The following is a 144179-nucleotide window of genomic DNA, read 5'->3' on the forward strand; positions in this document are numbered from 1 at the left end:
GGGAGTGCAAATTGAAATTATGAATTCAATGTTAAATCAGATCCACAAAGCAAAATAAAGAGATGGAAAGAAAGATGAGATGCAATGAAGAGACAAAAGAGAAAGGCAAAAATGGGGTTTAAAAATCTCTCAATTCGAAAAGAAAATCCCCAGCAACAATTAAACCTGAAGGAATGTTGCTTAACCCTTACACTGGATAATTTTCAGTGCCAGTGAGGCAGTTTGGAAGTAATTAACACTTGTAGCCCTGTAAATATTTTACAAGCAGCATCTTTCTGCGGCCAGTTAAATTCATATCTGCCGTGTGAGTACAGGAATTTCATACCATTCAATTCATTTCAATGGGAAGACAGACCTGGTGCTATTTTTGGGAAGCGAGCAGAGAAGCACAAGTTGAGCAGTAAATTCCAGATTTTTGCATCTAATCGTGCACCTGCCCTTGTTTAGAATTTAGTATGCAGTTTGAACACCATTAACTTCACCAGTATTTTGACTGTAAATTTGGGTCCAATGTAAATGAGATAATAGAACAAAGAAAAGTACAGCACAGGAACAGGCCCTTCGGCCCTCCAAGCCTGCGCCGACCATACTGCCCGTCTAAACTAAAATCTTCTACACTTCCGGGATCTGTACACCTCTATTCCCATCCTATTCATGTATTTGTCAAGATGCCCCTTAAACGTCACTATCGTCCCTGCTTCCACCACCTCCTCCGGCAACGTGTTCCAGGCACCCACTACCCTCTGTGTAAAAAACTTGCCTTGCACATCTCCTCTAAACCTTGCCCCTCGCACCTTAAACCTATGCCCCCTAATAATTGACCCCTCTTCCCTGGGAAAAAAATCTCTGACTATCCACTCTGTCAATGCCCCTCATAATTTTGTAGACCTCTACCAGGTCAATAATTGTAGAGCTATGGTGCAGCGATGAATTTCTGCAGGTGAGTCACCAAGTTGCCTCAGGCTATGTTGCTGAAAGAAGGCCAAAAGTACAAATGTCGTTCTCGTTGCTCTGTCAGCAAAATGTTGGCAGCGCAAGAGCAGAAAGAGAAAGTTCTGGGGCAATGGACTGGATTCCCCGCTACCCAGCCGCGTGTTTCTCTGCTCCGCGCCGTTCGCTGGCAGCGGGATTCTGTCTTCCTATTGAAACCACCCCATGCCGCCGGGAAACCGACGCCCTGCTGGTGGGAAAACTGAATCGTAACAGGCGGGGCATTCCATCCCATATCTCAATCCCACTGGTCTTATGTTCAAAGACAAGACTGATGCCTATGGCAACAATGCTGCAAGCAACAAATTGCATTGAAGAATTCATATCAAAGAGACAATGCAGCATTGTGGTCGGGACGTCCCAGCAGTTAGCCATTTAAATCGCCATTCACCTCAGCAGAACTGGAAGTTCCTGACGGTGGGAGGGACTGGAAAATCCCACTCTGTAGCTCTGACTCTCCACCCTGCACCCCCTGAATGTTATGGCATCAAGTTAGGACAGATAGGACTTTGAACTTATTTATTCATTCATGTGATCGCTTGACAGACGAGTGTTTATTGCTCGTCTCTAATTGCTGTTGAGAAGCGGCTGAGCTGCCTTCTTGAACCCCTGAAGCCCATGCAGTAGAGATCCAACCAAAACCACGTTAGAGAGGGAGTATTGGTGTTTTAGTCTGATAGCAGTGAAAGAATGGCAGACTTTTCCAATTCAGGATGGTCTCTGACTTGGATGAGAATGCCCATGTCCTTGTTCTTCTGGATGATTTGGAAGGTGCTGGTGTCGGAGTTTTGGAGAGTTGATATAGTGCATCTAGTAGATGGAGCACACTGTCACCATTGTGTACTTGTAATGGACAGAATAAATGTTTAAAGTGGCAGGTGGGTTAATGGTCGAGTGGGCTCCTTTGTCCTGGATAGTGATGAGCTTGTTACTGCCACTTATCAACCCAAACCTGAATGCTGTGTCGGTCTTAAGCCATGGAAACATAGACTGGTACATTATCTGAGGCTTGTGATTAGAACTGAACTCTGTGCAATCATCAGTGAGCATCGCCATTTCTGACCTTCTGAAGAAGCAAAGATCTTTAATGAAACCCTTGAAAATGGTTGGACCTAGAACACGATACAGAGGAACATCTGCAGCAATGCTTTGGGGTGGATACTTGTCCTTCAAATGAGGAAGTTATGGATTAATTTGTTCAAGAGAAAGAATCGAGAGATTTTGGGACAGCAAGGTCGACAAGTTTATCAAATAATCGTACGTTATATCAAATATTCAACGTGTGCACAAGTGCATAACAATGCATGCAATGACAACACAATTACCACAGGCACAGGTACATATTACAAAATTCTTTGGAAGGAATTTTCCCTGTATCTGACAGAGTGCGATAGCGGGCAGGAAAAGCGGCGTTGAAGTCGCTGGCACAATAGCAGTCTTCTCCGCCATACCATTGGGGAACATTGAAAACAATTGGCAAGGGGTGGGTCCCCTGCACAACTTAAGGCAGGATTTACTCGCCCTGCCACAGGTGTTTCCCCTGGCAGATGTAGCAGGCCATTTAAATTGCCGTTTACTTCAGAGGGACCATGATATCCTGCCGGGCAGGAGGGTCCATAAAATCCTAGCCTTCATTTTGTAAAGATCGTGGTGCTCCTTTAAAGGTTTTCTTTTCTTTATTTGTATAAATTTAGAGTACCCAATTCATTTTTCCAATTAAGGGGCAATTTGGCGTGGCCAATCCACCTACCCTGCACATCTTTGGGTTGTGGGGGTGAGACCCACGCAGACACGGGGAGAATGTGCAAACTCCACACGGACAGTGTCCCAGAGCCGGGATCGAACCACTGTGCCACCATGCTGCTCTTTTAAAGGAATTTTTAAAATGCAGTGCACAAAAGATCAAAAGGAACCCCTCCCCCATTGCAAACCCCATCCCCCGGCATTGATTTGGTGACTTCCCCCGACACTGCTCGGGCACTTACCCCTGGTACTGCCTGGACACTGCCACCTGGCACTTCTTGGGCACTGTCATGGGGCAGTGTCTGGGCAGTACCAGGGAGCAATGCTGGGATAGTGCCCAGGCAGTGCTCGGGGTAAGTGGCAGGGGGCAGTGCCCTGAGCGATGCACTCATCTGAGATCCTCAGGGAGGCTTGCTTGCCAGGTGCACACCAAGGGAGCTTAGTGGTAATTCCTCACTCCGACATGAATGGGTTTTCCTCTGGGAATGGACGATTCAGGCATACAGGCCTATCGTGAAATGTAAATGTATTATAATGATGTTCCCAATATTGACCAGCGAGTATCTCGATATGTCACTGGTGGGCATTGGGGAGGGGCCTGAGGGGGGGGGGGGGGAGATTGTGTCACGTTTTTACATCGACGTGAAACACGACTTGGATGACTCGCGAGATATTCTATTCGCTTCACCGGCCCTGCACGACAAAAATGGGAGCATAAAATGCCCCCCTTGTTCTTTCTTCATAGAGCCAAATGGACTCAGCCAACTGCTGGTGATATCCAAACATAACCACATCACTCAAAACATGTGCCGACATGGAAACATACACCGCAGAGAAGTAGATCTGATGCTAAACAGCAAGATCGTAGTGGCATACCCAGCCCTGATAGTGAAGGATCTGTGGCATCCCTGGTAAACATGGGCCAACAAGTAGGGGCCATGTTAACTGGTTCAACAGAATTATACAGAGAACCGGGCAGCACGGTGGCACAGTGGATAGCACTGGGACTGCGGCACTGAGGACCCAGGTTCGAATCCCGGCCCTGGGTCACTGTCCGCGTGGAGTTTACACATTATCCCCGTGTCTGCGTGAGTTTCACCCCCACAACCCAAAAGATGTGCAGGTTAGGTGGATTAGCCACGCTAAATTGCCCCTTAATTGGAAAAAATAATAATAATTGGGTACTCTAAATTTATTTTAAAAAAGTATACAGAGAATATACCTGAAGAGATCCGATTTGAAATGGAAAATGACACAGCGATACTGAGCGATCATTTGCCATTTTGCACACATTACAAAGCAATGAAGTAAATATTGGGAGATGAAAGAGAATAAGTTACATCTAATTCCTCTTCCACCAGCCTGATAGTCACATGATAGAATGATAATGGGCGTTTAATTTCAATCGATATCTTATCAATTCATCTACAACAAGCCTAGGGCATAAGGTAAGGAAAACCCTCTGTGGTGAAAAGCTTTGGAAACCATGGCCGAGAATGGTTGATGCTAAATAGATGCATGAGCAATGGAATGTGGCAGGCAGAGAGCACACATTCATATGAGCCAGAGGTAGACTGTCCATCATAATGATATCAGCTTCTCCTTCGGTGTCTGGAGCACATTGGTATAGTGGAAAATACAATAATATGCTCAAATTAGGGTACAGTCCTTCCTGATGTTGTACAAGTGACTCGCCTTGTGCTAAACTCACCTATCAGTACCCTTCACCAAAGTTATTTATTTTGTTATTTGTTGGTTTACCAGTTCAGGCGGTTGGTTAACTTGTGGGAGCATTTATCCTGCATTACCTTTGCTCAGGAGCAATGCATGAGGCATCTTCACTTTACCAAGGAGCCAATCCTGGAGCCATGTCACACGCTGAAGCTATAACTTTAACCTCACACCAGGGATATGTGTGGCGTCCCTGTGGCTTATAAGGCAATGGTTGCCCTTAATGTCCATGCCACTGGTTCCTTTCATCCTGCAACAGTCAATGTCAGAGACCTACTGTATTTTGCGGTCCAGCACTGTATCAAGGAGGTCACTGATGTTTTCTGCATCAGGACAACTGGTTACGTTTTACCCTCGAGCAGAGTGGGTGAACAAAGCAGGCACCAACTGCATGACAGGCTTCCTCAGGGTGCAAGATGTCATGGGGCCCACCTGGGACTGTTCCACAGCTCTCCTGTGGCCCTGTGTGAGAACAGAGTGCAGGAGTAACTTGACATTCTCGAAGCCTCCATTAACAATAGCCCCCAGAGCCGAGATGGCAGCTGTGAGAGCTGTCAGGAGAGTATGAAGGTGAGAGCCATCGTCGTATGGACTGATTCACGTTATGCAGGATGGCCTCCATGCTCTACATGTGACCTTGCCACAGGTTGAAGTTGGATTTGTTTATGCTCTGTAATATTGTGCAGAACCTCCCTGGTAAGCTGCCCAGTGCATCTGAGATACATGCATCAGCCTCCGTCTCTCGCATAAATATTCAAAGTCAGCACTTACACTCTCTGCAGCAAATTAATGTATAATAATCTAATAATCTTTATTATTGTCACAAGTGTGCTTACATTAATGCTGCAATGAAGTTACTGTGAAAAGCTCCTAGTTGCCACATTCCAGCGCCTGTTCGGGTACACAGAGAGAGAATTCAGAATGTCCAAATTACCTAACAGCATGTCTTTTGGGAGGAAACCGGAGCACCAGGAGGAAACCCACGCAGACACGGGGAGAACGTGCAGACTCTGCACAGACAGTAACCCAAGCAGGGAATCGAACCCGGGACCCTGGCGCTGTGAAGCTACAGTGCTAACCGCTGTGCTACCGTGCCGCCCATATGATGCAAAGTGGTACTTGTGGTGGCCTAACGTTCTGCCCTAGTTCCTGTACACATGTACTGGTAATGGCTCATCCTCTATCCTGCCCTCTGAATTATGCATGATATAACTATAAGGAGGGTGCCCCTCCTTCAGTCTACTGCTTGTACCAGGGGCCCCAAAGCCACATCAGAACACCTTTATTTTAATAAATTTAGAGTGCAAAATTCTTTTTTTCCAATTAAGGGTCAATTTAGCGTGGCTAATTCACCTACTCTGCATATCTTTTTGGGTTGTAGGGGTGAGACCCACACAGATGTGGGGAGAATGTGCAATCCCCACACAGACAGTGACCCGGGGCTGGATTCGATCCCCGGTCCTCGGCGTCGTGAGGCAGCAGTGCTAACCACTGCACCACCGTGCCGCCCGGAGCATCAGAAAACCTGGGTGTCCTCTGAGTGCTTGCTGCTGCCATTTCTATGTACAGATCTGGTTTCCATTACTTACAACAGAATCCACCTCCCCTTTAAAAGGTGCTGGGTGCCGTTAGCTGGTACTGGACACACCCTCATGAACAGGCATGCAGCTAATGACTCAAGATAATGAGCAGGCAATATGAACATTATTTGTGAGAATCACAGAATCCCGACTGTACAGAAAAGACCATTTGGCACATCGAGTCTGCACCGACCCTTTGAAAACCACCCTACCTATGATCTATCTCCCACCTTGTAACCTCACCCTAAGAGGCAATTTAGCTTGTCCAATCCACCTAACCTGCACAACTTTGGACTGTGGGAGTTTAGCACCGTCAATATGACGCGAGGCAGGTTGAGGTAATGTCAATTGAAGGGTTTATTAAGCAGAACTTTATCCCCAGAAGCGTGGTTACAGAATGCAGCTGCTGAGGGAAATGGAGGGAAAAGCTGGGTTCTTATACCGGCATTTCTGGGTGGAGTCCAGTAGGTGGCAGATCCTATCAGGACCTGGCATCCCTCCACCAATAGCCTGTCGACACGTGGTATACCGTATTACCCCTAATACATACCACCACATTCACCCCTTATTGAAAAAGAACCCGGCGGGATGGTGGTTCGCATGGTGGTAGGGGTTTACAGAGTCGGTACTGTGCAACAAAACACAAAACTTTGAACAAAACACAAAATTATCGCTTCAACTGGGCCAATGGGCCAACCAGGGTCGGCATGATGCCATAACTATAACAAGACACAATAACTGAAAACTGGGCCAACGGGCCAAACAGGGTCGACATGATGCCATAACTATAACAAGACACAATAACTGAAAACGTTGAGAGTTAAAGTGATTCGATGAGCTGAATGGGCACTCTGGTCGTCCTTTCCGATCGTCTCGGGCGTGGTGGTGGTGGCACTGGCTCGAGTCCCGTCGACTCTGGGAGCGTTGCGCTGTCCCCTGTGTCCTTACTCCTGGGTGGATCAGGGAGGAGAACCAAACCCCCCGGGAAGGGGATGGCTGCGGGATGAACCGGCGGGAGTGAGGAGGTGGTGATTGGCGTTGGGGGGGGGTGTGGGTAGCTCCGGCGGGCGCCAGATCTCGCAGGAAGACCGTGTCCCGTCGGCCATCGGGGTACTCCACATAGGCGTATTGCGGGTTGGCGTGAAGGAGACGCACCCGTTCCACCAACGGATCTGACTTGTGCGCCCGCACATGTTTCCGGAGCAGAATGGGTCCCGGAGCTGCTAGCCAGGTCGGAAGTGGCGTTCCAAAGGGGGACTTCCTAGGAAAGAGGAGGAGGCGCTCATGAGGCGTTTGATTCGTGGTGGTGCACAGCAGGGGCCGGATAGAGTGAAGGTCATCCGGGAGGACTTCCTCCCAGCGGGAAATTGGGAGACTCCTAGACCGGAGGGCCAGCAGGACGGCCTTCCAGACCGTTCCATTCTCCCTTTCTACCTGCCCATTCCCCCGGGGGTTGTAACTGGTCGTCCTGCTCGAGGCTATGCCCCTGCTGAGCAGGAATTGATGCAGTTCATCACTCATAAAGGAGGACCCCCTGTCGCTATGGATATAGTCGGGGAAACCGAACAGTGTAAAAATGGTACCGAGGGCTTTAATGACCGTGGACACTGTCATGTCGGGGCAGGGGATGGCGAAAGGGAAATGGGAGTATTCGTCAACGACGTTCAGGAAGTACGCGTTGCGATCGGTGGAGGGGAGGGGGCCTTTGAAATCCAAACTGAGGCGTTCAAAGGGTCGAGAGGCCTTAACCAGGTGCGCTCTATCTGGCCTGAAAAAGTGCGGTTTGCACTCAGCGCAGATCTGGCGGTTTCTGGTGACTGTTCAGACGTCCTCGACGGAGTAAGGAAGGTTGCGGGCCTTAAGGAAGTGGTAGAAACGAGTGACCCCCGGGTGGCAGAGGTCCTCGTGGAGGGCTTGTAGACGGTCCACTTGTACATTGGCACATGTGCCGCGAGATAGGGCATCGGAATGCTCATTCAGCTCTCCGGGATGGTACAAGATCTCATAATTGAAGGTGGAGAGTTCGATCCTCCACCGCAAGATCTTGTCGTTCTTGATCTTGCCCCACTGTGCATTATCGAACATGAAGGCAACCAACCGTTGGTCAGTGAGGAGAGTGAATCTCCTATCGGCCAGGTAATGCCTCCAGTGTCGCACAGCTTGCACTATTGCTTGTGCCTCCTTTTCCACTGAGGAGTGGCGGATTTCTGAAGCCTGGAGGGTTCGGGAGAAGAAGGCCACGGGTCTGCCTGCTTGGTTGAGGGTGGCCGCCAGAGCTACATCCGATGCGTCGCTCTCGACCTGGAAGGGGAGGGACTCGTCGATGGCGTGCATCGTGGCCTTTGCGATATCCACTTTGATGCGGCTAAAGGCCTGGCATGCCTCTGTCGACAGGGGAAAAGTAGTGGACTGGATTAGCGCACGGGCCTTGTCGGCGTATTGTGGAACCCACTGGGCGTAATAAGAAAAGAAGCCCAGGCAAAGTTTCAGGGCTTTGGCACAGTGGGGAGAGGGAACTCCATGAGGGTGTGCATGCGTTCAGGGTCGGGGCCTTACGCACTACGTAGCCCAGGATGGCTAGACGATCGGTGCAGAACACGCATTTTTCTTTGTTGTAAGTGATGTTCAGGCTGTGAGCGGTCTGGAGGAATTTTTGGAGATTGGCGTTGTGGTCCTGCTGGTCGTAGCCACAGATGGTGACGTTGTCGAGATACGGAAACGTGGCCCGTAAACCGTGCTGGTCAACCATTCGGTCCATCTCTCGTTGGAAGACCGAGACTCCGTTCGTGACGCCGAATGGAGCCCTTAAAAAGTGGTATAACCGCCCGTCTGCTTCGAAGGCAGTATAGTTGCAGTCACCGGGACGGATGGGGAGCTGGTGGTAGGCGGACTTGAGGACCACGGTGGAAAAGACCTTGTACTGTGCAATCCGATTGACCATATCGGATATGCGGGGGAGAGGGTACGCATCTAGCTGAGTGTACCTGTTGATGGTCTGACTATAGTCGATGACCATCCTCTGTTTCTCCCGGGTCTTAACGACTACCACCTGGGCTCTCCAGGGACTGTTGCTAGCCTGGATGATGCCTTCCTTCAGCAGCCTCTGGACTTCGGACCGTATAAATGCTCGGTCCTGGGCGCTGTACCGTCTGCTCCTTGTGGCGACGGGTTTGCAATCCGGGGTGAGGTTCGCAAACAAGGAAGGCGGTTCAACCTTGAGGGTCGCGAGGCCGCAGACAGTCAGTGGGGGTATAGGGCCGCCAAATTTAAATGTTAAACTCTGGAGGTTGCATTGGAAGTCCAACCCTAGGAGTGTGGGTGAACAGAGATGGGGGAGAACATACAGCCGGTAATTTCGGAACTCCCTGCCCTGCACCGTTAGGTTAGTGATGCAGAACCCCGTGATCTGAACGGAGTGGGATTCCGCCGCCAGGAAAATGTTCTGTGTGCTTGGCTGAATTACGAGGGAACAGCGCCTTACCGTGTCCGGATGAATGAAGCTCTCCGTGCTCCCAGAGTCGATAAGACCCGGCGTCTCGTAGCCATTCACTAGGACTGTAGTGGTTGCAGTCTGGAGCATCCGGGGTCGCGACTGGTCGAGGGTCGTCGAAGCTAGACGTGATTGTTGAAGTTGAGCATCGCAATCAGGCAGTATGTGGCCGTCTGTGTCGGGGTCCTTCAGCCAAGATGGCGGAGTCCACAGATCGAGCGCGGTCGGGGGTGGACAAAATGGCGGCACACATCTCTCCCTTGTGGCGTCCGGGGTCCAAAATGGCGGCGTCCATTGGTCGCACGTGGATCGCTGGGGGGACTGGGTCTGTGGTCCCATTTCTTCCCCGGAGATAGCGGCGACCCCGCGGGACTTGCATACCGTCGCGTAGTGGCCCTTCTTCCCGCAGCTTTTGCAGGTAGCCGCGCGGGCCGGGCAGCGCTGCCGAGGGTGTTTCGGCTGGCTGCAAAAATAGCAGCGGGGCCCCCCCGGTTGGTCTGGTGTTTTGGCCGCGCAGGTTTGCGGGGGTGGGGGGGGTGCCGGAGTGGCGACCGCAGCGGGGTCCACAGAGCCCAAGGGGCTGTAGTGCGGTCGGGGGCGTAGGCGCGGGCGTTACGCGAGGCCACATCGAGGGATGCCGCCAGGGCCCGAGCTTCTGTAAGTCCCAGAGATTCTTTCTCCAGAAGCCTCTGGTGGATCTGGGAAGAGGCCAAACCTGCCACATACGCATTGCGGACCAGAGCTCTGTGTGTTCACTCGCTGTTACCGCCGGGCAGTTGCAGTTTCGACCCAGGATCTGCAGGACGTTATAAAACTCATCCAGCGATTCCCCCGGAAATTGCCGTCATGTAGCTGGTAGCGAGCAAAAACCTGGTTGGCGGGCCGGATGTAGATATCCTTCAGCGCGGCGATGGCACCGGTGAAACCGTCCTCGTCCTCGATAAGGGAGTAGACATCAGGACTCACCCTGGAATAGAGGACCTGCATCTTTTGTTCGTCTGTCAGTGTGCCGGGGGCCGTTCGGAGGTAGCCCTCAAAGCATGCCAGCCAGTGCTTGAAAATAGATGTCGAGTTAGCTGCTTGGGGTGCGATGCGCAGGCACTCCGGGGTAATTCGGAGCTCCATGTTCCCACGTCGTTTTCTTCAATTTAAATTCTGCTTAATAAATTGTAGCACCGTCAATATGATGCGAGGCAGGTTGAGGTAATGTCAATTGAAGGGTTTATTAAGCAGAACTTTATCCCCAGCAGCGTGGTTACAGAATGCAGCTGCTGAGAGAAATGGAGGGAAAAACTGGGTTCTTATACCGGCATTTCTGGGTGGAGTCCAGTAGGTGGCAGATCCTATCAGGACCTGGCATCCCTCCACCAATAGCCTGTCGACACGTGGTGTACCGTATTACCCCTAATACATACCACCACAGGGAAGAAACCGGAGCACCCGGAGGACGCAGACACGGGGATAAAGTGCAAACGCCACACAGACAGTCGCCTGTGTCCAGAATCGAACCTGGGTCCCTAGCACTGTGAGGCAGGAGTGCTAACCACTGTGCCGCTTGGGACAATTCGTTTTATGACCTTAGGTCTGCCAGGCGTCCTGCCAAACTATTCGAGGTTGACTACAGTGCCCAAAATGTAAAGGAACCTGAAGTTCAATACTCCCAACTGGTTTGCAATTTATTGGCGTGGTGTGATTGGCTAGTCTGATCGTGGGTGAATGCATTCAGACCTAGGGTAAAACTCCAATTGATGTCAATAAATCCCACTTTGGACTTTTGTAACTCTCAGCAAAAAATGATCTCCTTGGAATTTATCTAAATGTTATGACATGGCTAATGTCCGCTGAGCCTTTTATAACATCAGTGGTTGGGCTTGATTGGTGAAGGGATTGAGTTTGACAATGTGGAGGAGCTGATGTAACATCAGCAGAGATGTGATTATTAGCCAAGATTGCTTGGATAAGTATGTCATTTTCACTGCGTATATTAAGTCAGCTGCTGCATGCAATATGTTCATCAATAGTGCCACAGCTCTCCATATAAATAGAGAATTCAGAGAAATAAGAGAAGGGGTGCATATGAATTTGCATTTGAACAGTATTCGTTTACAGAGTTGTGGGTAAACGCTGTGATGTGAAGCTGAATGGGACAGCTCTCTCAAAGAGCTGTCAAAGGCACAACAGTCTGAATCGACTCTGTATGCCTGAAAGTCAAAAACAATACCGATGTTGATCATAGCTGTAATAATTACAACTGATCTAAAAGAATTCGAACTGATGTGTTTTCTTTATTCATTCACAGGATGTGGACATCGTTGGCTAGGCCAGTATTTATTGTCAATCTCTAACGCCCCTCTAGAAGGTGATGGTGAACTGCCTACTCAAATTCATGCAGTCCATATTGTGTAGGTATTGTAGCCATCTGGAACGGCCAATTTCAGCATATAAAATGGACACTAGTAGAGCATACAGGGAAAAATGGACAATGCAAAGTAACAAGCAGGCACAGAGCCTGAATGTGTATTTAGAAGACAGACTGCAGACGGAACCGAAACTCTTGGCTGATTTGCGCATTGATGGCCCATCCCCGATAAACAAAGACTAGTGCTCAGGTAGCCAATACTGTCCCAGACATTCCGGCGCCACTACCCCAGCAAGAAGATACAAACAAAGCAAGGCCAACGGCCACTTAGGACACGCCCAGCCATCATGGCACCCTTTATTGGCTCAGATCGATGGCGGTGATCGAGAAGGATGTTCATAGTTCGGGACTAAGCAATGGCAATGCCATTGAATATCAAAGGGAGATCATTAGATTATTTTCTGTTGCAGATGATCATTCCCCGGCACTGGCGTAGCACAAATGTTAGTTGCCAAGAATGTTGCCAAGGTGGACATGTATCTGACAAGTCACAATTGATTGGGACAGTTTAAGGCCCGCCTAAAAGCGCGCGAAGCCCCCCCCCCCCCCCCCCCCCCCCCCCCCCGAGTATAAGAAGGAACCCCCACCACGTGTTCGCTCTCTTGGAGTCGGCTCTCAACAGGAGAGACCCCTCCACCTGCACCACCAGAAGCAAGTAAGTTCAAGTTCAACACTCGCTACCAGACGGACGACCCTAGCTATACTCCTGCTACCTCTTCAAACCCAACAGCCTCAGATCCGAACAACGGCCACTGTTCCTCTGACCTAAGCGGGTACCCGAAGTTAAGTATAGGTGTTAGTGATAGACATGGTTTAGCCTGTATTGTTATTGCGCATGAGTAAATCATACTGTGTGGAAACAAAGTAGCATTGACTTTGAACTAACTAGCTGGTGTATTGTCTCTTTGATCGGTATTCGGTTGAACCTTGTGGCGGTATCAAGAGATACCTGGCGACTCTGAAAGCATATTCATAATTAAGATTAAGAAAGGCAACCTTATTAACCGCCATATTTATAGCCACAAAAGAGAGCAACATTACACCCACAGTGCTGCTGGGGAGAGAGATTCACAAGTTTCACCCGGCGACAAAGAAGGAGCGGTGATAGAGTTCCAAGTCAGAAATTGGTGTGTGGCTTGAAGGGGAGCTTGCAGCTGGTCGTGTTCCCATGCCCCTACTGCCCTTGCCCATCTAGGTGGTCGAGGCCACTGGTTTGGAAGGTGTTGTTGGAAGAGTCTTGGCGAGTTCCTGCAATGCATCTTGTAGATGGTACACACTGTTCTCACTGTGCGTCGGTGGTGAAGGGTGAGTGAATGTTTAAGGTGGTGGATAGGGTGCCAATCAAAAAGGTTGCTTTGTCCTGGATGGTGAGCTTCTTTAGTGTTGTTGGAGCTGCACTCATCCAGTTAAGGGGAGAGTATTCCATCACACCCCTAACTTGTGCCTTGTAGACAGTCGAGAAGCTTTAAAGAGTCATGAGGTGAGTTAATTGGGGGATGGTTTAGCTCAGTTGCCTTGACAGCTGGTTCATGATACAGAGCAAGGCCAGCAGTATGGGTTCAATTCCCATCCCAGCTGAGGTTATTCACGAAGGCTACGCCTTCTCAACTTTGCCCCTCAGGTTAAATCACCACCAGCCAGGTCTCGCGCTCAAAGGGGAGAGCAGCCTATGGTCATCTGAGACTATGGAAACTTTACCTTTACTTTACAATTCCTGGCCTCTGACCTGCTCCTGTAGCCACAATATTGTTAAAACTGGTCCAATTCAGTTTCTGGCCAATGGTAACCCCAGGATGTTCATAGTTCGGGACTAAGAAATGGCAATGCCATTGAATATCAAAGGGAGATCATTAGATTATTTTCTGTTGCAGATGATCATTCCCCGGCACTGGCGTAGCACAAATGTTAGTTGCCAAGAATGTTGCCAAGGTGGACATGTATCTGACAAGTCACAAATTGTGCTGAGCATTGTGCAATCATCAACAAACATCCTCACTTCTAACCTTATGATTTTTTTGTGGACAGGACATGCTGGGCAATTTTTCACATTATTGAGTAGATGCCAGTTTTGTAGCTGTACTGTATCAGCTTGTCGAGGGGGCCTGGCTAGTTCTGGAGCACAAGTCTTCAGTACTGTTGCCAGAATTTTGCCAGGGCCCATACCCTTTGTGGCATCCAGAGCCTTCAGACATTTCTTGATCTCATTTGGAGTGAATCAAATTGGATGAAGACTGACATCTGTGATGCTGGGGACCTACGGAAGAGGCCGAGATGGATCACCCACTCAGCACTTTGGGCTAAAGATTGTTGCAAATGCTTCAGCATTGTCTTTTTCACTTTGTGCTGGTCTCCTCCATCATTGAGGACGAGGATATTGTTTGAGCCTCCTCCTCCAGGTCATTGCTTAATTATCCATCAGCATTCACGATTGGATGTGGCAGGACTGCAGAGAGATCTGATCCATTATTTTGGGATCCCTTAGCTCCATCTGTCACGTATTGCTTCTGCTGTTTGCTGGTCCTGTGCTGTAGCTTATAAACTAGTCTGTGGGTCAGCTCTCCCAATTTTAGCAACAGCCTCCAGCTATTAGTAAGGAGGATTTTGCAGGGTTAACAGAGCTGGGTTTGCCATCAACACTTCTGGTGCCTAAGTTGATGACAGGCTCCATCCGGTTTCATTTCATTTTGTCGCCTTTGTAGCAATTCAATACCATAGAACCATAAAACCACAGAATCCCGACAGTGCAGAGAGGAGGACAGTCAGCCCATTGAGTCTGGACCAACCCCCTAAAAGAGCACCCTATCTAGGCCCACTCCCCGCCTATCCCATAACCCCACCTAACCTACACATCTTTGGATACTAAGGGGTCATTTTAGCAAGACCAATACACCTAACCTGCAAAACATTGGACTACGTGAGGAAACCGGAGCACCCGGAGAAAATCCACACAGACACGGGGAGAAAGTGCAAACATCACACAGTCACCCAAGGCCGGAATTAAACAGCGTCCCTGGCACTGTGAGGCAGCAGTACTATCCACTGCGCCTCCCCCAAAATACAACTGCTTGGACATTTCAAATGGAATTTTGAGTCAACCACATTTCTGTGGGCCTCAAACCACATGTAGGCCAGACCAAATAAGGACAGCAGGTTTCCTTCACTAAAGGATATTAGCGAACCAGATGGGTTTTATGACAAATGCGATTGGCTTCACAGTCACCATTAGACTAACTTTTAATTCCAGACTTACGAATTTAATTTAAATTCCACCAGCTGCTGTGGTGGGATTTGAACCTGTGACCCCAGAGCATTAGCCTGGGCCTCTGGATTACCAGTCCAGTGACATTACCACTACTGCCACCACCTTCCCTGATAGTGATCAATTCTTTTTTTTTAAATTTAGAGTATCCAGTTCATTTTTTTCCAATGAAGGGGCAATTTAGCGTGGCCAATCCACCTACCCTGCACATCTTTGGGTTGTGGGGGCGAAACCCACGCAAACACGGGGAGAATGTGCAAGCTCCACACGGACAGTGACCCAGAGCCGGAATCGAACCTGGGACCTCAGTGCCGTGAGGCAGCAATGCTAACCACTGTGCCCCCCTGCTGCCCCAGGATCGATTCTTTAAAGTAAAATGGAGAGTTGTCAGATGAGTAAGCTTCAATTGATGCGAGCCTACTTTATTGATGATTACTTAGAAGACCTGGCAAAATAATAAAAATTGATGTAAAATATCTGTAAATTATGGATATCATTTTTCCAGGAATCGCTTAAAATGTAAAAGTACATTTGTACATTATTAATCGTGCCACCTCATGCTTTTTGTGAAATCACAAAGTGAGGGCTGATCAGGAGAGGCAGAGAAGATTTTTCCATTCATGGGAATGTCCAAAACAAAGGGTCGCAAATGCAAGATAGCCATGAAGATATCCAATTAGGGATTCAGGAAAAACCTCTATCCAATCATGGTTATAATTTGGAGCTTGCTACCTCATGGAACAGTTGAGCTAAAAATAATTGATGCATTTAAGTAATACTGAAAAAAAAACATTTTGTCAAAGCTTTTCCTATTATACTCATCAGAACAATTACAAGAACATCAATGTCAGGGGATACAACATGAGGTACATTGTCCATGGCAACACTCGACCAATCAGAGTCTACTTGCCAACCAATCAGAGTCTCATCCAGTTTCCCTGAGATTGGTATTCTTGCAATTGTCCTGATGAGTGTAAGATGAAAAGCTTTGACAAAATGTATTTTTTCAGCAATATTCACTTTCTCCACCGCCAGGTGACTAGATGCATTTATGGAGGAGCGAGATAGGTATTAGAGGGAGAAAGGAAATTCTGGCAGACTTAGATGAACTATGGTAGGGAGGAGGCTTGAGCGGAGCATAAACGCCAATATCTACCGATTGGAATGAATGGCCTGTTTCCATGTTTTAAATTCTATGTCACTCTATGTAAGAGTGACAAATGATGAAGGTCAGTTTCGCCCACACCCACTCATTCATCTAGAAGCACCGAGGCTGGTACCAAGAGTTTGAAAGGTAATATTAGCATGTAAGTGTCATAAAAGGAGGATGAAAACAGTCTTCAACAATCATTTGACAGCTTTGATCATGTCATAAAACGTATGCTCCATTTGCTTGGCCTGTTAGCGCGTTAGCAACTATTAGAAAAGTTACTTTGCCCTTACCTGTGGTTCATAATCAAACAGAGTGTGTAATTGGTTACAAGCAACTCGCGCACAAACCATACTGACAGGAACAACAGCTTTGAGCTTTTGGAGGAGGCTGTTCAATGTTTATAACAGAAGTGGAGATTATTGTTCAAAGGGCTGAAACAGTGTGAAAAAGGCTTTATGTTGTGCGTGGGGAATTCGGACCTTCCATTTGTTAAATAATCAACTGGTGCAACAAAATTGTTTGCAACCCTCATGGCGTATGTAAGTGCTATGGGAAAACAATCAGTGGAAACAAAGTGGTTAAAGATTAATGACAGCGAATTTGAAGAAAACACAGAAAGTGTTTAACACTTGAAGAACAAAGGGAACTGAATTCATTGGCAAAAAATATGCTGACATTTCAAGACGGAGAAGATTTAGTCCCATTGCTTTTTCTATGTATGTATGTGTGTGTAAACATAAAAGTTTCAGATGAATCTTTGCAGGTAATTTTTATGAGCCGTGTTAAAAATAAGGGCACAGTGATTCTTTATATTAATTGTTTTCAGCTATTTAAATATATTTTCTTGCAAGTTCAGATTCATGGGAGTTTTTATGTAATGTATATTAATATCCATATAATCAATCAACATTACAGAATTTGTAAAGTCAATCACCTCATACATTTGAAAGCTGTTCACCCAAGTTGCCTTCAGAACACTGCCTGAACTATGTAAAAAAAAGTTTAAGGATTCATAGATGTCTTGGTTATAGTGATCTGTTGCTCTGACAATGACTCAGCTATCGACTACAATGGAATTCCCCAGTCTATGATGAGTTAAAATTTATACATCCCAAAGTACTAATCTGACACCATGCTAATCAGCAGCCAATTTAACAAATAGGGTTTTGACATTTAAAAAAGCTATGTAAATTTAATACAAAACTAATTTTCTCTCTTTGAAAGTGCAGTCTCGCTCCCCGAAGCCTCATATTCACAAGCCAAACAGAGCATCATTTTTTAATGACTCAGATTATTTTTTGCAGTAGCTTGCCTAGACGTGGTTGTCATAATATTCGCTTCAAACACTGTTTAAAGCCTGTGATGTTCAAGGCTTTTCCCTTCCTCCTTCCCTGCTTGTTTTTAAAAAAAATCTGTCACAGTTGTCAACGAAAATAGAGCACCTCGCTTTTGTTTCAAGATGGTACCTGATCAATATCATCAATCCGTCTCCCTCCCTCTCCCTCTCCCTCTCTCTCTCCAGCTGTATCCATTTCCTCCTGGCAAAAAGGGACTTTATGAATAAATGATACTGAAATGCTGAGGGTTCAGATACTAAATAATGAATTTCACCACCAAAAACACAACAACTTCTCCAATCATAAAATACCGCTCCCTCCATATTGATTGTGCTTTAGCAACCAGATGCATCTACTTGGCTCCATCCTGCAATGTGTTTAAGAAAAAATGTTTTTTTTTTCCTTCTCTCTGTCTGGGTGAAGATATCCCTTTTGAAAATGAGACATTTTAAGGGCTCTTGCTGCAAATATCTGTGACCCGTTGCTTCGTCGCAATGTTAAAGTATCTCAGTGCTTGGAGTAAGGGAAACAGAGGCTTCTGCTTACATGAGGAACTTTGCTCCATGGGACACACAGTAAGTCTGGCCATTTGTATGCTTCTGTGTTTATAATCTTCAAGGCTATTTTCTTCAGGTTTACATGTACGGGATTACTTTCTCATCACACGTGCAACATTATTTTCACTCTCCCTTCTTCTGGGGAAAAAAAAACAGCTGTGGTTTTCATCTGACTCGTTGGGCTGTGGAATCCGATCCTCGGTCAAAGCCCAGACTGACTGTGCTATTGTTGATCACTGTGGTGCTGCTAGGCGTTAGGAAAAACTGTCTCACTGCATCTTACAAGGGGTCAAGGATTTTTTTTTATGTTGAGTGCTTGTTCCATGCACAAATGTGACTTGTTTTTCTATTTCCCTCATGAATGGTCTCCACCACTGTGTTTTCTGATGTGCACATAATACCACTGTGCTGTCTGGTGCAATGTCTAGGGTTGAGGAAGGTGGGGGGGGGGGGGGGTGGGGGGGGGGGGCAGCGGTTGGTTGGGGGGGGGGGGAGAGGCTGGTGGCATGTGATTGGCATAAACCGGCTTCAATGAAATTATTGCCCAACTTTTACTTCGCTGAAATGAATGCCGGGTTAGCTTCCATGTGGCCGCTTGATTTAAATCTTTGTTTTATTTTTGTTGCTGGTGATAAAGAGAGTTCCTATTGTGAGCGTAGATGCTCTATTTGCATCTCACTTTAGAAGCAAAACCAGAAATGGAGCTCCTCATGTTTAATCCGCCTACCAGCTGTTCTGAGCTATTATCAATGGCAACCAAATAACGCCGCTGAGGAAGGACTAAATACCTCCTGTGCATCTCAGGAAATGGCTGAGGCTCTTTTTTTTTTAAATCTTTGAATCAATTTGTAAATTTGCTAGGTAAAAATAAAACATAAAAAGTAGCTTTCCTTGGCTGGAAACAGTGAAGGCGAGTGGGGCAATGTCACAGCTTTGCATAAAATAAATTGAAGTCATTCGTTTAGGGTGGCTAATGCAATAATGTGAAGGAATAGAATTTAGCCATTAGCATCTTCAATCTTCTAGCTACAAATAATTGATGAGACCTATTAAAGTTTGACAAGGGATTGACTGCAAAGCACGGATATGGTTTATTTTATTTGCAAATACGTCACTTTAAGCTGGTATGTCTGTAAAACCTGAAATCTATTGTACCTTAAGTACGTTTTATGTTGAAAAATATCACTTTTAAATTACCTACACCACCTTTAGGTCTACACTGACATTTTCCCTATATGTTCACATGATTAAAAATTCATCTTTGGGTAGCATTACTGAATTAGTAACAACCTATTGATCAGATATTGGATAATTGGTAGTTGCTACTGTTATGAGAGGTTTCTGATGAAAATCTATGTAAATATATATCTACATGCACTCCAAAATGCTTCAACATAATACATTGTGCCCCCATTGGATGTACAAGTGGTTCTCCATAGCTACTCAATACTCAACTAAGAGGACTAGATCACTAATTTACTATTAATTTATTTTGATACAGACTGTTTTGTGTTTAGGACAGGTTTGAATTGATTAAAGAGCTTAGGATAATATATTTACACTGACTCGGCCAGTACATAGATATGGATAATAAGCAGCTCAGTAATTCCAAGCTCTCTTGGAATGCAGACTTCAAAAATTATCTCCTGGAGAAATTAGTTTAATTATAATTGCGTATTATTGAAACAAGCATCTAGATAAATAGCCAGGAACAAGATTAGCTCTCACAAAAACTTGTACTTAGCAGATATATAATTAAATGGAGCTAATTGTGTTATTACATAGGAATTTCAACTTTATTCATCCTAGTCCATTTGAACATGTCTGCTTCCCTCCCTTTTAATTAATTACCAATCATCTTGCGCTTGTGTCAGTAACAGAGTGTGATTGTAGCTGGTTTCCTTCTTCACATGTTTTCCTTCATTTTTCCTTTTGCATGAAATGTCCTGCTGTTTCTCCTTCCTCGAGCATCTTTGTGAGAGCCTTGTCTGGTAGACTAGAATGGCACAGTCAATGGAAGCCTCTGTAGGTCCAGCTTCCATGTTTTCTTTAAATTAATTCACAGGGTATCGTGTCGCTGGCTAGGCCAGCATTTATTGCCCATCCATGTTCGCACTTGAGAAGGTGGTGATGGGCTGCTTTCTTGAACTGCTGCAGTCCCAGAGGTGTAGTTACACCCACAGTGCTGTTAGGGAGGGAGTTCAAGGGTTGTGACCCAGCAACAGTTAAAGAAACAACAATATATTTTCAAGGATGGTCAATGATTTGGAAGGGTGGCGGTGGTGGTGTTCCCAGGTATCATCTGCCCTTGTCCTTCCAGAGGTTAGTGGTCGCGGTTTGGAAGGTGTTGCCTAAGGAGCCTTGATGAGTCCCTGCAGTGTATCCTATAGATGGTACACGCAGCTGCCACTGTTCGCCGGTGTTGGTGGGATGTTTGTGGAAGGGGTTGGTTCACTAAGAAGCATGTTTGTCTAGTCCAGAAGGAGACCCATTTATTCCTGGCCCCTCCTTCAGTTCAATAAACAATCTTGGTTAAAGCCACAACTTATCAAATTAACTGAAAAGCTTAAGTGTGAATGTTAGTCAATGATAGTGTTTAGGACGGCACCATGTCTCGACGTTCAAATCGCAGATTTGTGGACATTCTTAATGTATCCCTTTTCATTCCGGCAAAGGGCTAGGAGGGGTCACGAAAAGTCCTTCGCAAGTAGGATTAAGGTGAATCCCAAAGCTTTTTATTCATGTGTAAAAAACAAGAGGATGGCCAGGGAAAGGATTGGACCACTTAAGGACAGTGCGGGGAATCTATGTGTTGAGCCAGAGGAAATAGGCGAGGTACAGGGCAGCAGTGGGTTAGCACTGTGGCCTCACGGTGCCGAGGTCCCAGATTCAATCCCGGCTCTGGGTCACTGTCCGTGTGGAGTTTGCACATTCTCCCCGTGTTTGCGTGGGTTTCGCCCACATAACCCAAAAATGTGCAAGCTAGGTGGATTGGCCACGCTAAATTGCCCCTTAATTGGAAAAAATGAATTGGGTACTCTAAATTTTTTTTAAAAATAGGCGAGGTACTAAATGAATACTTTGCATCAATGTTCACCAAAGAAAATGACTTTGTGGAAGATGATTCTTAGGTAGGGTGTGTGGATAGTCTGGGTCATGTTGACATCAAAAAGGAGGTATTGCGTGTTTTAAAAGACATTAAGGTAGATAGGTCTCCTGGGCCTGATGGGATTTACCCCTGAATACTGAGGGAAGCAAGGGAGGAAATTGCCGGGGCCTTGACTGACATCTTTGTGTCCTCATTGGCTTCAGGTAAGGTTCCAGCGGACTGGAGAATAACTAATGTGGTACCACTGTTTAAGAAAGGCAGCAGGGATAATCCAGGAAACTATAGTCCGCTGAGCCTCCCATCAGTAGTAGGTAAATTATTGGAGAAAATTCTCAGGGACAGGATTTATCCCATTTGGAAACAAATGGACTCATTAGCGATAAACAGCATGGTTTTGCGAAGGGGAGGTCGTGTCTCACTAATTTGATCAAGTTTGTTGAGGAGGTGACAAAGATGATTTATGAGGGGAGGACAGTGGATATTTTTTACATGGACTTCAGTAAAGCCTTTGACAAGGTGGCAGACTGGTACAAAAGGTGAAGTCACACGGGATCAGAGGTGAGGTGGCAAGATGGACACAGAACTGGCTCGGTCACAGAGGCAGAAGGTAGCAGTAGAAGGGTGTTTTTTCTGAATGGAAGGTTGTGACTAGTGGTGTTCCACAGAGATCGGTGCTGGGCCTGTTGTTTGTAGTATACATAAATGATGAAATGAAAATCACTTATTGTCACAAGTAGGCTTCAAATGAAGTTACTGTGAAAAACCCCTAGTCGCCACATTCCGGTGCCAGTTCGGGGAGGCTGTTACGGGAATTGAACCGTGCTGCTGGCCTGCCTTGGTCTGCTTTCAAAGCCAGCGATTTAGCCCTGTGCTAAACAGCCCCTAGTGTCATGGATGACACTAAGGTTGGTGGGGTGGCAGATAGTGTTGAGGATTGTCAGAGGATACAGCAGGACATAGAGAGTTTGGAGACTTGGGCAGAGAAATGGCAAATGGAGTTTAATCCGGTCAAATGCCAGGGAATGCATTTTGGTAGGTCTAACATAGAGGGGAAATATACAGTAAATGGCAAAACTGTTAGGAATATAGAAAGTCAGAGAGATCTCGGCATACAGGTCCACAGATCTTTGAAAGTGGCAACACCAGTGGACAAGGTAGTCAAGAAAGCATATGGAATGCTTGCCTTCATTGGACGGGGCATCGAATATAAAAACTGGTAAGTCATGCTACAGTTATATAGAACCTTGGTAAGGCCGCACTTGGAATACTACCAGATGGATGTGGAGGCTTTGGAGAGGGTGCGGAGGAGGTTTACCAGGATGGTGCCCAGTCTGGAGGGTGTTAGCTATGCGGAAAGGCTGTATAAACGTGGACTGTTTTCATTAGAATGATGGAGTTTGAGGGGTGACCTGATAGAGGTCTATGAGAGGCATGGACAAAGTGGATGGGCAGGCACTCTTTCCCAGGGTGGAGGGGTCAGTCCCTAAGTCATTAAGGTCCATGGGGCAAAGTTTAAAGGAGATGTGCGAGGCAGATTTTTTACACGGAGGGTGGTGAGTGCTTAGAACGCGCTGCCAGGGGAGGTTGTGAAGCAGATACATTAACGACGTTCAAAAGGCATCTTGGCAAATACATGGTTAGGATAAACATAGAGGGTTACAGCGCTAGGAAGTGCTGAAGGTTTTAGCCAAGGTTGGTATCATGACCGGTACAGGCTTGGAGGGCCGAAGGGCCTGTTCCTGTGCTGTATTGTTCTTTGTTCCTTGTTCAAATATGTTATTCTGTTCAATCTTTCCTTTGCCTGTATTGAAACCATCTTCTGCTATTTTATTTTCCTTAGGACCTTTAAACTCTGGATTTTTATACTGTCTTTAGCCTTCCTTTGCCCAGGTTTACAAAGCCCAAGGCACTTCATCTTGATACATAAATTCTAATATAGAAGATTGCTGGAAATACCTATCAGGCCAATTAGCATATGTAACTAGAAAGACAGGATATTATCTGTCTACCCTTCATCAAACTTATGAAGTTTCCATTCCTTCACATCACAGCCTTTTTTTTATTTACAACTGCACATTTAAATGATTCTATTTCAGATTGCCAAACTTGTCATTTTTTTCTTTTTTATTAATGTCCTCTCTCTAAACCTTTTGGGAGGGTCCCAGAGTGTGATCACTAGCTCTGACCCGAGGTTTCTTAATAGAAAGACTTGCATTTATAAGAACACAAGAAATAGGAGATATGGTAGATCACCTGGCCCTTCGAATCTGCTCTGCCATTCAACAAGACGACCTTCTACAGTAACTCCATCACTTTCCCATATTATCCCCATAGCCCTTAACTCCTTCTGCAACCAAAAAGCTCTGTTTTCTTTATCCTTTCACGGGGTGTGGGTGTTGTTGGAAAGGCCAGCATTTGATGCCCATCCTAAATTGCCCTTGAACTGGACAGCCTGCTCAGTCATTTCAGATGGTATTTAATAATCTACCAGGTAGTGAGGTCTGGAGTCACAAGTAGGCCAGACCAGGTAAGGACTGCAGATTCCCCTCCTAATAGGACGTTAGTGAACACGATGAGCTTTTACACCCGTCAATGAGAGTTGTCATGCTCGCCATGACTGAGACGAGCCTCATATTCCAGGTATATTAACTGAATTCAAATTCTACTAGGTGCTGTGGTGGGATTTGAACCCATGTCCCCCAAACAATAATCTGGGCATCTGGATGACCGGTCCAGGGATAGTACCAATGGACCACCATCTCTCGACAGAGAGAATTCTATCTCAAGTGTACTCAAAAACGGAGCATACTCAGCTCAGTGAACTAGAGAATTCCAAAGATTCAGAATCATTTGAGTGAAGCACTTTGTCCTCACCTCAGTCCTAAATGGCCAAATCCTATTTTGAGGTTGATTTCCCCAGCCAAGGGAAACACTTTCTGCCCCGTCAAAACCTTAAGATTTTTAAACGTTTTCAATTATCTTCGAGGAAATACAAGCAATGCTTCTCCAATCTCCGCTGACAGGGCAGTCCTCTCATCCCAGGATACAGTCTAGTGAACCCTTGCAGTGCTCCCACTGGATAAGCATGTCCTCCCTTAGATACGGAGACAAAGGTTGCACACTTCCGGCAGTGCGGGCGGAAAATCCCACGTGAATCGAGAAATGCAATCCTAACAGGAGCGATCGCGTTTCCTGATTTGCCCTGCCCCTCGCCATCGACTTCACGGTATTCACACCCACGAAGGGCGCAAACCCAAATTTAATAGCTTTGCATTGATTTGAATATTCTTAGCGGTCCCCCCGGCAAATGGTCCTCCCTCACTAAATATTCATACCTCACCAACGGCATGTCACATTGGCGATGTTTATAACAAGTTTAACCAGGCGTAAGGCAGCCGTGGGGATCCCTCCGGGGGCTCAAAGGTAAGTATAGCCCCCAGGGTGGCAGAGGGACATGCTTGGGCAGCTCCCTCGCACTGTTCCCTGGCACAGGTTGGCACTGCCAGGTTTTCCCTGTGCCAACCATGTAGTGCCAATCTATGCCAGGGCAGTGACGGGGTGGGCCCTAGTGGGAGCCACTGGGGGGGGGGGGGGGACGTGCATTGATGGTGGGGGCCCTCTGCGTTGTAGGTGGAGAGGATCCAATGCCAGCAGTGGATGTTGGGGGGGCAGAGGTGGACGGGGCAGGGAGGGAACGGAAAGATGGAGAGCATTGTAAGGGTAGTAGGAGTCCCCAATACCTCCATGATGGATGCTGGGTGCCTTTAGGCAGCAGCGGTGATCAGGGCGCCGTTTTTGGAGCCAATTGCCGGCTCAATGAGACCCTGCCCTACCAGAGTGATGGCGTAAACCATGCCCGCTCATTTTCTTTGTCTGAGGCTCAGGATTTGCCAAGAAAACTGGTCTGTGCAAGTGGAGAGTTCCATACCAGTTTTCTGTCTGAGACTGATACTCTGCGAAATTCTGGTCAGATTCCACCCTGCAGGAGTGCTATCGCCAGTGCCACGCATAATTGTAGGAAAGCTTCTATACTCTTACATTTCAAACCCCTTGCAACAAAAGTGAACATACCATTTGACTTCCTAATTGTTTGCTGTAAGTTTCTTTGATTCCTGTACAACGACATCCCGGCGAATGCAACCATTTCCCAGTCTCTCACCATTCAAATAATTTCCTAATGTTTAAAACATATTTCCCTGTTAAAGTGGATGGCTTCACATTCTGTCACTTTGTATTCTATCTGCTGTGTTCTTACCCAATCATCCAACCTGTCTATGTTGTCTTTATGCAGTCTCTTGTGGTTCTCCTCAGTGCTTACTTTCCTACCTAACTTTGCATCATCAGAAAACTTGCAGTTGTTTATTTAGCACCTTCTATGATCTCAGCGTGCCAGAGATGCTTTTAAACTGTGGTTTCTGCTGTACTACAGGAAAATGTGGCAGTTGAACTGAGCACATCAAGATGCCACAAATATCAATGGGATAATTCTCAGGAAATCTGTTTCGGTATAGTTGATGGAGAGATACAAACTTGGCCAGAACATTAGGGGCAGTAGTGCCCTTCATTGAAATAATGGCACGAGATGTTTTTATATCCATTTGCAGATAGTAAACAGGGTCTATGCTTATCTCTTCTGACAACGCAACACTCCCTCATTTGCTGTATTTATTAGAGGGTCAGCCTGGAGTATGTTCTCAAATCTTGGCGAAATTATTCACAAGATGTTGGCATCGCTGGCTAGGTCAACATTTATTATTATTCCGTAATTGCCCTTGAGAAGTTTGTGGTGAGCTGCCTTCTTGAACCTCTGCAGTCCATGTGGTATAGGTACACCCACAATGCTGTTAAGAAAGAGGTTCCAGGATTTGGATCAAGCGACAGTGAAGCATTGCAATTGAGCTCCAAGTCAGGATAGCAGAGAGCTTGGAGAGGTATGTGCAAGTGGCAGTGTTCCCATGCATCCACTGCCCTTGTCCTTCTAGGTGGGAACGGTCATGGGTTTGAAAGATACTTTTGAAGGAGTCTTGGAATGCAGCTTGTAGATGGTACACATTGCTGCAACTGTGCACCAGTAGTAGAGGGAGTGAATGTTTAAGGTGGTGGATGAGGTTCCAATCAAGCAGATTTCTTTGTCCTGGATGACGTTGAGCTTCTTGAGTGTTGTTGGAGCTGCATTCATCCAGGGAAGTAGAGAGTAGTCCATTACACTCCTGACTTGTGCCCTATAGATAATAGACAGGATTTGGGGAGTCAGGAGATGAATTGCTCACCACAGGATTCCTAGCCTCTGACCTGCTTTTGTAGCCACAGTCTTGCATGGCTATTCCAGTTCACTTTCTGGACAATGGTAAGCCCCCAGGATGTTGATAGTGAGGATCCAGCGGTGGTAATGCCATTGAATGTCAAGAGGTGATGGTTAGATTCTCTCTTAGATCATAGAACATAGAACATAGATCATAGAATTTACAGTGCAGAAGGAGGCCATTCGGCCCATCGATTCTGCACCGGGCCTTGGAAAGAGCACCCCACTTAAGCCCACAGCTCCACCCTATCCCCGTAACCGCATCTAACCTTTTTTGGACACTAAGGGCAATTTATCATGGCATATCCACCTAACCTGCACATCTTTGGACTGTGGGAGGAAACCGGAGCAACCGGAGGAAACCCACACAGACACGGGAGATCGTGCAGACTCCGCACAGACAGTGACCCACGCCGGGAATCGAACCTGGGACCTTGGAGCTGTGAAGCAGCTGTGCTAACCACTGTGCTAGCTTGCTGCTCATGTTGAAGATGGTCATTGCCTGACACTTGTGTGACTCATATATTACTTTCCACTTGTCAGCCCAAGTCTGGATATATTTCAGGCCTGGCTGCATTTGGGTAGTATCTGAGTATCAGTATTCAGTGCATGAGGAGTCATGAATGATGCTGAATATTGTGCAATCATCAGCGAATATCCCCACTTCTGACCTTATGTTGAAGCAGCTGAAGGTGCTTGGGCCTAGGACACTACCCTGAGGAAATCCTGCAGTAATGTCCTGGAACTGAGATGATTGACCTCCAACATCTTTCTTTGTGCCAGGTATGAATTGAAGGATTTTTCCCCGGCTCCACTTTTGTTGCAGCTCCTCGATGCCACACTCAGTCAACTGCTGCTTTGATGTCAAGGACAGTCACTCTCACCTCACCTCTTGAGGTCAGTGCCTTCAGTCATTTCTTGATTTCACATGGAATGGATCAAATTGGCTGAAGACTGGCATGTGTGATGCTGGGGACCTCCAGAGGCGACAAAGATGGATCTCAGCACTTCTGGCTGAGGATTGTAACAAATGCCTCAGCCTCTTCTTTTGAGCTGATGCACATCATTGAGAATGGGGTTATGTGTGGAGCCTCCTCCTCCAGTGAGTTGTTTAATTGTTCACCAACATTCGCCACTGAATGTGTCAGGAACGCTGATCTGTTGGTTGTGAGATCAGCACCGTTTCACACTAGAGTGGTTTCCTGGATTAGCTTTGATAACCTATTGAGAATGCTGGCAGGCCTCCCTTGCTTCCCGACCAATCAGAAGACTGGTAGCTCTAGAGCCTCAACAATGCCATTGGGATAGGTGGGCTCTGCTGAGGCAGCTTGGAGAATGCGAGGGCACTGCACAATGGAGACCTTTCTGCTTGGGTTGTTGGGTCTATGAGGATGCCCTCGGAGGCCTCTGTGTCCAATCGTCCTCTGGACTGCTGTGAGGATGCTGCCTCCATCAAACAGGTGGGCTTTGCATTGGTCAGTGCAAAATGCCAGTGACCATTTGAATTGGCCCCTTTAAATATGTAGATTGGCTGCCCATTGCAAGCCTACATTCCTGCCACCACAGAGAAACATCCCTGATGGGGGGATTGAATTGGGGAGTGTTCCTCATGTGATTCTTGGATATTTTCCAATTTCCCCACCTCCACTCCTGTCATCCTGAGAAACTTCTGCCGATCAGAATGGTACAGATTCTGTCCCGTCCTAATTGGCTGTGCTATTATTTAGTTTGCTGTCTTTCCTAGGAGATTACATGGGATTCAGGTGGGATAGGAAGTGTCTGGGATTATCTCATGGATGCTTGTGGTGGATGAATTTACAATTGCAGAGACTCATTCACCATTTCCTACATCACTGCCAGGGTGTCAAACATTCCTTCTAGGTGGAATAACTATTTAGTTTCATTTTTTCAACCTAATTTAATAAGTTTGCTGCTGACTGTATCATAATTGCTAAATACCTTGTGATATTTTGAGATTAGCTGACTGCTTTGAAGAACATCCGAATTCTGTCCTTATGGTCAACCTGAAATCCCTTTTTTGTTATTTATTCATTGGCAGGATATGAGCATCTATTGCTTATACCGAATTGCCCTTGAGAAGGTGGTCGTGACCCACATACTTGAACCGCTGCAGTGCATGTGATGTACACCCAATATGTTGTCAGGGATGGAGTTCCAGGATTTTGACCCAGTGACATTTAAGGAACAGCGATATATTTCCGAGTTAGGATGGCGTGTGTCTTGGAGGTGAACGTGCAGGTGGTGGTGTTTTCTTGTATCTGCTGCCCTTGTCATTCTAGGCGGTAGTGGTCGTGGTTTGGAAGGTGCTATCGACGGAATTGCCATTTAAATCTCCCATCAAACGATGAGTACTCTTCCTATCAGCACTTTGCTCTTAATATTGATATTGACAACAACCTGAAAACTAGAGATGCCATTTTCGGTTTGGCAGTGTGGGATGAACAAGCGTTTTTTTGGGGCAGGGTGGGTCAGTACTTGAGGAGCAATTCCTCTATCAGGACACGGTGCTGGAGTGAAACCCAGTTTTATGTTGAGATGCTTTTTGTTGGCGAAGGTTCCTGGGCCCTGGAGCATACTTCACTTGTCAGTGTTTTATGCTTCCTTTATTCTCCATTGCCACCGCGTGCTTCACAAGTATCTATAATTCCTCTCATTAAGCCTTCTATGATCTTATGTAATTATTTCTTCATCCATCTAATCATGGCCTGTTTGCAAACTTAAGGATCTGTAGGCATCATTCCATTTGTGTTCCATTCCAATGCTCTTCCCGCATCATTCTATTTGTGTGCTTTTATATTTTATATGTGTTTCCCTTTCTTTCGCTGTTCTTCACCTCTCATATTTTCTCATTCTGGTGAAGGGTATGCACCTGAAACATCAACTAATTTGTTCTCTGTCTGATCTGCTGGGTGTTCATATATAAAGGTGACATATCCACTGTAAGAATTGGATTAAATTAACTTGATTGGGTTTTGTTTGGACAAAGGTAACATTTCATGAATAAAACTTTAGCTCAATAATTTGTAACTCCAATAACATGAAAGCACATTAGGGGCTGTTTAGCACAGGGCTAAATCGCTGGCTTTGAAAGCAAACCAAGGCAGGCCAGCAGCACGGTTCAATTCCCATACCAGCCTCCCCAAACAGGTGTTGGAATGTGGCAACTAGGGGCTTTTCACAATAACCTCATTTGAAGCCTACTTGTAACAATAAGTGATTTTCATTTCATTTCATATATGTCAACAATGCTCAGTTATTCTCATACAACGTAGACCTGAATCGGGAGCCCGTAATTGGGAAAATTCCTACTTCTGCCAACCCAACTCAGGAGAAAGTGCTCTGGATGGTCAGATTATTGTTTTGGTAGGGGGTTGGCAGGGGCAGTTGTTGACAGGAGTCATGCCCACCACCCCCAGAAACGGTTTGGAGGCAGCATTGGTACTGCTGTGTGTGGAGGCAGGTTGGGGAACAGATCGTCTCAGTGATCCAACACTTTTCCCCAGCTGCCAGAAAAGCCCAATAAAGCACAAAACAGCCTCACACCACCTTCCCCACACACAGCCCCAATGCCCCATCCATGCCACCTCATGCCTTCACCCACTCCTCATGGCCCTTAATACTCTTCATGCCAAACTATGCTCCTCTACAAAACCCTATAGCCACTCATAACCTCCATGTTTACCCATGTCCCACCCACCACCATTTGCCCTGCATCCCCCATGCCAACTCACCCAGTATCCACCATGGGCAGACCTCAGGGCCCATGCTATGAGGGAAAAAAAATAAAGTTGGTGAAATTTAAAACAAACTCGAATTGATAAAAAAATTACTGCATTTAAATTTGTTCAACCACAAGCATTTGTAATCACAGCCCGACAGCAAAGAATTTATAAGCACTTGGAGATGTCCACCAAACTGTGAACTGACAGACATCTCATTGTGAGAATGCTAGGTTTTGAAATCAGTCATGCAGCACAAACCCTACAAGGAGAGCCTCACGCTTTTATCAACAGACAGGTTAAAATAGCAAGCACTAATTTTTTTCTAACATCCAGGCTCCTTTTTTTTTGTTTAAAAGACTGGAGAATTAAATTCCCTCTCAGTTCCAATGAGATTTGACAATTCCCATGACAGCTCTCTTTGACAGTTTCGAAGAGCTTGACAGTTCCAATGAGTATATCCACTCTACCTACTCCCAAAATGTGCTAGGACCATATCCAAAAGCGTGCCTTAATGCTCCAAAAGGTACTCTACATTCAGGGGCTGGTTTAGCACACTGGGCTAAATCGCTGGCTTTTAAAGCAGACCAAGGCAGGTCAGCAGCATGGTTCAATTCCTGTACCAGCCTCCCCGAACAGGTGCCGGAATGTGGCGACTAGGGGTTTTTCACAGTAACGTCATTGAAGCCTACTTGTGGCAATAAGCGATTTTCATTTCATTTCACACAGCCAAAGAACTCCAGTAAGTTTGGGCCTTCTCCTACCAGGTCTAAGACACACAAGTCGTATTTCCCAACCCTTCCTAACAAAAATTGGATCAGACTGAAGTCAGCTGCCTTCCCATTCCTTGTCTGTGAAAATAGGAAAGGGAGGGTGGTGGAGTGGGCTGTGTTCAGAAGTGGAACCCTCTGAATTTGGGCCTTTGACTCCATTTTTGCTAGTCTGAGAGCCTCTCCATCTGGCACAGCTTAAGCTTGCTTTCTTTCAAATGCCATAACGAGTCACTTTCTGAGCAATACATGCCTGATTATAACATCAAAGACCATCAGATCATAAAAAGTTAATTCTACCCGTGAATAACTAAGCTTGAGTTTTACTGTTACAAATATACTGTGAATTATTATACAAATGCACACAAATTAATTCTGGGCTATTATATATCATTGAAACATATACGATTCTGAGAGGGCTTGACAGTGTCGGTACCGCGAGGCTGTTTCCCCTGGCTGGAGGTCAGACCAGGATAAGGGGCTGGTCATTGAGTGCTGAAATGAAGAGAAATGTCTTTACTCAGGAGGTTGTGAACCTTTGGAACTCTCTACCCCAGAGGGTTGTGAAAACTCAGTCAGTGAGTATATTTAAGACTGAGGTCAATAGATAATGGACACCAGAAGTGAATCAAAAGATGGGGACTGGGTGGGAAAATGGAGTTGCCAAAAATAAATATATATAAGTGTGTGTGTATATAAATATATATATATGTTCTTCTGTTCACTCCTTCCGTTCCATTGCATGAAGTTAAAACAAATCTGCTCATCAATGAGTGATAAATAAAATGGCGATGTACAAATTGCATTAAAGATTTATGCAGACCATGCTTTTGGAAAAGACCACTTTAATGCCATTTTATATAGCCCAGAAGTATAATACTCAAACGCATGCATGTATTATATTTTCAATTCCGCCAATCTCACAATAACCTAGAACAATGTATTGCAAGGTTAGAAGTAAGTGAAGTCCATGAAACAAGAAAAGAGACACTCGTGTGAGTAACCATCTGGGGGTGGTGAGATTCTGTGGGTCACCGGTTTAACATGATAATGAGATTTGGTGCAACTGATGTACACTACTGCTTATGAAATGTCTTCAAAAATGGCCAGTACTCAATTTTATGTTGATGTGAGTACTTAATAATTAATGGCACTTAGGGTCTATATGTCCATAATTATTGGAGTCGCACACAGAACTCGATGAAAGTTCAAAGGCATCTTTCTGTTACCAAGTAGAAAGGTGCATTGCTGATGTTCAATACCAGGACCTGAGCTTTTCACCCATTGGGCTTGCACACTCAGAGGACGTGGAAGTGGATGCAAGGCAGGTTCCCAGCCGTGGTCGGCCTTGGGAGCGCAATGTCATGCTGGCTAGCTGATTAATTCATTCAGCCTGTGACACGCTCTGTGAGAGGCCGGGCGCTGCCATGGAGGGTGGGAAGAGGGCGGGTGCCAAGAGAAGGGAGGGTGTAGGCCGGCAGTTCGAATGTGCTCCCTTGGGAGGACAGTCACGGCTGTCTCAGGGAGCGGCTGACTCGTGAAAAATAAATGTCGATGTTAAAACTATGCCACGAGTGTCTCGGCGGCACAATCATACACAAATCTCAATCCTCAGACACATGCGTTAATCTTATCTCAGTCCTAATACTTCATCCTGTCCTGGATCGAGGTTACAGCTAAAACATGGGCTGCCTTGGCAGTCGGCCGCCCCCAAGTGTAAAAGTAGATGGGCCACGTAAAGTTGTATTCAGTTGGCTCCTCAATGGTCAAAATTGTCTGTTTGATTGTCGAGGAAGGAAAATTCTCTATTACACCTGTAGGTCCCAGAGTAAAGTACTGTTGTAAGTGATATGGATTCTGGCTAATATATGTCTTTGTAGCTCTGAAGCCACTATACATGCTTGAAGATCTATGTCTGGACTCTCCGGTCCCCCAGCCATGTGTTTCTCGATGGCATGCCATTCGCTGGTGACAGGAGGATTCTCGACTCCCTCCTTTTGTCAATGGGATTTGCATTGGAGCCACCGCACGCCGCTGGGAAATCCACGGGAGAGGGTGCGCTGCCGACGGGAACAGAGAATCCCAACAGGCGAAGAATTCTGGCTCAGGCATGATCCAACGGTATAGCAAGCAGGATTGGTGGGTGGGCGGGGGGTTCTGAATTGCTGACTACTTTCTCTTCCTTTAATTCTTAGAGCTTGCAACATATTATTGTCCAATGTCTTTTAATAATTTAAAGAATATTCATCCTGTATCCGGAGCAACCATTGATCAGTGATCTCAATTCATGGCGTGGGACTTTGGGCCAAGTCAAGATTTTCTCAATTTTCACTGAGACATTATGGGAAATTAACATCCTTTCCCCAGCTCAGTTCTCCAACTCGATGTCACGCATACCAGTTGAGTGACTCATCAGTTTCCTGTGCAAAGTTAAGAGATCGTTCTCACAAACGTATCACAAATGGTTCTTGCCTTTTTGTGTGTTTCACCCAAAGCTGCATTGTACAAAATAAATCGTGTGACAAAATCAACAAGCCAACCATTTTGGTTAGCATGTGTCTTGACTAATTTTCAGCAAAAATTATTAGCTTCTATTAAGGGTGTCATACCTGGATAACAGAATTTTGTTTAGCATACATTTATGTCAAGAAGAAATGACTTATTGCTGAACATAAAAGGTACAAAAACAGGTTATATGCAGAGTGTGTGGTATTTATTTTCATTTTAATGCTTTTATTCTTGATTTTCGTACAGTCATTCATCTTCTTGTTGCTATCTCGAGTAACAGTGAGCAGCAAGCTGCAGATGCTACCAAAGATTTTTTGGATACCAGTGGGAAGAAAAGTGAATTGGACAATTTGCTTACATCCATGCCTGTTATCCGATAGACAAATCTGCATAGGTTTCGTGAATTTCTTCCTTTTTCAATTTATGGGATTTGGGCAAATGGGAAGATATCTAAGCACTTAAATCAAATTTGCTCTTCTGACTAACATTTAGTCCGATCCAGCTTCCCCACTGTTGAATCCACAGAAAGCAGGACGCACAGACGATAGGTAGAAAGTACTGAACAAGGTTTATTACAATAAAAATCAAAACTCCTCCACTTCCCCAATCTGCACCAACGCTGGAGTTTTTAATGTGAGTTGGGGCTCTCCCTGTTAAGGGGAAGCCCCTCCCCTTAAAGGGGCAGTTCATATTCCAGGGAGGTCATGGGAAATTGTATGGTCCTGATCCCGGGACCTCCCTGGGGTTATAACACTAATTTTTTTAAATTTAGAATGCCCAATTAATTTTTTTCCCCATTAAGGGGCAATTTAGCATGGCCAATCCATCTACCCTGCACATCTTTTGGGTTGTGGGGGCGAAACCCACGCAAACACGGGGAGAATGTGCAAACTCCACACGGACAGTGACCCAGAGCCGGGATCGAACCTGGAACCTCGGCACCGTGAGGCAGCAGTGCTAACCCACTGCGCCACCGTGCTGCCCTCCCAATGCACCCATAACTATGGATCAGCACGATTCATGTCCACCGATCCTTTAGCAATCTCTTTCCATCAGGCTAATAATCAGAAGTTACTTATTTAATTTGCCATTAAACCCCTCTCTAGATAGCAAACCAGAACGTTGTGGATGCTGAAATCCGAAATAAAAACAAAAAAATCCTGGAAATGCTGAGCAGGGTTCACAGCAACTGCGAGAGAGGAGGAACATTAGCATTTCAGTTCAATCAGAACTGGTAAAGGTTAGGGATATAATCGATTTTAACTACAGGAGCCGGGCCAGGGAGGAAGGGATGAATCAAGAAAGAAACAAAGAGAGACTTGCATTTGTAAAGCACTCTTCATGAGGACCAGACACTTTAAAGTGCTTTGCAGCCTGTGAAATACTTTTGAATGCCTGGTCACTGTTCATAGATACATGGAAACCAATTTGCACAAAGCGAACTCTCACAAATAACAATGTGATAATGACCAGATAATCTAACTTTTGCAATGTTGATTGAGGGATAAATATTGACCAGGTCACCAGGGATATCGCCCCTGCTCTTCTTCAAAATAGTGCCACAGGATCATTTACAACCACCCCAGCAGGAAGTTAGGATTTAACGCTTCACCGAAAAGACAGCGGGCGGAATTCACCGCCTCTGAGGCTAAGTGCTGACGCCAACGGAGAATCCGTGGACTTTTATGACGCCGCACCTGGATCAATTTCGCTACCGTTGAGGGGCTAGCACTGGTGCCGAGTGGAGCACACTCGTTTCCACTGAAAAATGGTGCGGGATACGCCTGGTCCGTGATCGACACTCGGGAGGCTGACAAGCTGCTTTCTGCACATACACATTACAATCCCTACCCACACTTACCCCCAGACAAAAAGATGGCACTGTTTGTGCTGGAGTCCTCCCATACAGCTGATGGGTCGGCTGGGGCCAGAGGGCACGTGGGGGGGGGGGGGGGGGGGGGGGGACATCTATAGGACCCATAGCACCAGATTCAAAGTGGGCTGTTAGCGTTGTGTGCAGCTGTATGGCTGTCTTGCAAGCTGTGGCAATGGTGTTCTGTGCCCGTCCACCCCGACCCCACAGCCCACCTCCTGCCTAGTCCCCTCTACTCCCCCCAAACTAGCAGAACCCCCCAGCCAGCGGCACAACTGGCAGCAAACTATGGCGATGTTGGACACCTTCCATACCCCCTCTCTCTCCCTCAGCAGCCGCCATGCCGGTTTCACGATTTTTAAAAGCACAAGTGAACCACGCCATCGGGAACTCGGCCCATTGGAGGCGGAGAATCACAAAGGCCCCGGAGAATACCGGGTCGGGCCTGTTAATGATATGAAAACTTTGCCTGCTGGATGTGCAGAGTCAAGCGCATTGACGGCGTTTTCGGCGTGACGGAGAATCGCGATTTGGGGTCAAATAGGCGCCTGCAGCGATTTTGGTGTTGGAAGCTATTCTCCGCCAAATTGCATTTCCCGATTTCGGTGTCGGCTAACAGAGAATCTGGGCCAGCATCTCCAACAGTGCAGCACATCCTCACTACTGCACTTGAGTGTCGGCTTTCATTTTTGTGCTCAGGTCCCGATGTGAGACTTGAACCCAGAACCTTATGCCTCAGCGGTGAAAGTACTACAAACTGCACGATGGTGGTGATATACCATCAATTCACTGCGAGACTATGAGAACGAGTGAACATAAGGCTTTATTACCCAGGAACTTGCCTGCCAGTGTCTGCTGTACAAATGAGTGCCGCCCACAGGTGGCAGGTCTATATATCGCCCCGGGGGGGCGGAGTCAGAGGCAGAACCCACCGGGGTTCTAGTACAATACCTGGAAGTAGATCATATTACCATTTCCTGGCCATAGGTCACAGTACTATACAGGCAGCTCATTCACCACATTCACCCCCTGTTAACAAAATTAAGTCCGGCAGGGGTGACATGGGGTCATCAAATATTCAGTCTGTCTGGAGGCCGGATCATTCTTTTAGACCTCCTCAGCTCTGGTGGTGCGGCGGGCACGGTTGTTGCAGTTGATGACTCCGGGGGCGTGTTGTCTGGAGCTTCAGTCCTGCGTGTCAGAGACGGTTGAGGGGTGGGGGTAGGCAGGGGGTGGTGGGTGCCGGCAATGCAGGCGCGGGACAGTACAGGAGACCCAGGGGGCGTGAGGGGTGCGGGGGTGGCGGTAGGCTGTGGCGTGGGGGTGCATTGGCAGGGGAACCAGCGGGCGCCAGGTCCCGTAGGGAGACCGTATCTTGCCGTCCGTCCTGGTGAGCGACGTAGGCGTACTGGTGATTGGCGTGCAGCAGCTGGACCCTCTCGACCAGGGGGTCGGTCTTATGGCTCCTCGTATGCTTCCGGAGAAGGACAGGTCCCGGAGTTGTCAGCCTGGATGGAAGTGAGGCCCTGGAGATGGACTTCCTAGGGAAGACAAACAAAAGTCGTGAGGGGTCTCGTTCGTGGCTGTGCAGAGGAGTGATCTAATGGAGTGGAGGGCGATGGGGAGGACCACCTGCCAGCGGGGGATCGGGAGACTTCTAGACTGGAGGGCAAGAAGGGCGGCCTTCCATACCGTCGCGTTCTCCCTTTCCACCTGTCCGTTTCCCTGCGGGTTATAGCTCGTAGTCCTGCTCGAGGCGATGCCTTTACTGAGCAGGTACTGACGCAGCTCATCGCCCATAAACAATGTGCCCCGGTCACTGTGGACGGAAGCAGGGAAACTGAACAGTGTGAAGATGCTGTGCAGTGCCTTTATAACAGTGGCCGAGGTTATGTTGGGGCAGCGGGAAGCGAAGGGGAAGCGGGAGTACCGATCAATGACGGTCAGGAAGTATATATTACGGTTGGTGGAGGAGAGGGGCCCTTTCAAATCGATGCTGAGGCGCTCAAAGGGCCGGGAGGCCTTTACCAGGTGAACCTTGTCTGGCCGATAGAAGTGCGGTTTGCATTCCCGCAGACCTGGCAGTCCCTGGTCATTGCCTTGACCGCCTCGGTGGAGTAGGGCAGATTGCGGGCCTTAATAAAGTGGATAAGCTGGGTGACCCCAGGGTCACCTCTGTCACAGAAGTCATCGTGGATAGCCCGAAGTCTGTCATCTTACGCGCTGGTGCACGTGCAGTGGGACAGGGCATCTGAGGGCTCGTTGAGCTCCCCAGGACGATACTTGATATCGTAATTGTAGGTGGAGAGTTCGATCCTCCACCTCAAGATTTTGTCATTTTTAATTTTGCCCCGTTGTGCGTTGTCAAACATAAAGGCACCACTGGTCGCTGACGAGGGTGAACCTGCTACCGGCTAGGTAGTGCCTCCAGGGCGCACGGCTTCCACTATGGCTTGTGCTTCCTTCTCGACCGAGGAGTGTCGGATTTCGGAAGTGTGGAGGGTTCTAGTGAAGAACGCTACTGGCCTGCCCGCCTGGTTGAGTGTGGCGGCCAGTGCGATGTCTGACGCATCGCTCTCTACCTGGAATGGGACGGACTCGTCCACCACGTGCATTGCGGCCTTAGTGATATCAGTCTTGATGCGGCTGAAGGCCGAGCGGGCCTCAGCCGTCAGGGGAAATGTAGTGGGCGGGCTTTGTCCGCATAGTTGGGGACCCACTGGGCACAGCAAGAGAATAGCCCCAGGCATCGTTTGAGGGTCTTAAGGCTGTGGGGAAGGGGAAGTTCCGTGAGGGGGCGCTTACGGTCGGGGTCGGGCCCTAGGACTCCGTTTTCCACGACATAGCCGAGGATGGTTAGCCAGGTTGTGCGGAAAACACACTTCTCCTTGTTATATGTGAGGTTGAGGGATTGGGCGATTTGGAGGAACCTCTGAAGGTTGGCGTCGTGGTCCTGCTGATCATGGCCGCAGATGGTAACATTGTCCAAGTACGGGTATGTAGCCCGCAGCCCGTACTGGTCCACCATTTGGTCCATCGCTGGAAGACCGAGACTCCATTAGTGACACCGAAATGGACCCTGAGGAAGTGGAAGAGTCGTCCGGCTGCTTCAAAAGCAGTGTAGTGGGGATCTTCCGGGCGGATCGGGAGCTGGTGGTAGGCAGACTTCAGATCCACCGTGGAGAAAACCCGGTATTGTGCGATCTGGTTGACCATCTCCGCAATGCAGGGGAGGGGGTATGCATCCAGTTGCGTGAACTGGTTTATGGTTCGGCTGTAGTCCACCACCATCCGGTTCTTTTCCCCGGTCCTGACAACTACCACTTGTGCTCTCCAGGGGCTGTTGCTGGCCTCGATGACCCCCTCCCTCAAGAGTCGCTGGACCTCTGACTTGATAAAAATCATGTCTTGTGCGTTGTACCGCCTGCTCCTGGTGGCGACAGGCTTACAGTCGGGGGTGAGGTTCGCAAAGAGCGAGGGGGGGGGGGCGACCTTCAGGGTCGCGAGGCTACATACCGTGAGGCGGGGTAAGGGTCCGCCGAACTTTAGGGTCAAGCTTCGGTGACTGCATTGGAAGACTAGTCCAAGCAGTAGGGGGGTGCAGATGTGAGGGAGGATGTACAGTTTAAAATGGGCGTACTCAGGGCCCTGTATCGTGAGGTTCGCGATACAGTACCCCAGAATCTGTACCAAATGAGATCGGGAGGCAAGGGAGATTGTTTGGGATGCAGGGTAGATGTGAAGGGAGCAGTGCCTTATCGTGTCGGGGTGAACAAAGCTCTCCATTCTCCCGGAGTCGAAAAGACAGGATATCTCGTGCCCGTTGACCCGGACGACCATCATAGTACTTTTCAGGTGCTTTGGCCGTGACTGGACAAGGGTGACTGCGCCAAGCTCCGGGTAGCCTGCGTGGTCCGAGGTATCGGGGTCACAAAATGGTGGCCCCCACGAGTCGCACATGTCGGGTTGAGTTGAAGATGGCGACCAAGATGGCCACCCCCATCGGTCACACGTGTCGGTCGTTGTTGAAGCTGGCGGCCAAGATGGCCACCCCCGCGAGTCGCACGAGGCTGATGACGCATCTGAAAGGGGCGTTCCCTGCAGGCACGCAGCCACATTGCGGGGTCTGTGGGCCAGTGGGTCCGTGGGTCGGGCCTGGTAAGCTTTTGACTTCTGGGCTTTAGGTCGACCCAGACAGACTCTGGCGAAGTGTCCCTATTTACCACAGTCGCTGCACGTCGTGGTGTGGGCTGGGCAACGCTGCCGGGTGTGTTGACCCTGGCCGCAGAAGTAGCACGGCGGTTCCCCGGTCTGGACGGGCAGCCGCGCGACACAGGCCTGTGACGTAGTCGGGTTTGGTGGAGGCCGCGTCGGTGGTGCCCACGAGGCATTCGCTGGGTCTGCGGGGAACGCGCTGAGGCTCTGGTTGGCCACCTCTGCTGAGGTGGCTAGTTTTACCGTGTCCTGCAGGTCAGTCGCCCCGTTTTCCAGCAGGTGCTGCCTGACATAGTTAGACCGGACCCCAGCCACGAAGGTGTCCCAGATCTGCAGCTTCATGTGCTCCTCGGTCTTCACATCCTGATAGTTGCAGTTCCTGGCGAGTAGGGCCAGGTTCTCTAGGTATTCATCCAGCGATTCCCCGGCGCATTGACGGCGAGTAGTGAGGAGGTGCTGCGCGAACACCTCATTTACTGGCTTCACGAAATGCGCCTTCAGAGTCGCGACCGCCGCCTCGTACGTGGCAGCTTTCTCTATCATTACGGAGATACGATGGCTCACCCATGTGTGGAGGAGGCGCAGCTTGAGGGTTTCAGAGGGAGGTGTTGCGGAGGAGTCGAGGTAGGCCTCAAAACGGCGAAGCCAGTGGGAGAAGATCTCCTTCGCTTCTGTTGCTCGTGCGTCGAGTTCGAGTTTATCTGGCTTTAGAGCGGCTTCCATGGTGATGTCGCTGGATAATAAATTGATAAACCATCAATTCACTGCGAGACTATGAGAACGAGTGAACATAAGGCTTTATTATCCAGGAACTTGCCTGCCAGTGTCTGCTGTACAAATGAGTGCCGCCCACAGATGGCAGGTCTATATATCGCCCCGGGGAGGGGGGGGGGGGGTGGAGCCAGAGGCGGAGCCCACCAGTGTTCTAGTACAATACCTGGAAGTAGATCGTATTACCATTTCCTGGCCATAGGTCACAGTACGATACAGACAGCTCATATTCAGGTGAATACATTCACCACAGGCGGGCACCAAAAAAAAAAGAAATGAGCAAAAGGGAATGAACCAAAAAGTACAGCAAATGGTACATTGGCCTCTGTTGCAAGAGAATTTGAGTACCACAAATAAAGGTGACTTGCTGCAATGTGTAGAACCCTAGTGAGTAAACTTGTGTAGTATTGTGAATAGTTTTAGTCTCCGTATCTAAGGAAATAGATATTTGCCATAGACCACAACCAACAAAAGTTCACAAGATCTGGTTTTGGAATGGCGTATTGTCCTATGACATGTATTGTCCAGAGTTTAGAAGAATGAGAGTTCGGGCAGCACGGTGGCGCAGTGGTTAGCACTGCTGCCTCGCAGCACTGAGGTCCCAGGTTCGATCCTGGCTCTGGGTCACTGTCCGTGTGGAATTTGCTCATTCTCCCCGTGCTTGCGTGGGCTTCGCCCCCACAACCCAAAGATGTGCAGGGTAGGTGGATTGGCCACGCTAAATTGCCCTTTAATTGGAAAAATCGAATTGGGTACTCTAAAAAAAAAGAAGTTTTTAAAAAAAAGAAGAGTGAGAGGTGATCTCATTTAAACATACAGAATTCTTCCACTTATTCTTGCAGGGTAAATGCAGGATGGATATTTCCTCTGGCTGGGGGTTTTGAACTGGGGAACACAGACTCAGAATAAGGGGTAGGCCATTTACTGAAATAAGGAAGAATTTCTTCACGCAAACCTTAACATGAATCAGAATCAACATAAATTAAACATGAATTAACAGGCGAATGAAGATATATTTCAAGTTTAATAGTCGATTCATCAAAGATATGTCTCATGCAATCAAAAGCATTTGCATTATTCCCAAATAAACGTGGCACTACATAGTTACATTGTGCCACAATACACTATTCTTTATTCACGCATGTTAGGTCAGGTGTACTATCCGCCAATGACTTTTACTTACAAGTATCACAGGTACGATTATCATCAACAAGACACGCTTCTGGACAGCACGGTGGCGCAGTGGTTAGCACTTCTCCCTCACCTCGCCGAGGACCCGGGGTCGGGGTCGACCCCGGGTCACTGTCTGTGTGGAGTTTGCACATTCTCCCAGTGTCTGCGTGGGTCTCACCCCCACAATCCAAAGAGGTGTGCAGGTGAATTGGCCACGCTAAATTGCCCCTTAATTGGAAAAAAAAGAATTGGATACTCTGGCCGGGATTCTCCCCTAACCAGTGGGGCGGGCCGTACCAGCGCCGAGGAGTGGCGTGAACCACTCCGGCGTCGGGCCGCCCGGAAGACTCTGCACCTTCAGGGGCTAGGCCGGCGCGGGCGGGGTTGGCCCCGCGCCAACTGGCGCCGAAGGGCCTGCGCTGGCCGGTGCGAGTTGGCGCATGCGTGGGAGCGCCAGCGTGTGCTGGCGTGATCCCAGCGCATGCGCAGGGGGGTTCTTCGCCGCTTGGAGGAGCTGGTTAGAGGGGCTGGTTTAGCCCAGGGCTAAATCGCTGGCTTTGAAAGAAGACCAAGGCAGGCCAGCAGCACGGTTCAATTCCCGTACCAGCCTCCCCGAACAGGCGCCGGAATGTGGCGACTAGGGGCTTTTCACAGTAACTTCATTTGAAGCCTACTTGTGACAATAAGCGATTTTCATTCCATTTTTCATTTCATTTGTAGTTCTCCTTTTGTGGCTGCAGCTCTCCCTTTGTGTCTGGCCGCAATACATCTGTATCTTCACTTCCTTCTGGTTGGTACTAATTCCAGGTCAGTAGTCACTAGATCATGTGGACCAGTATTTATTATACAAGAAAGATGCAATTGATCCCTTTACAATTGAAGCAAACTTGTGAAAGTCTTTTTCAAGCATTCTTAAAAACAATTACAGACATTGTGAAGAAATTACAAATTTTCCTTACTGTACTACTTCCAGGTCAAAGGCTTTCACTCAGCAGTATTATGCCAAATGGCTGGCAGAAGATAGCTTCATATGCCAACACTGAGAATCGTTTCCACTGAACTTGCTTTCAGCCTCAAAGTGGTCCAAAGGCTTCAGAGGACTGCACATTTTGGTCCATGAACTTTTAGAAAGAAAGCCAGGCACAAGGCACTCTTTCGGGCCCCTCACGTTATCAGTCATTCACGTTGATCCTTCACAGGCAAGTCCATTTAGCCGCAAGACATTCCGTGAATATCTGAGTGGCGACCTACAATTCTGCCTGCACTCAGCCTTTTATGGGAAGTTGCGCGCTACATCCTCCCCCCCCCCCCCCCCCCCCCCCGCCCCACTACCCACCCCCGTCCTCTCACCCCGGCCCATTTTCAAAATGTGCATGGTTTTCACAATTTCCCTGACTTATTTCTGTCTTTACCACAGAAACATGAACTACTACTTTTCATTCTAGCCTTGCAATGCAAAAAGGCACAAGAAAAGTGAGCGCTGCACTCATACTGGAGGAAGGATAAACAATAAATGGCCTTCAGTTGGTTGAAGAGACAACAGTTGCTTTAATTGACATGCAGGCTTTCGGAATGATTTTCATTATTCTTGCCCCACCTATGCATTCACCTGTTCACTCACGCCAATGGACACATTCAAACATACAAAGATCCATCAGATTCTACCCAATCTAATATTGGGTGCAATGTTAGATATGTATATGCAACAGAATATATATATATATTAATTAATTTCTGAAATGTGAACAGCGCAGGCCTGGCCAGCATTTATTGCCCATCCCAAATTGCTCTTGAGAAGGTGGTGGTGAGATCCCTTCTTGAAGCCGCTGCAGTCCCTGCTGTAAAGGTACACCCACAGTGCTGTTAGGGAAGGAGTTCCAGGATTTTGACCCAATGACAGTGCAGGAATAGGGATCTATTTCCGAATCAGGATGGTGTATGTCTTGGTGAGGAGCTTCTAGATGGTGGTGGTCCCATATATTCGCTGCCCTTGTCCTTTTGGGTGGTAGTGGTCGTGGGTTTGGAAGGTGCTGCCCAAGGAGCCATGGTGAGTCTCTGCAGTGTATCTTGTAGGTGGCACACACTGCTGCCACCCTTTGCCGGTATTAGAGGGAGTGATTGTTTGTGGCAGGACTGCCAATAATTAGGCTGCTTTGCCCTGGATGTTGTCAATCTTGGTGGTGTTGGAGCTGAACTCATTCAGGTAAGTGAAGAGTATTCCAGCACATTACAGACCTTTGCCCAGTAGATGGGGGACAGGCCAGAGGCTGAGGTCCTTATAATGGAAGGAAGGTCATTGATGAACAGCTGGAGATGGTTGGGCCCAGGACACCGTGGTGGCTCGAGACACACACTGGAGATTTCCAATAGTAAATAAAGGGATTTATTGTTGAAAGTCAAAGGCAGTAAGGTAAAAGGCCCAGAACTCTATACAACAGGTCTTTACACTTCAACTCCCTGGTCCATACTGCCCGGTCCTGCTCCCAGGAACCTGCGCAAACTCCCCATTGGCCGCGGTTCACATGTCACCCCCACGCGATTGGCCCAAAGCTGGTCACATGGTCTGTGGAGCCGTCCCGTGAAAGGGGTCATGCTACCACAACCCTACCCCACTTAAGTCCCTTAATGCACTACCCCAAAATTGTGTACAACAGTTACAATGGCGAACAGGAACAACCAAGGAAAGAAAGTCCATCAAAAAGTAAATCGATCCAGAGACCTCCTGGACCTGGAGGTAACCCAGTCACAGGCTTTGCACTCTTTTGGACAATTGAACGGTCCACAGTCGATGCCACCTCAGGAGGGCCCACTTTGACAACAGCCGATCGAGCCTCAACAGATGCAGCAGATTGAATAGAAACGGGAGTCCCTGGCTGCGATTCTCTCACTACGGGTGAATCACGGGAGATGCCCAACTCAGGCTTCATGCCGGGCATGAAACCTCACGCAAGTCACTCAACTCGCAGCACCCGGTGCGATCTGGATCATGCCTTTTCTGCGCGTGATCCAGAATGATCCGTTTGGCTCACTTAGAAATCCCAACGGCGCATTCATGTGGCATTCAGGAATTAACGGCCACGCCTGCGAGGCCTCAACCGAGCGCGGATTAGCACTGGTTTCCACAAGCGTGGACCAGACCTGGTGGCAGCTCCGGCGATCTTGGACGTTATTTGAACCGCCTGGGCGGTCCGGGAAAGGGTAGGGTAGCACGCTGGCACCCAGGCACCGTAGCACTGCCAGCCTGGCACCGTGGTAGTTATCACCCGATGACCCATGAGCAGCTCAGCTGGTGTTTCACCATGGTCGAACGAGGGGTTGAGTTGTACAACAAAAAAAATTAGCCATCCTCTGGTGAAGTGGTTTATCAGATTGCTTTTTCGTGGCATACTTGAAAGTTTGAATGGCCCTCTCAGCCAGACCTTTCGATGCTGCGGTGACCTGGTCATTTTGAGGAGTGAAGGGTGGTGGAAGGTGGCAAAGATTGTTACATTTGGCAAGAGTAACACTGTTGTATTAGACTTCAACAGCTTTGTCTATACCTCACCACCCAACATAACTGCGCTCCAACATTTTAATCCTTGTCTGTCCTGGGTGGGCGCTTTGTAACTCTTGAAGGCGGATCCCTGGTTTGAGGAAGGGTGACAACCTGTGATCCCCACAGAATCACACGGTCTTCACATATTGACTCATATTAATAAGCTGTTCCAGCTTCTCGTATCGCCAGCCCGTCTGTATCATTTGTTTGACCTTTGAAAGAATAGGGGGCGCGATTCTCCTCTCCCACGCCGGTTGGAAGAATCGCCTGGGCCGCCAAAATTTCCGGGGCCGCCGGTCCGACGCCCTCCCGCGATTCTCCCGAGCGGCGGGAACGGGCCAGTTGAGTTTCGCGGGCCGCAGGCCGGAGAATCGCCAGAGATACCCAAAATGGCGATTCTCCGGCACCCCCGCGATTCTGAGGCCCGGATGGGCCGAGCGGCCAGGCCAAAATTGCGGGTTCCCCCCAGCGCCGTCCACACCTGGTCGCTACAGTCGTGGGCGGTGCGTGAACGCTGGGGGGGGGCGGCCTGTGGGGGGGGGGGCGAGGGGGGATCCTGCACCGGGGGGTACCTTAAATGTGGGGTGGCCCGCGATCGGTGCCCACTGATCGTCGGGCTGTCCTCTCTGAAGGAGGACCTCCTTCCTTCCGCCGCCCCGCAAGATCCGTCCCCCATCTTCTTGCGGGGCGGATGTGGACAGGACGGCAACCACCCATGCGCGGTTGGCGCCGGCCAACCCGCGCATGCGCGGACGACGTCCGTTATGCGGCGCTGGCCGCGTCATCTAATCGGCGCCGCTTTTACGCGGGCGACAAGGCCTGACGCGGGTAGATGACACGGCCCCGTTACTGGCCCATTGTCAGGGCCTGAATCGGTCGCGACCGGCGCCGTTCCGCACCGTCGTGAACCTCGACGGCGTTCACGACGGCGCGGCCACTTCGGCGTGGGGGTGGAGAATCCCGCCCCTTTATTTTTACACCCTTAATTCAGACCAATTCTTTGTGGAAGACGTCTTCATGCCTCCTTAAGGTATCTTGGAAGGTGGCGTCAGATATTTTGAAGATTTTCAGCTAGTTGATCCTAATCTTCTGTAACCAGTCTCTTCTCAACAGACTGGGTCGATGTCCTTCCACAACAGCCAGAAGCAGATTTGCCTCTTCCCCTCTGTAGGTCACTGGGGTCTTGGCTGTTCCGAGGATCTTCAAAATTTCTCCATTGTATGTCGAAAGCTTGGCTGTAGTACTCTTCAAGCTTAACGACTGTGTCCCTGCATGTAGGCACCGGACGTTCTGCTCACCCAATTAGCTCTTCTTCAGAGCTCTTCCCCGCTCTGTTCAGTGATGCTGTGGACTGCTGCTGGTGCTTTTTTTGCATTGGTTCTTTACCTCATGCGGCAACGTGCTCGAATATGCCCAATTCAGTCGGAACTGAAACACGCAAACACCCAAACATGACTGGTCTCCTGGGGATGGTCCCCCCACAACATTGGCATTCCACCTCAGATTCAGCTTGACGTCCTAATTCCTTCCCACTCCTTGTTCACGATTCTCTTAAGGTTAACGTGCAGGATCATTCGGCGGTTAGGAAGGCAAATGCAATGTTAGCATTCATGTCGAGAGGGCTAGAATACAAGACCAGGGATGTACCTCTGAGGCTGTATAAGGCTCTGGTCAGGCCCCATTTGGAATATTGTGAGCAGATTTGGGCCCCGTATCTAAGGAAGGATGTACTGGCCTTGGAAAGGGTCCAGAGGAAGTTCACAAGAATGATCCCTGGAATGAAGAGCTTGTCGTATGAGGAACGGTTGAGGACTCTGGGTATCTACTCGTTGGAATTTAGAAAGATGAGGGGGGATCTTATTGAAACTTACAGGACACTGCGAGGCCTGGATAGAGTGGATGTGGAGAGGATGTTTCCATTTGTAGGAAAAACTTGAACCAGAGGACACAATCTCAGACTAAAGAGGCGATCCTTTAAAACAGAGATGAGGAGGAATTTCTTCAGCCAGAGGGTGGTGAATCTGTGGAACTCATTGCTGCAGAAGGCTGTGGAGGCCAAATCACTGAGTGTCTTTAAGACAGAGATAGATAGGTTTTTGATTAATAAGGGGATCAGGATTTATGGGGAGAAGGCAGGAGAATGGGGATGAGAAACATATCAGCCATGATTGAATGGCGGAGCAGACTCGATGGGCCGAGTGGCCTAATTCTGCTCCTCTGTCTTCTGGTCTTATGGTCTATGGGTTCTGGTTCTGCCTCAGGCACCGTGTCTAGTTCTCAGCTTGGCCTGGCGATCCCGCCACAAACATCGCGGCCAAACCGCCCCAAACCTGGTCAGCCTACCCTTCAGCCACACTTTGAAGCTCAGTGGCACCTTCTTCGACGCACTCCATCACCTCAGCTATCTCAATCGCTTTTTCCAATGTAAATGTGGTCTCCGCCAGAAGCTTCTTCTGGATATTAAGGTTGTGGATCTCACAAACTAGCCGGCTGTGCAAGATGTCATTATGTGCGGTCCCAATCTCACAGTGCTCAGCAAGTTGATGAAGCCTGGCTATGAAGGTTGACTCTTCCCGGTCCCTCACTGCAGAGTTAAATTTATAACATTGTGGAATAATAGAAGGCGTTGGGTTGTAATGTTCTTTACCCATTTTCACTATCTGGTGAACGGTCTTCGAGTCAGGTGCCTCCGGGGACGTGAGGTTCCTAATGAAATTGCACCTTTGGTGCCCGCAAACTGTCAGAATTATCACCTACTGCTTGTCCTCGTCTGTGGCCTCATTTGCGGTAAAAAAAAAAGTGGAGTGTTCTGATGTACTGACTCCATGACTCAACCCCGTGGTCAAGTTGGTCTACCCTCCCAATGATCAGCATTTCCACCCTCAGGTTAAATGATTCTGACTCTTGCTGGAGCTTCTGGGCTTTCTCAACTGTTCTTTCCTTCTGCCCTCAATTCGGGATGTCTGTTGCTGCGATCGAAACTTTTACCTCTTCACCAGCGTGGTGGCTCGAGACACACACTGGAGGTTTCAGTAGTTAACAAAGGGGTTTATTGATAAAAGGCAAAGACAATTAGATAACAGGCACAGAACACTATACAGCCGGTCTTTACACTTCAGCTCCCTTGTCCGCATTGCCCAGGGCCCGATTCCTGGGGCCCCACGCAAACCCCCCATTGGCCGGGGTTCACACGCTCCCGCTCAATTGGCCTGAGCCGGTGACGTGGTCCGTGGAGCCCATCCCCTTAATGGGGCCACGCTACCTCAGACACGACCCTGAGTAACTCCTGCACTGATGTCCTGGAACTGAGATGAATAACCTCCACCGATAACAAACATCTTCTTTTGTGTCAGGCAAGACTCCAACCAATGGAGGGTTTCCCCCCAATTCCCATTTACTTGAGTTTTACTCGGGCTCTTTGATGCCATACTCAGTTACATGCTGCCTTGATGTCAAGGGCAGTCAGTCTCCCCTCACCTCTTTAGTTCAGCTCTTTTGTTCATGTTTGAACAAAGGCTGTAATGAGGTCATGAATAGTGTTCTTACAGGGAACAGATCAGTCCAAGGGGGAGTCGTTGAGGAGTCTTGTAGCTGTGGGGAAGAAGCTGTTCCGATATCTGGATGTGCGAGTCTTCAGACTTCTGTACCTTCTGCCTGATGGAAGGTACTGGAAGAAGGCAATGCCTGGGTGGGAGGGGTCTCTGATAATGCTGTCTGCCTTTCTGAGGTAGCAGAAAATTCTACCTGGAATTGGAAAAGCCAAGTCAGCAGATGCAAAAAAGCTGGCTGAATATTCCAGCAGCAGATGGGTCGAGGAATGTGCAGAGACCGGTGATACGATGGATTGGAAGACAGCGACCTGAGGAATGGATGGATTTTTGGGTTTGAAGCTCAACTCAGGGCAGATAAAATGCCGAGGTTGTGAACAGTTTAGTTCAGTCTGAGCCAGTGGACAGTGTGGGGATGGAACCAAAGGCTACAGTGAATGGAGATCATGGTGAGGACCAAAGACAACTGAGGAGTAGCATTGTAGGAACATGAGAGGGTCAACCTTTCAAAAGCCTTGGGCTGAATAATATGAGGAGAAGATGGCACCCCAGAAACCACGTCGGTGTGGAGCGTGTCTACTGTGAAGCACTGCAGGGCTGATTGACGTGGGCCGGTTGGGAGAGGAAGACCCATCCTCCAGAGCTGACGGCCAATCTAATAGACGGCAGCTCCATCAGTCCCAGCAGTGCTAGGAATGTGTTAGCCGCTGCTGCCAGTACAGCTGGAAAAGAGAGAACACCCTGCTTCAAGTTGTCCTTCGACACACTGCTCACCTTTGTTCTGCCATTAACGCATTCTGATCTCTGAATGTGCCACTATCAGCACACTTCTTAGCCATGATCACCACCATTTATATTCTCTTTGCCTTTTTGTCCAGGAGATCTTTGTCAATCTTCACCTATTGCTGGACCTCCATCCGGCCCCACGGCTCTGCACATCCCCCTCCACGACAGTATAAATCCGACCCAGTTCTCTCCAGCTTCGACAAAGAGTCATCCAGACTCGAAACGTTAGCTCCGTTCTCTCCCCAAATACCTGCTGAGATTGTCCAGCATTCGCTCTTTTTGTTTAATGGCAGGGTCAACTAACTTGATAACAAGGATCATTGGCTATTAGTTGCTCCTTTAAATACGAGGGGTGGGCTGCCGATTTTGTCACCCGCCCATACCCCATATAATTGGGATGAGCTCAGGGGTGGGTGGGAAAGTGGTGAGATGGGTGCTTACCCCATGTACCCCCATAGAATGCAGCCCTTATGTGTAAACGTGATTTCTGCTAAAGTCCTGGTGGTGAAGCAGGAGAAACCCCAAAGAAGTTCCTAGAGTGAGCCACTGCAAGAGGAACAAAACTTAAATACATAAAATGTACACATAAATGGAAAATTGATCTCCTGTGACATTACATCTGGAGAGTTACACTAAGTTGAGTCTTCAGGCACAGTGGGGTTGGGAGAGATGGAGCTGGGGTGTTAACTGGCCCACAATATGTAGAGGCAATTATTTTCAATACAATATAGACATATTATAACTGTTGTAAAAGTCTTTCCCAGTGCACGTTTTGTTGACTTTTCCTATTGCAAATCTGGATTTCTGTCTTCCCAATGCCAATTTTCTAGGCTTAAGCCAAATGTTAATATTCCCAGCAGTCTCCCAGAGAAATTCTTGACTGATTTTGGAATTCCACCTTCGGGAAGGGAGGGAAATCGTTTTGATAGGTCTTGAATATCGGCCTCAGAGCGAGGCTGGCTACCATTGGAGCAAAATATTTAATTTGAGAGTGGAATTATTTGATAATTAATCAATCTAATTCCTTTTCCAGCAGGTATAGTTTAAACCCCACCCCCAATACACCGTGCCTCATAGGGTGTTGCATGTAAGGAATGTCTTTCCGAGTGTGCAACATTGCCACATTGCAAATAATGGGAAATACATCATATATATGTCTTCCATTTCCACACTATTAAAATACGCTGACAGTTTTGACAAAATTGAGAACTAGGTCACTTCAGGAAGAAATCGCGAATGTTTTAGTAGGTGATGAGAGCCAAATGATTTACTGATCTCTCCCCAAGCTGTCTGTAATATAATAATTAATAATAATAATCTTTATTGTCACAAGAAGGCTTACATTAACACTGCAATGAAGTTATTGTGAAAAGCCCCGAGTCGCTACTTTCCGACCTGTTTGGGTACACTGAGTGAGAATTCAGAATGTCCAAATAACCTAACAGCACATCTTTCGGGACTTGTGGGAGGAAACCGGAGCACCCGGAGGAAACCTACGCAGACACGGGGAGAACTTGCAAACTCCGCACAGACAGTGACCCAAGCCGGGAATCGAACCTGGGACCCTGGAGCTGTGAAGCAACAGTGCTAACCACTGTCCATGAGCCCAGAGGAAAAAAATACTGTGATATATCTTCATTAACTTGTTTGGGTAGGAGTGGTAAAGACGTTCATAGGCAATAGTAGAGTCTTCGATTTTTAGCTGACAAAGATCTATACACAGTAGAATCACAGAATGATGAGACCACAGGAGGCCATTTGGCCAATCAGTTTGGTGTTGAGTCCCTGCAAGAGCACTTCACGAGTGCTAGTCCCCTGCTTTTTTCCAGTAATTCTGCCAATGTTTCCTCTTCATGTAATGATCCAATTCCTTTTTCAAAGCCATGATTGAATCTGCCTCCACCCCACTCTCAGACTGTGCATTCCAGATCCTGAGCATAAAAATGTTTTTCCTCATGTCCCAGTTGCTTCTTTTGTCAATGATCTTAAATCAGTGCCATCGGCTTCTCGATCCTTTCACTAATGGGAAGGTTTTATCCCCTTCTGCTTAGTCCAGGCACCCTTACGGTTTTGAATATTTCTGTCAAATCTCCACTCAATCTTCTCTTCGCCAAGAACAGTCCCAACTCCTCCAATATCTATCCAGCTGATGTTCTTCATCCTTCTGAATCATCCTTGTGGATCAAAGATTGTATATGTGTGTGTGTGTGTGTGTCTGTGTGTGTTTTGTATGTATTTGTGTGTGTGCCTGTGTGTGAGTCATCTGTATATGTCATATGTATTTATGTGTGTCTGTGTGTGTGTCATATGCGTGTGCCTGTGCAAGATGTATGTGCGTGCTTGTGTGTGCATCATATGTGTGTGTCTGTTGTGTGTCTGTGTCTCTGTCATGTATGTGTGCCATGTGTCTGTGTGTGTCATATGTATGTGCGTGTGTGTACCAAGTGTATGTGTCCGTGTGTAATAATAATAATAATCACTTACTGTCACAAGTAAGCTTTAATGAAGTTACTGTGAAAAGCCCCTAAGTGCAGAGGGGGACTGGGCAGGGAAGAAGGGCTTCGTCATGATATTTTGGCCATTATGGTGTGGACGTGCTTAATGGGCCAGCTAATCTATCCTGTTCTTCAATTTTGTATGTTCATACGGCACACTGTTTTTAGAAGACTTTTTAAGGTTTAAACCTTACTATGGTTCAAATTTGTTGGAGCTGGCTATCTAAACGCTTTGCATATACACATGTTTTCGTATACAAAGGAGCAAAAAACAAATAAGCCCAGATGGTGTCAGTGCACTTGGGTATCTGGCAGCTGATATTCAAAGAGTGTATAGTCATATTGTTGGGTACAAATATGCCCATGCGCAAAGGGAAGTACTGCCCAAAATGTTTGGCAACTGAGAGTACGAACTAGAGTTATTACTCTGGGGCTCCTGAATAGATTGAGATAACAGACAGAAACATTAATCTGAGTCACTGCCTTTATCTTCATTGGCAGGCAAAGTGAGATGCTGGCTTATTGGTGAGATAAAATAGTAATTGTCTCCGAAAAAATTCACTGTGAAGGGATGTCCATTGCATAAAATTAGCTCATATTTAACATTCCAGTTTTTCAGCTGCTGCTGTCTGTTTTCATAAAGTCGAGACCTGGCATATTGTACTGACCCAGGTGGTAACACCCCTTTGATATTAGTATCTAAGAATATCCTTATACCACAGTTTGATACCAGTCCCTGCTATAAACCATGTGAGTGCCTGCAGACTTTACTTAGACTGGCAATCCTGCAGTGCCCTCTGGCCAGGCAAAATAAACCTTAGAATCCCTACAGTGCAGAAGGAAGCCATTCAGCCCATCGTGTTTACATCGACTCTCTGAAAGAGCACCCCAGCACTCCCCTGCCCTATCCCCGTAACCCCATAACCCCGTAACCTTTGGACACGAAGGGACAATTTAGACTGGCCAATCTACCTAACCTGGATTGTGGGAGGGAACCGGAGCACCTGGAGGAAACCCACTCAGACATGGGGAAAACATACAAACCCCACACAGACAGTCACCCAAGGTTGGAATTGAACCCGGGACCCTGACACTGTGAGGCAGCTGTTGTGTTGGGTGCTCTGGATCTGTGGAACACATACAGGTCACCAACACTTGAAATAGTGCAACACTATTTTATTGAATCATTAACTGTTTAACATACTCTGACTGTGGGTTAACACGATACGAGCTTTAATTAAAAGCCTTTGCCTTGTCCTAACCAGTCGATGCACTCAGCACATGGTGAATGTCTGTGTTGCAGGCTGTGAGCCCTGTCCTCCTAGCTAGCTGCAGCTTGAATGAGCGGGAACTCTGATGCCCCTGTCTTTATAGTGCGTGTGCTCTAACTGTTGATTGGCTGCGGTGTTGTGTATGTTGATTGGTTCCACTGTGTGTGTCCATCAGTGTGTGTTTGCACCATGATATATCGGTGCATATTATGACATCCCCCCTTTTATAAAAAAATATACCTGTGTGGCAATAAATAATGTATGGTGCGAATGTCCCTAACTACATGTGTGCAAAATATTTACAGGACTATGTACATGAGAACTAAGCTATTTACATGGGAAGGTGCCTGGTGCAGAAAAACAGTGTGTCACAAGAATAACGAGATGAACACTATATACAAACCATGTAAACGATTAAACGGAAGAACAGAACAAATCAAAAAGTCCATTAGTCCACAAAGTTAACAAATTAAGTCTCTGAGGAGGGCGACGAATTCTGGTTGACCGCCTCAAGGTTGGGTTGGGAGCCGCCGGCTGAGGAGCGGGCTGGACTGCGTCAGAGTGAGGAGGATGCAGAGGGACCGGGATCTCTGTATCGTCCAAGGCAGGGTCAGCAGGAGGGCGAGGCGACAGTGGAGGATCACATAACGAGCGCGGAACGAGATGAAGGGCATGTCGATTGCGGCGCAGAATGGAGCCATCCAGTAGACGAACCAGGAACAAGCGGGGGGCCACCTGCCGAAGGACCACAGCGGTTGCAGACCAGCCACCATCCGGAAGATGGATGCGGACGTTGTCACCTGGAGCCAGAGCAGGGAGATCAGCTGCACGGGAGTCATGAGCCGCCTTGTGCTGTGCACGAGACAGCTGGCTCCGTTGAAGGACCAGAACGTGGTCGTGGTCTGGGACATGAATGGACGGCACCGTCATCCTCAGGGTGCGACCCATGAGCAGCTGGGCTGGCGACAGGCCAGTGGACAGTGGGGCAGAGCAATAGGCCAGCAAGGCGAGGTAGAAATCGGACCCAGCATCGGCAGCCTTGCAGAGGAGCCGTTTGACTATGTGGACGTCCTTCTCCGCTTTGCCGTTGGTTTGGGGGTACAGGGGACTGGATGTCACATGTGCAAAATTGTACCTCCTGGCAAAGTTGGACCATTCCTGGCTTGCGAAGGAGGGGCCATTGTCCGGCATCACCGTCAGTGCGATGCCGTGTCGAGCAAAGGTGTCCTTACAGGCACGGATGACTGCAGACGAGGTGATGTCGTGGAACCGTATCACATCCGGGTAATTTGAAAAGTAGTCCACAATCAGGACATAGTCTCTACCCAGCACGTGGAACAAATCAATGCCCACCTTGGTCCAAGGTGACGTGACCAACTCATGGGGCTGCAGGGTCTCACGCGGTTGAGCCGGCTGGAAACTCTGACAAGTGGGGCATTTGAGCACTGTGTTGGCTAGGTCGTCATTAATGCCGGGCCAGTACACTGCCTCTCGGGCCTGTCGGCGGCACTTTTCCACGCCAAGGTGGCCCTCGTGTAGCTGTTCCAGGACGAGCTGGCGCATGCTATGCGGGATGACAATACGGTCCAGTTTCAGAAGAACCCCGTCTACTACCGCCAGATCATCTCTGACATTATAGAACTGAGGGCATTGGCCCTTGAGCCACCCGTCTGTTAGGTGGCGAATGACACGCTGTAGCAAAGGGTCAGCCACCGTCTAGCGGCGAATCTGGACTAGGCGTTCATCCGTGGCAGGTAGATTGGAGGCCACGAAGGCCACATGGGCGTCAACCTGGCAGACGAATCCCGCTGGGTCACAAGGAGTGTTGACTGCCCTGGAGAGAGCGTCGGCTATGATCAGGTCTTTGCCCGGGGTGTATACCAGCTGGAAGTCGTATCGCCGGAGCTTGAGAAGAATACGATGGAGGCGAGGCGTCATGTCATTCAAGTCTTTCTGTATTATATTGACCAGCGGGCGATGGTCGGTCTCAACGGTAAATTGAGGAAGTCCGTACACATAATCATGAAACTTAACCACACCGGTCAGAAGGCCCAGGCACTCCATTCCTATCTGCACGTAGCGCTGTTCCGTGGGGGTCATGGCACGTGACGCATATGCAACGGGGGCCCAAGATGAGGCCTCATCGCGTTGCAGGAGCACTGCCCCAATGCCGGATTGGCTGGCATTGGTCGAAATTTTGGTCTCTTTTGCTGGATCAAAGAAAGCTGAGACCGGGCCGTGGTGAGTTTGGTTTTGAGTTCTCTCCATTTGTGGGCAGGGAGCCATTGGAAGTCTGTCGTCTTCCTGACCAGGTTCATGAGAGCCGTGGTATGAGAGGCGAGGTTAGGGATGAACTTCCCTAAAAAGTTGACCATGCCCAGAAATCGGAGGACCGCCTTCTTGTCCTCTGGCGTTTTCATGGCTGTGATCGCAGCCACCTTGTCCGCATCCGGCCGCACACCCAACTGGGAGATGTGGTCCCCGAGGAACTTGAGTTCTGTCTGACCAAAAGAGCATTTGGCCGTGTTGAGGCGTAGGCTCTGGTCATGTATGCATTTGAACACGTGCTGGAGGCGACTGACATGCTCCTGTGGGGTGGTGGACCAAATAATTATGTCGTCGACATAGACGCGATCACCTACAATGCCTTCCATCATTTGTTCCATGATCCTATGGAGCATTTCTGAAGCAGATATGATCCCAAACGGCATCCTGTTGTAACAATATCTGCCAAAGGGGGTATTGAATGTACACAGTTACCTGCTGGATTTGTCGAGCTGGATTTGCCAGAATACTTTTGAGGCGTCGAGTTTGGTGAAGAGCTTGGCGCGAGCCATCTCACATGTGATCTCTTCGCGCTTGGGAATCGGATAATGCTCCCTCATGATATTGCGATTTAGATCCTTGGGATCAATGCAAATTCTCAATTCGCCGGAAGGCTTTTTTTACACATACCATGGAACTGACCCAGTCGGTTGGTTCCGCGACTCTGGAAATCACTCCTTGGTCCTGGAGGTCCTGCAGATGCTGCTAGAGGCGGTCGTTAAGGGGTGCTGGGACCCTGCAATGTGCGTGCACCACAGGCGTGGCATTCTGTTTCAATAAGATCTTGTAGGTATATGGGAGCGTGCCCATGCCTTCGAAGACGTTGTGGTGCTGGTCGATGATGGCGTTGAGTTGCGCCCTGAAGTCAGTGTCCTGAAAGGCAGACGTGTCATCAGGAGAGAGAGAGTTAACTCTCTGAACTAGGTTCAACAGCTTGCATGCCTGTTGAAAGTTTAATCGCAAGCAGTTTCAGCATGCATGTTAGTATACAAAGTCTCCAGAACGTAAAAACACACTGCAAAAATGCGCAACATGTGCCCATGTTGCAAAAGCAGGGAGTCTTTCGAGGAGCCCATGATTTCAAAAGGAAGGATGGCTTTGCATGACCTGTGCGTCACTTCAAGTTGGCACGAGCCGCGAGCAGCAATGACGTTGCCATTGTAATCCAATAGCTGGCAGGCTGATGGAAGGATGGCTGGTTTGACACGATGGCTTTGGAAGTCAGACAATGAGATTGGCGGAGGCACCAGTGTCCAGGCGGAATCGTATTTGGGACCGGTTGACCGTCAGGATGGCACACCACTCATCGTCCGGATCGATGCTGTACACTGACAGCGGCTGGTGTCTTTGCTTCGGGGACAGCCTGTCTTTTGTCACGACACCGACTCGAAAAGGTGCCTTCGGGTCCTCGGTGTCACTGCTGTGTGGGAGGTCCGCATCGGACTCGGTGACCGTGGGTTGAATTGCCCGGACATTCCTGCGAGCCTGGCTGAAGCGATATGAAGTGGCAGGCTGAGCTGCTTGGCAGAAGGCAGCATAGTGGCCAAGTCTGCCACATCATAGGCATTGTCGAGATTTGGCATGGCATTGCCATTTTAAATGGGCGGAGCCACAGTTGCTGCACGTCATAGCGTCAGCACGTTCACTGCGCCACCACGCATGCGCGGTGCGGCCGTGCGTGGTGCGCACCTACACATTACATTCTTCGTCATTGCCGTTCCCTCGTTTGGTGCGCCCAAGCGCGGGAGTCCGTGAAAAGTGCGCAAAATGGCCGACCTCATCCAGGCTGAGACCCTGAAGTTGCTCAATCACTTGGACCCGTTCCGCATCGTGGGGACCTTGCCGCACCGTTTCAGCCGCTTGGATGTGGGAATACCGCCTCGTGGCGTTTTTGTGTAAGACACAGGTCGCAATGGTAGTCGCTAAGGTGAGCTGCTTTACTTTGAGGAGCTGCAGTCAGAGGGGGTCCGACTGAACACTGAAACCAATCTGGTCGCGTATCATGGAGTCGGCGGTGGGCCCGTAGCTGCAAGACTGCGCAAGGATTGCGGAGGTGCGTGAGAAAGGATAGGAAAGGTTCATCCTTACTCTGCAAACGCTGTTGGAACACGTAGTGCTCAAAACTTTCATTCACCTCTACGCTGCAGTGAGTGTCAAACTTGAGGAGGACCGTCTTGAACTTTGTTTTATCTTCATCATCCGCAAAGGTGAGAGAATTGAAAATGTGGATGGCATGGTCCACGGCCGTGGAGAGAAGAGCAATCTTTCTGGTGTCCGAGGTGCCCTCCCTGTCTGTAGCCTCAAGGAAGAGCTGGAAGCGCTGTTTGAATATCTTCCAGTTGGCCCCTAGGTTGCCGGCGATGCGGAGCGGCGGCGGCGGGCAGATGTTGTCCATGTTGCAGGATGACGGAATGCTGGCGGAAGGCATTGCAGGTAGGTCTAAGAAGTGCTAATATCCCTCAACTCCTGGTATCATGTTGTGTTGGGTAGTCTGGATCCGTGGAACACATACAGGTCACCAACACTTGAAATAGTGCAACATTATTTTATTGAATCATTAACTGTTTAAGATACTCCGACTGTGGGTTAACACGATAATAGCTTTAACTAAAGACCTTTGCCTTGTCCTAACCAGTCGATGCACTCAGCACATGGTGAATGTCTGTGTTGCAGGCTGTGAGCTCTGTCCTCCTAGCTCGCTGCTACTCGAATGAGCGGGAACTCTGATGCCCCCTGTCTTTATAGTGCGTGTGCTCTCACTGGTGATTCGCTGTGATGTTGTGTGTGTTGATTGGTCCCACTGTGTGTCCATCAGTGTGTGGCTGCACTATGATATACTGGTGTATATTATGGCAGCAGCAGTGCTAACCACTGTGCCACAGTGCTGCCGGTGTATTCTACTCACCAGCTAATGAATATCTGTTACATTTTAATGTCCCATCCATACCCAGCTAACATTAAAAGGGTTAGAAATAAAGATTTGTAGACTGTTGAATGTATCACCTGAGGACACCTTTAATTTTTTTTTGCACCTGCTGTTATTACTCATACCATGCAGTAGGTATGAAGCCTAAGATACGGAAGACAACTGCCTGTAAGCAATCCCATGCTGGCTGCCTGGTAATCCAGAGGGCTCTCGCCCAAGTTACATTGGACACTTTGTGTGTCGATACTGCATCTCGTCAATGCAAACCTTACACAGCATAGCTAGCTCGTCGAAACCCAAGAGCGTGATGCATGTGTGTTTTCCTCAGTGGTGGAGGGCTTGGAACAGGCGATGAAGTGATGAGAAGGAAACCAATTTTCTTGCACTATTATCCTTCACCTTGGCAATGTGTGCGCCAGAATGTGGAGTGCACATGAGAACCTGAACAGAATAAAAAGTCTGCAAAAGCCAAAAGGCAAACCACATCAGCGAGGCATGCGTCCACTTCAGATTTTGCTGCATTTCCCAAAATAAGGACAGAGAAATCTCAAGAAGCATTCAAAACACCTTGACATAAAGTGTAAAGCTGATGAAATCTACACATTTACATTTACAGGTCTCTTATTACCGGTATGTTGGTTTCAACATTTTCAGTCAAAATATTTTTAAAAACATATAATATGTATAAAACTATGAGTGCTATGTAAAGAATGTGACATAAAATAAGTTGTCACTACACAAAATACATTACAACTTCGACAGAGACATCTTCTAGTTTAGATTATCTTCCTACTGGCACTATACAAAGCCAGCCTCATCCTTACCAAGACCCCATTTCAGGCTGAAATTTTTAGAAAGGCCTATTAATGTTTCATGTTAATCACGGAGAGTGGGAAACAAACCTGACAGGTGCTTTCTAGTCTAGTTATTCCTGTCTCTCTGCATTAAGCATTACTACCAGAAATGAACAAAGTTTCCTACCCATTACTTGCAGTACAAGATGTACAATCAGATGATTCCCCTAATTACTATTGGTTATTTCACAGACAGAGCTGTGACACGGAGCATTTATTGCAAAAGTCTGAAAATATGTCAGCATGATTATTTTCAGAGTTCTGTGTGGCAGATGAAAAACCTTCCTTCAACCCCTTGTCAAATTCTTAAACAAAATCCGTTGCCTACTTTTTCAGGTTTCAGAAACCAATGACTTTCTAGAATTCTGCTAAATTGTCACGTTCTGGGGTATTGTTTCCAAGAATAGATTCCCAACTAGCTTTATTCTCTTTTATTGATTCAAAGCAAATTACTTATAAAAATAAGTAAGTCAAATGTCACCTTGAAAGTACTTTACGATGTAAAACTACATCCATGTTCATACATCCATAAAACAACATCCAGACTCATGTTCAAAATACCAAAGGACATTGAAAGATCGTTGTATCCATTGGGTTCTTTATTTTATTGATGAGTGTGCTTTGATGCTTTCTCATTGCCAATTATTTGAAGAGGATGGGAAGCTCAGAGGTGTGGTGTGTATTACGTTGATACACAGCCTGGCAGCAACAGATGTTGAAATCATAACTCCCCATCTGGTGAATTCCTGATCAGAGGCAAGTTGCCGGGGCGGGAGGTTAGGAAGCAGCAGGGATAGGGGAACAAAGCAACACTGGTACAAATATGTGACGATGTTTCCCACCCACCCTTCAGAAGATAGAATGGGAGTTGGCACAGAAAATGGCAGCCAGAGTGACAGGAGAATGCAATTGCTTGCAAAGAGACATGGTGCCCAGACGGTCCCTTAGATGTTAAGCATATGCAGCAAGAGCGAAGTCCCCCCCCCCCCCCCCCCCCCCACCACCACCACCCCATCACTGACCTCTTCAAATAAATAAAAGCTCTTGAAATTTCTACCTTCAACATTCAAAAACAGTCCACAGTAATGTCTGACAGAAATGGTGGCATAACTGGTCCTACAAATTGGAATATAGAATCCATGTGACGACCGATAGCTATCTAATCACATTGGGGATTTTGTGAAGGCCTATTCTGGCTTGATGAGTGAGAGATGCAAACAAACTGTTCATAAATTGCTGGCTGCAATGGGGATCTGGTGGTTAAAGTATTAATAAAACTGCTTTCATAAAGGTTCCAGTTCACATGGTGCAGTATATTTTAATAGCTACTTTAATAGACTTGCTTTCAATTATTAAAATATATTTTTAGTGTAAACTTCTGGTGTTGCAATAATGATATGTAGTGATTCGCTGCAGTTAAATTTTGGTTCCCCTTTATTCTACAACACGTAGCAAAACATTAGTTCCCTGGCTTATTGCTAGCTGGCTCTGCTGCAGACAGTGTCGTGCCTCATTATTAGCATCGGTTATATTATAACTCACACCCAACTGTTTTTTTTTGCTCTGTGTAGCATAATCAATCGATGCAAGGGGTTGACAAGACACTCTTTTGCATTTTGTCATCGTGGTAATGTACATGGCTTAGAGGCATTGGCATCTGTAATGTGGGACAGTTACTAGGAGGCACTGAATGGGTTGAAACATCAAGGGTTATTTCATAAAATATTAATGAAATGGAACAAAAAAAAAACCACTCGGATGTAGAAATGTCTCCTAAATACAAAGAAGAGTGTGTTCATTTCTACTTTCTGATAGCTGTAATTAGCAAAGCCTAATTAAAAATTCAAATCCTCTGTACTTTTGAAAGCATAGATCCTGCCATTGTACTGTTTATTGCCCAGACCAATGCAATATCCAAGGCATTTTATGTTGCAGCACTAATTTATCTAGCATCTGATGGCAGGGAAGAAATGGAGCCAGATGCAGGTCCAGTCAGGCCAATTTACTCTGGCTCTGCGGCGCACAGTTATTTAAAACAACAGAACGTCTGCTTTAGGCTAGGAGGTAATGCATTGTTTTTTCAGTGGGCCTCAGCTAAGAGCGGCTTGGCAAGCTCGGGTTTTGAGGTCACCCTTGCATTGTTCCTTTGAGTCTCAGCCCCACCACCTGGGCCACAGGGGTGGGCAATGGGATGAGTGGCTGCGTAGAGGCTCTGACAAGAAGCTGTGTCTTATTCATGCTGCTGCTTGCTTTGGGCTGCAGGAGGTGCACAGCTACCAGCTACTAATAATATGAGGCCGAAACAGCTATCGCTCCAGACATTGACTACCATTGTAAAATTCCCAAACAACGAGGCAAATGGAAACCAACCGTGACTGTTAATTAGAGTCAAAATAAGCTTACTGTCTTGGCCAGTGTGCTAACATCCTTATTTTAACTGGAAGTCACAATTCTATGACTCTTGCCCAACTGTACTGATCAGTGTTCAAAACTTTCTGTGGGTTGAAAATGGAAATAAAACATACCCAAAATATAAATTTTGTGTATTCATATTTGTTCCTGGGTGGAACAAGGTCACTTTCAGAGTTTGATGGCATGATGCATTGATGACATCATCGGCAGTTTGGGTGGGCTAGCAGTCAGTCTATTCTAGCTACCTGTGAGAAAACATCTTTCCAATAAAGCTCTTGTGTGTTTAAAGCTTTGTGGTCTGCAAGCCTAGCCTTTAAAAATACCACGAAGAAAACTGGTGGCAAGGAAGTCAGAACCACATTGGCAGACTCCCACGGAAGAAGAAAAATTACATAGCAAAATCGTCGATTTGTGCGCAGACATCCAAAAAGGATTAAGGTGCTAAGAAACTTCAGTTCACCAAAGCTGGCAATGAAGGGTTGCCGAATACTTGCAGCAACCATCGAAGGAACCAAAACTTAAAGATTTTGGCGAAAACAGCATTAAAAGAAGCTTACCATGTGGTCTGCCTGGATGTTCTGGAACACTGCTCCCTCTACTGTGAGTAGCAAATAAATTAACAAATGCCCTGCAACAACAGTTTAGAGCTGGGTGTGTTTCAAACTCGGAAAGGAACAGTTTGAGCTTAGGGTGACATTGTTGGAAAGGAGAAGCAAAAGAAGCAAGGTAGGCCTTAAAACCTTGTGGTGCATTTCTGCCCTCATAATCGCCAAGAGGTTCAGGTTCCACAAACGTAGCCAGAAAGAAGGTGAATCAATCACACAATTTGTAACTACTTTAAAGAAGTAAGCTGAATACTGTGCATTTGGAGCTGACTTAAATGACACCATAAAAGACAGATTCGTGTGCGGGCTAAGAAGCAAAGCTATCGAGAAAGGGTTATGAACAGAAAGCAACTTAGACCTAAAGAAGGCTTTAGACGTTGTACGGAATTAGCAACTAAGGAAGCCCAACAATTAAGAACTAATATCCATAAACTTTCAGTTGAGATAGGAAAACAGACTCACATTTGAAATTGCCATTGATGAGCAAAAACTAGACACACAGCAACTGATTGCTGGAGTAAAGGTGCAAAATGCAAGAATTGTGGTAAAAAGGGATACATCAAACGTGCGTGTTGGAGAGAAAAACAACAAATTTCAAACAAGATTGATAAAAAGCAAGAACCAAATACATCAAAGGAAATATCGAATGATGGGAAAATTATCCATGTGATGCAAAAAGGGACCAGAGTCACACTCAGATGACAAGATGTCGTTGAACGAGTTGGTCATTGCGGGTGCAACGAACCGTTACTGGGTCAATCCTTTACTGGACGACAACCAATCAAAATGGAGGTGGACACCGGCGCAGCCATTTCGTTGGTCCAGGAAACTGTTTACCAAGAGAAACCACGGCATATCATCTTGAAACCCTCAAAGATAATCTTCAAAATCTATACTGGAGAAGTGGTTTCATTAAGGGTAGCCTTGAGGAGACATTTCTTGAGCCAATGAGCGGTGAGCCTGTGGAATTCATCACCACAGGAAGTAGTTGATACTGAAACATTGAATATATTCAAGAGGCAGCTAGATATAGCACTTGGGGAGAATGGGATCAAAGGTTATGGGGAGAAAGCAGGATTAGGCTATTGAGTTGGATGATCAGCCATGATCGTGGAAAATGGTAGGGAAGACCCGAAGGGCCAAAAGGCCTCCTCCTGTTCCTATCTTCTATGTATCTCTGTGTCTATTAAGGTAAATGTGCAGCTAAATGGACAGACCGCAGACTTGTATCTGCACGTCATTAAAGGTAACTATCCAGCCCGAATGGGGAGAACTTGCCTAGAGAGAATCAAGCTAAATTGGGCCGAGGCAAGTTTTGTATCAGATGTCGAAGCAGGTCCAACCAAAAGCCTAAAAGCACAGAAAATAGCAGCTGGTGAAAAAACTCTAAAAGCATCTGTGGACAAGACTCAGCAGACTGTATCAAATGTGGCTCAGGATCGGGAAACAAAGGGTGAAGAGCTTAAGGAAGGTGCAAATAAATGCTTTGACTAAAAATGAATGTCAAAAGTATACTGACAAATTCGGTGAGGATGTTCAGAATGCAGTTGATGCACTTTCAATTACAACGAGACGAGAGTAGAGAGTAATCGAGGCTTTATTACACAGAGATGTGTGGCCTCCTACAGCTGCTGCCGAAATGGCTGCAGTTCGGAGAGCACACACATTTATACTCCGCCTACTGGGGCAGGGACCTTACCGTAATAACCTCGTATGCAGTGCAGTATATACAATATGATACAACAGTGGTGACTAGCACAGCAATTATGCCCACCCTTCATAAATTCCGAACCACAGAGGAACAGGAAATTGAGGCGCATTTTGAGATGCCTGACCATAAAGAAATTTTTGAATTCATTGGAAAGAACATTCAGTTTGGAGAAAGAGCTGCTGACTTCTTTCATGCATCAATGGTCAACAAGAATAAAAAGATTGCTGATTGTAAACAATGGCAATGACAGGAGCAAAAGGAGCCAACACCAAAACTCATGGAGGAAGTTTGGATATGACCAAATGAGAAGAGTTGGAGCTCCTCAGAATGCAGTCTTTCCTATTTCACTCTGTACAGCAGCATCTAACGTCCAATGAACATGTCAACAGCAAGAAGAACTGAGGCGTGGCACAGTGGTTATCACTGCTGCCTCATAGCACCAGGGGCCGGGGTTCGATTCAGGCCTTGGGTGACTGTCTGTGTGGAGTTTGCACATTCTCCCCCTGTCTGCATGAGTTTCCTTCGGGTGCTCCAGTTTCCTCCCACAGTCCAAAGATGTGCAGGTTAGGTGGATTGGCCATGCTAAATTGCCCCTAGGTGGGGTTACGGGGATAGGGCGGGGGATTGGGCCTGGGTCAGGTGCCCTTTCGTAGGGTTGGTGCAGGCTCAATGGGCCGAATGGCCTCGTTCTGCACTGTAGTGATTCTAATTACCATAACCCAACTTTGCTTAATTACCCAGCCCTAAAGGCTCAATTTGGTATGTTCTTATGGGGTAAGTGAACCCTTTTGAAAATCCTCAGGCACAGCAGCTTCAACTAGGCAATTTAGAAGTGGCATTGCTAAAACACGAGGATGAATGCAGTGAGAATGAAACCTCGAGGGGAGAGACACAGGGTCTGACAGAGGCACGCCAGAATCTGGAGAACCTCAGAGACTATGCCACAAGAATCAGGTAAAGGAGATCCTGGTATGCAGATCGACAGCCTTGGGCAAGAACTAAAGAACTCGCCTCTGAATTGAAAGCTCTGAAAAAGCAGCTGAATCAGGTTTTGCGACGTGAGAACAGGGCTAATTGATGTGTTTTTCATAAAGGTCAAGAGGTATTGGCAAGGAACTACACCACCAGTGAGAAGTGGATATCTGCCATCGTATTAGCACAGACAGGACTGGTCTCCTACACTGTTCAAACGCGGGATGATGTTGTGAGGAAAAGACATGCTGACCAACTTTTAGAGCTAGAACAAGGTTGCCAGAGACAGAGTCAACCGAGAGTCCATAAAAAAGTGCATCAAGACCTAGACCTTCCTGAGAACTTGGTAATAACAACTGTGGAAGACAGTACCTCAGTTGAGGACTTTTCAACACTGAATCAACCTCCAAATCCTATGTCACCTCTGGTTGAGATAACTACAGATGATGTCCAAACTGCACCAAAACACCAGATGTTACAGTCAACACAAAAAACAGAGGCCTGAGGTTTGCCGACAACCGCACAGGAATCAGCATCCTCCGAAGCATCTAACTCATTGACTTTTGTGTTTATTAATTGTTTATATTTTACATTTTTATCGTTGACGTTATATTGTGTTTCATTGCAGGATCCTCTGATGTAAAAGGGGAGGAAAAAGTTGTGTATTCATGTTTGTTCCAAGTTGGAAGAAGGTCATTTTAAGAGTTTAATCATGTGATGTATCAATGATGTCATCAGTAATTTAGGTGGGTCAACAGTCAGTCTATTTTAGCAGCCTGTGAGAAAACACCTTTCCAATAAATCTCTTATTTGTTCATACCTTCTGGTCTGCAAGCCTATCCCTTAATAATACCACAATAATATCTCATACATAATCCAGAAGAGCAGCTTTAGATTAGTCTATCTGACAAAACAAATTGTTTTTCATCCTTCCTGTAACTGTCCCCTTTCACCTCCCAAACTATCACTTTGGGAGCAACTTTAGCCTAACTCGCCAGATGGGAAACCCCCAGGGTTAGTTGGAACACACATTTCACCCCTATCCCAATATTATTCCTTCACTTCAGTGGAGAGAAAATTGGACGGTGTGGAAAACTAACATTGCTCCCAATTCTGTCAGTTTCCCTGACATGTGGGTTAGGTTAAAATTTCCCCCATTGAGCAGGTCGTAAAATCAGCATTCCACCTGATCCCATGGTTTTCCCAGCCAATGAGTAAGAATTAAAATTGCCCTCTTCCTCCGTCTCACCCACTCTTTTATCTTATTTTCTCACTCTGTCCTCCATTGTATATTTTTGGTCTCTTACTCTCTCTGTACGTACCTCACACACTTTACTTTACTTTCTTTCTCCAACTACGTCCTTTCTTCCCTTTTGGAGTGAACCAGTTGCTGACACCCAGCCTTGTAGATTTAGCTTTTATGCAAGGTTACCACAGTTAAGGTGACAGAGTGGGAGGAACACTGGGAATATGTTTTCTGCCTTCGATGAAGAGCAGGAGCAGCTCTGACTGCTGTTGAAGTCATTTAATCATCTTTGCAAAAATCAGTAACACAAGATATGAGGAATCCTTGAAGAGACCAGTCACCCTGAACTGTGCCTAACCATGCTGATATTTGTATTCCAACAAAGTTGCATCGATGTTATAATGTGTTTTGCATAGTAAGTTCTCATAGGCTCAAGGAAGGTTATATTATCCATCTCTAATTATCTTACTGTTTGGGGTGGGTAAATGATTTTCCAAATCCTGGGCACATGAGTAATGAAGAATAATATTTCCTGCAGGTTACAGACCTGGGGCTGGATTCTCTGCAGCCCCGATCCAAAATCTCGTTTGCCGCGTTGGGCGGAGAATCGGCTTTTACGCCTGAATTGGTCTCCGGAGAATCGCTCGCCCGTGAATTACACCGCGCGGCTGGGGGGGGCCATTGCCAGAGGCCCTCCCAGAGATACTCCAGTCCCAACCGGCCGAGTTCCCGACGGAGTGGTTCTAACCACGTCTGGCTGGTCGTGGCAGACGTGTGGCGGCTGCGGACTCAGTCCGCGGCCGCCCTGGTGGAGGGCGGGGGGATCAAGCACTGGGTAGGGCCTTATGGGCAGCCGGGGCAGCGATCGGGCGTGTCGGTTGAAGCGGCGCGGGGTCGCTCGGGGAATCTTTTTACTTGGTGCTGGTCTGCGGCCGAGTCCGCCATAGGAGTCCGCTGGAGGCCGCTGCCGTGCACATGCGCGGACTCGGAGCCAGAAGTGCAGGGGCCCCTATCCGCAGCCAAAGCTGCGTGAAGCTCTCCGGGCCCTTGCTAGCCCCCTAAAGGTAAGTGAATTGCTCTATATTTTTTTCAGGAACGTCTGGAGTAAAACGCCAGTGTTTTTACGCCGGGGTGGGAATATAGCCCCATTTTTGGAGAATCCAATCCCTGGGGCGAAATTCTCCCCCAACGGCGTGATGTCCGCCGACTGGCGCCCAAAATGGCGCTAATCAGACGGGCATCGCGCCGCCCCAAAGGCGCCAGCTGGCGGAAATGGCGTTTGTCGCCCCGCCAGCTGGCGCGGAAATGACATTCGGGGCGGCGCATGCGTGGGAGTGTCAGCGGCTGCTGACAGTTTCCCGCGCATGCGCAGCGGGGAGAGTCTCTTCTGCCTCCGCCATGGTGGAGGCCGTTGCGGAGGCGGAAGGGAAAGAGTGCCCCCACGGCACAGGCCTGCCCGCGGATCGGTGGGCCCCGAACGCGGGCCAGGCCACCGTGGGGGCACCCCCCGGGGTCAGATCGCCACGCGCCCCCCCCAGGACCCCGGAGCCCGCCCACGCCGCATTGTCCCGCGGGAAATACCTACTTTAATTTACGCCGGCGGGACAGGCAATTTCTCGGCGGGACTTCAGCCCATCCGGGCCGGAGAATTGAGCGGGGGGGCCCGCCAACCGGCGCGGCCCGATTCCCGCCCCCGCCCAATCTCCGGTACCGGAGACTTCGGCAACCGGCGGGGGCGGGATTCACGGCGGCCAACGGCCATTCTCCGACCCGCTGGGGGGTCGGAGAATGACGCCCCTGGGGTGAAATTCTCCCCCAACGGCGCGATGTCCGCCGACTGGTGCCCAAAACGGCGCCAATCAGACGGGCATCGCTCCGCATCTTTGGGGGCGGAGCCCCAACATTGAGGGGCTAGGCCGACGCCGGAGGGATTTCCGCCCCGCCAGCTGGCGGAAATGACATTCGGGGCGGTGCATGCGCGGGAGCGTCAGCGGCCGCTGACAGTTTCCCGCGCATGCGCAGTGGGGAGAGTCACTTCCGCCTCTGCCATGGTGGAGGCCGTGGCGGAGGCGGAAGGGAAAGAGTGCCCCCACGGCACAGGCCCGCCCGCGGATCGGTGGGCCCCGATCGCGGGCCAGGCCACCGTGGGGGCACCCCCCGGGGTCAGATCGCCCCGCGCCCCCCCCCAGGACCCCGGAGCCCGCCCACCCCGCCTTGTCCCACTGGTAAATACCTACTTTAATTTACGCCGGCGGGACAGGCAATTTCTTGGCGGGACTTCGGCCCATCCGGGCCGGAGAATTGAGCGGGGGGCCCGCCAACCGGCGCGGCCCGATTCCCGCCCCCGCCCAATCTCCGGTACCGGAGACTTCGGCAGGGGCGGGGGCGGGATTCACGGCGGCCAACGGCCATTCTCCGACCTGGCGGTGGGTGGGAGAATGACGCCCCTGATGTCCAACATCTTTGGAGTGACACTCATGTTTAATTGTACCCCTCAATTCACATGGCTCTATTCCTCTTTTGTTAGATGGAGATGTTTTTCACATTGTCTGGCTCCAAAGCCGTCTCATGATCGCCGAAGGGATCTTATTTCTCTTACTTCTTAGAAAAAGCTACTGACAACTAGTCATAGCTTGCTGCATCTGAATGATTCATCTGTGAAAATGTGAATGAAGACACATTCCGGTATCAATTGAAGATGTGAATAATCTTTCTTTGTTCATTCATGGGATGTGGGCATCGCTGGCCGAGCCAGCATTTATTGCCCATCCCTGAGGGTATTTAAGAGTCAACCACATTGCTGTGGGTCTGGAGTCGCATGTAGACCAGACCAGGTAAGGACGGCAGATTTCCTTCCCTAAAGAACATTAGTGAACTAGATGGACTCTCACGACAATGGAAAATGGTTTCATGGTCATCATTAGACTTTTAATTTCAGATTTTATTTTTAAATGAATTCAAATTCCACCACCTGCCCTGGTGGGATTTGAACCGCGGTCCCCAGTGTGTTACCCTGGGGCTCTGGATTATTAGTCCAGAGACAGCAAAACTACGCCATTGCCTCCCCTATCAACACTGAAACAAAAGCCTGAAGCACTTTGTATTTTGAGTTACCTGAGAATGACAATCAGGAAAAGATAAGTTGATCCATCAAATCCTCTCTCTGCCACAATGGCTGGACCATGGATGGTTAAACATTCCTTCTCAATCCCAATGATGGCAAACATCCCCCACCACCCAAAGGGTAGTAAGAGAAAATAATACACTTTACATACTCCCTATGAATATCTGCGTCCCCATATCTAGCTATTGAAAATTGTATGAAATGGCAATAGTAATGTATATTTACTAAACAATGTAGCCAAAATCGGTAACTTGGTTCTTTGAAAATCACCCCATTCTCAAGATTTTTGCAATGATGACTAGCTCGCTTTTCAACTGATGCAAGTGTTTTTTAGGTGAACCAAGATAGCTTCATGAACTTCCTTGTAAATTGTGACAAAGACATTTAACATTCATTTACTTCTGTGTCTTTATCTGAAATGTCTATGACACCTTCTTCTGTTTAAGTATTGATTCATCAATATTTTTAATTGACCCCTCGTGATTTGAGCTGCACCTCACACCCAGAGGCGGATTTCCACCTTTTGCTGCCCTGTATTCACCTTCATCTCCCCCTCCCCCACCCCCCCAAGCTCTCATGACGTCACGCACCTCCCGATCCCGCCCACCCTCATCCTGCAGAAGGGAAAGGCGGAAACCACAAAAATACACAAAGTGATCACTGCTTTTTAACTTGTAAAAACACGGCTGTGTGAGTAATTTCTGAATTGAAATCCAGGCTGACCTCCCGTCAGTAAAGAGGGTCAATATTGAGATGTGTGTCTTGAGGCAAGCAAACATGGATCTTGCTGATGAGCAATGAGGTGGTAAAATCAGCCGGTCACATCACTGCAGCACAGCCCAGTGTGAGTCAGTCCAGTGCAGGACCAGATGCGAGAATCAACAAGATGCATACGCTGCCATTCGGCATATTTCAGAGTCTTTTTCAGTTTCAAAAGTTAACTTCCTTATTTCCTCTCATAAAATCAAAGAAGTTATTGCCATAAATTCACATGAGTGGAGTGCCCAGTCCAATATCAGTGGCTCTTTCTGCAGGATCCCATTCTTTGTCCTAGAGACTTTCTGAAGGCCAGTCTTGAGAGTGATGGTGGTTAGAACTAGCAGCATCTGGCCAGCTGCAGCCATTATATCAGACCAGCAATGGTCCATTTTGAAAAACAGAATTTAAACAAGAGAACATGGAAGATGGACAGATTTTTAAGATCTTCGTGCCTCATCCCTTGTTGGCATGGAAATTTAGATAGCTTTTTGTCTATACCTTTTCTTCACAAAATAATCAATTGCATCGTCGTATATTAAATCTTGTAAAGGCGCACTATCAATCATCAATATCGTTGAACTTGACAAGTGTTCCCAACTCGTCGTACTTCACAAATAATTTTTAACTCTTTTCAAGACAGAAAAGGAATGTTCACCTGACACAATTGTAAGCGGCATTGTTAAAGCTATTTTCAGAATGGTTTCCACATTTGGAAAGGTTGCCTGCAAACCATCATGTATAAACTGGTGATCTCAAAGCACAGAGCTCATCATTTTAAATTAAATGAATGAATTATGTCACTTCATTTCTAAAAGATTAGTGTCTATGTCCTCCCGGTAGAATTCACTGCAGTGACTTTTAGCATTCTCATCCAAACCTCTGGTCAAAAAGCACACAAAATAAATCAACAGTTTTCTTCAGAGATTCACAAGTACTCTGCAGCGAAACCATTATTGTGTCACAAATAATATTGACAGTCTCAATGATGATTTTCTCTGTCCTTTTTTAACTTGATCTTATTGTCTCTAGTATCATTAAAAAAAAAAATCCTGCATCATGTATGCTTCTCATCATAAGAGGGGCCTCTATTTTTGTTAATGGGGCAGCACGGTAGCCTTGTGGATAGCACAATTGCTTCACAGCTCCAGGGTCCCAGGTTCGATTCCGGCTTGGGTCACTGTCTGTGCGGAGTCTGCACATCCTCCCCATGTGTGCGTGGGTTTCCTCCGGGTGCTCCGGTTTCCTCCCACAGTCCAAAGATGTGCAGGTTAGGTGGATTGGCCATGATAAATTGCCCTTAGTGTCCAAAATTGCCCTTAGTGTTGGGTGGGGTTACTGGGTTATGGGGATAGGGTGGCGGTGTTGACCTTGGGTAGGGTGCTCTTTCCAAGAGCCGGTGCAGACTCGATGGGCCGAATGGCCTCCTTCTGCACTGTAAATTCTATGATTAATGTTAGTGTCTTTGCTTCCACCGTGGTATTGTTACTTCGAACATCCATGACAAAACTTTTAACTGAGGCTAACAATTGTGCAGCATTCAATAAAATTGTATCACCATTTTGCAGCGATTTCCTGATGACATTAATTCTTTAAGTGAACAGTTCCACAAAAGAGTAAAAATATCAATATCATACTTTTCAATCCTCTCTAAGGATTTTGTTTCAGCTTTCTCACATTGTTTTTCTGAATTTGATGCAGCTTTGTCCAATACGTTTTCCTTTACATCAGCAAAATTAATTTTCAAAGCCAAAATAGCAACTGCATGAGTGGACCACCTGGAGTCACAAATTATTTTGACCGTCAAATGTTTTCCATTTGGCTGGTCCAAGCATCATTGCAACATGTTCCACCGATGCATGGAAACCGAAGAAAAGGCATACATGTTTTGAACAAAGTCAAAAATTGGACGGCTTCCTCACAGGATTCAGCTGCAGCATTGCAGAATAAATTCAAAGAGTGACTGGAACATGAGATGAATAATGCACAGGTGCTTACATTGTTCTGTCTTGCTTGCAGACCTGAATATTTTCCTGCCGTACTTGCAGCATTATCGAAGCTCTGCGCACGACAATTCTTCATGTCCAAACCTAAATTTGCAATGATTTCCAAAACTGTTGTCTCCAGACACTCAGAGGTGTGGGATGGTAGCCGGACAAAACAGAGGAATCACTCTACAACTTCACTGCCGGTCATCACATATCTTAAAATTAATGTTAATTGGTCCACATGACTCACATCTGGTATTAATTCACCTATTAGAGATTAGTATTTGCATTTTACTTCATTAGTGAATTGGTTTCTGAGCCACTCTGTCATTTTGGTGATTAAGTCATTGTAGGTTTGGTGCATTAAAAAGCTATTCTTCCCTAAGCCACAATATTGATTGCTTTTCAAATGCTCTTTGAGAAGCTCATCAAATTCACTGAGATATTCAAGACAGGCTAAACATTACCTCTTTAAGTTGACAAAGGTGACTCATCATGTCCTCTTAGAGGTAATCCCAAAGAAGACAGCAGTTTGACTGTGGCAGCCACACGTCTCAGCACTTTCCTCCAAAAAGAACACTCCTTTTCTAACTGAGCCGATAACGCAGAATCAATTCTTCCAGATAATTTACATCTTTGAACGAACGCACACCCAGCTTTAATATGAGCCTCAGAAGTGTTATGGGCGAGGCATTTTCAGAATCCCAAAATGTATCATGGAATTCAACCAACCTCTCCCTCTAATGTATTTTTTGCTTTTCCTAGCACACAGCTTTTTCCCTAGGTGTGGGATTACAATTATGGACACGTGGGTTTTTAAACACAAAACACTGTTTATTCCATGAACTCAACTTAACATGTTAAATAAACATTGAATTTCTTAACACCCCTTACTTCAAAGATAACTCAGAAAATATTGCAACAGTAAATAATTCCTTAAAATGTTCCTTCAAACTTCCAAGAGACTTAACACCTTAAAACAAAATCACATCAGGTTAAAGGTTTTACTATTATGAGTTTAAATCACCCAAATAATCCAGAGATGGTCTTTTATGGCAGACATCACAGCTCCCTGCAAACACAGACACACACAAGCTGTTTTTAAAACTGCAAAACAAAACTGCAAAATGGCTGATCTGAGCTGAGCTCCACCCACTCTATGACATCACTGTTTTCTTAAAGGTACATTGCTTAAACATCCAGTTCTTAAAGGCACTCTCGCATGACACCTCCCACCAAAAAAAAAATAAACCATCAACTTCAAGATGGTTTTATGTTTCACTTTTGCACCACCCACTAAGAAATGTACACAGTAAATATACATTTTCATTTAAAGAAAACACACGCAAACAGGTATAATAATATAGTCCATTTTTCTTTGTTCTTCTTCCTCCAACCGAAATACTTCTCGATTGACAGTCTCTTTGAACAAAGTCTCTGCACGATCAATCCATTCCTCTACTCCTCGGCATTTCTCTTTAGAATCAGATACTTTAGTTCAATCTGACCACAGAGTCCCTTGCAATTCTCCAATACAGGAACATTGGTTACCCCAGCTTTCAGGCAGTCAAATGCCTGTTGAAAATCCGCTGTCCATTGAAATTTTTTACATTTCTTCAGCAATTCCATCAGTGGAGTAATCACGCCACAAAACTTTTGCACAACTGTTCGATCAAAGCCATTCATGCTAAGAAATCGCATTATTTCCCTTCGTCTTGAGGATAACGGAAACTCCCCAAGAAAAGTGATTCGGGCTTCTGCAAATTCACTTTCGGCTAGGTTCATCACCAAACCCGCCTCCTGAAGTTGATTGAAGAACTCCATACGATGGTTTAAATGTTCTTTCCATGTTTGGAAGTTGGAAATAAAAGCAGATTGTCCCAATTTCTCAATGCAATCCTCCAAACGTGGGACAGGATAAGAGTCCGTTCTTGAAACTGCATTCACCTTTCTATAGTTCACACACTACCATTGGGTACCGTCTGGTTTAGGTACCATCACTATGGGTGAGCTCCATTGGCTGCAACCCACTTATAGGGGCTGTTTAGCACAGGGCTAAATCGCTGGCTTTGAAAGCAGACCAAGGCAGGCCAGCAGCACGGTTCAATTCCCATAACAGCCTCCCAGAACAGGCGCCAGAAATGTGGCGACTAGGGGCTTTTCACAGTAACTTCATTTGAAGCCTACTTGTGACAATAAGCGATTTTCATTTCATTTTTCTTTTCATTTCACTTCAATTATGCCATTCTTCAGCATACTCTCAATCTCTCTGTTAACCTGTGCCAATTTTAAAGGATTAAGTCTGTATGGATGTTGTTTGATAGGAACAGCATTTCCCACATCTACATCATGTATAGCCATTTTAATACTTCCAAATTTATCTCTACAAACCTGCCCATGTGATATCAATAACTCTTTCAGGGCAGTTTGTTTTTTCTCTGGAAGGTAACTTAACAATTCATCCCAATTTTTAAGAACAGCCTCATTTTCCAATTTAATTTGAGCTTTATCAAATTCACAGTCATCTGGATTTGGTTTGTCACTTTGAGTTAGAATCATTAAAACCTCCTTTGTCTCTCCTTCCCTTTCAAAGTACCTTTTAAGCATATTCACATGACACACTCGGTGAGTCTTCCGTCTATCTGGTGTTTTTACCACATAATTCACCTCACGTAATTTCCTTTCAATCTGATACGGTCCACAAAACCTAGCTTTTAAAGGTTCCCCTCCCACTGGTAACAACACTAAAACTTTATCCCCACTGGCAAAACTACGAACTTTGGATTTCTTGTCCGCTACCCGTTTCATCACATTTTGTGCAACTTTCAAATATTGTCCAGCCAATTCACCTGCTCTATTTAATCTTTCCCTAAAATTTGACACGTAATCCAATAGTGTAATTTCCAATTTCTCACCCACCAATTTTTTCTTAATCAATTTAAGTGGTCCTCTTACCTTATGACCAAAAATTAGTTCAAAAGGACTAAATTTGGTAGACTCATTAGGTGCATCCCTAAATGCAAACAATACGAATGGGATTCCTTTATCCCAATCCTCTGGATAATCTTGACAATACGCCCTCAACATTGTCTTTAATGTCTGATGCCACCTTTCTAACGCTCCCTGCGATTCTGGGTGGTATGCAATTGATTTAAATTGTTTTATTCCTAAGCTATCCATAACTTCTTTGAATAATTTTGAAGTAAAATTCGTTCCTTGATCCGATTGAATTTCTGTGGGTACTCCATATCTGGTAAAGAATTTAAGTAACTCCTCCACAATCCTTTTAGCTGTAATATTACGTACTGGAATGGCCTCTGGAAACTTAGACACATCCATTATAGTCAAAAGGTATTGATTCCCACTTTTTGTTTTAGGAAGCGGTCCTACATAATCGATTAGGACCCTTGTAAAAGGTTCCTCAAATGCTGGAATGGGTATTAAGGGTGCTGGTTTTATCACTGCTTGAGGTTTCTCTATCACTTGACATGTGTGACATGACTGACAAAATTTAAGTACATCTTTATGTAGTCCAAGCCAAGAAAAATGTTTCTGGATTTTAGCTTGAGTTTTCCTTATTCCCAAATGACCTCCCACTGGTACCTCATGTGCAACTCGCAACACCTTTCTATACCCTATAGGCAATACTACTTGATTAACTTCTGCTCACTTTTCATCCGCCTGCATATGTACAGGTCTCCATTTTCTCATCAAGACGTCACTTTTACGGTAATAACAGTAATAAGTTTCCAGTGGTATACTCTCAGATTCCTCTTCCATATATGCTTTCTGATATATCCATTATATTTCTACATCTTTCTGTTGTAACTTCGCCAATTTTCCTGAACTAAAAATATCCGCCTCATCCTCCACCTGTTCTTGATCTTGTTCAACCATCTGATCGAAAATTGTTTCTGATAATTGCACTTCTACTTCACCTTCACTCTTTGATTTCTCCTCTTGTCATAACCTGTGATTTTGCGACCTTGTTACTATACAATCCGGAAAAATCCCAGGATATTCGTCCTTCAACACTTCAGTTGACTGATTTTCCAATGGCTTATCAACCACAGTAGGCATCACTACGATCCAGCTGTATCATTACCCTAGATAAACTGTATTCCTGGACAAGATAATTTATCTATTACTCCTACCACCACTTCACCACTCTTCACTGGACTTTCCAACCTTACCTTATATAATGGAACGCTACTTCTCTCACCCTGAATTCCACATATCACCACCTTTTCTGGCAACATTCTTCCCAAACTACATAATTCCTCATCTCTTACCATTAAAGATTGACTAGTCCCTGTATCTCTTAAAATTGTGACTTCTTTACCTGCTCCTCCTGATACACATGAGTAAACTTTACCCACACAAGTAAATTCTTTAAAGACATCTGGCACCTTCTTAACAATTACTTCTTGAACAGGCTGTACAATCGTTTGCACCTCCTTCGCTTCTCTTGGGCTTTCCTTTACCACTCTAACAAACCTCACTGTCTTATCCTGTTTTACCACATCAGCCTTCCCAGTGCTTTTCTTCAACCACCAACACTGTGACTTTACATGGCCTAGTTTATTACAGTGAAAACATCTGAAACTTTTCATTTCTTTTCCACCCTCCTGGATTTTTTTTTAAATCTGAGGTACACTCTCTTTATTGTCTCCCATCAGATCACTTTACCTTTACCACTTGAGTATTTCTCATGTCCCTAGTTTCTATCCCTCACCGGCTGAAACTGAAACTGATGTCGGAAACCAATCTTTGATTTATGAACTAACTCATAATCATCTGCCATTTCCGCTGCTAATCTCGCAGTTTTAACCCTCTGTTCTTCCACATGAGTTCTCACTACATCAGGAATTGAATTTTTAAACTCCTCCAAAAGTATAATTTCTCTGAGAGCTTCATACGTTTGGTCTATTTTCAAAGCTTTTATCCACCTATCAAACTTACTCTGTTTGAGACTTTCAAACTCCATGTATGTTTGACCAAATTCTTTCCTTAAATTTCTAAACCTTTGTCTGTAAGCTTCAGGCACTTGCTCATATGCACTTAAGATGGATTTCTTCACCTCCTCATACGTTCCAGATACCTCCTCTGGTAGTGATTCAAACACTTCACCTACCAGCTTTGTTTGAATCGGTAACACCCACATGTCCTGTGGCCGTTTCATTTGTTTAGCTACCTTCTCAAATGAAATGAAAAAGGCTTCCATTCCTTCTCGTCAAACCTTGGCAATGCTTGGACATATTTAAATAGATTCCCACCAAACCTTTGACTATGACGCTCTTTCTCACAATCCTCATCACTATCATCCAACTGTAAGTTTCCCTTTCCGTCTGCCAATTTTAACTGATTGTCATGTTTCATGGCAATTTTGTGAAGTTTAAACTCCCTCTCTTTATCTTTGTCCTGCTCTCTATCTCCCTTTCTTTTTCTTTTTGATCTGCGAGGACTATTCTTTCTTTTCTCCTTTCTTCCCTCTCCTTTTCTTTTTCCTTTTTCTCTCTTTCTCTTTCCTTTTTCTCTCTCTCTCTTTCTCTTTCTTTTTCCTCTCTCTCTTTCTCTTTCTTTTTCCTCTCTCTCACTCTCATATGCCAGCTGCTTTAATTCTTTCTCATATTCCATTTGTTTAATTTGCAACTGAATTTTTACCATTTCCAATGAGTCAAACTCTATCTCAGGTAACTTTAAGTGCTTAACCACCGCCATAATTATAAGAATTGGCAAGTCATGTTGCAGCTGTATAGAACCTTAGTTAGGCCACACTTGGAGTATAGTGTTCAATTCTGGTCGCCACACTACCAGAAGGATGTGGAGGCTTTAGAGAGGGTGCAGAAGAGATTTACCAGAATGTTGCCTGGTATGGAGGGCATAAGCTATGAGGAGCGATTGAATAAACTCGGTTTGTTCTCACTGGAACGAAGGAGGTTGAGGGGCGACCTGATAGAGGTATACAAAATTATGAGGGGCATAGACAGAGTGGATAGTCAGAGGCTTTTCCCCAGGGTAGAGGGGTCAATTACTAGGGGGCATAGGTTTAAGGTGAGAGGGGCAAAGTTTAGAGTAGATGTACGAGGCAAGTTTTTTACGCAGAGGGTAGTGGGTGCCTGGAACTCACTACCGGAGGAGGTAGTGGAGGCAGGGACGATAGGGACATTTAAGGGGCATCTTGACAAATATATGAATAGGATGGGAATAGAAGGATACGGACCCAGGAAGTGTAGAAGATTGTAGTTTAGTCGGGCAGTATGGTCGGCACGGGCTTGGAGGGCCGAAGGGCCTGTTCCTGTGCTGTACATTTCTTTGTTCTTTGTTTGTTGTTCATAATTACCTAATCTTTTCGCATTTTATCAGGTAATGTTAACTGCAATGTTCTTGCCAAATCTAACAGTGTGCTTTTCGCTTCAGTCCGTAAAGTTCTAAGTGTGACATTCTCCACCCCAAAAAACTTCTGAGCCTCTGAAAGAGCCATTGTTCACACCACTCTCCCCACTTAAACTAAAATACCACACCGGAAAAGCAACAATCCTTCACTGTCTTTAAGTTCACAAAAGCCAATCCAATAGATAGACTTTTATCCCCCTCGAGCCCCCAATTGTTATGGGCGAGGCATTTTCAGAACCCCAAAATGTATCATGGAGTTCAACCAACCTCTCCCTTTAATGTATTTGTTGCTTTTCCTAGCACACGGCTTTTTCCCTAGGTGTGGGATTACAATTATGGACACATGGGTTTTTAAACACAAAACACTGTTTATTCCATGAACTCAACTTAACATCTTAAATAAACATTTAATCTCTTAACACCCCTTACTTCAAAGATAACTCAGAAAATATTGCAACAGTAAATAATTCCTTAAAATGTTCCTTCAAACTTCCAAGAGACTTAACACCTTTAAACAAAATCACATGAGGTTAAAGGCTTTACTATTATGAGTTTAAATCACCCAGATGATCCAGAGATGGTCTTTTATGGCAGACATCACAGCTCCCTGCAAACACAGACACACACAAGCTGTTTTTAAAACTGCAAAACAAAATTGCAAAATGGCTGATCTGAGCTGAGCTCCTCCTACTCTATGACATCACTGTTTTCTTAAAGGTACATTGCTTAAACATCCAGTTCTTAAAGGCACTCTTGCATGACAGAAGTTTCACGATCAGCAATGTCTCGTCCAATATTCCTCCACTTAGAGTACCCATCGACAAATGCTTGTTTCCTTTTATTCGGGTCAGGGACTAATTTGCAAACATAACAGTGGACTGCCTGAGAGGTTTCCCAAAAAAAACAACCAATTTCCGTCAACCCATTTCTCTTCAGCCTCAAAATGGGACTTATGAAGACATCTAACCAGTTTTCGGCCTCCAATCTCAAACTCCTTTCTCAAATTGTCCATATTACCCATGTTTTCTGGATTTTTTAGCGCAAAATATTCTATCATACCCAGTGGAACAGATTTTGACCACAAGGCAACAGCTTCAGGGTACGTTTCTTCCCTCACTTCAACAGATGAATCAGCAATATTTTGTAGTTCCATTGCCATTTCAAAGTCCACTTCTTGTTCAACTTTTTCAAGTGGTGGGGGACTTCTCAAAATCGGTAAGTTAAAATCATCAGAGAATTCACCCATACTTTTGGTGGATGAGGATGAATGTGCAGTATGTCCACTGTTTAATACTTCAAACTTTTTAAAGTAAAATGACAAGCTGTCTTTTTGCCTTTTGATAGCCACAATGTCACTTCACATTGCTAAAGAAATTGACCTTGATTTTAATGAATTTTTTGAAAGAGCAGGCTTTTGCACAGTTAATCCCATGTTAATTCAAGCTCTGCAAAAATTGGATTCACCTTTTAACTATGAAGCTGTGATTGTGCATTTCAAACAATACTCACTCTGCTCTTCTCCTCACCATTCTTCCCCTCACAAACACACAAGCCTTCCCTCCCTCCAAAATGCAAACCAGTCTCCCTCCCTGCAAACCTGCAACCCTGGTTAACCCCCGATCACACATGCTCCTTCCCCCGACTCCCTACACCCTCGCAATCTTTCCCCACCATCGCCCCCGTCACCTCACAGTCTACCCCACCCCTTACACTCTCCCATTCTCACAATCTCACTTACCTCACTCACCTGGGGGGTCTTCAAGGCAACAACCACTTATCATCTCCTTATTTTGGGAAGGGAACTGTTATTGACTGGCCTGCCCTCCCCAGCCCTAGCGGGGTCGTGCCACCCCTCGCCCAGTACCTCATGCCACGCGGTTGCTGGCTGGTCTGTCCTCAGCTCTGCCAGCTGCATCTTTTCACAAAAATATAATACAGGAGCTTCCACCTGTGCATCTCTCGCTCCTTGCCGAGTCACCTCTCGTTCTTCAACATACAGGCCAGTCAATTTTCCTGCTCTATAGGGACTTGACCAATCAGAGTCTGACGTCGCTCTGCATTGCCTTCAAAAATACAAATGAGCCTATCAGCAAATTCAGAGTTATCAGGCTGTAATTGATGCCCACTAATGCTGGCCAGTGCGGGGCTTCATCGTTCAGGGCCCTGTGCCTAGGCATGATGTGTTTCATTGTAAATCAGTCTCTATTCATATCTGAAAAAAAGGCTTGCATCAAATGTGGGGGAGGTAATTTGTCGTTGTCCACGGAATATAACGTAAAACTGCATAGAGTGTACACCACAGGGAGAAGCCATTCCACCTAACTGGTAAGATGTTAATATTTATGCTCCTCATGAGTCCACTCTCCACCCCTTCATCTGACCCAAATAGAAGAACATTCAATTCCTTTCAATTGATTGATTGATATTTATTGTCACATGTACCGAAGTACAGTGAAAAGTATTTTTCTGCGGCCAAGGGAACGTACACAGTACGTACAGAGTAGACAAAAGAATAATCAACAGAGTACATTGACAAATGGTACATTAACAAATAGTGATTGGTTAATGTGTGGAACAAGGGGCCAAACAAGCAATACATGAGTAAGAGCAGCATAGGGCGTCGTGAATAGTGTTCTTACAGGGAACAGATCAGTCTGAGGGGGAGCCGTTGAGGAGTCTAGTAGCTGTGGGGATGAAGTTGTTCCTTTGTCTGGATGTGCGGGTCGTCAGACTTCTGTATCTTTTGCCTGGTGGAAGAGTCTGGAAGAGGGCAAAGCTTGGGTGTGAGGCGTCTCTGACAATGCTGTCTGCCTTCCTGAGGCAGCAGGAGGTGTAGACAGAATCAATGGGAGGGTGGCAAGCTTGTGTGATGCGTTGGGCTGAGTTTACTACACTCTGCATTTTCTGTCGATCTTGGGCCAAGCAGTTGCCACACCAGGCTGTGATGCAGCTGGATAGGATGCTCTCTATGGCACATCTGTAGAAGTTTGTAAGAGTCGATGCAGACATGCTGAATTTCTTTAGCTTCCGTAGGAAGTAGAGACGTTGTTGAGCTTTCTTGACTGTTGCATCAACGTGTGTGGACCAGGACAGACTATTGGTGATGGTGACCCCCCAGGAACATAATACTATCGACCATCTCTACTTCGATGCCACTGATGTAGATGGGTGGGGGGAAGGGGGGCAGGGAGAGATGTCATGCTGCTCTTCCTGAAGTCAATGATCAGTTCCTTGGTCTTCCTTTCCAACATTTAGAGAGAGGTTGTTTTTGGTACACCATGCAACCAAGTGATTTATCTTCCTTCTGTAGTCTGATTCGTCGTTCTCCCTCATTTGGGTATCTAATTTTGCATAAAACAAATCTACACTATGAGCACAATTTAAATGACCATCAGCGCTATCTTATCTGGAAGGGAATTAGGATAATGCACCAACTCTAAACAGGCAAATTTTTATTTATCTACCAACAAAAGTGCCATGGGTTATCTGCAGAGAACATTCCCAGCCAACATATATAAAACAAAAAAGAGTGGCTAAGATAAATATTGGTCCTTTAGAGGATGAGAAGGGAGATTTAATAATGGGAGATGAGGAAATGGCTGAGGAACTGAACAGGTCTTTTGGGTCGGTCTTCACAGTGGAAGACACAAATAACATGCCAGTGACTGATGGAAATGAGGCTATGACAGGTGAGGACCTTGAGAGGATTGTTATCACCAAGGAGGTAGTGATGGGCAAGCTAATGGGGCTAAAGGTAGACAAGTCTCCTGGCCCTGATGGAATGCATCCTAGAGTGCTAAAAGAGATGGCTAGGGAAATTGCAAATGCACTAGTGATAATTTACTAAAATTCACTAGACTCTGGGGTGGTCCCGGCGGATTGGAAATTAGCAAACGTGACACCACTGTTTAAAAAAGGAGGTAGGCAGAAAGCGGGTAATTATAGGCCAGTGAGCTTTACTTCGGTAGTAGGGAAGATGCTGGAATCTATCATCAAGGAAGAAATAGTGAGGCATCTGGATGGAAATTGTCCCATTGGGCAGACGCAGCATGGGTTCATAAAGGGCAGGTCATGCCTAACTACTTTAGTGGAATTTTTTGAGGGCATTACCAGTGCGGTAGATAACGGGGAGCCAATGGATGTGGTATATCTGGATTTCCAGAAAGCCTTTGACAAGGTGCCACCAAAAGGTTGTTGCATAAGATAAAGATGCATGGCATTAAGGGGAAAGTAGTAGCATGGATAGAGGATTGGTTAATTAATAGAAAGCAAGGAGTGGGGATTAATGGGTGTTTCTCTGGTTGGCAATCAGTAGCTAGTGGTGTCCCTCAGGGATCAGTGTTGGGCCCACAACTGTTCACAATTTACATAGATGATTTGGAGTTGGGGACCAAGGGCAATGTGTCCAAGTTTGCAGACGACACTAAGATAAGTGGTAAAGCAAAAAGTGCAGAGGATACTGGAAGTCTGCAGAGGGATTTGGATAGGCTAAGTGAGCTGAGTCCACAAAAGATCAGCCATGATCTCATTGAATGGTGGAGCAGGCTCGAGGGGCCAGATGGCCTACTCCTGCTTCTCGTTTTTATGTTCTTATGTTCTAACATGTACTGTCAGTCACTCAAACAGTTCAACAAGCATGTTGTTCCAACAGGATAGCATGCACACTGTGAGGCGTAGTGACTCTATTAAAGCAATGTCGCTTCAGATTTAAACAGAACTAGAAGAGAATGAAATGCAATATAGCTATCTTATATGATACCTAACAATTTGACTGTAAAAGGCCTGTCAATTGTGAAATTCTGACTTTGATTCAAATTACAAATATGGCTTAAATTTCTGCCTGTAGATTTTTTTGAGGGGTAAACAACATCCATCTAACAAGTGGCTTCTGTAAATTTGCAAACTTATCACATCGGCTAATTGAAAGATTTCAGCAGAGTAAAACTTCCATATCAGTTTGCAGAACAACTTGTTGTGGATTTGTACAAACGGGATCAGCTGGATAGATCCTGATGTACTGGATAGTATTTTTAACTATTAGATGCTCAAGGGAGCTCTCGAGCAATTTGAACTGCGGGCAACATATCGGAACAGTGTTTTGGAACACCAGTACGATATATAATAGACGGTAAGCTGTGGGTTTGTCCCCATGATCCTCCATAAAGTCATATTGCTGAGGGAAAACGGCTAATTAGAACAGCAGCAAGAACCAGTCATCCTGAGCGACCCTTGTTCTCCTTCGTGGCCAACTTAACGGGAACAATGGAAAACATCGGAGACCAGTTCCCTCGTCCAGTTTCTCGGCCTGGAAACATATTGGACAATAGGGAAGGAGGAAAAATACATTCAAATGAGTAAGCCCCGTGCTCATCCGTTGAAAGAGTTATTTGTACCAACAACAGATAGCTATTAGGTGCAACTGGGAAACCCGCCGACAGTGGTGGGACTGGAAGATCCCAATGGGTAAACACGCCAAGGGAAAGCTCCTTCCTGCATATTAACTTGGTCAGTGAGTCATGTTGAGAGTGTAACTCTTCACTTATATCTAGGACATAAATATTTTGGTAAATAATAGAAGAGCTTGCCTTCTATACAGTATGCACAACAGAAAAATAAAAGTACATCATCTTGAACTTTGAACTCAAGAACATCGGAGCACTTGGCCAACAAGTTCAGTTCTGAAGCCTATAGCTCATATTTCATGGTCAGTGGTGAAGCGCGCGCTGCTGACCTCGGAGAAAGGTGCCCACAAAGATTCATAGATTCATAGAATTTACAGTGCAGAAGGAGGCCATTCGGCCCATCGAGTCTGCACCGACTCTTGGAAAGAGCAGCCTTCCCAACCGCACACCTCCAACCTATCCCCATAACCCAGTTACCCCACCCAACACTAAGGGAAATTTTGGACACTAAGGGCAATTTAGCATGGCCAGTCCACCTAACCTGCACATCTTTGGACTGTGGGAGGAAACCGGAGCACCCAGAGGAAACCCACGCACACACGGGGAGAATGTGCAGACTCCGCACAGACAGTGACCCAACAGAGGGGCAAGTTTACATCAGTTCAGTGAATTTTAATTCATTGTAGTTTAGGGATGGAGAGGGTGACTTCAACAGAACACCATCTGGAGAAGTGTGAAATCACTAACAATAATCACTGGATTTCTAGTTCAAATGTGTACCTGCAGTTTTGGAAGTTGTTGTCAGTTACAGACAAGCATTGACAGCACATGCTTAAAGTTTCACTGTCATGACAACCGCAAAATCTAGTCCGATATTTCCCCAACACCTGCAGATCTCAACATATTTGTAATGAAGTGTTTGCTTTGAAAATTGCACAGGATAAGGCAATAGTTTCATAATAATTTTGATAATCATTGCCACCCTAAAAAGCAATGCATTTGGATATATAGGGAGAAACTTCATTTCAATAATAAAGTAAACCTTTACTTTACCTGTCAAAATTTAAAAAAAGATATACTTACTGGTTGACAACTAGACAAGTGAACTGTCAGGACTGGAGAGGTTCTAAGTTGGTGCACTATGGTATTCTTTCTGTATTGGCACTGGTAGTCATAACAAACTAAAAATGATAAAATAAGAAGGGAGTTAAATCCATTCACTGGAATGGCCCTAACAGTTATCTGTATTTGAGACTCTGGGCTGGATTTACAATTGTTGGTGGGCCGGGAATGGCTACGGACATGAAAGTTGTGTTGCCAGAGGGCAGCCCTGTATCTCACCACCTGCCAAATACTGGTCTATTTTCAGATGGAGGGAGGGGAGGGAAAAAAAGGAAGCCGCAATTAACAGCCCAGTAAGGACTTGAGGAGATCGTTAACAGATCAGGGGGAGCAAGAAGACAATTTTCAATTTGCAAAGTGCCGAATTTGACCAGTCAGGTGCATGTACTGTTCAATGGAAGTAAGTATTAAAGGTCCTTTTTTGAAGTTGATTTGGGATTTGCGGGATCTTTCTCCAGATTGTGCAGATTACCTTCAATTTAACCATTTAGCCACTTCTGTGTGCGAGGCTGCAGGCCCTCCAAGGAGCCACCTCCTCTCCTCTGTCAGACAACAGCAGACCCCATAATGTCTGTCAGCTGCCTTTGTCGTTTATGCTCTACAGGCCGCTCTCGCTTCCTGCTCACATTCAGTGCCGTAAATTACGCACCCAGCTTGCCTTCTGCCTAATTAAGACAATTATGTAGGGGCTGGTTTAGCACACTGGGCAAAAGAGCTGGCTTTCCCAGCAGACCAAGCAGGCCAACAGCACGGTTCAATTCCTGCGCCTGCCTCGCCGAACAGGCACCGGAATGTGGCGACTAGGGGCTTTTCACAGTAACTTCATTGAAGCCTAATTGTGACAATAAGCGATTTTCATTTTCATTTCAATTACATTTGATGATTACATTGCGTGAGCGACATAGATGTATCGCAGCTTCAGAACCCAACAGTTATCGGAAAGCCACAAAGACAAATGAAGCCTTTTAGTTCTGGAATATGTGATGGAATATACATCTTCTGTTAGTAGTTTCTTATTATTGGTCATTCCCATCAGAAAAGATGACTGCAGGGACAGAAGAATTTCCAGCAAAGGAAATCACATTATTCCAGAAGGCCTATCTCTCCAGGTGGAGCTAGAGACAACCAACCCACTTTTTCGGCATATCTTACAGTCCCTTCTCTCATGAGGAACACACGTTCAGTAGCCTGGTTTTGTGAAATATCTACACGTCTACTGTCCTTTGAGGGAAAAAATGCTCCATTGCCCTCTCTTCTAAATGAAAACTTCCAAAATTCTAACATGTCCCTATTGCTAACGTGAACCCTTCATCAGCGTGAGCATTTTAACATTTTCAATTTTGTCAATTTTCTTCAAACTATTGAAAACCTCCAAAAATCTAAGCTTCAAAGCAAAAGTTCTAAAGCGAAACATAACACATTTATAAACCTTGCCTTTAATCTATTGAAAGTCGATACTACATTAATATCTGGGAGGAAATGTTGGTTGAATTTTATTCTTTAGGTGGACAAGCAATTAAAAAGTCCACTTTATTGTAGAAACCTTGGGCGGGATTCTCCCAACGGGCGGCTAAGTGCCGACGGCGGAGTAAAAACGGGAGTGTTTTACTCCGGCGTCGGTGCCCGTTCCGGGACCCCATTCTGCGGCCTACAGGGGGCTGGGACGACGCTGGTGTGGCCTCCGCTGCCCCATCTGCCGACCCCAACCTGAACCCGGCGCCGTGGGGTCCGCGCATGCGCAGTTGGGCCGGCACCAACTAGCGCATGCGCAGTGGCCTTCTTCCCCGCAGCGGCCCCGATGCCAAATAACGCAGGGCTACAGGAGCCAGCGCAGAGGAAAGGAGGCCGGGGGGCAGAGAGGCCGGTCTGCCGATCGGTGGGCCCCGATCGTGGGCCAGGCCACGACGGAAGCCCCCCCCCCGCCGGGGTCGGACCCCTCCTCTCCCCCCACAGGCCGCACCCGGACCCTTCAACGCCGAGATCTCGCCGGCTCAAAGGATGTTAGAACGGGGCCGGTGGAACTCGGCTTCTTGGGCGTCATTCTCCGACCCCCCGCCGGGTCGGAGAATCGCCGGGGGCTGGCGTGAATCCCGCCCCCGCCGGTTGCCGAAGTCTCCGGCACCGGAGATTCGCGCCGCGCCGGTTGGCGGGCCCCCCCCGCTCTATTCTCCGGTCCGGATGCCGAAGTCCCGCCGATAAATTGCCTGTTCCGCTGGCGTGGATTAAACCACCTTTTGAACGGCGGGACAAGGCGGCATGGGCGGGCTCCGGGGTCCTGGGGGGGGGGGCGCGGGGCGATCTGACCCCGGGGGGTGCCCCCACGGTGGCCAGGCCCGCGATCGGGGCCCACCGATCCGCGGGCGGGCCTGTGCCATGGGGGCACTCTTTCCCTTCCGCCTCCGCCACGGTCTCCACCATGGCAGAGGCGGAAGAGACTCCCTCCACTGCGCATGCGTGGGAAACTGTCAGCGGCCGCTGACGCTCCCGCGCATGCGCCGCCTGGGGATGTCATTTCCGCGCCAGCTGGCGGGGCAACATAGGCCGTTTCCGCCAGCTGGCAGGGCGGAAATTCCTCCGGCGTCGGCCTTGCCCCTCAATATTGGGGCTCAGCCCCCAAAGATGCAGAGCATTCCGCACCTTTGGGGCGGCGCGATGCCCGTCTGATTGGCGCCATTTTGGGCGCCAGTTGGCGGACATCGCGCCGTTTCGGGAGAATTTCGCCCCTTGTGTTTGGCCGCTCGGCCCATACGTCCCGGAGAATCGACGCGCCAGCCTGTGCCGGCCCGGGCCGGAGGGTCGGTGCATACCCCAACCGGCGGCGCGCTGACCACGCCGTTGCCAATGGTGCCGATTCCCCGTATTGCGGAGAAGTGCATCCCGGCGTCGAGGCGGCGTGGCGCGATTCGCGCGGCGTGGCACCAATTCTCCGACCCGGTGGGGGGTGGGAGAATTCTGCCCCTACATTATGAAGACATTTGGAGGGATTTCCCTGCACCACCACACCCCTCCTGCTCCCCGACTCCCACGGCATGTTTTGCAATTGCAGAGGCAGCCCACCTTTGGCCAGCGGCGGGATCAGCTGTCAATGGGGATTCACAGTCTCCGCCACTGGGGAACGGGCAGCTGGGGCTCACCATGGGCAGGACCAGACGATCCTGCTGTGGGAACGGCCAGAAAACCCCGCCCTTTGGGATGAATTTTAAATTTAAAAAATTTGGGCGTTTGGTTCAGGTGGGAGGTCAAAGTGTCAAAAATTGGTTGTCTAGCCCAAACCCGTCTGCAACCCATCCATTTCCAGATTTAACTGAGGCCAGTAGGTGAATGGCTTCAAGGAGACGGATTCCAGCTTTAATGTGATAATAAGACTGTGTCATCCTGCCTTCAAAATTCGACCACTGTGGGCCAAATTTTCCAACTGTCGGGGAAACCGGCAACTTCCTCAAGGTGAGGATTTGGTTAATTCAGGAGGTAAGTGTTTTCACACTTAATTTATGGAGCCTGCTACCTGCCTGAGGAGCCTCTGTGATAGGGGTCACCCTTAATGACCTTCCCAAAATGGCCGACTTCAATTCCCCTCAGGGGGTAATCACCGCCACCGGCTGAGGACTCCAACCTCTAGGGAATCAGCAAACCCCACGATCGCATCCCCTGCTGATCAGCCTCACACCCCTTTGGTTGCCACCCCAACTCCACAGGCCACCCTGACCCAAATCAAACTACGCCCAACCCCTGCCCCTGGTTAGCCTCCATTCCTAATGAGCCCCCGCCCCGGTTCCCAGTACAGGTGTACCTGCTGCTGCTGCAGGCATCAATGCCCGCCTTTCTGCCCAACTTGAGGCCCAGTTACCAAATAACTGGGCCTCTAGATGGGGAACAAATCCACAATGTCAGAGGAATTAAAACTCCACAGCTTGTTGAGGACTGCTGGCACATGGAATCCCCCCCCCCCCACCACCTCCCCCCAGACTTGATGACCAACCCACTTACTGCAGTCAGGTCAGTACAAAGTCTGCTCAATGTACTCCCTGAAAACAAACCCACAAGATCTGGCTTGTAGTGTGTCGAGAATGGAATTGTGCATTTTATTCCCTTAAGGCAACCATAACGAGAGACCAGCAGATGGAGTCGAGAAGGAGAATAAAGGAATCCATCTTTTCACAGCACATGAATTTCTGATTGTAAATACTTTTCTGACTTTTACTGTTTCTTCCGAACAACACCACAATGACGGTTAAGAGGGTGAGAAATAAGAAACATTGCTTTCAGGTATAAAACATTTGAAAAATCTTTGTCTACTTTCTGCAGACAGCACAGAATTTTAAATTGGAGATTTAGGGAGCACCTTGAGGCTTTGTTAGGCACACAAGAGGCACAAGTGCTGGACTTGCAAGAAGATCATCCCTTCGAAAATAACTACACAGACAAAACTTTGGATCATTCCGGGGAAGTTCTTGGGATGGGATCTCCGCACCCCGGCGCCGAAATCACGTCCGGCGCCGGGACGGAGAATCCAGATTCACGCATGGAACCGGGACTGGCGCCGGTTCCTCAATTCTCCAGCCTCCGAAAAGCAACGTACCCAGGAGGTACGCCGCGCCGCATATCCACCACCTGTGGCCATTGCTTGAGGCCCGCCCCGCTATTCTCTGCCCCCGACCGGCCGAAGTCCTGACGGCGTATTTCTAACATGGTCCCAGCTGTTTGGGAAACCTGCGAGGAGGCTGCGGACTCAGTCCACGACCGCCATGGCGGGGGTTGACCGATCGGAGGGCAGGGGGGGGCCTCATATGGGACTGGCCTTTATTGTGTGGCTGGTCCGGATCGGGTGCCGGCCGATCGGGGGCACTATTTCCGCGGTCGAAGTGGGGCGGGCCGTACCGGCGCCGAGGAGTGGCGTGAGCCACTCCGGCGTCGGGCCACCCGGAAGGTGCGGAATCCTCCGCACCTTCAGGGGCTAGGCCAGCGCGGCGGGGTTGGCGCCGTGCCAATTGGCGCGGAAGGGCTTGGCGCGTACCAACCGCTGCCAAAGTGCATCCGCCGGCTGCCGCGGGTTGACGCATGTGCGGGAGCGCCAGCGTGCGCTGGCGTCATCGGGGTGCATGTGCAGGGAGGTTCTTCTCCACACCGGCCATGGCGGAGGGTGACAGCAGCCGGTGCGGAGGGAAAGCATGCCCTCAGGGCACAGGCCTGCCCGCGCATCGGTGGGCCCTGATCGAGGGCCAGGCCACCGTGGGGGCACCCACCGGGGCCAGATCCCTCCTCCCCCCCCCCCCACCGAGGACTCCGTAGGACCCGCAGAACCAAGTCCCGCCGGTACGGACCTTGTTTGATTTACGGCGGAGGGACCGGCCGAAAACGGGCGGCCGTCGGCCCATCGCGGAGCGGAAGATCGCCGGGGGGGGCCACTGCCAACGGACCCCGACCGGCGTGGCGCGATTCCCGCCCCGCCAAAACCCCGGCGCCGGAGAATTCAGCAGCCAGCGTCGGGGCGGCAGGGCAGGATTCACCCCCCCCCCCCCCCCCCCCCCCCCCCCCCGGCGATTCTCCGACCGATTCTCCCGCCCATAGTCCCTGAAACGGAGAATCCAGCCCCTTGTCTTTAGAAGAAATACCATCTGGGATTCTTGTACCCACACCATCAATGTATTGCTGATTAGGGTGGCATTATCAATGCCCAATTTACCATGTTTTGATGTGCAATTGAAGTAATCATCTATATTACCACATTGGAAAAAGTGGTTGACATTTCACAGATGCAATGACAGGTTTTGCAACCGCAGATAACTGAGGGAAAAAGGCCGCACTTCCCTACTGTGGAGGCGAAGAACTGAAAGATATTTATGCCCGTAAAACACCTGTAACTCAGCAAAAACCTATCTGACAATCAATTTTGCACCCAATAAAAATACAACGTGTGAAACAATTGTCTTCCAGACAATTAACCAAGAAATATACGAGGCAATTAATCAATATGGCGTACGATTGAGGCAACTCGCAAACCAATGTGCTTTTGGTGATGTTGACTGGGAAATCAGCACAAATAACTGGAAGCCGTGTTGGCCTTGGAAGGAGCGGTCGTAATGCAGTTTAACGGGCTAATTTCAACTGGACAGTCCTTGGGCGGGATTCTCCATTCCCACGCCAAAGTGGCCGCGCCATCGTGAACGCCATCGAGGTTCACGACGGCGCGGAACGGCCCCGGTCCCGACCGATTCAGGCCCTGACAATGGGCCAGTATCGGGGCCGCATCATCTACACGCGCCAGGCCTTGTCGCCGGCGTAAAAGCGGCGCCGCTTAGATGACGCGGCCGGCGCCGCATAACGGATGTCATCTGCACATGCGCGGGTTGGCCGGCACCAACCCGCGCATGCGTGGTTGCCGTCCTCTCTACGTCCGCCCCGCAAGAAGATGGGGGACGGATCTTGCGGGGCCGCGGAAGGAAGGAGGTCCTCCTTTAGAGAGGATGGCCCGACGATCGGTGGGCACCGATCGCGGGCCACCCTACATTTTAGGTAAAGCCCGGTGCAGGATCCCCCCTCGCCCCCCCACAGGCCGCCCCCCCAGCGTTCACGCACCACCCACGACTGCAGCGACCAGGTGTGGACGGCGCCGGGGGGAACCCGCCGTTTTGGTCTGGCCGCTCGCCCATTCGGGCCTCAGAATAGCGGGGGTGCCGGAGAATCGCCATTTTGGGTGTCTCCGGCAATTCTCCGGCCTGCGGCCCGCGAAACTCGAACGGGCCGTTCCCGCCGCTTGGGAGAATCGCGGGAGGGCGTCGGACCGGCATCCCCGGAAATTTTGGCGGCCCAGGCGATTCTCCCAACCGGCGTGGGAGTGGAGAATCGCGCCCATGACTTCCCCAAAAAGGTGTGTGTGAAGATACGCTTAAAAGAAAAATCATTCACTTGCCAGGAAACCGCCTACAAAACAAGGACAGCAGACTTTCGACTTGTCCAAGGAATGTTTCTATTGTGGCAATGCTTCTCCTTGCTGGACAGAGCATCCTGCTACCTGCAACAGTGCAAAGCCTGTGGAAAACCTAAGCACCTTGCTTGGGTTTGTCGCTCATCGCCAAAATCAACTGCTGAGACCAATTCCATCATAAGGGTGCGACATGTGCATACCACAGCAAAAGGGCAAGAGAATGTAGTCAATGTGGAGGCGAATGAGCCAGAACATAGTTGTGTGCTCTCTTTCAGACACAGCAGCCAGCCATTTGTTCATTGGCTAAGACAATTGGCTCGTCGGACAATGTTGCAGAAGACAAAACATTCAAAAGATTTCAGGAATGCCCCATTCTCTGTAAACCAGGGAAAATGTTCCCTTACAACAGTCACAACCACTGCTAGTTCTCAGGACTGTTGAAACGTCAGTCTCATTTAGAGACACTGGAACAAATGCTGTATTTTATGTCAAATCCAGAGAATGTGACGCACATAGCAGTTTCCACACAGTTACGGATTGCAGTTACATACACAATTCCTACACATCAACAGCATGCTGACCAGTTCATTGGTATGGGCGAACTGTTACATGCAAGCTGCATGTAGACCGGAATGTGATTCCAGTTTTTGTGTTTTTCTCATGCTGTATAGGGACCGATCACTCATGAGGGATTGTATAAACAAGTTGTGGGTTCGTCTGTTTGAACTGAACACATGAAAACATATGGACATGGATAGAAAGCTTGGAGACCTCAGCAGCAGAGCTCTGTGTGCTGTGTTCTGCTCACAGGCCAAAGTGAAACCTTCTGGCGATGGCTGTTATCCCGTGAAGACGTATTACAACATCAGTCACGCGTTCAACAGCGATAATTCTATGTCAAAAAGCAGACAGACAAAAATCTTCAGCGTCTGCTTGATCTTGACACTCTTGAAAAAGTTGGTGATGGGCCAAACCCTTGGGACTCACCCTGCAAGTCATAGAATTCTAGAATTCACAGTGCAGAAGGAGGCCATTCGGCTCATCGAGTCTGCACTGGCCCTTGGAAATAGCACCCTACATAAGCCCTCGCCTCCACCCTATCCCCGTAACCCAGAAACCCGGCCTAAACATTTTTGGACACTAAGGCACAATTTAGCATGGCCAATCCACCTAACCTGCACATCTTTGGACTGTGGGCGCAAACCGGAACACCCGGAGGAAACCCACTCAGACACCGATGAAAGTGCAAACTCTACACAGACAGTCACCCGAGGTCGGAATTGAACCCATGACCCTGGAACTGTGAGGCAGCAGTGCGAACCACTGTGCCACCATGCTGCCCAAGAAACGCAAGGCCAAGAGCCAGATTAGAATCCATATTGATATGCAGTCACCAAACCATACAGTGGGAAAGACACTTGACACCGGCAATTGACAATATTGTAGAGAAAGTGAATGTTCTGAAGCTCTTCACTAAACTTGACCTCAACGCAGGATACCATCAAATCAAGTTTGCAGAAGAACTGAGGTATGTTACAGTATTCTTCACTGACATCAGACTTTTTCAATACAAGAGGCTCAACTTTGCAGCCAATTCAGCAACTGAGATATTTCAGCACATGATTCAGTTTGCACTTCAAGGGATTGACGGTATACAGAACATCTGTGAGGACATTCTCATTCATGGTCGCACTGAACAGAAACTCAAGACAGTCTAAATGCAGGTCTACTACTTCTTAGAAAACGTAATCTCACCTTGAACAAAGACAAGTGCTTGTTCAATGAAAGCAGAATCAAATTCCTTGCTCATGTGTTCAAGCAGTGACGGAGTACCATTTGATCCACAGAATGTCAAAGCCATATTGCAAATGCTGAGGCTCCTACAAATGTGTAGGAAGTCTTAAGTCTTCCAGGCTCATCACAAACTGGAGTCACTTTATTCCTGACCTCACTATGTTCTCTGCATCCCCTAAGTGATCTGACAAATGATACCACTGAGTGGACTAAATCACCCATGCTGGCTGTACACCAGATCAAACAATGGTCGTCAGTAAGTTGCACAAATGCCTATCTCGACCCTGTGAAAACTACTCAGCTATTCATGGGTGTAAGCTCAGTTGGCTTAAGTTTTTTTTTGTTCTTTTTACAGGGATAGGATGGGTATAGAGGGATGTGGCACTAGGAAGTGCTGAGGGTTTTGGCCAAGGGTGGTATCATGACTGGTACAGTTGTGGAGGGCCGAAGGGCCTGTTCCTGTGCTGCATTGTTCTTTGTTATTTGTTCTTTAAGTGCAGTTCTCATATAGAAAGACGAGAGAGGTTACCTATCAATCTTTGCTATGGTGACCAGATCACTAACACTTGTAGAGCAACCTTATTCACAAATAGAGAGAGAATAATGCTCTCAATAGCATAGGCTATCTTACACCTTTATCTCTATTTTATGGAAGTGAGTTTGAAGTAATAGTTGATCGTTGAACACAAGTATGTTTGTTCAATAATCCACATAACAAACCTTCCATTCAACTAGAACATTGGATACATAAACTACAACAGTACGAGTTCCATGTTGAGTGTGGCCATGCAAGCTCGACCCAGTGGACTATCTACCATAACATCCGTTGCTGACAGTCTGTCTTGCGAGTCGTGAGGAAAAGGTTGCTGAAAAATACCTTAACTAAATAAGGCAAAATTGCAAAGGAGAAGTCAATAAAATGAGCTGACATCAAAGCGGAATTACAATAATATGAGGCGTTGCAATTATAGCGTTACAAAACTGGCAAGACATGATTGAGAGACTGTCTGCAAACAAAATCGCTCACACACGACACGGTTCAAAAAGAACTCACCCTTACATCCACAATGATCTGTACTGTCATTCCACACTCACTGAGGGAAGGATTCTCGGTATAGGACATGAACAGGGAATTGTCAAAACCAACCAGCTCCTTTAGGAAAAGGTATGTGGCAGGATTCCCCCCTACACGTCGGGGCGGGGGATCCCGGCGTGATGGAGTGGCGGGAACCACTCCGCCGTCGGGCCGCCCCAAAGGTGCGGAAGTCTCCGCACCTTTGGGGGCCAAGCCCTCACCTTGAGGGGCTAGGCCCATGCCGGAGTGGTTGGCGCTCCGCTGGCTGGTGTAGACGGCCTTTGGTGCCATGCCAGCCGGGGTCGAAAGGTCTTCGCCAGTCGGCGGAAGTCCGCGCATGCGCGGGAGCGTCAGCGGCTGCTGACGTCATCCCCGCGCATGCGCAGGGGAGGGAGTCTCTTCCGCCTCTGCCATGATGAAGACCATGGCGAAGGCGGAAGAAAAAAAGTGCCCCCCCGGCACAGGCCCGCCCGCCGATCGGTTGGCCCTGATCGCGGGCCAGGCCACCTCCCAGGGCCAGATTGCCCCGCAGCCCCCCCAGGACCTCAGAGCCCGCCCGCGCTGCCTGCTCCCGCTGGTAAGGTTGGTGGTTTAATCCACGCCAGCAGGAGAGGGTTGACAGCGGAGGTACTTCAGCCCTTCGGGGGGCGGAGAATCGGCTGGGGGGGGGGGGGGGGGGGGGGGGGGGGAGGAGGGTGGTGGGGGGGGGGGGGCGGCCGACCGGCGCGGAGCGATTCCCGCCCCCGCCGAATCTCTGGTGGCGGTGAATTCGGGACATGGCGGTGGCGGGATTCACACCAGCCTCCGGCGATTCTCCGATCCGGTGGGGGGTCGGAAAATCCCGTCCATGGTTTCCTGAATTGGCTGCAGGGTAGGACACAAAGTCAATCCACATTTGCCAGTAGCATAGAATCATAGAATGCCTACAGTGCAGACGGAGGCCATTTGGTCCATCGAGTCTGCACCGACCCTCTGAAAGAGCACCCAACCTAGGCCCATACCCCCGCCCTATCCCCGTAACCCACCTAACATTTTGGACACTGAGGGACAATATAGAATGGTCAATCCACCTAACCGGCACTTCTTTGGACAATGGAAGGAAACCGGAGCACCCGGTGGAAACCACGCATACTCGGGCAGAATGTGCAAGCCCAACACAGACAATCATCCAATGTTGGACTTGAACCTGGGTCGCTGGTGGCTGTGAGGCAGCAATGCTAATCACTGTGCCACCATGCTGCCCAAAGCAGCCACAATTTCAAATCTTTGTGATCGACTCAAGACATCTAAACAGATCAGAACATGGGGTAGATGGTGGCGTAATGGTAACGTCGCTGGACTAGGAATCCAGCGGCCCAGGCTAATGCTGTGGGCACCTGAGTTCAAATCCCACCATGGCAGCTGGTGGAATTTAAATGCAAGTACTAAATCTGGAATATTTTTAAAAAGCTAGTCTCAGATATGGAGACCATGATAGTATCATCGATTTGTTGGAAAGACCTACCTGGTTCGCTAATGACTGTTAGGGAAGAAAATCTACCGTCCTTACCTCATCCGGTCTGGCCTACGTGTGACTCCAGACCCAGAGCAATGTACTTGCCCTTTTACTGCCCTCTGACATGTTCCATTCGAAGACAATTAGGGATGGCCGACAAATTCAAGTGATGCCCATGACGCCAAGGTCCATGAAATAATTTTTTTTAAGTACCATTCTTCAAAGCATTGAAAACACAACGCAGATGCACTGAATTGAACTTTCACATCCCAGAGGGAAAAGGGGTTAAATGAGACCACTCTTGGGCCAGAGTCTCCGGTCGCCCAGCCGCATGTTTCTTGGCATTCACTGCTCTGCGGGTTGGGGTTGGCTTGGTCTAAAGTAAATTTTACTGCCCTCCCCCCGCCCCCCCCCCCCCCACCCTCTACAGCTGATCTGGTGCTGGGGGTCTGAATACAGGATGGCTGTCAGGCCACCTGACAGCCATCTTGTATTCAGACCCCCAGCAGCAGATCAGCTGTCGAGGGTGGGGGGTGGGCAGTAACACTAGCCGTGGTCCAAGCCAACCCCCCCCCACCCCAACCACCGTTCGCTGGTGGCGGGATTCACTACTCCCATCGCTGGCCAATGGGAATTTCCATTGAAGCCACCCTCCCGCCGCTGGGGAAACCGTGGGTGGCGTGCACTGCCGACGGAAACAGAGAACGCTAATGGCCAGTAAATTCCAGCCCTGATGTCAGACGATATCCCACTAGTGCGAGGAAATGCCCACCTGGGTCATAGAATTCATAGAATTTACAGTGCAGAAAGAGATCATTCGGCCCATCGAGTCTGCACCGGCTCTTGGAAAGAGCACCCTACCCAAGGTCAACACCGCCACCCTATCCCCATAACCCAGCAACCCCACCCAATACGAAGGGCAATTTTGGACACTAAGGGCAATTTATCATGGCCAATCCACCTAACCTGCACATCTTTGGACTGTGGGAGGAAACCGGAGCACCCGGAGGAAACCCACGCACACACGGGGAGGATGTGCAGACTCCGCACAGACAGTGACCCAAGCTGGAATCGAACCTGGGACCCTGGAGCTGTGAAGCAATTGTGCTATCCACAAGGCTACCGTGCTGCCCCATCAAGTGATGTTACGAAGGTTAATTATTTTCAGTTGATGAATAAATCTTTATCTCAACGTAGCTGAATGCATTGTTAAATTAGTACAATTGTGATATAATAGTGTTACGGATAAAGTTGAATGTTCAAGTTACACTTCAGTTCAATGTTGACAATTTTTGGAAACAAGCCATTGAAATATACTCTGGACGGAATTCTCCAACCCCCCGCCAGGTCGGGGATTCGGCGCGGCGTGAATCGCGCCACGCCACCCCGACACGGGGACGTAATTCTCCGCAGAATGGAGAATCGGTGCCATCGGTGCGGCGCCGGTCAGGGTATGCGCCGACTGTCCGGCACGGGCCGGCGCGCCATTTCTCCGGCCCGGATGGGACGAGCGGCCGTCACCAAAAATCCAAGTCCTGCCAGCGGCGTTCTAACATCCTCCAAGCCGGCAGAACCTCGGCGTTGAAGGGTCCGGGGGGGGGGGGGGGGGGGGGGGGGTGGCCTGAGGGTGGGGAAGGGGGGGAGAGAGTCCGACCCCAGGAGGGGGCCTCCGTAGTGGCCTGGCCCGTGATCGGGGCCCACCGATCGGCAGGCCGGCATCATTGGCTGGGGGCCTCCTTTCCTCCGCGCCAGCTCCTGTAGCCCTGCGCCATTTGGCATCGGGGCCGGCGCGGGAAAGAAGGGCACTGCGCATGCACGAGTTGACACTGGCCCAACTGCGCCGGGATCACGCCGGGATCGGCAGCTGGAGCGGCGTAGTGCGCTCCGGCGCCGTGCTAGCCCCCTGTGGGCCGGAGAATGGGGTCCCGAAACGGGCGCTGACGCCGGAGTAAAACACTCCCATTTCTACGCCGATGTCGACACTTAGCTGCCCGATGGGAGAATCGCGCCGTCTGCTCTTATTTAGGAAGGAGAGGAATGCAGTGTATTGCACATTTTGTCCACTTAAGGCTACCGTAATCATGCATCAGCAGAGATTCTGGAAGGACAATAAAGGAACCCATATTTTAACAACACATCCAGATCGGGACGGGATTCTCCGACCACCTGCCGGGCCAGAGAATCGCCGGGTGGGGGGGGGGGGGGCGTGAATCCCGCCCTGCCGCCCCGACGCCTGCGGGTGGATTCTATGGTGCCGGCTTTTCGGCGGGGGCGGGAATCTCACCGCGCTGGTTGGGGGCCGATGGCAGCGGCCCTTCCCAGCGATTTTCCGGCCCGCAATGGGCCGAGTGGCTGCCCGTTTTGAGCCTGTCCCACCGGTGTAGATTACATCAGATCTGATGTGTTGGATACTCTGGATCTGTGGAGACTGTGTTTACCTTTGCAGTAACATAGACAGGCTATAAACACTTGTAATAGTACAACCCTATTTTATTTAACTAAGAGCTGTTAAACATACTTGCACTGTGGGTCGACGCTATGTTAGATTGACTGAAGACCTATGCCTAACCTGACCAGCCTATACTGCTGGCACATGGTGGATGTTTGTGCTACTGACTGTGGACTCTGTCTGTCTCAGAGGCTGCATCCCGAATGAGCGGGAAAACTAGTGCCCTCTGTCTTTATAGTGACGGTGCCCTAACTGGTGATTGGCTACTGTGTTGTGTGTGTTGATTGGTCTTGCAGTGTGTCAGTCAGTGTGTGTCTCTGCACCATCATATATTGATGTGTATATTATGACATCCCCCCTTTTCTAAAATAAAAAATGTGTGCCGTGGCAATAAATAATGTAGTATGCGAATGTTCCTAACCAAGTGTGGCACATGCGAGCATATTTACAGGACTATGTACAGAAACTCTAAGATGTTTACATTGGAAGATGTCTAGTGCAGATGGACAGTATGTAACACAAAATATAACTAGAACAACAGTATGTACAAACCAATGAGTTCATCAAACAGGGTAACAAAACAATCAGTTCATGAGTTCAAAGAGGCCATGAATTCAGGCAGTTGATAAATTCAGTCTCTGAGGTGGGCGACAAATTCTGGTTGACCGCCTCAAGGGTGGGTCAGGGGCCGCCTGTTCTGGAATGGGCGGGACTGTGTCAGACTCAGAGGGTGGCAGAGCGAAAGGGAGATCTGAAAAGTCTGTGACAGGTTCGTCGTGATGGCGAGGCAGGACACGATGATCTGGTGGCGAGCGAGGAAGGAGTCGTAGTGCCCGCCTATTTCGGTGAAGAAGAGAGCCGTCTTGTAGACGAACCAAAAATGACCTGGGGGCCACTTGTCTGAGCACCACAGCGGTGGCGGACCAACCACCATCGGGAAGTTGGACACGGACCTCGTCATCAGGAGCCAGAGCAGGGAGATCCGTGGAGCGGGCGTCGTACGCCGATTTCTGTCGGGCCCAAGACAACTGCATTCGACGAAGGACCGGAAGGTTGTCCAAGTCCGGGACATGAATGGCCGGCACCGTCGTCCGCAGCGTGCGATTCATCAACAATTGAGCCGGTGACAGGCCGGTGGACAATGGAGCTGATCTGGAAGCAAGCAGGGCGAGGTAAAAATCGGATCCTGCATCGGCCGCCTTGCACAGGAGTCGTTTGACAATGTGCACCCCCTTTTCAGCTTTGCCATTGGATTGGGGGTAATGGGGACTGGACGTGACATGTGTGAAGTTGTATCGTTTGGCAAAATTGGACCACTCCTGACTGGCAAAAGACATTGTCTGACATGACCGTGAGCGGGATGCCATGGCGAGCGAAGGTTTCCTTGCACGCACGGATGACCGCAGTTGAGGTGAGGTCGTGTAGCCTAATTACCTCTGCGTAGTTTGAGAAATAGTCCACTATGAGGACGTAGTCCCGGCCAAGTGCATGGAACAAGGCGATGCCCACTTTGGTCCAGGGGGGCGTGACCAACTCATGGGGTTGCAAGGTCTCCCTTGGCTGAGCAGGCTGGAAACGCTGGCATGTTGGGCAGTTAAGAACGGCGTTGGCAATGTCCACATTGATTCCAGGCCAGTACACTGCCTCACGGGCCCGTCGGCGGCATTTCTCCACTCCCAGGTGGCCCTCATGGAGCTGCTCAAGGACGAGGTTCCGTATGCTGTGCGGAATGACGATCCTGTCCAGCTTTAGTAGAATTCCATCGACCACCGCCAGGTCATCTTTAATGTTATAGAATTGAGGGCATTGGCCCTTGAGCCACCCGTCTGTCAGGTGGCGCATGACACGTTGGAACAGGGGATCATTGGCCGTCTCACGACGAATCTGGATGAGTCGTTCGTCCATGGCAGGCAGATTGGATGAGGTGAATGCCACCTGAGCATCAATTTGGCACATGAAGCCCGCTGGGTCGCAGGGTGTGGTGACCGATCGGGAGAGTGCATCGGCGACGATGGGCTCCTTACCCGGGGTGTAGACGAGTTTGAAGTCGTACCGCCTGAGTTTAAGGAGAATGCGCTGCAGGCGCGGCGTCATGTCGTTAAGGTCTTTTTGAATGATATTGACCAGTGGCCTGTGGTCTGTCTCGACTGTGAACTTTGGGAGTCCATAGACATAGTCATGGAATTTGACAACTCCGGTAAGAAGGCCCAGGCACTCTTTTTCAATTTGCGCATAGCGCTGTTCGGTGAGCATCATTGCACGTGACACGTATGCGACAGGAGCCCATGAGGAGGCGTCATCACATTGAAGGAGCACTGCTCCAATGCCAGACTGACTGGCATCCGTGGAGATCTTTGTTTCTTTGGCCGGATCAAAAAATGCCAACACCGGGGCCTTGGTCAGTTTCGCCCTGAGTTCCCGCCTTTCTTGTTCGTGGGCGGGGAGCCATTGGAACTCGGTCGTCTTCTTAACCAGGCTCCTGAGAGCCATGGTGTAGGAGGCAACGTTAGGGATGAATTTCCTCCGGAAATTGACCATGCCCAGGAAGCGGAGGACCGCCTTCTTGTCCTCCGGTGTCTTCGTGGCCTTAATGGCAGATACCTTGTCAGCATCCGGCTGCGCGCCAAACTGTGAAATGTGGTCTCCGAGGAATTTAAGTTCTGTTTGACCAAAGGAGCATTTGGCCCTGTTGAGGCGGAGGCCATGCTCATGGATTCGTCGGAAGACGCGTTGGAGGCGATCAATGTGTTCCTGCGGGGTGGTAGACCAGACGATGATGTCGTCCACATATACGCGAACCCCTTCGACACCTTCCATCATCTGCTCCATTATTCTGTGGAACACTTCCGATGCAGAGATGATGCCAAACGGCCAAATGGGGTGTTAAAGGTGCAGAGCTTCAGACTGGATGCGCGAGTTGGATCTGCCAGAACCCCTTGGATGTGTCTAGCTTGGTGAAATATTTGGCGCGAGCCATCTCGCAGGTGAGTTCTTCACACTTTGGAATGGGATAGTGTTCTCTCATAATATTGCGCTTGAGGTCCTTGGGATCAATACATATGCGTAATTCGCCGGATGTTTTTTTCACGCACACCATAGAGCTGACCCAGTCAGTCGGTTTTATAACTTTCGAAATTACGCCCTGGTCCTGGAGGTCCTGCAGCTGCTGCTTGAGGCGGTCCTTGAGGGGTGCTGGTACCCTGCGAGGTGCGTGCACCACAGGCGTGGCATTTGGTTTTAACAAGATTTTATAAGTGTATGGGAGTGTGCCCATGCCCTCGAATACACCGTGGTATCGGGTGATGATGGCGTTCAGCTGTGTCCGAAAGTCAGCGCTCTGAGATGCGGAAGCGTCAGCGGGTGACAGGGAGTAAACCCTTTGGACAAGGTTTAGAAGTTTGCACGCCTGAGCACCAAGCAGGGAGGCTTTAGTGGATCCCACTATTTCGAATGGCAGGTTAGCCTTTAATGACCGGTGCGACACTTCAAGCTGGCAAGAGCCACTGGCAGCAATGGCATTACCATTATAGTCCAGAAGCTGGCAGGCGGATGGCAGGATGGTAGGCTTGACATGGAGGCTTTCGAGGTCAGACCGCGCAATGAGGTTGGCTGAAGTGCCGGTGTCCAGGCGGAATCGGATGCGGGATCGGTTGATCATGAGGGTGGCACACCACTCGTCGTCCTGATCAATGCGGAATATTGGTAGAGATTTGGCTTGTGTCTTCTGGAGCATCTTGTGTTTGGTGATGATGCCCACCCGAAATGGTGCTTTCGGGTCCTCGGTGTCAAGGTCCGGAATGAAGTCGGAGTCGGAATCGGTGACCGGTGGCTGGATGGTTCGGACATCCCTGCGTGGCTGGTTGGAGAGACGAGAGGTAGTAGGTTGAGCAGACCTGCATAGGGCTGCATAGTGGCCATGTTTGCCACATTGGAGAGAGCATCGGGATTTTGCAGGACATTGCCGCTTTAAGTGGGCAGAGCCACAGTTGCTGCACGTCGTGACATCAGACGTTCAGTATGCCACCGCGCATGCGCGGTGCGGTCGTACGTAGTGCGCGCCTGCTCAGTGCGGTCTTCGGCCTCACCGTCCCCTCGATCAGTACACGCATGTGCAGGAGCCCGTGAAAAGCGCGCAAAATGGCCGCCCTCATCCAGGCTTAGGCCCTGGAGTTGTTTAATGGCTTGCACCCGCTCTGCCTCGTGGGGACCTTGCCACGCCGTTTCAGCTGCTTGAATGTGCGAGTATCGGTTAGTGGCGTGTTCATGCAGAACGCAGGTCTCGATGGCTATCGCAAGGGTCAGCTGTTTAACCTTGAGGAGCTGCTGGCGTAGGGGGCCCGATTGCACACCGAAAACGATCTGGTCACGGATCATCGAGTCGGAGGTGGAGCCGTAATTACAGGACTGCGCGAGGATGCGAAGGTGGGTGAGGATAGATTGAAAAGTTTCATCCTTACCCTGCAGACGCTGTTGAAAGACATAGCGCCCAAAACTTTAATTTACCTCGATGTCACAGTGACTGTCGAATTTGAGCAGGACTGTCTTGAACTTGGACTTGTCTTCACCTTCAGCGAAAGTGAGAGAGTTGAAGATATGGATGGCATGGTCCCCGGCCGTGGAAAGGAAGAGAGCAATCTTCCTGGCGTCTGAGGCAGCTTCCAGGTCTGTAGCTTCGAGGTACAGCTGGAATCGTTGTTTAAAGAGTTTCCAGTTCGCACCAAGGTTCCCGGTGATGTGGAGCGGCGGGGGAGGGCGGACACTGTCCATACTACCGGATGGCTGATTGCTGGTTGAAGGCAGATCACTTGAAGGTAGGTCTATTAAACTCTAACATCACATCCAGGTACCATGATGTGTTGGATACTCTGGATCTGTGGAGACTGTGTTTACCTTTGCAGTAACATAGACAGGCTACCAACACTTGTAATAGTACAACTCTATTTTATTGAACTAAGAGCTGTTAAACATACTTGCACTGTGGGTCGACACTGTGTTAGATTGACTGAAGACCTATGCCTAACCTGACCAGCCTATACTGCTAGCACATGGTGGAGGTTTGTGCTACTGACTGCGGGCTCTGTCTGTCTCAGAGGCTGCATCCCGAATGAACGGGAAAACTAGTGCCCTCTGTCTTTATAGTGACCGTGCCCTAACTGGTGATTGGCTGCTGTGTTGTGTGTGTTGATTGGTCTTGCAGTGTGTCAGTCAGTGTGTGTCTCTGCACCATCATATACTGATGTGTGTATTATGACAAGATTCTTAACGGCTCTGCGGGCGGCCTGCAGAGTCCTCGGGGGGCCCACGGTGGCCTGGCCCGCGATCAGGGCCCACCAATCCGCAGGCGGGCCTGTGCCGTGGGGGCACTCTTTCCCTCCGTGCCACCCGTTGTAACGCTCCGCTATGGCTGGCGCGGAGAAGAACCCCCCCTGCGCATGCGCTGGGATGACGCCAGCACACCCTGGCGCTCCCGCACCTGCGCCAAGTCGCGCCTGCCTGCGGAGGCCCTTCGGCGCCGGTTGGCGTGGCGCCAATCCAGCCAGCGCCAGCCTAGCCCCTGAAGGTGCGGAGGATTCCGCACCTTCCGGGCAGCCCGACGCCGGAATGGTTCACGCCATTCCTCGGCGCCGTTACGGCCCACCCTGACGGTTAGGGGAGAATCCCGCCCCATTCTGAAGGGTTCTTACTGAATTTCACAGTTTCTTCCGAAGTACTTCAAAAAGCGGGATGTTTATTTGGACTTTATATTGACTTATTGACTTCAATAGAAAGTCAAATAGGGCAAGGTGTAAAACCAATATTGCACCCAGTGTCACCTGTTTCTTGATTAGCAGAATAGGTTAAAATTGCCCTCGTTGCGCAAGGTGGGTAATCAGGTGGGCCTGTTAGCTGGCGAGTGAGGTTAAGTTGCTCCACACTGCTGCCACAGGGCTACACCTTAGCAGCTGTTAAAACTGAGATGCAAGTGCATGAAGCTGGACAGATCTCAAAATGTCCTGACTGAGCCTACAACGTCCTGAAGCAAGGTAAAAGAGAGTTGATGAAGCGCAGAAATTGTCTGAACAATGTGAACTAGTCTCTCCAGAGAATGCACATTTCTCTCGCTGGAATCGAGTTCAGCATGTAGTCAAGCCAAGAGGGGAATCTGGAGATCGGTGAACAAACATGAATACGTTGAATTGTGTGTCTGAACTTTACCTCTTTTGCACTTTGACAAAGTCGTAGCCTAAATTAACAGGCGGAATCTTCCCAGTCCTGGGGAAGTGGGTTTGAAGGCAGGAGTGGGATCAAACCAGAAGATTGGGGCATTGGGACAGTGGGACAACACGTTCTGAATCCATCAATCTTGCCAGCGGTAGGTGAACAATGGCAGCAGTTATCTGCCCAGCTGTGGTGGGTAGCCTGGAATACTCAATTAAAGGCCAAGTGGGGGATGGGCTGGGCAGAGTGGACTACTACTGAGTGTTGAACCTGACAGCCATCTTGTAATCAGACCCCCAGCAGTAATACTTGCTTTCGTCCAAGCCAACCCCCCCATCCCAAACCCCAGAGCAGCGAATGTCGGAGGTCACAGCTGAGGCCCGTAGGCCATTCAATGGTGAAGTTCTCCCTCAACACTGATGGACTGACAGCTGCGGCACACGGATATTTTAAAGCATCATCATTCCTCACTCATGAGGCGATTCCATCACGAAGGTGCCCTCATAGTCTCCTGAGACTCCCTTCGAAGCACCCACCTTTCCTGGTGAGGCTGCTGGCAGGAAATCACTGCGGGCCTCTGAATCTGCCTGCAGCCTCTGGAACCCACCCACTCTCCTTAATGGGATGGTAGAAACCAAGGCAATGAATTACGAGTAAGTCGGCCCTGCACATCAGGTTTGTGTGGGGTAGGGACCCAGAAATGGTCCTGATTGCTGTAGGCATTCAATAAGCACTGATTCTGCCCAACAAAACATTCCTCTGGATTGAATCTGGATATTCCTGGTTGGTTCAGTTCCATACTGCCCAATATCAATTTAACAATTTAGGCAGCTGGGCGTGGATTTAAATCTGAAACAGCATACCAAACACATGGTAAGCCTATTGTTATGGGCGAGGCTTTTTCAGAACCCCAAAATGTATCATGGAGTTCAACCAGCCTCTCCCTTTGAAATGAATGAATGAAAATGAAAATCGCTTATTGTCACAAGTAGGCTTCAATGAAGTTACTGTGAAAAGCCCCTAGTCACCACATTCCGGCGCCTGTTCGGGAAGGCTGTTACGGGAATTGAACCGTGCTGCTGGCCTGCCTTGGTCTGCTTTCAAAGCCAGCGATTTAGCCCTGTGCTAAACAGCCCCTTTAATGTATTTGTTGCTTTTCCTAGCACACGGCTTTTTCCCTAGGTGTGGGATTACAATTATGGACACGTGGGTTTTTAAACACAAAACACTGTTTATTCCATGAACTCAACTGAACATCTTAAATAAACATTGGATCTCTTAACACCCCTTACTTCAAAGATAACTCAGAAAATATTGCAACAGTAAATAATTCCTTAAAATGTTCCTTCAAACTTCCAAGAGACTTAACACCTTTAAACAAAATCACATCAGGTTAAAAGCTTCACTATTACAAGTTTAAATCACCCAAATGATCCAGAGATGATCTTTTATGGCAGACATCACAGCACATCCAGCTCACTGCAAAACACAGACACACACAAGCTGTTTTTAAAACTGCAAAATAGCCAGGCTTTTAAACTGCTCTCAGCAAAACCAGCCAGGCACTTTTCAAAACTGAAACTTCAAAATGGCTGAACTGAGCTGAGCTCCACCCACTCTCTGACATCACTGTTTTCTTAAAGATACATTGCTTAAACATCCATGTCTTAAAGGTACTCTCACATGACGCTATCATAGAAAACAACAATAAACACAATGGTAGGGAAGTCAACAGTTTATGGCAGCAATTGATCTAAGGGAGCCACGGTAGCACAGTGGCTAACACTGTTGCTTCACAGCGACAGCGACCCGTGTTTGATTCCCGGCTTGGGTTTCTGTGTGGTGTCTGCGCGTTCTCCGCGTGTCTGCATGGTTTCCTTCAGGTGCTCTGTTTTTTTTTATACATTTGTGGAATGTGGGCATCACAGGTTGGGCCAGTATTTATTCCCCATCTCCACTTGCCCTTCAGAAGGTGGTGGTGAGTTGCCTTCTTGAATCGCTGCAGTCCTCGAGGTGAAGGTACACCCACTGTGCTGTTAGGGAGTGAGTTCCAGGATGTTGCCCCATCGACAGTGAAGGAGCTGCGATATATTTCCAAGTCAGGGTGGTGAGTGACTTGGAGAGGAACCTCCAGGTGGTGGGGTTCCCAGGTATCTGCTGCTCTTGTCCTTCTAGATGGTAGTGGTCGAAGGAACCTTGCTGAGTTCATGCTGTGCATCTTGTAAATGGTACACGCGGCTACCACTGTTCGTCGGTGGTGGAGGGTTTGAATGTTTGTGGAAGGAGGAGCAATCAAGCGGGCTGTTTTGTCCTGGATGGTGTCGAACGTCTTAAGTGTTGTTGGAGCTGCACTCATCCAGGCAAGTGGAGAGTATCCCATCACACTCCTGACTTGTGCCTTGTAGATGGTGGACAGGCTTTGGGGGTCAGAAGGTGAGTTACTCACCGCAGGATTCCTAGCCTTTGGCCTGCCCTGGTAGCCACAGTATTAATGTGGCTCATCCAGTCAGTTTCCTCCTACAAGTCCTGAAAAACGTGCTTATTAGGTGAATTGAGCATTCCGAATTCTCCCTCTATGTACCCAAACAGGCACCGGAGTGTGGCGACAGGGGATTTTCACAGTAACTTCATTGCAGTGTTAGTGTAAGTCTACTTGTGACACTAATAAAGATTATTATTGTATAATACTGCCTGCAATTCCACTGTTAAAATGTAGCGTATTCCTTCATGCGAGCAGCTCTCATCCGGCTATTTAGTAAGCGTTATTACGTCAACAACTGGGAACTATTAGTCACATGACACTGTTTAAATTCAGAAAGTGTAAACAAAGAGTTGTGCAATAAAATGGAACCATCAAAAGACTAGTTTCAGTGCTGTCCATGGTTTGCTGACTATTGTGTCCATCATATTGAGCTGAAAAAACAGGCAATAGGCTTTTTTATACTTGAAAGAATGCTTAATTGTCACTTTTAATCACATTATGAAAATAGATTATTTTTCTTATTTATGGTAATATGTAAAGTAGAGAAACAAGGGGCATCGTGAAAATTTAATGACTCAGCTGTGCTGTCTGAAATATATTATCCAGTTCAATCTCATAAGCAATCTGGTACAAAATGGGAGCCTATAGGAGTTGCAATAGATTCAGTAAAAAAAATGAACTGTTGACAATCTCGATCTTGCTTTTCTTTCAAAAGATTTAGTTAATTGGTATCTAAATTACTGATGGCAAACGCTATTAATTCAAAAAGCGTTTTATCTCTGATTAACATTATGTTCAATGATTTACAATCCTGAATTTACATCTTGTTAGATTTGTATCTTGCTGCCCTACTCTCAATGGGATGCTTCATCAGTGATACAATTTCACTTTCATTTCTCCACTCAACTCATGGGAGCATCAAGTGGCGATGCTTGTGCAGACGCTGGATAAAACATTATTCTGGCGACGATTATAAAGGCGTTCATTTTTGAACGACTCCGGCACTGATTGTAATGTGAGATTTATAAAGCGGCAAACTTGTAAAATTTACCTTAACAAAACAATCGTTCCACATTGCTGCTTGAAGGATTTGAAACCCCAAACTAAAAATGTAGCCTCAATTTATTTTTTTAAACTTGAGAGCGGATGTTGATGACACCTTTGTGGGCAGTTTCTGGATAAAATCACTTCCAAATTCAAACAGAAAGCCACTCAAATGACTCCATGCTGCCACAAGTTTGCACCTAATGAGTCAAAATGGTAGAATTGCCGGACTTGCTCACCCAGATGCATTTTCTTCAGAAAGAAAGTACCCAACAATTGCTGTGCATCCTACAGCCTAAATGTTATGCCCAAAAATTTCCTAAAAGCGTCCTCTTAAAACCCAGGTGCACCTTAAAGCCTGGTGCATTTTATAGTCCAACAAATATAACCATCATAAGCTAACAACACTGACATTCTTGTCAAAATTATTGTCATAATAATTATTAATATCAAATGAATTGATACCCAAACAAACACGTTTTTGTGAAACATTCAAAATCTTTCCCTGAATTATCTGATCTCAGTTTAGCTGGTTCTGAGAACCCTTTTATCCACAAAATGTGGCCACCGCTGGCAAGGGAACCTTTATTATCCACCCCTCGATGCCTTGAAGGCGTTATGAGTCAATTACATAGGATCTTGCAGGTCAGACGACATAGGGGGTGATAGGTATGGTTCCCTGAAGTTCGTCAGCGAACAAGCCTTCAGCTTTCATGGCCATTTCTCCATTGGTGGTCCACAGATTACCTATAGATCTCAGTTTTGCATTTTTGCCATGGTAACATTCGAGCATGAAATGTCTGCATTGCTGGTTCAGCATTACGATGATCAGCCTCACATAATCTGATAAATATCACTGTCTTCAAACAACGGAGGAGAAAAATCAAGAATTTCAACTTCCCCTGGCCATCCAGGAATTCCCAGTGCAAATGGGTACATGTGTGCAGTGTCCAGGCAAGGATAACATTGATATGCTATAGTTAGTACCCACGGCTGAATAATTCCATACTTGCTGCTCAGTTTCAAGTATATATATAATAATAATCATTATGCGTGTTACAAGTAGGCTCACACTGTAATTAAGCCATTGTGAAAATCCCCTGCGGACCGAGTCCAGCGCCGCCACACTCGGCCGGGATCCGTGCTGCTGGCCGGGGGGGGGGCTTCGGCGAGGGCTGGGGGGACTGGTGGGGGTGGCCAGGGGTTGGCAAGCGGTTGGGCTATGGGGCCACGGCGGGCGGGTTGGGTCCGTGTACGGCTGGCGCCATGTTGTACGGCATGGCCGTTGCAGGTCATCAGCTGTGCGCATGCACGGCCTGGGACCCGGCCGTTCTCCACCCGTTTTTGGCGCGGTAGGCGGGGGTTTTAGTCGGCGCGAAATGCTAGCCCCTCACCGGGACTGGAAGCGGTGAGGGGTTCGCGCCGATGTTTGTCATGTATACCTCCCGCGGATTCTCCGTTCGAGCCGGTACTTAGCCGCCAGAACAGAGAATCACGCCCACCTTTTTTATTCATCCATGGAAGTTGAGAATCTCTGTTAAAGGCAGCAGTTATTGTGCATCCCTAATGGTCTTTGAGAAGAAGCTGGAGAGCTGCATTCTTCAATCACTCCAGTTTGTGTGGTGCATTACTCTCAAGCTTCTTGGTAAGAAGTTCCAGAGTTTTCAGCCAGCAATGACAAAGTAACTGCAATATCATTCAGGATGGTGTGTGACTTGTGTATCCCTGTGCCACCACTACTCACAAATGCAAGGGATAGAGAGACATCAAGTGGGACATTATCTAACAGAAATTATTCTCGGAATAATCTCGCGTGATTTAGTGGCCATAATGAGATTTAGACACAACATCATGCTCTAATTGTCAACCACATTCTGGAGTCATATAAAAGCCTTGGTTGGACCACACCTGGAGGACTGTGAGTAGTCGTGAGCATCACCTCTTAGATAGAGCCTTAGGGATTGCAATGTAGATTCACCAGAATAATACCTCAATTCAGGAGTGAAATTAGAAAATAATTTTGCACGCAAAAGGTGTTGTTTGGAACTCTCTTCCCGATATTGATCAATTGAGATGACAGATTTTCAAAAATCAACCGTGTTAGGCAAAGGCCGGTATATAGAGTTGGGTAGCAGATCATTGAATGCCAGAGCTGGCCTGAGAGACTAAATGGTCTATTCGTTTTCCTATGATCCGAAAGGGCAGACAAGGTTAGGACTGCAGATTTCCATTTTGAAAGGGCACCCAATGGGCTTTTGCAGCAATTTGGTCATTTCATGATCACCAACACTGATAACGATAATTACTGAAACTCGCTTTCCATTCCAGCTTTATTTTAATTAACTGAATTAAAATTCCCCAGCAGCTGCTGTGGGATTTGATTTCTTAACCCTCGATGATGAGGCGAAGATTCTAGATTACTTGTCCAATAACATAACCACTGTGCTACCACATCCATCTTTGTCATATACCCGAGATTGGTTGGTGAGAGATTACAAAAAATGATACACATAATATTACAAGCAATTTAACCAGATTTCTTTGTACTTAACAAAAAAGGAACTGTTAATATGTCAATTTTGTTTTCCTATTAATCATTAGATTCAAATTAAAGCAAATCTGCCACCAATGATGAGGAGCTATGAGCAGGTGAGCATAAATGCTTGACAGTCCTATTTAATTTTTCCTCCTAATCAGTCAACTAAAATTCTTGCGCAGCAAGTGGTTAAGCTTGTGAAAAAGAGTTTCAGCTTCTTTCTCGCAATTCCAACATGCCTATACACTTGAGACCCCACCATTTCCTTCTCTGCACAGTTCCGGAAATCGCTTAAAGGCACACACTTGTAAACTTTGGCAATATGCTTTGAATCTATCTCAAGTGAGTAATCACTTAGCCAACGGTTACAACAAGGACTAACCAGTTGCTAATTTTTAATAACTCAAAATCCCTCGGAGCTCGGAGAGTGGGAGATGTTTCCCCAATCTACCCGCCAACCCCCTAGCTCTGCATCTGCTTTTGCAGTGTGGTTGTAAAGAGGAAACTGCAGGGTTCACAGAGAGGGAAAATTATAGATCTAATCGTTAAATACGCTTGCCTGCAGAGTGTCCTGATTGATAGACATAACTTGGCAAAAGAAAATTCCAAATTCAAGGAAAATATTGCAGGCACAGATGGCAGTAAAGAGCGCTGGTGCTCACAGGATACTGTGCCCACATATTACACTGTTCATCATTGCCACGCCATGGTGCAACAGCTTAGAACAAAATATTTTCTCAGCTGGAATAGGACAGTCACCATTGCAGGTGACCAGTTGTAGAATGCTGCTGTCCTTGGTACAGCCCTCATTCTCTCAGATGCTCACTGAACCCAGAAAGGCATAAAAGAAAATGGAAAAAGTACAAAAATAATTATCCAAAATAAGCTAAATGAATATGGTGGAACTTACAATTATGAGTCCCAGAAGTCAGTTCCCCTATCTAGAAAGAATAAGAATCGAACTCAACCAATCCTCTCAAAACTAATCTTATTTGAGTTAGTAAAATTGTAATTCAACATTCCACTCAGATGTCACTTGCTGGATGAGTACAGCTCCAGGAAGAAGGGTTGTATTCATTGATTTGTACTTGAGGGTGTTCTAGGATTTTGACCCAGTGACAGTGAAGCAGCAGTGATATTTTTCCAAGTCAGGATGGTGAGTGACTTTTTAAAAAATAATCTTTATTGTCACAAGCAGTACAACAAAGTTCCTGTGAAAAGCCCATAGTCGCCACATTCTGACGCCTGTTCGGGTGCACTGAGGGAGAATTCAGAATGCCCAAATTACCTAACAAGCACATCTTTCGGGACTTGTGGGAGGAAACCGGAACACCGGGAGGAAACCCACGCAGACACGGGGAGAACGTGCAGACTCTGCACTGGCAGTGACCCAAGCCAGGAATCGAACCTGGGATCCTGGAGCTGTGAAGCAACGGTGCTAACCACTGTGCTACCGTGCTGCCCATCCACTTGGAGCAGAACTAACCTGCTCTTGTAGCCACAGTATTTATATGGCTAGTCCAGTTCAGTTGCTGGTCAATGGCAATCCCCAAGATGCTATTAGTTGGGGATTTAGTGATGGTAATGCCATTGAATGTCAAGGGGCGAAGGTTTGATTCTCTCATATAGGGGATGGTCATTGCCTGGCACTTGTGTGGTGCAAACGTTACTTGCCACTTGTCAGCCCAAGCTTGCATATTGTCGAGGTCTTGCTGCATTTGGACATGGACGGCTTCAGTGTCTGAGGAGTCAGAAATGGTGCTGAGCATTGTGCTGTCATCAGCGAACATTCCCACTTCTGACCTTATGGGTGGGATTCTCCGATCTCCCTCCGGGGCGGAGAATTGCTGGGGGGCGGCGTGAATCCCGCCCCCGCCGGCTGCCAAATCCTCCGGTCAGCGGCCGCTAGCAGCGGCCCACTGATGGGCCGAGTGGCCGCCCATTTTTTTTTTTCGCCGGGTCCCACCGGCGTATGTTACACCAGGTAATTGCCGGTGGGACCTGGCTGCACGAGCGGCCTCCATGGTCCTCGGGTGGACGCAGGGGGATCTGGCCCCGGGGGGTGCCCCCACCTTGCCCTGGCCCGTGGTCAGGGCCCACCGATCCCTGGGTGGGCCTGTGCCATGGGGGCACTCTATTGTTCCCCGTTGGCCGCTGTGGTCCTCCGCAATGGCCGATGCGCTGCACATGCGCTGGGATGACACCAGCATACGCTGGCGATCCCGCGCATGCGCCAACTCACGCCGGCGGAGGCCCTTCAGCGCTGGTTGGCATGGCGCCCAGCCCCTTCCCCGCCGGCCTGCGGGGCTGGCCTAACCCCTGAAGGTGCGGAGGATTTGCGCACCTTTGGGACGGCCCGACGCCGGAGTGGTTCACGCCAGTCCTCAGCGCCGGGACCCCCCGCCCCGCCAGGTAGGGGAGAATCTCGCGCTATGTTGGAAGGAAGGTCATTGATGAAGCAGCTAAAGATGGTTGGGCCTAGGACACTACCCTGTGGTATGCTTGCAGTGATGTCCCGGGACTGAGATGACTGACCTCCAACAGCCACAACCATCCAGATCAAAGCAGACCACTTGATCGGCATCCTTGCCACAAACTTAAATATTCAATCCCTCCGTCACTGACACACAGTGGCTGCAGTGAAGGTGCATCTACAGGATGTACTGCACATCCTGCCATGGTTTCGTTCACAGCACCTTCCAAACCCATGGCCTCTGCCACCCAGAAGAACACGGGCATCTGATGCATGAGAACACACCCACCTGCAAGTGCCCCTCCAAGTTACACACCATAACGACTTGGTGCTATATTGCCATAACTTCACTGTCGCTGGGTTCAAATCTTGGATCTCCATCTATAACAGCACTGTGATGCACCTACATCACACAGGTTGTAGCAGTTAATAAAGGTGCCTCACCACCATCTTCTCACAGACAATTGGGGATGATTAATGATTGCTGGCCTTTCCCGTGATGACTATGAATAAATGAAAGGACGTTTGTTTTAAAGTGTTGGTGTAAATTGCGAGCAGGAAACACAGCAATTGGTTCTAACAAGGTGAGTTGAATGTGGAGATCCAATGATTAACCTGAGAATAAATTTCTCCCTGTTTGATTGTGTTCCCAACATTGCAGGGAAGCTGTCTATCTTTGGTGCTGCTAGCAAAACTGTAAGAACCTTTTTAAGAGGATGTATTTATGGCTCAAACAATCAATCCGAGAAACTTTTCCAATTCATTTTATATTGTCGCTTATGCAAAAGCTTTCCCTGGTGCATTGGCAATTATGACATTTCCATTTTGTGTTGGTTAATGCTGCTTTGATCACGCTGCTGACTGTAATTATCGCACTGAATTACTAGTCCAGTATCAGAACGCAAGCTCAAGTCCCACTATGGCAATTTGAGAATTTGAATTCAGCTTTAAAAAAATATTGTGGAAATAAAAGAAAAAGTGTTCTCAGTAAAAGTGATCATGAAGCTGTCGGATTGTCATAAAAGCTCAACAGGTTCATGAATCTCCTTCAGGGAATGTAACCTTTTCTTTTAATTCCTCCGCAACAGGGTGTGGGCATGGTTGGTAAGGCCAGCCTTTATTGGCAATGCCTACACAGTGGTTTGTTCGGTTATTTCAGAGGGTAGTTAAGAGTCAATCACATTGCTGAGAGTCTGAAGCAGCGTAACAAAGTAAAAATGGCAGATATTCCTCCCTAAAGGCTATTCATAGAATCATAGAATTCCCACAGTGCAGAAGGAGGCCATTTGGCCCATTGAATCTGCACTGACCCTCCAAAGGAGCACCCACACAGGCCCACACCCCCACCCTATCCCCCTAACTCCAGCCAACCTTTTTCTTTGGCCGCTAAGGGGCAATTTAGCATGGCCAATCCATCTAAACTGCACATCTTTGGACCGTGGGAAGAAACCCACAGAGACATGGGGAGATTGTACAAACTCCGCACAGACAGTCACCCGAGGCTGAATTGAACTCAGGTCATTGGCGCTGTGAGACAGCAGTGCTAAACACTGTGCCACCTCTGGTTCACATTAGTGAACAAGATTTATTTGTAACAACCATCAGGGCCGAATTCTCTAGCTGTTGGGATTCTCTGCTCCTGTCGACAACGCACCCTCGGCCACTGGTTTCCCGCCGGCGGGGAGTGACTTCAATGGGAAATTCCATTGACGAGTGGCAAGAGTAGATAATCCCACCACCAGCGAACCACACGCTGCCGAGAAACATGCGGCTAGGGGACCGGAGAATCCCGCCACCACCCGATAGTTTAATGGGTGCCAGTACTAATACCAACATTTTAATTCTCACTTATTTAGCTAAATGAATTTAAACTTTCTCCCAATCAAGTCTCTGTTGGGACAACCAACAGCTTTGAGGTCTGCTTGGGCCAGCTTTATATGTAAGGCTAACGAGGAGGGGGCGGCCTCCACCCCTTACCTGGGAAGCTTGGACTCCACTAGTCCCATGGTGAGATCAACGGTTTCCCGGGGGTCCTTGTAGAAGATATGACAGATTACAAGTAATGTATCTATTTCTGACTCCAGTCCCACACCAATCGAATCTTGCAAGTTTGCGATCTGAAGTGGCTTGGTAAAACATTCTGTTGTATCAAATCGGGCAACTAAGGATTTGCCATAAATGCCAGCCCTGTCAGCAATGCTTTCATCCCAAATGAATGAAAAACATCAGCACCCAACAAAAAAAAAATCCTACGAATTAATCTAATAGACTGTTGGACGAAAACAAACTAGAAATTATTAACCTGAAACAGAAAATATTGGAAACTTAGCAGGTGAGTCAGTATCATGAAGAGGACAGATGGATTATTGTCAGATTTGGAAGATGTTGCATGTATTAAAACATATTTGTAAAGTAATACTTTCCGATGGTATGGTGATAAGGGACCCAGATGCTCCCTCATGGGGAATATGATTTCGAACTGCTATTCTACACATTGAGAATGCCAATCCCAATTATGCCACCAGAGATGCTAAACAAAGACAAAACTGTTCACCAAATAAGCATTTGGAAGGCAAGTCTGGCTGCAGCATTTAGTCATATGGTTCAAGGCCAAAAATCTTAACTGTTTTGGAAAAAAGAGACATGGTGTTGAAGCTTTCCATTTTGCCCTCATCAGGACAGATTCACAAGAAAACCAAATCTAAAAGGGAACAACAATTTGCCTTGAATGAGAAGAGGGTGCTGATTGTCTGACAGGAGGACTCTGATTAATAGAGGCATTTAAATGGAGAATGCAACAGGGAACAGTCAACTGCCAAGCTTTTGTTTAAATTCAAACCAGGCAGGTCAACTCTGATTGGTCAAGGCATTGCCATGGGGGATGAACCAGGGAATGGCCATCCTTGAAGCTTTTGTTTAGTTGGGGGAAAGCGCACCGCATGGAAATGCGCCTCTGTTGAGATGGTGTGTCAATATACGTAGCAGCTAGTGAATCACACTGAGAGACTGACTGGTAGTCTTAAATTGTTTTTCAGTGTAATTCTTAGCATAACTAGGATTGTTTAGAAAGTGCTGTCCAATTGTGGAATCACATCTAATGTTGGACACTATGTCCTGAGTTTTGCAAGCATGGGCTGGTTGAGTGTGATACTTTGCCTGTTGCGAACACCAAAAGGACATGATGTTTTGCATGATCCACCAGTCATTGCCATGTATGGTGTTACAGACACCTGGTCAGTTCTCAACAGTGGCTAATATACTGGACCTGAACCATAATGTTTTAAAGTTTTAAGGCGGTGCAGAAAGATCAATTTGGAGTGATAACATAAGCAGTAGGGCTTAGTTATTTTATAAACTATTTTTTTGAAACAATATTTCAACTTTTAAACTTCAACCGGAAAAATAACAGACTACATGCAGTTATGTAACCCTAACACGTGAGTTCCCATTAAACAGCACTTCAAATGAATATACAGCTCTCATTCCATTTAGACCGACAAATGTGATACATGTTTTTACGAAGCATTTTTTCTGCTATTAGTGAAGCTCCTTCAGACCCTTTTCGAAAGCCTGTCTCTGGAACAGCTTTCCATTGATTGATTGATTTGATTTATTGTCACATGTACCGAAGTACATTGAAAAGTATTTTTCTTTGGCCTACAGCACGTACACAGTACGTACATAATAGACAAAAGAATAACCAACAGAGAACATTGACGAAGGGTACATCAACAAGCAATGATTCGTTCCAGTGCGGAACAAGGGGCCAAACAAAGCAAAGACATCAGCAAGAGCAGCACAGGGCGTCGAGAATAGTGTTCTTACAGGGAACATATCAGTCCGAGGGGATACCGTTGAGGAGTCATGTAGCGGTGGGGAAGAAGCTGTTCCTATGTCTGGATGTGCGGGTCTTCAGACTTCTCTCCCTTCTGCCTGATGGTAGGATCTGGAAGAAGGCAATACCTGGGTGGGAGGGATCTCTGATAAGCTATCTGCCTTCCTGAGGCAGAGGGAGGTCTATACAGAATCAATGTGGGGATGGCAAGCTTGTGTCCTCTCACTGCGGCTTTAAAAATCCTTCTCCTCCACCTGACAATCAGGACCCCTTCTCTCTCTCCCTCTCTTTGAGATCTACCAAGCTCCTCATACAAAGGTTTTCTCCTGGGGTGTCTAGACTTGAACAAATTATCATTATCTTGACTGTTGGAATTCCCACTACCGTTTATACAAAAGAACAGAGCCATGCTATTAATACGCAACTAACCTCCCATTTATAGACAAAAAAGGCCACCAGACTCTGTAATGGGCTGAAGGCTGATCACACAAGAGTGTCCCGAAGGACAATGGATCTCGAGCGGATTACCCTGGCTGAATGAGTAATCCAGAGATCCAGACTAATGTTCTGGGGACATGGGTCAAATCCCACAATTGCATTTTATGGAACCTAAATTCAATTAATAAATCTGGAACACAAAGCTGATGGTGTTCATGATACAATCATTGACTATTCGAAAAACCCACTTGGTTCACTGAAGTCCGTTACGGAAAGAAATCTCCCATCCCTATCTGGTCTGGCCTACATGTGACTCCAGACCCACAGCAATGTGGTTGACTCTCAACTGATCTCGGAAATGTTCTTAACGAGGACATTGTGGAGTGGGCAACAAATGCAGGCTTTGCCAGCGACGCACACATCTCATGAAAGAATAAAGAAGGAAAAAAGTTGCTGTTAAATGTCATTGTGGGGCATTTCTGAAGATCCAGAAGTTCTTCATCTGGCTGAAACTATGCTGTTTCTGATTTTGGCCGATGTTATCAAAGTCGGAAGAAAGCAATGCTCGAAGGCAAGACAGCTGATCGCACCCTGTCCAAATTCCTCACGTATTCCCAATTCTTGCCAAACCGTAATCAAAGCTGCTTTGACTGCCTGCCTGGAATTGTTTTAAAGGTGGAGTGCTTGAGGTCAGCGCATGGCAGGAAGAAGGTGGCTGATACTGGCCACTTATTTCTATTGTTTCTGCTCAACCTCACAACAAAGTGAAACACAGACGACTTTTTGAAATCTATCAAATGCAGGTTTTCATTGGACATGGTGTCCGTCAAATCTTTGGATTTATGTGTCTGGTGTCAGTAAAATGATCAAAATCCGTTCATTCTTTTACCTGCTATATGCTGCCATAGATGAACATTTTTAATGGGTATGCTCTGTTTGCTTTACTTCAATAGTGTCGGCTGTGACTCAGCTGGCAGCACTCTTCCCTCTAACACGTGGGTTCAAATCCTGCTCCAGCAATGTATGTTTATGCTCCAATCTAATGCTGGGGGAATGCTGCATGGTTGGAGGTGTTGTCTTTTGAAGGAGATGTCTAGCCAAGTGCCGGTCTGTTCTCCCAGGTGCACAGGAGAGATTCCCATGGTGTTATTCTGAAAAAGAGCTGGGGCGTTATACCCAATGTCCTTGACAATATTTATCCGTCAACAATCATCACAAATGCAGATTATCTGGTCATTATCACTTTGCCGTTTGTGGGAAATTGCTTTACGCAAATTGGATGCTGCGCTTCCTCATTGCAATGGTGACTACACCTCAAAAGAACTGAATGAGCTGTAAAATACCTGGCTGTCACGAAAGGCACTATATAAATGCAAGTCATTATTTTCAATTATACTGACAGGCCATCTTCTTTGCTGCTTGGAGATATAAAGGATGCATTGATGGAACTTGCCTAATTCGATTGATTCTGAATGAAACTAATCAAATTTAACACAGTTTACACTCAAGAGAATATTTTAGTATCTGTAAATTTGATGAATGATACTGAATGTTAAAATCATATTGGAGCACTGTGTAATTGTATATATATCCAGCAGATGGAGCCTGATCATGGAGGCAATACTATCATTTGATAAACTACTGGGTAAAATAAGTAGAGGGTCAACAACATGACTGCTGAAACTGTGATCTTAAAAGGAATAAACACAAAGAGAGAGATTTTTGTGAATGGAATAGTTTACCTCCAGTCATAATCCAATCCCGTTCCTCATGCAGTACACAGCAACATGGTTGATGGTTGACTCTTAGCTGCTCTCTGAAATGGCTGAGCAAGCCAGTCAGTTTGAAGGCAATTAGGGATGGGCAATAAATGTTGGCCTAGCCAGCGATGTCCACATCCCATGAAGGAATAGAAACAATCTATCAGGGTGCTAGGTTGGCAGTGCCAAGGTGCCAGACTGGCGGTACCAAGGAGTCCGGGTGGCAGTGCCAAGGTGCCACCCTGCCCAGAGCCCGACTATCGGGGGACCTCCGATCATTAGAGAGACACCCCCCTCCTCCCAAGTGTCATTATGCCTGGTCCATGTTTGTGAAAACCAGTGCTAAACGATGCCACGGCAGGATCTCTGGGGCAAGGCCATTCGATCCGGCGCCTTGGTTAACTGCAGTGCAGACATATTCAAGTGAGACTAACTACTCGCTTGAATGTGCAAATCTGGGTCCCATCCATTAAGCGCAGGATCCAGATCGCGACACCTCATGAGATCCCGTTGGATCACGTGAGGCATAGCAAGTGTCGTAAATCTCGCGAGAGGCCTGTCACGAGATTTAACGGCCTCACCGCGTCACCAGGTCAGGCGCGGTGAGGCCGGTAGATCGCGCCCTCCATGTTTGTCATGATGTTATTTTCAGAATATATTTGCCAATTTCAAAAGGGCCACATTGTGGTTACAAGTTGCAAAGCAAACCCTATTTTCCACATCAAGTTGCACTTATGTAATGCTAAAATGGGTGTGAACATTGCCAGCAAATAATTGAGTACATTCCTGCATTTTATTTAATTTATTTTGCATGACTCATTTGTCAACAAATCACTACAAATATGAAGCTTAACTGAGTCTGATTATATTTTAGTTATATTATTCATGTACTCATACTTAACTCTCAATGAAATATTTTATTTACCCATTATTATGTTGCCAAGAATTGGTTTTATTAGCCTGGTGCACCATGTGACTCACTTCAGAAGTCTCATCAAAACTGTCTTGGGCTGGAAACGCACAGGGCTAAATCGCTGGCTTTGAAAGCAGACCAAGGCAGGCCAGCAGCACGGTTCAATTCCCGTAACAGCCTCTCCGAACAGGCGCCGGAATGTGGCGACTAGGGGCTTTTCACAGTAACTTCATTTGAAGCCTACTTGTGACAATAAGCGATTTTCATTTCATTTCATTTCATTGACCTTTCAGCAATATTAAACAATTTTATCCAGCTTATAATTTCCCAAAACACTAAACTGTTGATAATACAATATTAACTGGCATTAAGTTGGCACCAAATTATCTGTGTGGAAAATTGAAAGCCATCATGCTGAGTGGAAACACATTGTTGGGATAAAGCAGTGGGAGCTTTAGACTATATCTAACTGCGTTGCATCTGCTCTGGGAAACTTGAAATTGGCACTAAGTGGCCAATTTCTTCGGCGCTGCTGCCGGCCCAGCTTCTTCAGCAGGGGTACAAAACGGACACAGAGGTGAACATGCCTGGGTCTCTACCTTGCCATCTGTTGGGTAATGCACCACAGTGAGAGTCAAAAAATTAGCACTTAAGCCTCCAAAAAGCAAATCATCTCTCCAGAATGCATGACGTGGAGTCATTTCACAGCGGAAGGGTTAATGTACAATTCAGGCTTTAAGGTGAATTGACCGAACACAAGCAGTAATGGCTCAACAGAAGGAAATAGGATCTAGTATGAAATAATGGTGTGATACAAGGTGAATCATTGGGTTTAGATGGCAAGTTCAACAAACAAGTTAATGAGATTAGCACCAACAATAAGCAAATGAGGCCATGGTTTTATATATAAAATAAGAATAATCTTTATTGTCACAAGTAGGCTTACAATAACACTGCAATGAAGCTACTGTGAAAAGCCCCTAGTCACCCCATTTCATAAGTGAGTATATAGATGACATATTTGACATATTATGACACATTTTGGGCGGGATTCTCCATCGGCCCAAGCCAAAATCAGAAAAGGCAATTAGGCGGCGAATCGGTCTTGAGGCCAGAATCGTGGCCGCCGTCAGGCGCCTACCAGAATGCCATGCTCCGGCGCCTCGACAGCGGCGTCAATGAGTTCAACTCCTCATGTACAGTAAATGCCTTTGGCATATCATTAGCGGGCCTGACCCGGTATTCTACGGGACCTGCGCAATACTCCGCCTCCGTCAGGAGGAATTACCGGCGGCAAGGTTCAATTGCGGTTTCAAAAATCGGGAAACAGGCGCTGTGGCTGCTGAGGGAGAGAGAGGGGGCGGAGTGACCGGGCACGGAACACCATCGCTGCAGCCTGCAAGGCAGCATGCCGCTGACTGCCCACTCTCAACTTAGTGCCACGGGTCATATTGGTGTTCCCTGGCCACATCCCTAGGTGCCCTCTGGCCAGCAACGTGATGGGCACGCTCCAGCACCACCAGTGCCACCTTGGCAGCTGGCATGCGAGTGTGTGGGGAGTGGTGTGCTTATGTGCGGCTGCAGCTTGTCAGCCTCTCGAGTGCCAATCTCAGTCCGGCGAATCTGACACCGTGTTTCATTGGAATCGCCCGTGTTCCTCGTGGCGCCGGTGCTAGCCGATTAACAGTTCCTGAATTGCTCTGGGAGCGGCATCAATTTTGCTGTGGTCGACGTCTACTGATTCTGTTTCAAAGTCAGCACTTAGTCTCTGAAACAGACAATCCTGCTCTTGTCTCTATTCGTCCTCTTGACATCTGAACATGATTTAGACTAATGTTCGGATCAACAGTCCTCACTTTGACCCATGTATCTAATGGTAGTAAGGGAAATGTGTCAATACCTTCAAAATGCAAACCCTCTCATGCTTCCATCACAGCTGACTTCTAGAACTGTTCTTGTCAGCATTCCCAAAACTTATTCGTATCAATTGGAGTGTGACCTTATAAAGTGGTGACTCTAGTTGTGTGGCCTTGTAGTGGCTCCAATAGGCCAGGAGCAGGAAGGATGGATACAATTCAGGAAGGCACCATACTGGAGGCACTGATAATGCACTTTAGGAATCTTCCGAACCAGTTTCAAAACACACATTGTGCAGTAACATTTCTATTAATCAAGGAATATTCTTAACTTGTTGTGTCCATGAAGATGAAATGTCAGAGATTGAGATGTTCTTTTCATGGTGCACATTGAGAATGTAGAATTCATTTCCATGGTTAGTGGTTGAGACAGAAACTATGAATTTTAATAGGAAAATTAATCAATCTGTATTTTTGTTCCCAGGCACAAGGTAGGTGGATTGGCCATGCTAAATTGCCCCTTAATTGGAAAAAAAATGAATTGGGTACTCTAAATTTATTTTTTTTTAATTTTGTTCCCAGGCATTTACCAAATAAGTTTTTAAGCCAGTCATACGAACGCCATAAAGGTGGCTCAAAGAGACTCAACTGACTTTCTCCCCATCTTGCACAGAAATGGCCTTCACGTTGCACATCGCTTCCATTGCCTGATTATTCTGTTTTCATTAATGTGTTAATGACCATAGACAGCCAATAAGAATAATATATGAAAAAATAAAGATAAACTTCCATTTCTGTAGTACCTCATGGCCTCCTGACAATCCAAAGTTCTTCACAGCTGGTGAAGTAGAAATGAAATTAATTGTTGTCATGATGGGCAGTGTTGCTAATTGTGTTTCTCTTAATTTGGCTCTGAAGATGGCGGCCAATATGGTCGCCTTCCTTAATTCTAATTATATTTGTTCTAAAGTCGCCAGGTATCTTTCGATACCGCCACAAGGTTCAAAACCGAATACTGATCGAAGACTCGATACACCAGTTAGTAAGTTCAAACTCAATGCTCATTTATTTACACACAGTCAAATATACTCATGCACAAAACTCTACAGACTAAACTATCACTACTGCTAAAAGCCTATACTTAGCTTCAGGCGCCCACTCAGTCAGAGGAACAATGGCCGTTGTTCGGTTCTGAGGCTGCTGGGGTGAATTGGTACAGAATAACAGCTAGGAGCGTCTGTCTGGTAGCGTGCGTTGACCTTGGACTTACTTGTTCTGATGTTGCTGTTGGGCAGGTCTCTCCTTGGTGAGAGCCGGAGCCAGGAGAGCGATTCTGTCTTGGGGGATTCTTCTTATACCCAAAAGGGACTTTGCGCGCTTTTGGGCGGGCCTTGAACTTGGCCCCAATTAATTGAGCCATTTCCCAATCATTCCTATCGATTTCCTCCAATAGAGGGGTGGGTGCCATGATTGCTGGGCGTGTCCAAGGTGGCCGTTGGCCTGCTTTGTTCTGGTCTCCTCTGGCGCCGGGGTGTCTGTCTTGGTATTGTTTACTTAAATATTACCTTTTTGTCCCCGGGGATAGCTCATCAGTATGGTAATGGTTTTGCAGTATCGGTCTTGTCTGGGAGCTACGACTTCAATCAACAAACAAACCCTACACCTGCTTGCGTTCTCAGTACTGTCCATTTTCCCTGCAATCTTTGCAAAGTGTCCATTTTGTAATCGGGAAGTGGCCATGCCAGATGGCTACAGCAGTCAATGTAGGTACAGCAGAAGGATTAACAACCAGGTAGTCTTTATTTTAGATATGTCCATTGAGGAATAAATTTAGCGAGGGCAGGACTCCCCAGTTCTTCTGAAAATACTAGATTTTATGTCTACACTAACACACCTATTGCAGTATTGAAGGAGTACTGCAGTGTCAGTGGTATTAACTTTCGGATAAAATATTGAACGAAGGCTCAGTTAGTCCTTTCAGGTATATACATAACGGGCTGGAATCTCCGTTTCTGAGACTAGTTGACGCCGAAGCAGAATTCGGGGATTTTCACGACCGCAAAGCTGCCACCGAACCTGAGCCGATTCACCGACTGTGGCACGCGAAACACAATCTATTCCATTGAAAAATGGTGACGGATTTGCCAGGTTCGTGATAGCCACTGCAGCCGCATATACACATTACAGTCCCCACACACACTCATCCCAGCCAACATGATGGCACTGGTTGTGCTGGAGCGCAGCCCTACAGCTGATGGGTCAGCTGGGTCCAGAGGGCACTGAGGGAGGTGGCCTGGGGTGACACCTCTACGACCCGTGACCCTAAGTTCACAGTGAGCTGTGTAGTGATCTGTACATCTGTACATACATTTGCACATACGTCAGGGACTGCAGCACAGGTGTAACAGCCACAGCATCACTAGAGGGCAGCATCAGAGACGGGTATAAAGGGTCGAGCCCAAGGCAGGATCCGCCTCTTTCAGAAGCACAGGGCTCGTGAGCAGCAGCAGACAGAGACAGCTCAGCATAGGCAGCTTACCTTAGCTTCACTGGTCATACCTCTTGACTGTATTATATCTAGTTAAGCTCTGGAAACAGAACAAACCTACTGAATAAAGTATTTGTGTTAACTGGAAGTCTACAATCTTTATTCAGACTTAGAGAATAACATATGGTACCCGGAGTGATTTCAGAAAGCTAGCTAGACACCAGCAAGAGAAGAAAAACTTAAACCAGATATTCAACTGTGGAAGACTTCGCAGCAAATGGATCCTCGACGACTAACTGATTCAATGGAACTTGTTGGAACTCCATGGCAGCTGGAAACAACCGATAATTTAAGTTATAACTGGAAAATGTTTGAACAACTGTTCCAAATATTTATCACATCTAATGATTTAAGCACTGCCTCTGGCGCAATGGAAATAGCCCTATTACTCTCAACAGGAGGGCATGAAGCAAGAGAAATGTATAATTGCTTTAATTACCTAGAAGGTGAACACAACACCACAGTAGACTGTATACTCAAAAAATTTGCTAAACGCTGTAACAGTCAGGCTGGTGCGATGCGGGAAAGATTTAACTCTTGTCAGAGAAACGGAGGGCTCATCTCTGATTTTATTACAAATCTCAAGTTAATACCACAAGGCTGTGATTATGCTGATTTCAGAGACACTGTGATACTGCATCAATTAATTTCTGGGCTATCTTATAAAAATTTGAGGGAAGAACTATCACAAAATAAGCATCTAACTCTAGAAACTGCTATACAAAAATGCCTTGCTTATGAACAAAGACAAAATCAATCCTGTCAGTCTTTACAAACACAGAATCAGTGTCTAGAAAAGAAAATCGGTAAAAACGGCGCCAAAACCCACCACGATGCGGACGCAGGGTTGAATCGGAGAAAGACGGGGGTTCTGAGCGGCAGCCATCTTGAGAAAGGAGCCGCACATGCTCAGTTGCGAAAAGAGGGCACAGTACAGGAAACTCGGAGTGCGCATGGGCAATCGAGTCCTAGGCATGACGTCACGAGCGTCATGACATCAGAGGACCAGGTCTACGCCCATTTAAAAGGGAAATGCACAAAAATGAACAAAAAGAAATTTAAAGCTGCAAAACCCAATTTTCTTGCCTCAAAAGACAGAACAATGCCCGGACTTACACCAGCAGTTGAAAATAACTTTCACAACACCCTGGAACAAGCAGTTAGCACCGCCCTACAAGATGATATGGTCCTTTTAGACTACAACTCAGGCAAAGATTTCATCTTGGGAGATGACTACCCCAGTACCAAATCCGAACCGCAACTAGAGAAGTTGTACCGTGAAGACACCGACGATGAGTTCTTCGGAATGGGGAATCTTCAGCCCAGCATATATAACATCCCGACTCGTGAGTGCAGGATTATGCTGCGGCTTGACGCCAAGAAACAGAGAGTGGTCCACGCACCACGAAGGGTCTCAGCCTCCACACAAGAAGATGATTTGTTCATTGAACATGAAGAGAACGATCACAACTCCGAAACAAAAAGCGATGATTTGTCTATCGAACAATACACACAATACTGCTCAGACATGGCTGAGTTATTCGGAGATCCTGATCACAGCATCAGCAACACGGTTGAAAAGCTCAATACGACTCTTCTCATGGTAGATGAATCCAATACCATGGTGCCATGGCAGATTGTCGGTACATTGGATGACAGCAATACCCAAGACGAAGACGATGCCACACAGAGAGCACAGAACGACTCCGTTGAGAGAGCACAGATCGACTCCACAGCGAGAACACTGCACGACTCCACAAAGAGAGCGATGACAGACTCCACAGAGAGAGCGATAACAAACTCCACAGAGAGAGCGATGAAGGGCTCCACCGAGAGAGCAATCTAGGACTCCACAGAGAGCGATGACAAACCCCACAGAGAGAGTGATGAAGGACTCCACAGAGAGAGCGATGACAAACTCCACAGAGAGAGCGATGAAGGACTCCACAGAGAGAGCGATGAAGGACTCCACAGAGAGAGCGATGACAAACTCCACAGAGAGAGCGATGAAGGACTCCACAGAGAGAGCGACACAAGCCTCCACAAAGAGGGCGACGCAAGCCTCCACAAAGAGAGTGACGCAAGCCTCCACAGACAGCTCGGCGACAGACTCAAAAATGGAAGCAAGCAACCACTCCATCGCGAACGCCATGCATGTACAAGACCATGAAGATCTATCAATCTTATTTGAACCACCAGAAAGACACTGAATGTCTACCCACTGTATGTGAGACAAGTGATGAAGAAATCACAATTCCCATACAGGATGTGCAGGATCACAGCGAGACTGACATATCTCAGCTCGTCTGCACAGAAACACTCAATAATCCGACGACGGCCACCCGTGAGTCCAGAGAGACCACGTCAATTGAAACCTTGAAGACTTTGACTCCAGAAGAGGAGCACCAAGAGTCCAGAGAGACCACGTCAATAGAAATTTGAAGATTTTGATTCCAGCAAAGAAGCTCTACGACCCACAACAAAATGAAATTGTGAAGATTTTGACTCCAGAAAAGGAGCACGAAGAGATCACAGATGATTCAAATGAACCTGAAATGACTTCAAAAGAGGAGCCCCTAGAAATCAATGATAATTCAAGTGAACCTGAAATGACTCCAGAAGAGGAGTACCAAGGAAGCAAAGAAGATGAATCGAATCCACCACAAACGACTGATGTCACCAACATCAATGCAACATCAGATCATTCTCACAATTCTCAAGAAGATACGTTCAATGTAGCAGAGACCACAAAGGACACTGACTCCAATAACTGTGACAATGACTCAAATCATCCACATGGCACACTCATTGAGCGCAACAAGAACAACAAAAACCGCAAGAAGCACAGCAGAAACAAGAACAACAACAGCAACAACATAAACAACATGCAGCACAACAAGAACAACAAGAACGACAACGAAAACAACAAAGACAGAAATGACAGAAACAACAACAATGAAACAACGACCTGTACTAAATGGTACAACTCTGCATGTGAAGGACAATGCCACAGCACACTGCGAAACAATGACAAGACTACAAACATGCCTTGGCACGATAAAGAATCTCACAAATTCACATCTGCTCCAGAACAAACAAGCAAAACAGCTTTCACGAACGATGACATACAGAATCAATACCACAAACACAAGAAAAAGCCGAGGTCAGACAACGGTGCGACACAGACTCGCTACCCGCAATCAAATGGAACAGGGGAAAAGGGTGTCCACATCATTACACGACTCATCAGCAAAGCAGCCGAGTCACGTTCCGACATCAACCTAGCTCTGTTATCATACCGAGAAACCCCATTGAGCTCAGGACTGTCACCGGCGCAAATGCTCTTCGGCAGAGACATCCGGCCAACCCTACCGGCAAAGCAATTCCGAGACCCCGGCAATGCACCGGTTCTCGACGACATGCGGGCAGTATGCTCCAAACAAAAACTATACTACGATCAACATGCGATCCCACTCAAGCCACTGACAATAGGTGACACCATCAGAATCAGGGACCCAGAAGGCAGATGGTCTGAGTCAGCTACAGTGATCAGGCAGGAGGCATCGCGGTCCTACATTGTCAAATCGTCTGCGGGAGTACTTTGTCGCCGTAACCGCCGGGATCTATTAGAGATTCGACCTATAACGCCAGTATTTCCCACACTGGACTTGACCGAGTCCATTTGTCCACAGGACGTTCCTCGCCACACAACGCCAGACAGTACTCTTGATGACATCAAACCATCATCCCTACTACCACCGGTAAGACGCTCCAGCAGAAGCCGTAAGGCACCCGACCGATAGATTTGTGACGACACTCCAACACACCCACAAGACGAATATGGACATTTCTCACGATGGACTCACAACACAGTTAATTGTTTCTGTATTACTTTTATCATTTTCACAGTGTGCAGATTTGCTTATTCTCACCACTTGTTATGTACAGTTTTCTTGCAGCCAGTCTAGAAAACATATCAAATCAAAAGAGGGGGGATGTAGTGATCTGTACATCTGTACATACATCTGCACATACACCAGGGACTGCAGCACAGATGTAACAGCCACAGCATCACTAGAGGACATCAGAGACGGGTATAAAGGGTCGAGCCCAAGGCAGGATCTGCCTCTTTCGGAAGCATAGGGCTAGGGAGCAGCAGCACACAGAGACAGCTCAGCATAGGCAGCTTACCTTAGCTTCACTGGTCATACCTCTTGACTGTATTATATCTAGTTAAGCTCTGGAAACTGAACAAACCTACTGAATAAAGAATTTGTGTTAACTGGAAATCTACAATCTTTATTCAGACTTGGAGGATAACATAAGCTGTTAGCTGCGTGTGCAGCTGCATGGCTGTCTTTCCGGTTGCGGTAATGGTGTTCCGTGCCCGACCATTTGACCCCACAGCCCACCTCCTGGCCATCCCTTGCTGCTACCCCCGGCCCTGGCGGAAGACACCCCTCGGCCAGCGCCACAATTGTCAGCAAACTACGGCGGCGTACCCCCTCTCCCTCAGCAGCCACGTTGCCAATTTCACAACTTTTAAAAGCAAAAGTGTACCGCGCTGTTGGGGACTCAGCCCATCGGAGGCGGAGCATCATGGAGGCCCTGCAGAATACCGGGTCGGGCCCGCTAATGACATGCAAACGGTGTCTACTATACGTGCGTTCTGACCCCATTGACGGCGTTGTCGAGGTGACGGAGAATTGCGATGGGCGGCACGGTAGCACAGTGGTCAGTACTGCTGCTTCATAGCGCCTGGATCCCAGTTTTGACTTGGACTTGCCGGCTTGGATCACTGTGCGGAGTCTGCCCGTTTTCCCTGTGTCTTCGATGGTTCTCCTCCGGGTGCTCCGGTTTCCTCCCACAAGTCCCGGAGGACGATCTGTTAGGTAATTTGCACATTCTGTATTCTCCCTCCATGTTACCGAACAGGTACCGGAATGTGGCGACTGGGGGCTTTTCACAGTAACTTAATTGCAGTGTTAATGTAAGCCTACTTGTAACAATATTTAAAAATTGGCGCCCGCTGCAATTTTGGCGTCGGAACCTATTCTCCGCCCAATCGCATTTGGCGATTTCAACATCAGCCAATGGAGAATCCCGCCCAATATGTTGGATATTTTCCAAAGAACTGTGGAGGTCTCACTAACATTTATACTTCAATAAACTTACCTAAAATAAAGACTACCTGGTTGTTAATCTTTTTTCTCTACCTACATTGACTGCCCATCGTGACAACAATTAATTTCATTGTACTACATCAGTTGTGAAGAAATTTGGATTGTCAGGAGGTCAGTGGTAGAGTATTGAAAGTCAGAGAGATCTAGGTGTACAGGTCTACAGGTCACTGAAAGGGCAACATAGATGGGGAAGGTAGTCAAGAAGGCATACGGCATGCTTCCCTTCATTGGCCGGGGCATTGAGTATAAAAATTGGCAAGTCATGGTGCAGCTGTATAGAACCTTAATTAGGCCACACTTGGAGTATAGTGTTCAATTCTGGTCGCCGCACTCCCAGAAGGATGTGGAGGCTTTAGAGAGGGTGCAGAAGAGATGTACCAGCATGTTGCCTGGTATGGAGGGCATTAGCTATGAGGAGAGGTTGAATAAACTTGGTTTGTTCTCACTGGAACGACAGAGGTTGAGGGGCGACCTGATAGAGGTCTACAAAATTATGAGGGGCATAGACAGAGTGGATAGTCAGAGACTTTTTCCCAGGGTAGAGGGGTCATTACTAGGCTTAAGGTGCGAGGGGCTAGGTTTAGAGGAGATGTACGAGGCAAGTATTTTACACAGAGGGTAGTGGGTGCCTGGAACTCGCTGCCGGAGGAGGTGGTGGAAGCAGGGACGATAGTGACGTTTAAGGGGCACCTTGACAAATACATGAATAGGATGGGAATAGAGGGATACGGACCCCGGAAGTGTAGAAGATTTTAGTTTAGACGGGCAGCATGGTCGGCATAGGCTTGGAGGGCTGAAGGGCCTGTTCCTGTGCTGTACTTTTCTTTGTTCTTTGTTCTTCTTTGTCACGGACAACACCTCATAAATGCAAGTTTATCTTCTTTATTTGTCCATATACTACTCTTATTGGCTATCTGTGCTCATTAATATATCAAACAGAATAATCAGGCAGTGGAAGAAATGTGTGAAGTGAAGGCCACTTCTGTGCAAGAAAGGGAGAAAGTCAGGCAAGTCTCCTGGAGACACCTTTATAGATTTCATATGATTGGCAAATGTCTAGGAATAAAAATGCGGATTAATACATTTCACTATTAAAATCAATAAAGGGCAAAGACATTTCAAATTCAGCATGTTGGTGGATTAGAACTTGCGATTGACCAGGAACAGAGTCACAATCCAGCCTTCCTCAGTTCCAAGGCAGTAATAATTAAGGCGAGCAAGGGAATCAAACCAACTGGAGCTCACTCACATGGGCGAGAGTTTCAAACAAAGCAAGCCAAGGCAATCTAATTTCAACTAATCTCAGAAAGGACAGACTGATTTGAGACAATTTGAATTGATCTAAGTTGAATGGAGTGAATTTCACTGCCTGTACATTCTGGAAACTCTGAGTTGTTTTTTAGGGAGGGTGACCCTTACAGCTCAGCGGAGGCTGCAGGTCTTCCTTTGACTTTGTACGGCAGTCTTCCTGGTCATGCTGCCCGCACTGACAGCCACTGCTACTGCACCCCAGGTGGTATTGGTGACCCTGCCTTGCAGCGACAGCGTTGAGAAGCCCGGTCAGGTCGGCATCCCCAAAGCAAGGAGCAGGTCAGCGAGCTGCCGTGCTGAGTGAGTGGCGAGGTGCCTTTTAAAATCAGCTCCCACTTGTTAGCGGCAAGACGTTGAAGCATGGGTCTGGCGAATCAGATGGACAAGACAGCCAGCAATGGCGAGAAGCTCGTGGGGGTTCATTTCCGTTACTATGTGCCGTTAAATGCGATCCATGATCTTGCCGACAAGGCAGTCGAGAAACACACCATCAAATGCACCCAAAATGACACTTGGAAATGATTCCATTAAATCCTGCCCATCATTTCAACTCCATGTGACTCTTCTTCAAAGCTGAAGTGAGACATACATTTGATGGGTTTTATGCTGTTGAAGAGAGGGATTGGAGCAGGTGGAGCAAAATATAAGGTCTAGGCTAAGTGGGAAACCAGAAGAGATTTGGAAAACATGTCATGGACACAATACAGAGTTCATGGCAGAGTGAAAGGCTAAGGCAAATCAGATCGCAGAATTGAGAAGTGTTCTTATCCAAACATAATGATATCATACAAACTCCCAACCCATGGAGGGCTAATTTCACATCACACCACTGACTGGTAAATAAGGTCACCTGCTCTCCATGGAGGTTGTTTCATCATTTCTTATCTGTGCTGAACGATAGCACAGTGGTTAGCACTGTTGCTTCACAGCTCCAGGGTCCCGGGTTCGATTCCAGGTTTGGGTCACTGTCTGTGCGGAGTCTGCATGTTCTCCCCGTGTCTGCGTGGATTTCCTCCGGGTGCTCCGGTTTCCTCCCACAGTCCAAAGATGTGGAGATTAGGTGGATTGGCCGTGTTAAATTGCCCTCGGTGTCCAAAAAGGTTAGATGGGGTTATGGGGATAGGGTGGAGATGTGGGCTTACGTAGGGTGCTCTTTCCAAGGGCCGGTGCAGGTCAATGGGCCGAATGGCACTGTAAATTCGATGATTCTCAGGTCGTGTCTGTGGAGACCCAAACAAAGTCAACAGTTCAGATTGATGGCCCAACAATCAAATTTGGATTCGATTTGTTTATTGTCACGCGTACCGAGGTACAGTGAAAAGTATTTTTCTGCGAGCAGCTCAACAGATCATTAAGTACATGACAAGAAAAGAAAAGAAAAGAAAATACATAATAGGGCAACACAAGGTACACAATGTAACTACATAAACACGGGCATCGGGTGAAGAATACAGGGGTGTAGTGTTAATCAGGTCAGTCCATAAGACGGTCGTTTAGGAGTCTGGTAGCAGCGGGGAAGAAGCTGTTTTTGAGTCTGTTCGTGCGTGTTCTCAGACTTTTGTATCTCCCTCCCGATGGATGAAGTTGGAAGAGTGAGTAAGCCGGGTGGGAGGGGTCTTTGATTATGCTACCCACTTTCCCCAGGCAGCGGGAGGTGTAGATGGAGTCAATGGATGGGAGGCAGGTTTGTGTGATGGACTGGGCAGTGTTCACAACTCCCTAAAGTTTCTTGCGGTCTTGGGCCGAGCAGTTGCCATACCAGGCTGTGATGCAGCCAGATAGGATGCTTTCTATGGTGCATTTGTAAAAGTTGGTAACAGTTAATCTGGACATGCTGAATTTCCTTAGTTTCCTGAGGAAGTATAGGCGCTGTTCTGCTTTCATGGTGGTAGCGTCGACGTGGGTGGACCAGGACAGACCTTTGGAGATGGGTGTCGTAGGAATTGACCATGGCAGGTGTGGGAAAGAAATATTATTTAACACAACTCTCTGTTATATTTTTAATGTTGACTTGGAATATTGTTTATCATACATTCAAGGACTCTGCAAAACACAAGCTTGTCTAAAGGACAGCATGCCTCTACCAGGGCTTAAGCATTAAAATCACTGCTGACACTCTAGTGCAGTACTGAGGGAGTGCTTCACTGTTAAAGGTGCTGTCTTAAAGATGAACTGTTCTACTGGGGCCCTCTCTGCCTCCTCAGGTGGATATAAAAGATTCCATGGTGCTCTTTCAAAGTAGTCCCCCGCAGTGTACTGGACAATATTCACCCCTCCATCGACATCACCAAAACAGATTATCTGACCATTATCACATTGTTTGATCGAGCTTACTGTGCACAAATTGGCTGCACATTTCATACATTACAACAGTGACTATGCTTCAGAAGTATTTCATTGGCTGGTGATAGAGAAAAGTGCTATGTGAATGCATGACTATTTTCTTTATTATTGGTCTAAAGTATCAGCTAAATGGTGCAAGATTCTGGATTGGGTATGAGAACCTATTACTGACTGCCGCTTAAATGCGAGCTCATGGCAACACGGTGGCGCAGTGGGTTAGCATTGCTGCCTCACGGCGCCGAGGTCCCAGGTTCAATCCCGGCTCTGGGTCACTATCCGTGTGGAGTTTGCACATTCTCCCCGTGTTTGCGTGGGTTTCGCCCCCACAACCCAAAGATGTGCAGGGTAGGTGGATTGGCCACGCTAAATTGCCCCTTAATTGGAAAAAATGAACTGGGTACTCTAAATTGATTACAAAATAAATAAATGCGAGCTCAGGCAATTGAACCAAGTTAACATTTCAGTGGTGCTTGAGATGGAACATTTTTTCCCCACCATCTAACTCCACCTCCCCACTTCACCACATTGACACTAGCAAAAATGAAAGAGGGGGAAAATAAGAGGGACACTTCTAAAAGGATGCGATTGAAAGCACTGAGCTGCACAAGCAAGGATATCCAAGCCAAAGCACAAAAGGTTTGAGTTCAAAACCAGCCCAAGCCTGCCTACTGAGATGGTTTTGTGCATTCAGCATCTTGTAGAACCACAAAACGCTCTTGAAATTAATTCCGCAACAACGTAGCCTGTGCTAGGTTTTGTATTATATCACTTCTGAAATATCTTTTATTTCTTTTAACACATTCAAATTATTGATCCTGAGGGCAATGGAATTACAACTCATGCCTGTAAAATAATAAATGTAAGCCATATATCAAAATGAAATTTCACTCTGCCTTCCTCCAATGCTGCCTCAATGTGCAGCATGTAAATCCTCTCGTCGACAAAATCTGCACAAGTACAACACTGCTTGGGAAGGAGAAATCATTTGAGAAAATTACGCCTGATGTTTCTGACGGTACTGAAAGATTTCGGGGAAAGGCAGGGGGCCAGGCTGCCATCTTGTTCCCCGATTAATTTACAGTTCACAAAGCATAGCGCCCGCAAATCTTTAAACAGTTGTCGTTAATAAGCCGGCATGTTAATTGTTGGGAAGATCACAAGCACATCGATTAGAAGGCGCAGACCAGAGCAGAATAGAACATTGTGCTGGAGGGAACATATCGGGGTGGGGGGCAGCTGGAATCTGTGGTACCAAACAAAACGCAAGAGCTGAGCACCCAGGGAGAGCAGGCATGAACAGCACAGGGATAAGTGACAAATGACAAAGCAACTTTACTGTTGGGGGGGGTGGGGGGGTATTTGCTTTGATGTAATGAGGGGCCATTGCTGAAGTGAAGAACTGCGCGCCTCAGCTATTTACATGCCATTTTCTGCTCCTTGCTACTTTAAAAAAAATTCCCCTTGGGAATACAACTCGTCTCAGATATGCCCTCATTTTCCTTTGCATGGGCCCTGCAACCAGCTTATGTAATTTGCCTGTCAACAGGCTTCATTCCAGCAAAGGTAACGTCATGAATTAAAAATAAAACACAGGCTTGAGTTCTGATGGTAATATGAATGGGTCAAATGATTCTGGAACGGTTTTTTCTTTTCGCAACTGATCATTCGTGAGCGAGGTTAATATTGATTAATCGATACTTTGATCTTTGCCCCTCTTACTTTACTCTTCGACTTGCTTTCCACGATGTGTGAGTTTTTCTGTGGGATCTCTCATCCTGTGTCTGTTAGTAGCGGTACCATTTTCAATTTCTTTGCCCCCATGGGCACCCCTACTCCCCCAGAGATGTAATCTCGCTGGAAAAGAGCAGAAACAGAGACCAGCATATTGAATAGCGCCTGACCTGTAGCAATTCCTGATATGAAGAAGGCAGGGGGGCAGCAAATAATTGTCAGTTTGGTGCTGGATTTATTGAAGTGGTCAGCGTTGTGTTCACTGCTGGAGGTCAGGATGACGAGGCGAAGCATTCTGAGGTGCCTCGGCGCTGTTCCTTACATGTTTTATTTTTTACTTTCAAATAAATAATTAGCCAAGAATTAGAACATCAGGTGCAGTGTAGCTGTGTGATGAATAGCACAGAGAATAACGAAGGGCTGATCCATCAAAATGTTCCGAATAAATAAATAGATTTCTCAAAGTAAAACTCGCGCAAGTCGGTTTGTCATCTTTTCCTCTCAACGACCGCATCTGTGAGTCACACCGGTTAGCGTCGCTTTGTTAACCGATTTGACCCAAATTTTTGGGTCAGTGAGAGATTCTGTTACGCCTGAAAAAAAACATTGAAAGCAGCCCACCTTTATTTCACCCGCCCCACACCCTTCACAAGTCCATAACGCTCACGCATACCAACTGCACTGGAAGAGAAGAAATATCCTTACTGGGTGCTGGGAATTAGGTTGAACCTGCTGCACATTCTATGTTTTCGTTTGCACATGTAACTCTGAAAAGGAGGAAATTGAACAAGCCAGACACGCAGGATGATAGTCCCCATTGGCTGACGGATTGGGCGAAGATTAGGTTCTGACACCAAAATCGCAGCGTATGCCAATTTGATGCCAAATTGCAATTCCCTGTCACCCCGACAGCAGTGCAAATGTGGTCAAGAACGCACGTAGAGTAAACACTGTTTGCATAACATTCGCGGGCCCGACCTGTTATCCTCCGGGGCCGCTGTGATTCTCCGCCTCCGATGGGCCAATGACGCAGTCCACCTGTCCTTTTAGAAGTCAGGAAACCGGCGTTGTGGCTGCTGAGAGAGAGAGAGAGGGGTACGGAAAATGCCCAACATTGCCATAGTTTTCTGATAGCTGTGCCGCTGGCTGAGGGCTCTCTGCCAGGACCGGGTGGGGAAGTGAGGGGTGGCCAGAAGGTGGACTGTGGAGTTGGGTGGACGGGCACGGAGCACCATTGTCACAGCCATGCAGCTGCGCATGCTGTGAACTTAAGGCCACTGGTCGTATAGGTGCCCCCCTCCCGGGTGCACTCTGGCCCCAACCGACCCAGGAGCTGTATGGGCACGCTCTCGCACAACCCTTTTGTTGGCTGGGATGAGTTAGCATGGGGAGTGTAATGTGTATATGCGGCTGCACCTTATCAGCCTCCCGAGTGTCAATCACGGACCCGGCGAATCCTGCATCGTTTTTCATTGGAATCGATTGTGTTCCACCTGGTGCCAGTGCTAGCCCCTACACAATCGGTGAATTGGTCTAGGTTCGGCGCCAGTTTTGCTGTGTCCTGCCCCGGCGATAACACTGTCGGCGGGATTCTCCCGTCGCCGATGCCGAAATTGCGTTCGGTGATCAGCCGGAGAATCCATTTTTACAGCGTAATCGGAGGCGGCACCGTTTTGTGGATGCTCCGACCCATCAAAAACGGCCTACTTGAGGAGTACGCCCTACACCGTCAGGATGGCCTCAGGACATCAGCAGAGGCCCTCCCCTGATTTTCGCCTCCGATGGGACGAGTCCCCGTGGCTGCGGATTGTGTCCATCGCCGCCACAATTGCGAGGGGGGGGGGGAGCCATTCCGCTGGCAGGGGGATGTCAGCGGGGGCTGGTGGGACTAGTGGGGGGTGGTCCGGGGGTGGCGAGGGGGGTTACAGGCGGGTGGAATTTGGCAGTGCGGGGTCCGCACACCGCCGTGCCCATGTGCAGCCAGGGACCCGACCATCCTGTAGCCTGCTAGCCCCCCAATAGAGCAGAGGATCGGTGCGGGGGCGGCACCGACCTTTTGGTCATAAGACCAGATGGATCCTGCGGGCATAGCTGCAGAATCGGAGAATCCAGCCCTCAGACCTTTTCAGAGCGAGTCAGAAATTCCTGCATAATGGAGACCCTATGGTGGACATCAGCAATAACAAGATTCATGTGAGCCCACTGCAGATATTCTCCAATGAAAGTTGGAGACTTTCAAAAATTACGAAAATGTAGGGCGGGATTCACCGACCTTCGCCGGGTCGGAGAATCCCCGGGGGGTGCCGCGCGAATCGCGCCACACCGCTCTGACACAGGGACGCGAATCTCCACAGAGCAGAGAATTGGCGCAGTTGGCTCTGGCGCGGCGCCGGTCGCGAGCCGTTTTACGTGGCCCCCCCTCTCGATTCTCCGGCCTGGATGGGCTGAGCGGCCGTAGCAAAAAACCTGAGTCCCGCCGGCGACGTTCTAACATGCTCTGAGCCGGCAGGACCTCGGCGTGGAAGGTTCCGGGGGCGGCCTGTGGGGGGCGAGAGAGGGGGTCCGACCCCTGGGGGGGGGGGGGGGGGCTTCCGTTGTGCCCTGGTCAGAGATCGGGGCCCACCGATCGATGGGCTGGGGGCCTCCTTTCCTCCGCGCCGGCTCCTGTAGCCCTACGCCATTTGGCGTCAGGGCCGGCGCGGAGAAGAAAGCCATTGTACATGCACGGACCCCGCGGCGCCCAGTTCGCTCCAAGATCAGCAGCTGGAGCGGCGTGGGCCGGAGTAAAACACTTCCGTTTTTATGCTGGCGTCAACACTTAGCCGTGCGATGGGAGAATCCCGCCCACGTGTTTCCTGGCAGTGCACCGTTCGCTGGTGGCGGGATTCAATCTTCCCGCCGCTTGTCAATGGGATTTCCCATTGCAACCATCCCACGCCGCCATGAAACCCGCTGGCGGGGACGCGCTGTTGGTGGGAAATGTGAATCCCAACGACTGGAGAATTCCAGCCGTAGACTAGCCTTCCAGAAATGCTTGTTACAGATTATCTTAAAACATGCAATCTGGCACTTGATCACGCAAGGCTATCTTGCATTTGAATTTAAATATTTCTGCATCCTCTCTCGAACCTGATAACTTATATTGGACATCGTTGGGGGCCGAGCCCCAACCTTGAGGGGCTAGGTCGGCGCCGGACGAATTTCCGCCCCGCCAGCTGGCGGAAAAGGCCTTTGGTGCCCCGCCAGCTGGCGCGGAAATGACAACTCCGGGCGGCGCATGCGCGGGAGCGTCAGCGGCCGCTAACAGTTTCCCGCACATGCACAGTGGAGGGAGTCTCTTCCGCCTCCGCCATGGTGGAGACCGTGGCGAAGGCGGAAGGGAAAGAGTGCCCCCACGGCACAGGCCCGCCCGCAGATTGGTGGGCCCCGATCGCGGGCCAGGCCACCTTGGGGGCACCCCCCGGGGCCAGATCGCCCCGCGGCCCCCCCAGGACCCCGGAGCCCGCCCGCGCCACCTTGTCCCGCCGGTAAGGTAGGTGGTTTAATTTACGCCGGCGGGACAGGCATTTTAGCGGCGGGACTTCGGCCCATCCGGGCCGGAGAATCGAGCGGGGGGGGGCCCGCCAACCGGCGCGGCGCGATACCCGCCCCCGCCAAATCTCCAGTGCCGGAGACTTCGGCAACCGGCGGGGGCGGGATTCACGCCAGCCCCCGGCGATTCTCTGACCCGGCGGGGTGTCGGAGAATCTCGCCTCTGATCCTGGACAGATGTTGGGAGGGATTCTCCGTTGCCCGACGACGATATCGTAATCGGCTATTGGACGGAGAATCCCTGTTTATGACTGAATGGGGGCGGCACCTGTTTTCGGATGCTCCGCCCCCTCCAAAACAGGGTCATCGAGGAGTATACCGCACGCCGTTGGGACCGCCTCAGGACGTTAACTGAAGGCCCTCCCCCGATGCTCCGCTCCTGATGGGCCGTTTATTTTGTGAAGGCCGTGTGTTTTACGTGGCACGGCTGCTAACCCCTCACCGGTCGGAGAGTCAATGTTGGGGCCTCGGCGATTTTATCGGCGTAAAATTAGATATAGCGTCAAAATCGGAGAACCCAGCCCATGAAGACCACACGGTTTTGCCATGAAGTTAAAGCACTCTGAATTCCATACTGGAGGAAGTAGCGGTCCTGAGTGGAGGACCTTCGATGTGTAAATCTTACCCATTGGGGGATTTAGCATGGAGCACGTTGCACAAAGCAGCCCGGTGCAACAGGTTGTATGTCAAGTCATGGACTTCTGGACAGTCTATAATTTCTGGAACATGGGGGAGTTCACTTTTTATGTATATGTAGAATGTCAAGCCCTTCGTCCTGTATCTGCCTGTCCTCAATAACTTGCAGCACTGCCGTCCCCTGCTCCTGATCTTTGGCCATCCGGTGTGGGATGGGCAACAAATTAATCAAGAGGACCGCCTTGTAGAAGTACTCCTGGGCCCAGCCAACTTAACCATCAACAGGTTCAAGCAACTGGCTTGATCTCACTGAAGAGTCAGCACAAGGTGTCCATCAGCATGCCTGAGGCCTTCCGCACTCAGGGGGATTGAAGTCCATCGCCATATTCAGGAATGTCATCGTAATTCGATTTGTCAAGTTTCCTTTAAATGTTTTGCTAACGTCGATCAGTGGAGCCTCTTTGTGAAAGGAGGACTGATTACATCTTTTAAAGGAGATAAACCTTGAAACAAAATGGCTGGAACTCTGGGCGTGGGACAGATCCTATGCTTCTCTAAAATCCGGGCACTGGGAACGGGCATTGAGAGGAATAAGAGGCGGCTGAATTGAAACATAACAGATCCTGAGGTGGCTTTGGAGAGGATGTTTCCTCTTGCCAGAGAATCTAGAACTAGCGGTCGATGTTTATAAATAAGGGATTGCCCATTTAAGGCAGAGATGAGGAGCAATGTTTGCCCTCAGAGGGTCCTGAGTCTCTGGAACTCTCTTCCTCAGAAGGAGGTGGAAGCAGAGCCTTTGAATATTTGTAACGCAGAGCGAGATCCATTCTCGCTAAGCAAAGGGGTGAAGGACTGCCGAGGGTTGGCGGGAATCTGGAGCTGAGGTCACAATCAGATCAGCCATGGCCTTATTGAAGTGCGGAGAAGGCTCGAGGGGCCGAGTGTCCTACTCCAGTTCCTAATTTGTACGTTGGTGTGCAGCAATTCGGGCATTGGTAAAGCAATCCAGCATCAGAGGAGAAACAGAAAAACAATAAAACTCAGCTTAACCCATTCCTGTCAACCATGGGGAGAAGATCTCTGGCAAGAAAGACAAATAAATCAATATACCTTCTGATAGAAGAAGACGAGAGGGCAGCATGTAGAATAGAAAGGACAAAACTACATTAATATAATACCTTTCACTCCTTCAGGACATCCCAAAGCAATTTACAGCTAAAGTACTTTTGCAGCGCAGTCACTAACGTAGGAAACACAACAGCTAATTTATGCACATCAAGCCCCGACAAACAATAATGAAATACAAATCTGTTTTAGTGATGTTGGCTGAGGGATAAATAATATTTGGAGGAGGAATCCAGACCTTCTTCAAAACGGTTCATCTCAGTGAGAGGAGAGGGCCTTGATTTAGTGTTTCATATTTCAAGCCTGTGGAGAGGGATTTGAACCCAATGGGTGGCATGGGGGCAGTACTGCCTCACACACCAGGAACCTGGGTTCAATTCTGGCCTTGGGTTACATGTCTGTGTTAGGTTTGCGCATTCTCCCCGTGTCTGCATGGGTTTCCTCCGGGTGCTCTGGTTTCCTCACACGGTCCAGTGATGTGCAGGTTAGGCGGGGTTATGGGGAAAGGGCAGGGGGTCATGGGCCGAGGTAAGATGTTCTTTCAGAGCATCGGTGCAGACTCGATGGGCCGAATGGCCTCCTTCTGCACTGTGAGAATTCTGTGGGATTCGATGAGTATCGGTTTTATGGGAACCGTCAATGCTACCACTGGGGTAAAACTCAATGTAAGCAATATCGGGGTATAGAATTGCGCACTTGGATATCATGGTTAAGCTTGTGCCCAAATTTGATTGCAATCATCTGCACTCATGCTTAAAATTTATGAACAGAAGGCAGGATGGAAAATGAGCAGACGAGTAGTAACATGTTTTATGAAATGCTGGATATTTGTATTATTTATAAATCAGCAAGCAGTACAAATGGAGGTTGTAGCTTAGATCTTTCACTCTCTCTGCCGCCCCCCCCAGAACTCTGAAACCTGTCACTCGGTCTCCTGTGGTGTGTCTTCCTGTCTCCAAGTCATTCGCCCACCTGCTGCCACGATTGTCATCTACTGCATAGCCCGGAGGCTCCAACGATAACAGCATTGATTCCGATGTAAATCTAATTACGTCCCATAATCTACTCATTTCACAATAGTGCAGCAAAACATCTGTCACATCATAGACGCTTAACACGACCATCAGAAAACACACAAAGCAGCCAAATATCTGACTTACACCACTCGCCTTCCTTTGCTATCAGAAGCTGAATTGGTGTACTTAGTAAATCATCCATTCTGTGCTGGTAAATACAATTCGGCTGCTGAAAACCATGGTACCGAATCGTTGGCATCTTTCCCATTTTCATCCATCAGCAGTAGAAGGCCCTTTTAATCGTTCTATCCCTCAAAGACCTGCGCAATCTTGAATGGCCATCTGACCTTCGCGGGCTCGGAGAGTTCCTGACACCAAGCACCCGTTTGTGAACTTCTACCCGGATATAATTTTCTTTTGTTGAATAACACGAGGGAGATTTCTTTCACTCGTTCCGTGATATCCTTCAGCCAGCACTGAAATTATTCTCCTTCTGGTTTTTCTTAAACTTGTTGGGTAGCTGACAAAGCTTTAACAAAGAAATTCTACCATTCTGAGGCAGAAACACTGCACGCCTATCATGAATTACATTCAGTTCAAAGCAGAACAGCACAAGGTGAACGGAATTTCCCTGCCCGGCTCTGCTGACCAGTTAAAGCAGCATTTGATATTAAAAGGGACACACAGACTTGGTCAAGGAATTGCGATTCCTTTATGCTTGCAAGCAGAGACTATGGCTGGGATTCTCAATATGGCGGCTAAGTATTGATGCCGGCGTGAACACCAGATTATTTCACACCGGTGTCAACGGGCCTCCTGGCCCAGTGATTCCATGGCCCACAGGGGGCCAGCACAGCACCGGAGTGCTCCACTCAGCTCCAGCTGCCAATACGCGGGCCTGGCTGTCATGAAGGCTCCCCCGGAGTCTGATCCCCCCGCCCCCCCCCCCAACAGGACGGCCACTGTGGCCGCGGGTACGAGATCCCACCAGGTGGAACCATGTTAGAAGCACGCCAGCAGGGACTCGGCCGGTCGACCGCGGAGAATCGCCGCGGGGGCCTCTTTCAACAGCCCCCGACCGGCGCAGTGTCGATCGTGCACGCCCGGCTGGCGGCGATTCTCCGGTCGCCAGAGAATCGCGTCCCAGCGTCGAACCGTCGTCACAGGCTGTCAACTCCGATTCTCCGAGCCGGCGCGGGCTCGGAGAATCCCGGCCACGCGACTGATGACTTCATTGCATCAGCTGATCATTTCCAGCATTTGGGTCTTTTTTAAAAAAAACTCATTCCCAAAAAAATTTATGCTGCCCAATGAAAGCTGAACCATAAGCATCCACACAGCGCTATGCTGTGCCTGTATTTGATTTTAAAGCAGTGCTGGACTAATAGTGTCTGAGGTTGTTTATTCAAGATCCCTCCTGTACGAGTGCAGTTTTGGATTATGAGGACAATAGATGGTCTGGGTGGGGCTGCCTTCCCTGCAGAAACCAGCAGGAAGAGTCACATTAAATACGTGTGCCCACCTGGTGGAGATGCCCAATTGCACAGCAGAGATAAATTTGGGAGGTATTATATTGAGAATAAATAACTGCATTTACAGTGAGGAATTTAAAAAAGAATTAGGGGTTTAATAATTAATGGATTGTGAGAAAAAGTACACCTAATTATTGGGTTAAAATCGGCTTCTCTTCTTTAAAAGTCTCCATTCTGTGCACAAAGGGAAAGGCCTGGTGACTATTCGTTTTAAAACTCTATCATATTTAGCGCAATCAATTGGAAACAGTAATGTCTCTTTAGCTCCTCATGTATGAGACCACTTGAAGTTAAATTAATAAGCCAACATAATTAGTGCTCACTGGAGGATGTGACATGAATTTTCTCCTCTGCATGTCAGTATTACTCTGTCACTGGGTTCATTTGAAATGCCCCTGCTTATGGCCCATTGGCGTCTGACTGGTTATCCCCTGTGCACTGGCACAGAGGGTGTCTTTATGGAGCTCATTAATAAATGAATAAAGCCCACGTGGTTGAAAATTAGTGCCTGCTGCATCAATTTTCATCTTAAAATTGTCATTTGTTTGATTTCCTTGATGTAGTTAAGGTATTTATTTCAACATAGCGTTTTTTTCCCTTCTTTTCTCCGAGGTCATGGCAAAGATAATGAAATGAAGTCTATCATTAATGAAGCTTAAATAAGAACCTTTCTGTATAATTTCTGGTTGGAAATGC

This window comes from Scyliorhinus torazame, chromosome 15 (genome assembly GCF_047496885.1).
Source record: "Scyliorhinus torazame isolate Kashiwa2021f chromosome 15, sScyTor2.1, whole genome shotgun sequence".
NCBI lineage: Eukaryota > Metazoa > Chordata > Chondrichthyes > Carcharhiniformes > Scyliorhinidae > Scyliorhinus > Scyliorhinus torazame.